Source organism: Pleurodeles waltl, chromosome 4_1 (assembly GCF_031143425.1).
Source record: "Pleurodeles waltl isolate 20211129_DDA chromosome 4_1, aPleWal1.hap1.20221129, whole genome shotgun sequence".
In the NCBI taxonomy this organism is placed as follows: Eukaryota; Metazoa; Chordata; class Amphibia; order Caudata; family Salamandridae; genus Pleurodeles; species Pleurodeles waltl.
This window is the reverse complement of record NC_090442.1, coordinates 509814054-509958232: the sequence shown is the minus strand read 5'-3', so window position 1 is coordinate 509958232 and position 144179 is coordinate 509814054.

Genomic DNA, 144179 nt, shown 5'->3' with positions numbered 1-144179 from the left:
GCTCCATTGATGGGACACATGTAGCTATCTGTCCGCCATCTGCCACAGAGTATGTTTATCGGAACAGAAAGAGTACACACTCCATGAACATACAAGTTATAAGCAATGCCTCTAACATTACAATAGATCTTGTGGCCAGATACCCAGGTAGCACACATGACTCCTACATCTTCAGGCACAGTGGAATACAGACAAGACTACTTGCTGGGGAGTTTGGTGAAGGATACCTACTTGGTAATGTGATAGTTGACAATGTCGCCTTAATGTATATGTGATGTCACAGATAACAATTACTCATTTTACTCTCCTGTCATTCTAGGAGACAGTGCATATGCAATGCAGTCCTTCATCCTAACACCCTATCTGAAGCCTGCCACGCCAGGCAAAAGGAGGTACAATGCAGCACACAGAACAACACGCAGCGTTGTAGAGAGGACCTTCAGCCTGCTAAAAAGCCGTTTCCGATGCCTGCACAAGAGTGGTGGTGCACTGCAATACTTCCCCGAAAACACTTGCAAAATCGTGGCCACATGTGCTATGTTGCACTACATTGCAACAACGAGAGGCATACCGGTGGAACCCACAGAGCCTGACTCCGATGAGGACGATGATCCCTTGCCACCCCTTCAGCCAGCAGACAGAAGCAGTGCAGCAGAGGGCAGACAAAGACGTGCTGGAATCACGCACAACTATTTCTGATGTAAATAATGACAACATCACGTCAACCTTTATGTATTGCTGTAAGTAGCATCTTTATTGCCTTGACTTCAGGTAATATAGGTGTGATTAGAACATATGTAAGCATTATACACAAACAGGTCCTAGTTACAGTGTCACACTATTAGCATCACAGCATCACTGCATTGCTACATGATACGCAAATCCCCTGTACCTCTCAACATTAGTTTTTACGTCCACGCACTCCACTTGAGTGCTCAGTGGTCTCAGTGGCACCTCTTGTTGCGGGTTCAGAGACAGTACTGTGTCTGGTACTGCGACACCTAGAATCCATCACAGGGGGTATGAGACTGCTGAGGCTAGAGAGCTCCTCACTATCCCCACCACCCAGTCCGCTGTTTGTAGCAGTCTGGGCTGTCTGCATTGTCTCCAAAACATTGGTGATTTGCACCAATCTTCGTGCAATGTCCCGACTGCAATGTGCCATGTCCACTTGCATGCCCACACCACGTCGTGACACCAAAGCAGTTGTGGTAGTGAGACGATTGACAGATCTGCAGAACCCATCCAAACTGCCCATCAATTGGTGATGGCGCCTACGCCGGCTGACATACTCCTGCTGCATCACAGTGCAGAGTTACCTAATGGCATTTGTCATCTCCCTTGCATGTTCTGCTGCTGGTTGCTGTCCCTCATGCAGCTTGCACATGTAGTCATTGAGAGACTCCAATTGCTTGTGCATTGATCCCATGTTGTCATTGAGAGACTCAAACTGCCTGTGCATTGCTCCCATGTTATGATCTATTGACACCAACTGCCTGTGCATTGACCTCATGTGTTTACCTTGGAGGTGCTGCACTTTCAGCATGGAAGCCTCAAGGCCACCAACCAGTGATGGGCCCTCACCTTCCGCTGTGCACTGTCTGCCTTCTTTCTGACGCCTCCTGAGGGGAGTGGACTGACGCTGGGGCAAGGACTGCGGTCTGTCGTTGCTTCTAGCCTCTGTGGGTGGTGTGGGTATTTCTTCCGGCAATTCATCGGAGTCCAGGTTAAACTCAGGGTGGGGTAGTACTCTTGCCCTGCGTCTAGTTGGTGCTTGTATGATGGACTCACTGGTGTTTGAGTCGGACTGTGGCTGACTTTCGCAGTCCCCCACATTTTCACCTTATGCTGCGTCAGGGCCCGGAACATCTGCAGCAACAATGTGCAGCATGTCATTCTTGGATATGTACTCTCACAGTTACGTAATAGGATACAATTTACCCTGGCATAGTATCTCTGAAAGTCTTTTGTGTCGTATATCTGTTTGGTTTTACACTATCTCTCTATTTATGTGGTAGATGCACTTTAGGGGTGTGGACTACCACTCCCATAATGCATTGTTGTGTTGTATGTAAAATGTGGCCTGGACTACTTATCATACTGCATAGTGCCATAGCTATTTCCTAAGGGGCATTTGTACATGCACATATGGGAAATCACCTCATTACTGCCTTTACCTTTGCTGGTGCTGGGTGTGCCTGAGGTGTCAATGTCAGTGACACCACTGAAAGCTTCAGGAAGCAGTGTTGACTCCACCACATCTTCCATTGGTGTGGACAGTGTCTGGGTGGGTGGTCCTCCTCCAGTGCTCCTTGCCTCCTTCAGCCTGCTTGCTTACCTCTCTTTGGCACATGAATGCAAGTCATTCCAGCACTTGCATATCTCCTCGATGGAGTGCTGTTCAACACCCACTGCACATATTTTGGTCTGGATGTCTGACCAAATTCTTCTCTTCTCACTTTCCAGCACCTGTAGTGAGTGTTTTCCAAATAACTGGTCATGGTTCTTGACCACCTTTTCTGTGAGTACCTCCAGTTCCTGCTCACTGAATGTAAGTTTGCGCTTCCTCTCTCCTTTGTACTTCACATTCTCATCAGTAGCCATTGTTTTGTTTGGTCCTGGCTTACTCTCAAGACTGCCTCCCTGGTGCTTGGCTGGGTCTCTTTGCCTGCTCCTGTGGCTTCTGGAAACCGCATGCACTGACTCACTTCCTGATTGTGATGTCATCAGGCTGTTCTGTTGTGTAGCCATTTTAAGTATAGCTCCATGCACATTAGTTAAACATACTAGGCCGCTGTGCACTTTGCCCTAGATATATTTTATTCAGCTTCGCACTGTTATTCTACAATAACCAGTTTTTACGGTCTTGTTTTAATTTCTTCTATCACACTGTTTAGCTTAGTTCAGCACTGTGTTCTCAAATAATGCATTCTTGATCGCCCTGTGCTTCAGTCAAGGCTATAGTCTGGTACATTGCCGGTAAATGTGGTACAAGTTTAGTCTCCAGCATTCCTTACATAGGGACATTTTCTTAAAACATCTGCGTGTTAGTTATAAAAACACTTTCCAGGCCTAGTGCACATCAAGATGGAGATTCCAGCCAGGGAACCACAACTGTATGCTGAATGCCCCATTGCAGATGCTGATGCAGATTACTGGCCTTTGCTCAGTTATGAGGGTTGATGTCCTCCCGGGGGAACCAGAAAGGCAGGCTTAGAGCTTAACATGCTGTGCTCGAAATTTAACTTAGAGAGGGAATAATCTAGCGACACTATGATAGCCTTTTTCTTGTGCTTCACTCTCATCGTTACTATTTTAATATTATTGTGTTGTGTAGTTCTGGTTATTGCAGCTCACGCTTTGTTATCCAAAATGCAGTAGTTTTATTAAACCAATCTTTAAAACTTCTACTGCTTCTATTGTCATTTATATATGAGACCGCACTGTGTATGAGAGAACCGGTTGTGACCTGAGTGACCACGACTTCCCTGAGAAGTACTGAGATGTCATGCGCTCGGCTGCCCAATTGTCTCTACCATTTGGGAGAGATGAGGCACTGCTAGTTAGCCGGAGTAAAACCCGGATTTGGAGTGACAAGCGTCATTTACCGTGGGCCAGACTCAGTCCCCCACATCGTGGACGATCTTGTTGCTCAAAATCCAGTAGTCTCATTAAGATAATGAGAGCCTACGTGACATGGCGGCGCCAACGTTTGGTCAGGCTCAAATTTTCGGGTCCACCGGAATATCTCAGTCTCATTAGATATAATGACACCTCAGTTCCGTATACGGAGACATCCGTGGTGCTGAGGATTTCTACCACAGCCGCATAGGTAATCCTATTTTAGCTGAGGGTTGTTCAAGCTTGAACTTAAAAAGGAAAAAACCCATCTTGGTGTGCCTTCTCTGAACTCTTAGTGCTTCTATGATGGCGAATCCCCAGGTTGTACAAATAGCTCTTAACATGAGACGACCGCTCACAACACACTTACTAGCACATGGCCTTACGGCCCAGGGAGGTCCAGTCACGTTTGTGGTGGATGCCCATGCAGCCTATAGAACAGAGCTTTTCTACTCTTGGGTCACATTTCCAGTAGTTGATGGGAACACAAATACATTTCATACATATACAGTTGCGAACGCGCCTGGACAATACAGGGCGTACGCATACTTAGATATACCTCTATCTTATCAAGAACATAATAATTGGCTTGATGGCGCCCTACCCCATACAATATTACCAGTAAGGTTAGGTCCACTAAGTAATGACGGTCCTACCTGGCCTTTATTGGCCACATATACACCACATCCTGCGGTTGCGAATTTGGCAGTAGCTGAGGTTCGACGCTTATACACTGAGTTAACAGCAATATACAGAAGATTAGTACAATTTGTGATGCAAACTTTAAATACAAACCCAGCGCGTGCTGCTCCAGCACAACCACATGCAGTAACACCAGGTATAAATCCGGTGACTGTACATTCAATTATGGGTAAGGTCCCGGCCAAACGAGAGGAGACTCCATTTTGGCTAGCACAAAAAATGAATACGCTGGAGGCAGTATTTCCCCATACGGGACCTCAGGATAAACATAGAATATTAACTATGTGCTTGCCCTTTGGGATGGTCCCTACAGTTGAACACTGGAACACATGGGGCACAGTATTTGCCGCGCTCAATACAACGGCACGCGGTACACCGACACTTGCCAACCTGCCGGAAGTGCTTACACAAATTCAAGATGAATACGGGGCTGCTCCGGCCCTAGATTTGGGAATGCATCAGATGGGCAATTTTGCCACAGTTTCTTCAATCATCCTAAGTAACCTTAAAGGGGAAGCAGTTGCACTCGCAGTGCGCATGCGGCTCCGTGACGTTCCGCAACAAGATCAGGAACGAGAGCTGCCTAAAACAATAGCGGAAACGTATTCAAGTATCGGTCGAGATAGCCTAGGGGCTAGACCACAAAAACCTCAAATTCAGGGTAAAATTAATAAAGATAATACTAAAGAGCTACCTGAGGGTACTAAGAAACGCTGGGAGAAAAAACAACAAACACCTAAAAAAGAAAGGGGAGAATCTCCACGAGTGGAGACCCCACAGAATAGATATAATCTCAGGAGTAGAGAGAATATAAAAACGCCTAATAGATATCAATATACTGATACACGCCAATCTTGTTGCTTTCAGGACTCACCGGAAAAGAGAAATGAGAGAGGTGGGTGATCAGAGCGGAGAACAGAGTACGTGAAACCGAGACAGGAATCACAACGCTCTTCGGAGGTTTCTGTTAAAAAGGAAGAGAAACCTGCACAACAAAAATAACAATTTAAAAAGAAAAAAGTGGCAGCTGTCTCAGTTCGACATGCCACTCAGGAAGAGGGTTCTCTTGAAGAACAAGAACTGGGCTCTAGCACTGCTAAACAGCGCAGCAGAGGTCACAATAGTTCGTCGGAATCTTCTAGAGCATCTGGAGGTGAAAGCAACTGATGACTTTATACAAGTAGAAACAGCGGACATGCGTGTCTCCAAACCCGATAGGGTGTATAAAGTAACACTACAACTGGAAGGAGACATTGAACGCACGATACACGCAATCTTCTGGGACTGTGTAGTCAAAGTATATGACCTCTTGTTGGCCGAACAAGATTGGCCGCCTGATTTTGTCCGCACCTGCCCATATGGAGAAGAGGTTATTAAACCTTCCTTCTCGCCCCTTGTTCCAGAGGAACTCGCTGAGTCCTATTCTATAGAATGGGCTCTAGCACAAGCACCTGCATTATATAGAAATCACGTAGGGTGGGATAGGGACTCTCCATACCATGTCATTCCTATTAAAAGTGAACCTCAGCCACAACCGCAGTATCCCATAAAACATGAAGCAAGGGCACCGGTGAGAGAGATACTCATGCAATTAGAATACCAGGGTGTGATTGAACCCTGTGTCTCACCGATTAATAACCCTTTATTCCCTGTAGCTAAACCGGACCATTCATACAGAATAGTCTTAGACTACAGACATTTAAACTGACATACACGTACATATGCTATACAAAACTCACATAGCACTGCACTAATGAGCAACATAGTGCGGAAAAAATACACAACAACTTTAGATATCCCGAATGGGTTCTTCTGCCAGAATATAGCACCTGAAAGCAGAGACTTAACAAGCTTTAGCGCATTAGGCTCCCAGAAAAATTATGTCGTTTACCCCAGGGGTATAAGAACAGCCCAGGACTGTTTGCGGCTCGTGTGACTGCTATTTTACACAAGATAGACCCTGAAGCATTGTCATATGTGGACGATATATATCTCACGGATGACGAGCTACTACAACATTTAAGACGGGTAGCCCATATTGTTGTAGGGTTTGCCGAACTCGGCTACAAATTTAACTTTAAAAAGTCAAAAATCGCCTTCCTCAGCATCCTGTTTTTGGGATATGAGCTGTCGAGTAAAGGGAAGAGCCTAGCACCACAATTTTTAGAAAAATGTCCACAATTGCAATCACCAAATACGATTAAAAAACTTCACTCGTTGTTGGGCTTTCTAAATTTTGGCAGAACATACATTCCTGATTATGCAACACGCATAAAACCTTTATATGACTTAATACGTCCCGATTTCTCAAGTAAATTCTGGGCGGTTGAACATACACGCACTCTTCGAGATTTACAGACAGATATGGTAGCAGCAAAACATTTACACACAAGGGACAATAAAACACATTTGGTCATCAGGGTAATAGCTAGGGCCATTGGTTTAACTTATGTAACATTTAATGAAGGTGAGACAGTCCCGATTGCATACAAATCACATTTGTATTCAGCTGCTGAACAACGCTTTGCACCCACGGAGAAAATTCTCACTGCTGTGCAGATGGCTGTTATTAAAGAAAGACCTCTTGCCCAAGGAAAACGCATTATTGTCGTTTCTCCTATTCCAGCCCTAGAGGCTGTTACAAGAGCTAGTGTTCTGAACACGAAAGCACTTCATCCACGATGGATACAATGGGCTACGTCTCTAACAGCCACTGATGTAGACTACATTTACAACACAAAATTACAAACTCAAGAACTTCTACAATATGAAGTAGAATATCCAGTTCCAGTAGACACCTTGCCTATTGATCAATATCATACAGTCTTGTACACCGATGGCTCTGCGCAATCAGCGATTGGAACTAAACATCAATATTCTGCTGCATGCGCAGTCGTAAGCGGCTATATGGAGGGGGAGAAATTCTGTCCCAACATACCTATACACAGACCTTAGGGGATTGTACAGCACAAATGGCTGAGCTAAAAGCTCTACTGATGGCACTAGAACATACGGATCCGACACAGTTCACACTGATTGTTTGTGATTCATATTATTGCGTCCAGTCTTTTAATGAATACCTGCATTACTGGCGCTTGAATGGATTCAGAGATTCAAAAGGCAACACCATAAAACACAGACAGGTAGTGGACCTCAAAGAGACGCTGCCCAAAGTCCATGTTGTGCATACACTTGGACACCAACGCTTTGGAATACACGTTGCTGGAAATACTTTGGCTGATGAAGTTGCAAAGTCAGCAGTGGCAGTTGCCACTGTAGCTGCAGTGACTCGTTCGAGTTCCAAACCAGACACAGACATAATGGCTGCCATAAAAGCTACGGTTGATTGCACGCCTTATCCTAAAGAATTTCCTAATAAATATCAATACTTGATGGGAGGTATGCTGAACGCTGAAGTTAAAATTCCAGGCTTAGGCGTACGGGACATCCCCAATAAAGATGTAAGACCTCAATTGATTAAAGCAGCGCATGAGGGGGTGGCATCTGCACATGCTGGTGTGGCGGCTACAATTTCACTCTTACAGGCCCGTTATTGGTGGCCCGGTCTCTATAAAGAGACTAAGCAGTATGTGCTTTGTTGTGACATCTGTCAACAAATTAAAGTTTCCACGGCCAAGCGCCCGCCGCAGACACCCCTCTTAATTTCCAATAGACCATTACAATGTGTGTACTTGGACCATTGCGGTCCATTAACACCTGATAGTGCATACAAATACATATTGGTCGCTGTTGATTCCTGCTCCAGATTTGTGTGGGTGTGGCCGCAACGCTCGGCTGACGCTCGGACTGTTATTAAAGATTTGCGAGTTTTTGTCAGTACATATGCAGTTGCGGCATTCCATTCGGACCAGGGCCCTGCTTTTGCCTCAAGGGCATTCAGGGACACCATGGCTTCGTTGGGGGTCCAACTCCAGTAATCGTCTCCATTTCATCCCGAGGGAAATAGTGTTGTGAAGCAATTAAACTGTGATTTAAAGCAATCCTTAATAGCCAGAGTCTTATGTACGGGTCGTAGTTGGCTAACCCACCTATATGGAGTTCAGAGAGTACTAAATAACCTGCCTAGAAGGTCCCTGGGGGGTTGTACTTCATATGAGTGCCTGTTCGGAACACGCATGTTTGTTCTAGATCTTGATGGTCCTGGCGTGGAGGCAGCAGAAACACCTTTTGACATAAATGATCATGTCACTGTTTTACAGGAATTACACCAGTTCCGTGAAGATAACTCTTCTAAAAGTGCTGCCTCCACAGGAATTAAGGATGTGCCATTAACATCTACCGGCTGGATTCCCAGGGTTGGGGATCTTGTACGTGAAAAGGTCGCAGTGAAAAAAGAATTGGGCCCTTCTTATCGAGCATCGGTCCCTGTGCTGGGGATACATGGTACCCGAACTGTTATTCTACCATGTTGCCAGGTGCCAAAGAAAATCGTTTTGTTTCCATTGACAATGTCAAACTACAACATGTGGCCGATTATGCACAGCCGACCAAGAGGAACGTCCAGTAGTTCCCAAATCCCTCTCACTACTGGAGAAGAAGTTCTGCTTCAAGTTGTTTATACCAACACTGATACCTGTCCGAGCATGGGGAGGGTGGATGATGATCTTGCATTAGTTCCACTAACAACAAGCAATTTAGAAACATTTGATCAAGTCACTACGACTACTAGCCAGACGGATGGTGCTGTCTATAGTGTACCACCACAGGAAACACCAACTCCGCCGTTGGCCACGGCTACGCCATTTGCACGAACATCCTCTGGTTATTTTGTCGACTATAACGACTGTCTATCGGACTCATTTGCCTCTTCGACAGCTGATCTGTCAGGTGCACGTAAGCTAATACATTGACTTAAAAAAACATATTTCATTTTTCCATGGAACTATGTATGGCTTTCCTTGACTGTCCTAGCCTTTCTGCTTTGAATTTGTTTTGTCATTACCTTTTTCTTGTTAATACATGGTCATTTTCTTCCCGAGAGATCAGCGGTTGAACAGGTGGAGGAGGTTTTGAAACCACATTTTTCATCACATAAGATTCGAAGAGACTTGTCTTTTGTGAACATTTCTGCAGTACCAATTCTAGATGGGATTGTGTGGGACAAAGTAATGTTTGATATATATGGTCCCACTGAAATTATTCAAGTACCGTATGTGTTAAAATTATCCATGAACGATATAGTCATACCAGGCATTGTATTTGATGATTGGGATGTGAAAACAGTTGATTCTATGATGACAGAATTGCAATATTATACTGTCTATGAAAACGAAGATGTTTACCAGTTTAAAGAAAATTATGGTGATATGTTTTGCTATAATTATTATGGGCACCACTTCATACATAGAGCGAGCAGTCCAAAAACTATATTTAAATAAACACAATGGGAACATTGCCCAACTCCCCCTCAAGGGAGTTAAAAAACTTATACTGAAAAGTTTGCGTATTTTTCTGGGCATCGTCAAAAAAATGCTGTCATATTATTTTAAGGTAACTCCTATTATTAAGGATATACATATGTTATTGACCAACACGAAATTTATATATTCAGACTCCTTTGTTTTCTGGTAATCAATTAAAGGTTATGAATATTGGTCAAAATATGTTGATTTGAAAAGTGTTTGGGGAAAAAAAACTTGGCAGACCAAGGGTAGAGAAACATTGTTTAGAGCATGTCTCATCCCTGTTCAAATGATCTTTTTAAATGAAACGGTACAACAAACAAGTTGTTTAGGCTTAGCAACAATTAGAGAATTAAACATGCCCAGTATACCTGCCCCTGCAAAATTTGATAACTGGCAAAATTACACGAATGCAACTATAAATGAGCTCAGTGAGTGGGTCCAGAATGGTACGTTTAATGCTTCACTGACACATCCAGGCAGGTGGTTATTGTGGCCAATAGATACCAATGGGCGTCATCAACGTTTTGTCACCTCCTTGGGGGGTTTCCGAACGAGTAGGTCAGACCCTCGCTATATATCACCAGAGCATGCTGATATAATTACAACATATAGTGTAGGAAAAATGTGCCAACAGTGGCTAAAATCATCCTCACTAGACGCGGTTAAGACACACCTCAATCTCTTGTCTAACAACACTGACTTGCAGGATTTCTTGTCAGGCCCAAAGATACCACGTAGGAAGCGTTTCTTGTATGAGGTATACAATGAAATATGGAAACTTTCCCAACAAGAGGCTGCAGCCCGGTTAAGGCAGATAGACCAGGAAAATTTGAAAAAGGCATTAGCTGTTGTGGATAATGGGATTCACACCTTGTCCGACTGGATATATACAATTAACAACATTGTTTCTTCTGCTATAGACATTATACGATCTGATATGTCTTCTTTATATCATGGACAGAGTCAGACCAGATCCATTATGCAGTTGGGTTGGACACTTCAGACATTGAAGGCGGGTCACGTTCCGTGGCAGCACATCAGTGCCAGGGAAATATTTTTTTCCTTTAATTTGACGCAACAACAACAACTAATGGCTAAAAAGGAAGCAACTTATGTCATGCTTAACATTGAAAAGATAGAAAGACTGCCTTTTACCGTGGCCGAGATTCCTTCGGCAGAGTGGTTGATACACGGGGTTATTAATCTGCCTATTTCTACATTACAATTCACTTCTTGTTTGAAACACGTTCCGGTAGGCAGATATGAAAAGTTGGGAGATAGTTACATCCATGAGGTGTGGGAGCTTCCCTTCTCGTACAAATGCCTCAATGGCATGAAAGAGGTATTTCTTAGCAGTAGTGAATGCGAGACTTCAGTCAGCCATTCGATGATTTGTAAGCAGCTGTCCTCAATACTGAAGACTGTTGTGGCATGCGGGCCGGAATAGTTTACGTTGTTTCGGTCTCTAAGGTCGTTACATGCTGTGGGAACGTGTTGTTTCCCCCCACTAAATTTAGGGAGGTAGCTGATATCTGGCCTCACATTGCTACTTCCAAGGTGAATTTTGACAAGTTAAGTAGACTGAAAGCTTTATTGTTTCAGAAGCATGTGGCCCTTACATCTGCACGCGAGACATACGCACTTCAAGTGGCAAGGTCGTCGGCAGAAATACAGTCCCTTTTAAATATGAACTTTCCGAGACACTTTGGTGAACTCGTGGGACGTATATTTAATGCGTCCAGCACGGCTGGATTAGCAAATTTTTTCAAAGCTGTTGGTATTGGTTTTGTTCACACCTTTTCCTCTATATTCAGTTTGATACCTTCGGCTATTCACTCAATTTTTGGTAGCATTTTTTGGGGATTTCCAATAACTTTGGCTTTATTAGCCGGCATTCTGCTTTGCTGTTGTTTTTCCGCAATGGCTGTCCCGCCGCAACAAGGACAAATGAAGGCGCTCCAATCGGCGAAGCTGTGTCGTGAACGCATGATGCAGCAGTTTGAAGCAACACTCCTGGAACATTTGGGGTGTGACTGGTCTCTGTCATTCAGACCGGTTTTGGATTGTGTGCAGCCCGTGTTTCGGTGCCGTTGGTGCTTTTTTGAACATGCACTAGAAGTTTGTCTTTCACAGCAACGCCCCTCAGTGATTGATGCTGATCTGTTGATGTTCTCGTTGAGGGTTCAATACCAGACATGCGCACTGCGGCTGCGTTTGCTAAGAGAAGCTGATTACGAGCTACCCTTCCTGGAGGAAGTTACCATCAACTCGTTAATGGGCACTGCACGGAATGCCGCCTTGGTTGATACTGGGGCTATGGAACACACGTGCTCCTTGGTCGTTTTTGGCGTGGACTTACCGGTTATGTCATCTGCCGAAGTGGATGATCTCCTCCGTTCCATCTCTAGTGATTAATTCGGAACTGTTTAAAATATAATATTTTTTTACAATTTGGCACTAAGCCGCATGCTCACTTATAAATTGTCAAGTAGTATGCTTTTGTGAACTCTTAACTTGTCAAAATTAAGTAGGGTTTTAAATATATTTTAGGCTAGGGCATTTTAGCTTTGGCTTGAACCACTTTCTACCGACAAGGGGAGGGTGTTGTGTAGCCATTTTAAGTATAGCTCCATGCACGTTAGTTTAACATACTAGGCTGCTGTTCAATTTGCCCTAGATATATTTTATTCAGCTTTGCACTGTTATTTTACAATTACCAGTTTTTACGGTCTTGTTTTAATTTCTTCTATCACACTGTTTAGCCTAGTTCAGCACTGTGTTCTCAAATAATGCATTCTTGATCACCCTGTGCTTCAGTCAAGGCTACAGTCTGGTACATTGCCGGTAAATGTGGTAGAAGTTTAGTCTACAGCATTTGTAGAAAATACACATCCTTACGTAGGGACATTTTCTTAGAACATCTGTGTGTTAGTTATAAAAACACTTTCTAGTCCTAGTACACGTCAAGAGGGAGATTCTGTCAACACCAGGACAGTGCGCGCTCTACGGGCATCTAGAATGCAAAAACCCAACACTTGCAAGATAATGTAATTTATGCATTGTGATGATATGTTATTGTTTAACCTTTTGCATTGCAGAATTCCATCCAAGAGATTCATTTTTAAGGTGCTTATAAATACTGTACATTTGCAATGTATTGCTGCAGACATTCAGAGTGTGTTAGGGTGAGGTCCCTTACCAGGGCCTTCTAGAGACTTTCCCTGCAACATGCCTGGGCGTGGTTCTAGGCTGGGCCAAGACTCTATAAAAGAGAGTCAGCCCAACTTCCAGTGCTCACTATTCAGAGGTCCCAGTGCAGAGCAGCAGCTTCTTCCTGAGCCCCTGTCCCGGAGGCCTATTTGGATTTTCCAGTCTTCTGCACTCATCTCTCATTGGTGATCACTGTTTCCAGGCGGTAATACGGTGTTTGGGAATTTCCCAACACCGTAATTGAGAATTTTCATATTCTTGACTTTAATTCTTAAATGAATAACAGATTACTTGTGCGCTGCCATTTTTTGACATTTGTATGGTGGTTTGCAAATAGGGAGGACGCGCAATTTATTCCATAAAGATTTGACTTCGTTATTACATTGTTGTTCATTGCGCGCTGATATTTCTTGACATTTACATGATGTTTTACGAGTTGGCAAGACGTGCAACTCGTTTCATGAGCATTTAACTTTGTTGTTCATTGCGCGCTACCTTTTCTTGACATTTACATGGTGGCATTCGAATCGGCGAAACGCGCAATTCACTTCTCGTGTGTAATTCATGCTGTTCATTGTGCGCTACCATTTTCTGGCATTTACATGGTGGCATTCGAATCGGCAACATGCGCGATTCTTTCCTTGAGTGTTTTTTTCATGTTATTCATTGTGCGCTACCATTTCTTGGCATTTGCATGGTGGCATTTGAATCGACAAGACGCGCGATTCTTTCCCTGAGTGCTTTTCATGTTGTTCATTGTGCGCTACCTTTTCTTGGCATTTGTATGGTGGCATTTGAATCGGCAAGACGCGCAATTCTTTCCTCGTGTATAAATAATGTAAATTATTGTGCGCTACTATTCTAAGACATTTTCTTGGTAGCATTTCAAGTTGACACGTTGCATGATTTATTCCTTGAATCTACGTTGTGTGATTTCATGGTGCACATTCCTTTATGGTGTTTAATACTCATATAAAAATCTGCAATGTGGGCAATTCACTTTTCAATGTTTTTTCTGAGAAGAACACAACAATACCAGAGTTCTAGATGTAATGCTGTGTGTTCCTGATATGTATTCTTAAAAGGAGATTCATATGGTTGTTTAGAAATTGCTCAGAGTGTTTCCTGATTCTCATGCTAAAGAAAGTATTCGAATCTGAAAGTCCTATTTAACTTTTCCTGTTTTCTCCTCAGGTATTCGGTCATCTAAAGCCTAGTCAGTTTTAGGACTATTCTAGGGTTGTTCATGTTTTTCGTAAAAAAGACGAAGCTTAGAGTTGTAGCATGGTACTGAATTCATGAGATGTAATTTTGATGTTGTGTTTTAACCTTTTGCTTCCTGCAGGTCTCCTTCCCAGCTGTTCCCGTCCTAATCCCCTTTTCCCCACTTGGACTCTCTTAGACTCTGTGATAAATCTAATCAGAGTATTGGAGCTGTCTTGTGGTGGAAGTGTTGGGAACGTGCACAGACCCCGAGGATCTGGTGACTCTGACAGATTCCAGCCAGGGAACCACAACTGTATGCTGAATGCCCCTTTGCAGATGCTGATGCAGATTACAGGCCTTTGCTCAGGTATGAGGGTTGATGTCCTCCCGGGGGAACCTGAAAGGCCGGCTTAGAGCTTAACATGCTGTGCTCAAAATTTAACTTAGAGAGAGAATAATCTAGCGGCACTATGATAGCCATATTCTTGTGCTTCACTCTCATCGTTACTATTTTAATATTATTGTGTTGTGTAGTTCTGGTTATTACAGCTCATGCTTTGTTATCCAAAATGCAGTAGTTTTATTAAACCAATCTTTAAAATTTATACTGCTTCTATTGTCATTTACATATGAGACCGCACTGTGTATGAGAGAACCGGTTGTGACCTGAGTGACCACGACTTCCCTGAGAAGTACTGAGATGTCATGTGCTCGGCTTCCCAATTGTCTCTACCATTTGGGAGAGGTGAGGCACTGCTAGTTAGCCAGAGCAAAACCCGGATTTGGAGTGACAAGCGCCATCTACCGTGGGCCAGACTCAGTCCACCACATCGTGGACGATCTTGTTGCTCAAAATCCAGTAGTCTCATTAAGATAATGAGAGCCTACGCGACAGTTCCAGATTGCCGGAATCGCAATTAGCGATTTCCAAATACCGATTCACTATTTTTGCGATTCGGTATTTGGAACATGCTAATTGTGATTGTGATTATTAAGAAAACACTATTACCAAAACACAATTTTCATACATCCCATTTTGCATTTCTTAAATAGCGATTTCTTAAAATTCACTATTTAAGAAATGCAAACTGGGAGCTTGATACATCTGGCCCTTAGAAACTTATTTGAACACTGCCTCATTCTCTTTGATTTGTATTTGCCCCATCTGAGAGACTGAGTTATAAGGTAAGATTCTCTGACAGAACATGCTCACCTCCATTCCAGCCTACATTCAACTATGGTCCTAATAACATTCTGTGAGAGCAGTTAGCAAGTGTTCCAATAGTTTACTTTTCTCCATAAATAAACATGGCCTCATTGATTTTTATTGGATGATTGCTCCTATTTTTATCTGTTAAACATGTTTATTTTTTATTTTTCACTCCTCTCATTTTTACTTTTTTTGTTAGAGAAAGTGGGAAATGTTACTCTTTTTTGTGAATGTTTGGTTAGGATTGTTAACCTCTATATCTTTTAATGGTATAGGCATTTGAGTTTTTATTACTTTTTTTCAAACGTGTTCTTTTTTTCCAATTTTATTTCCCCAATTTAACACAAGAGGTAAATAGTCATCATATTACAGAAACATTGAACAAAATCATTGCTCGTAACATTCAAGTTTACCATTATTTTCAAAATAATACTTAAATCAGCATATAGGATTCATAACTTTCTTTCTTCACCGTAAGCTCTCACCCAACAAAGAAATAAGAAAAGAAAAAAAGAAGAAAACGTAAAAACAAATACCCAAGCACTAGCCATAAACACTTACAGAAAATGCAAAATAGATAAAACAAACAAATGAATAAACAGATGACAAATGGATAGCCCATTATTAATTATTAATTACAGAAACAGCAAAATAGTGGAAACCTAGCTAGCCGGTTAGGGAGCACTATTTCCCAGCCATTACAAAACAGGATCCCGAATTCTAATATCCCTCCTTCTCGCAGTCCTACCCTTATGGCTTACAGCCTATTCTCCAGGCGAAATATAGAACACAGTCTCATCCGTTGATTGTATGTTGGATGGTCTGGGTAAGCCAGGCCATGGCAAAACAGACCTGAGCTACTGCCACAACTACAAATATGAATTACTGAAACTTCTTGCCTATTTTTTTAATCATCTAATCCCCAATAGCATAAGCTTTGGTGAAAGGTGAATATGTGAATGCAAAACTGCCCCTAGAAATCCGGTAATCTCCTGCTTTAAAGAATCCAGCTTGACACAGTTACTGAACATATGAACAAGGTCAGCTTCTTGACCACTACATCTTGGGCAGTTTGTGCCTACACTTTTCGCCAAGCTAGCTAAAGGGCATATTTATACTTCTTGAAAAAGTATACCGCTGGCTAGCGCCATTCCAAGATGCCGGCCGGGCATCATATTTATGGAATGACGGTAGCTGGCAGTAAGGCCCGGCTAGCGGCATGAAAAAGGATGCTAGCCAGGTGGGGGAGGCATAGGGGGAATAGGAGGTTGTGCGTCTAAGGATGACTAGCGTCATTTTTTTATGTAAAACCCCCATGGACATGACTTCTGTCTTAGTAAAGATAGGAGTCATGCCCACCACCCCAAACGGCCCGTTACTCATAATACCTATTCCTAAATATATGGCATGCTCAGCCCTTTGGTTATCCACTGGCTGTGTCTGCTCATTAGCCCATATCTCACTTTTCTAAACCTTAGTGCTTCACACTCCACTTTCCTTAATGCTGTTTCTGGATCGGTGTCACTAATGCAATATCATATGTGTAGGCTAATGCCATTGTACTTAGGCCATGAGAAACAACTGAAGGGCATTAACCTATTATCCTTGCGCCTCCTAATCAATGGATCAATATACAAAAGAAATAGAAGGGGCAAACAAGGGCACCCCTGCCATGCCCCTCTCGTTATACGAAAGGCCACCCAGTCTGCACCACTATTTGCAATCTAGCTTTGAGATGTCTATACATCACCTGCACCACCTTTATAAAACCCAGGCCAAATTGCTTCCATCTAAGTACAGCCCACAGGTAATCCCATGCCACCAGATCAAAGGCCTTTTCGGCATAAAGTAATATCAGAGATATGGGATCACCTGCTTTTCCGGCCCTATCAAACAATGCAATTACCTTTCTTGCATGGTTGGTAGTTCCTCCACCAGTGATAAACCCCCTCCTGGGAGGTATCAAAATGATGAGGGGGAGGAGTACCGCGCATGCCCCCCCCACTTGATAGATAATCCCTGGGGCCCTGGCCCTACCGAAGGACATAAGAAGAAATGAATGGGGAATATCATGAGCTCCCGTGTTTCCTGGTCCCCTGAGGCTCTGGTCCTCCTGGAAGATAACTACTGAAGGACACCACAGTGAAGGCCTGTTTGGGCCAGAGACTCTAGGGCCCATATTTATACTTTTTGACACAAAACTGCTCAAACGCAGTTTTGCTTAAAAAAATATAGTGCCAGCTTGCGCCATTCAAGAGCGCCAGCCGGGTGCCAAATTTATGTAATCCCCAAGCCGGTGCTCTGGCTGGGCTAGCATAAAAAACAAATTACGTTAGCTGGGTGGGGGTGGCAGTAAGGGTGAAGGGGGTTTTGCCTCAAAAAATGATGCTAGTCTGGTTAGAGGCAAAAAATGCTGTTAACCAGCCTAGCGTCATTTCCTGACGCAAAACCATCCATACCACATAACCATATAAAAGACAAAAGTCATGCCCACCACCCCAGTGGCCAGCACAGGGGATGGCCATTGCACCCAGTGTGATGTAGGAGGACCCATTTCAGGGCCCCCAATAGCTCTTTAACAATATTTTTTAAATACTTACCTATACTTACCCTACTTACCATGGATGGGGTCCCCCATCCTCTGATGTCCCTCTGGTGTGGGTGGGGTGTTCCTGGGGCTTGAGGTGGGCACCTGGTGGCTCTTTCCATGGTGTTTGTTCATGTAAATGGGTCCACAGGTCCCCTAACACCTGGTCTGACCCAGGCATTAAGTTATGCAGGCTTAGCGCCATTATTTAAGCTCACCTCCCCTGTGCACCATTTTTGCACTGGGGATAAATAAAGTGCTAGAGGCTTTGAGTCATTTTTTGGACAGGAACACCTACCATGCATCTCATTGTCTCATTGACGCACTGTGGTTTCACGCATCGAAAAAATGAATTTTTATTTATATTTTGAAGCTAGATTGATCTAGCGTCAAAATATAAATATGAAGTTAAGTTTACGTTGAATTTGTGTGAAAAAATGACGCAAATTCAGCGCAAACAGAGTATAAATATGCCCCTAGTTATTATTAGCGAAACTCACTGCTATGGATGTTGCTTCTCAATATGTCCAGATCTGATTAATGCTGCCCGACCAAAGCTACAGTAGAAAATGTTTTGTGCGTTTTTTGCCAATTGAGTCTGTTGCTAACCACTATCATGCTACCTCATTGCTCATTGAGTCACTTAATCGAGGCTGACTTTTGGTAACAGACGCCTGGGCACACGACGAGTCCGACCCTGATATTGCTTATGCAATTCCATATGAGTACTTTATCTTGCACCAAGACAGTAAACATAAGCAGGGAGGTGGACCGGATATTGTTTTCTGCAGCATATTATTTTTGGACGGTTTTAAACAGCGCAAACTCGACCCAAATATATTGGAGTGCTTTACATTAGCACCAGTTAGGTTACACAAGGACACATTCATGTTTTTGGTAGGTACGGGAAGATTAAGGCCCATATTTATACTTCTTTAGCGCTGCATTTGCGTAATTTTTTGACGCAAAACCGGCGCAAACTTACAAAATACAATTGTAAGTTTGCGCTGCATTTGCTCTAAAAAAGTATAAATATGGGCCTAAGTGATTTACCCAGAATTACAGGATTTTGAGCTGACCGAGCCTTGAACATGATTCCTCAACTCCAAGAGTCGGCAGCTCTGGCCGTTACACCACACTATCTCTCTAATTTCGTCTTCAATTTGTGAGGCTATTTTGTACTTCTTAAAAGTGTGCAATGCTTTATCTTTTTCAGGTTTATTACTCATTTACAGCCCCCTTTTTCCTAGGGCGACTTTTATCTCCTCCTTGAGCAAGCTTGTAGAACCTTTTGATCCCGAGGTGGCTTCTGTTCAATACTAGAACTGGCTTGTGGACTGCTGTGACTTATCTCTGCTTAAAACATGCATACGCCAGGGGGAGAAACCCTCCACCTCTTGGCTTTCTTGCAGCCTCAAACTACTGAGGTAAAGGTGTGGAAGGTGTGATAGGCAAGAGCAAAAAATGGCGCTTAGGTGTGACCCCCTGAAAAAATGACCTGTAGGAACCTAATGCCTGAGTACAAACGGGCCATTTTGGAGGGAAACTACAAATTTTGTACATGTGTATATATATATATATATATATATATATATATATATATATATATATAGAGAGATGTGTTTTTTTTTCAAAAAAGAAATAAAGGTTACAAGGATGTTATAATTAGGCCCACGTATCACTCATACAAAGCCATAGGAATTCAGCAGTTATAGTTACCTGAGCTAACTATACCTTATGCCCCCCAATGCACTGCTTATGACCTCACATATTACATCCTTCATGACATGGTCAGTTACATCACTGATGACATCACTGATGACATCTCAAATGACATCACTGATGACATCATCCAGCGAGTGTGAGTGTTTTCTAAGAGTTTATGAGTGTTAAACATACTAAGCTACTACAAAAGTTTAATTAGTATACTAGATGTACTACTAATGAGTGAGTCTACTTCTAACATATATCATGTGAGTGGCTGTTTGGCTATGTGTATCCATGTGTGAGTGGGTGTCTGAGTGGCTGTGTGGGAGGGTGAGTGGGTGTGCGAATGACTGTGTGGTTGAGTGAGTGGGTATCTGAATGGCTGTATCACTGATTGATGTGGTGTGTAAATAGCTATATGGTTGAGTGAGTGCGTGTTTGGTTACATGAGTTGGTATGTGAGTGGCTGTATTGGAAAGTGAGTGTCTGTTTAAATGGGTGAGTGAGCAGATGTGTGAGTGCTTGCATGGGTGTGTGAATGGGTATGTAAGTGGTTGTGTGGGTGTGTGAGTGAGTGTGTTAGTGGTTCTATGGGTGAGTGAGTGGCTGTGTTGAGAGGCTGTATGGGTGAATAAGTAGGTATGTGAGTGGCTGTATGGGCGAGTGACTGTTGTATGAGTAGCTGTATGGGTGAGTGAGTGGCTGTATGAGTAAGTGAGTGGGTGTGTGAAAGGGTCTATAGATGAGTTGTGTGGTCCTCGTATGGGGCTGTGAATGGGTGTGTGAATGGTTCTGTGGATGATGTCATCAGTGATGTCATTTGAGATGTCATACATGATGTCATCTGTGTTGTAATTTGTGAGGTTATAAGCAGTGCATTGCGGTCAGCATAAGTTATAGTTAGCTTAGTTATCTATAACTGTGGAATTTCTGTGGTTTTGTACAAGCGAAATGTAAGCCCAAGTATAATGACCCTGGAACCTTTGTTTTCTTCAGTGAATATATATATATATATATATATATATATATATATATATATATATATATATATATACAGGGAGTGCAGAATTATTAGGCAAATGAGTATTTTGACCACATCCTCCTCTTTATGCATGTTGTCTTACTCCAAGCTGTATAGGCTCGAAAGCCTACTACCAATTAAGCATATTAGGTGATGTGCATCTCTGTAATGAGAAGGGGTGTGGTCTAATGACATCAACACCCTATATCAGGTGTGCATAATTATTAGGCAACTTCCTTTCCTTTGGCAAAATGGGTCAAAAGAAGGACTTGACAGGCTCAGAAAAGTCAAAAATAGTGAGATATCTTGCAGAGGGATGCAGCACTCTTAAAATTGCAAAGCTTCTGAAGCGTGATCATCGAACAATCAAGCGTTTCATTCAAAATAGTCAACAGGGTCGCAAGAAGCGGGTGGAAAAACCAAGGCGCAAAATAACTGCCCATGAACTGAGAAAAGTCAAGCGTGCAGCTGCCACGATGCCACGATGCCACTTGCCACCAGTTTGGCCATATTTCAGAGCTGCAACATCACTGGAGTGCCCTAAAGCACAAGGTGTGCAATACTCAGAGACATGGCCAAGGTAAGAAAGGCTGAAAGACGACCACCACTGAACAAGACACACAAGCTGAAACGTCAAGACTGGGCCAAGAAATATCTCAAGACTGATTTTTCTAAGGTTTTATGGACTGATGAAATGAGAGTGAGTCTTGATGGGCCAGATGGATGGGCCCGTGGCTGGATTGGTAAAGGGCAGAGAGCTCCAGTCCGACTCAGACGCCAGCAAGGTGGAGGTGGAGTACTGGTTTGGGCTGGTATCATCAAAGATGAGCTTGTGGGGCCTTTTCGGGTTGAGAATGGAGTCAAGCTCAACTCCCAGTCCTACTGCCAGTTCCTGGAAGACACCTTCTTCAAGCAGTGGTACAGGAAGAAGTCTGCATCCTTCAAGAAAAACATGATTTTCATGCAGGACAATGCTCCATCACACGCGTCCAAGTACTCCACAGCGTGGCTGGCAAGAAAGGGTATAAAAGAAGGAAATCTAATGACATGGCCTCCTTGTTCACCTGATCTGAACCCCATTGAGAACCTGTGGTCCATCATCAAATGTGAGATTTACAAGGAGGGAAAACAGTACACCTCTCTGAACAGTGTCTGGGAGGCTGTGGTTGTTGCTGCACGCAATGTTGATGGTGAACAGATCAAAACACTGACAGAATCCATGGATGGCAGGCTTTTGAGTGTCCTTGCAAAGAAAGGTGGCTATATTGGTCACTGATTTGTTTTTGTTTTGTTTTTGAATGTCAGAAATGTATATTTGTGAATGTTGAGATGTTATATTGGTTTCACTGGTAATAATAAATAATTGAAATGGGTATATATTTGTTTTTTGTTAAGTTGCCTAATAATTATTCACAGTAATAGTCACCTGCACACACAGATATCCCCCTAACATAGCTAAAACTAAAAACAAACTAAAAACTACTTCCAAAAATATTCAGCTTTGATATTAATGAGTTTTTTGGGTTCATTGAGAACATGGTTGTTGTTCAATAATAAAATTAATCCTCAAAAATACAACTTGCCTAATAATTCTGCACTCCCTGTACACCTTCTGGCAATTGCCAGTAGGTACTTATAGGTGACCGCCAGAGGTTAATAAATATATATATCAGCTACTGGCAGTTGCCGTAGGTAGTTATAGTTAGAATCTAGTTTAGATTGGACAAGAGTTTTTTTGTTTTGCCAATAACTTTGACACCGCTTGACAAATCTTCACAAAATTTTTAAAACATATCCTACAGCCCATTCAGCTGCTGCCTTGGAAGTTTCAGGGTGATTTGTCTAGCCGTGGCTGAGAAAAAGGAGGTTCCAAAACACGTTTTCCCCATGCGTTTTCCCATAGGGATTTTGAACACGACTACAGCCTGAACCGCTGCACTTACACCAAATTTGGCAGAAAGCTAGCTCTTGGTCCAGAAAGCATGCTTTTTGTGATTTGGTGTAAATACATTCAGTGGTCTTTAGAGCTATTAAAGGGCAACAAAAATATGGTATCTAGGGATGTGGATCCTCTGTGGATCCACTGAAGGTCAATCCGTGGATCCACGTACCACAGGAAGACTCTGATTGGCTGGCTGCAACCTGACAGGGACATTGCAGCTGCCATTTTGTTTTATTAGGAACCAGTCCTCGGGCTGAAATGTGAGGGGTAGTGTACATGATGGGGTCAGGGTAGAGGTTCCCTGACCCCATGGGTGTGATGTAAATGTGATACAATACCAAATAATGCACTGGAAATGTACAGAAACTATCTTTTTTGGTGTTTTTTGAGATCCGCGGATCCACCTACGGGCCTCAGAGCACCCCCCCTGTGTAAATCCATGGGTGGGTAAGTGGATCTCAGAAACCGCCAAAAACAATATATATGTATATCTTATTACACACCTACTGAAACAGTAAGTCAACACTCTCATACCTACTCCCACTCCCATACAGATACTCTCGCACCCACTCTCACACCCAGACAGACTCTCTCACACCCACTCTCACCCCCAGACAGACACTCTCACACCCACTCTCACACCCATACACTCTCACACCCAGTCTCATACCCAAAGAGACACTCTCACACTCACTCTCACATCCAGTTACTCTCACACACACTCTCACACCAAGATAGACACTCTCACACAGTCTCACATCCACTTTCACATCCAGACATGCTCACAACCACTGTCACACCCAGACAGATGCTTTTTTCACCCACTCCCACACTCAGATATTCTCACACGCACACTCACACCCAGAGAGACACTTTCACACTGAGTCGCACATCCAGATACTCTAACACCCATACAGGCACTCTCACACCCACTCTCAAACCCAGAGAGACACTCTCACACCCACTCTCACACCAAGACAGATGCTCGCACACTCACACCTAGACAGCCACTCCCACACCGAGCCTCACACCCAGATACTCTCACACCCATACAGACACTCCCACACCCACTCTTATTGCTAGAGAGACACACTCACACCCACTCTCGCTCCCATATACTGTCACATATACTCATACCCAGAGAGGCACTCTCACACCCACTCTCACGTTCAAATACTCTCACACCCACTCTTACACCAAGACATACGCTCTCTTACCCACTTTCACATCCAGACACTTTCACACCCACTCTTACACGCAGACAGAAACACTTACACCCACTCTCACACCCATACAGATACTCACATACCGACTCACAAGCCCAGGCAGACACTCTCACACCAACTCTCACACCCAGACAGACACATTCACACCCACTCTCACACACACTCACACAGCTACTCTCACACCCACTCTCAAAGCTATTCTCACATTCACTCTCACACCCACACAGACACACTCACACCCACTCCTACACCCAAGCAGAACTCTCACACCCACTCAACACCCAGCTACTGTCACACCAGCTCACACATCCGGACAGTTACTAACACACCAACTCACATACCCAGACAGATGCTCTTACACCCACTCACAGATCCAGACAGGCACTCTCACACCCACTCACATTCTCACACTCACTCACCGACCCAGACAGACACTATCACATCCATTGACACACCCATTGACACACCCAGACATACCCTGTCACTCCCACTCTCACTTCTAGATAGACACTCTTACACCCACTCTCATACCCAGAGAGACACTTTCATACACACTCTTACATTCAGATAGTCTCACACCCACTCTCACTCCAAACACTCTCACCCCCATTCTCACACCCAGACACTCTCACACTCACATAGATCCTGTCACATCCACTCTTATACCCAGACACTCTCACACCAACTCTCACACCCACACAGACACTCTCACACCCACTCGCACACCCAGATAGACACCCTTACACCCACTCTCACACACACCCAGACACCCTCACACCCACTCACACAGCTACTCTCACACCCACACAGACACCCTCACACCCACTCTTACACCCACTCACAGCTACTCTCACACCCACTCTCATACCCACAGAGAAACTTTCACACACACTGTCACATCCAGATAGTTTCACACCCACTCTCACATCCAGACACTTTCACACCCACTCTCACATCCCCATAGATCCTCTCACACCCACTCTTATACCCAAACAGGCACTCTCACACCGACCCTCACACCCAGAGAGACACTCTCACATCCAGTGTCACACCCACTCTCACACTCGAACATCCACTCTTACACCCAGACACACACTTTTACACTGATTTTATTCTATCTCTGAAACAGTCCTGGGGCTAAAATGTATGTTGGAATGGGTCAGGTTACAAATGTCTTGACCCCAGTGGCTTCATACAAATGTGGCACAAACATTTATAATGGGTGTAAAGTTAAAAGAGAATATTTTATTTGGCATTTTCTACATCCACAGATAGATCCATGTATCTGAATGATATTTAAAAAGTACCTTTTTCCAGGGTGATGTACAGCTAACTGAAAGTCCCCCCTTGAGCCTCTACACACAATGTGATCATATTCGTACACATGGCCAAGGCAAAGCAAGTGTGTTTTCTCTGCAGTTCCATATTGAAAAGTTATCTGTGGTGTGGGGTTGGCTGCTTACAGGCCCTGCGGCCAACCCCCACTGTGCTCAGTGAAAGGCTGTGCGTGGTGTTGGGTGGCTATAGGGGGTAGGCTGCAGAGCCTGCGTCCACCCTGCCACACACAGCCGAAGGCCGTGCATGACCTGAGGTTAGGTGGTTATAGGGGCTACATCACAGGGCCTGGGCACAGGCCAGGCCCTGTGGCCAACCCACACCACACACAGCCAAAGGCCATGAGTAGCATGAGGTTGGGTGCTTATAGGGGGTTGGTCGCAGGGTCTTGCCGCAAGTTTGATTAACATAAAGTAAATAAAATTACTTAACATTAAAAAACAATTCACTTAAAAAAACAAAGGTTACAGGGACGTTATAGTTAGGCTCACATTTCAAATGTACAAAACCATAACAATTCAGCAGTTATAGTTAGTTATTTCAAGTAACTATAACTCTTGCCCTAAGGTAACTATAACTCGCACCCTCCCATGCACTGCTAATTACCCCATATATTGATTACATCAGTCATGACATCTTCAATGGCATAATTGAAATTATCACTGCAACATTTGCAATAAAATTATTAATGAGGAAACTGTGCATGGCGGGGGCGTGAGGTATAGTTACCTTAGAGTATGAGTTATAGATACTTGTTACAACCTATAACTGCTGAACTTCTATGGTTTCGTACGTTTGAAATGTGAGCTTAACTATAATGTCCCGGAAACCTATGTTTTTTAAAGTGACTATATATATATATATATATATATATATATATATATATATATATGCAAAAAACAAAAAAGAACTCTGGGAAGTTCCCAATTTTAGGTGGAGAGCTGCTCTAGTAAGGAGCACCCTGCAACACCAGAGGCACTCTAAATTTGCTCACCTCAAATGTCTGCTTATCTAGCAAAGTTTTTAAGCATAGGATTAGCACAGTGTAATCCTCGCCGAGCTAGATAGTGTCAAAGTCTTTCGCCATTTGTACAGCAAAATCTATAAGCATAGGATTGACATAGTGTCATACTCGCCGAGCTGTAAAATGACAAAAGCCATTTACCACTCCAGTCACAGTATTACAGCTTTGGACTGGTCAAATACCGTCCAAGCCAACCTGGAATGAGCAAAGCAACCCCTGACACGTGTTTCGTTCTCATTAGAGCTCTTCAGAGGGGTATAGCCTTGTCCAGACACAAGGGAGCACCCAGTATAAGTCAAACCAAGGCCCTTTCAGGGTTAGAGTGACGCATAAATTATGCAAAAAACAAAGGAGAACTCTGGGAAGTTCCCAATTTTAGGTGGAGAGCTGCTCTAGTAAGGAGCACCCTGCAACACCAGCGACACTCTAAATTTGCTCACCTCCAATGTCTGCTTATCTAGCAAAGTTTTTAAGCATAGGATTAGCACAGTGCTATCCTCGCCGAGCTAGATAGTGACAAAGTCTTTCGCAATTTGTACAGCAAAATCTTTAAGTATAGGATTGACATAGTGTCATCCTCGCCGAGCTGTAAAATGACAAGGGAGGGGAAGAAGCACATTAGGTAGAGAACTAGAAAACACATACACTCTTAATTCAGGGGCGCAATACCCATTAGGCTAAAATGGCTTCAGCCACCCCGTCGTGTGTCTTAGCCCGGGCTGCAACTGTGGTGGGCTGTGACGCATATGGGGCGCACTGCTGACAGCCTTCTACAAATAATTTAGCACATCAACCAGAAATAGAGGTCACTAAATAGGGGAACTGTGACCCTGAATATGGGAGTCAGGGCTATAAAGGAACAGAACACTTTACAACTATTTTGTGGGCCTTTCACCTTCACTTAAATGAATATAAAATATAATGTACTCACTTTAAATACAAAATAAATGCAAGTTAAAGTAATTGCTGGGGAATGCATTATTTTATGCTATGGGACAGCTCAATTGGTTAATGTGATCTCTGCAGATGTCTGTGTAACCAGAGAACCACAAACTGCATCTTGGTAAGTACATGGGAGAATACAGTAGTGTAACGTGCATTTATAGTGCTGTGAGGCCCCAACCTGCGACTGAAAGCACTATGCCTACTCAAGCTTTTATTTAAAAATTATATTAAACTACAGGTGGGTGAGTCATAGAAGACTCAGACCAAGCACTCAGTTTGGGGTCCTCTTGGACCCTCGAGCCCTAAATGAGCTGAGCTTTTATTTTTACTCAAACCTCATGTGCCAAGAATTAAAGACAAAGCATTACCCTTCGATGTTGAGAAAGAAAACATACCCACCTAGTGGCTGGATTCTACTATGTGAACCTGGCCATGGCTTCCCCACTTGGCAAATTATGTGATCATACATATATATTTTATTTCACAGTGCTGCCCTTTACTTTATTTTTGCATATGACAGGAATTTGAAATCGATGACCTCAGGATGTGTGCTGTACACAAACCTCTTGACTTTGATCCAAATACTCTATAATGTTGCTCCATGTAAAATAAATGTAGGTCACATGTAGGGTACACATCAACTGACTTGCCTCTTAGGGCCTGATTTAGAGTTTGGCGGCAGGGTTACTCTGTCACAAACATGACGGATATCCCAGCCACCATATTACGATGGCCATAGGACATCATGGAATTGTAATACAGCGGACAGGATATCTGTCACATTTGTGATGGAGTAACCCCATCCCCAAACTCTAAATGAGGCCCTTAGTTCACTAATGGCAAAGTCATCAGGTAGAGGGGTGGGCATACCTTTTTCTACATTATTCTTTTTTAACTACTATCACTTTTAATACATGTGCCTCAAGGCAGTGAGGTGCTCTAATGTACTAAGGTGAAATGCATGTTACCAAATTTATATATTTTTTAATTGTCTAGAGACTTTATCATAAGTTTACATGATGTTAGCTGCATGATTTACATGCCAAAGTTTTCAAGGCTCAGCTCATGCACCGGATCTTAAAGCCAATCCAGACCGTCTGCTTGGCTTGATTTGGCTATGACTCGGCTCTCTTTGTTAACTTGATGGCTGTCTTCTAAATTACACTCAGTATAAGGAAGGCTACTGCATCCGAAAAAACACGTTTACAGGTAGAAAAGTCTTTGGGGCATATTTATACTCCGTTTGCGCCAAATTTGCGTCGTTTTTTTCGACGCAAATTCGGCGCAAAACTAACGCCATATTTATACTTTGGCGTTAGACGCGTCTAGCGCCAAAGTATGAGGAAAGAGCGTCATTTTTTTGCGTGAACGCCTTCCTTGCGTTAATGAGATGCAAGGTAGGCGTTCCCGTCTAAAAAAATGACTGCGACGCAAATGCGTCGTATTTATACTCCCGGGCAAAAATCACGCCCGGGAGTGGGCGGGGCAAAAAACCCCACATTTGCGCCTCTTTTTAATGCCTGGATCAGGGCAGGCGTTAAGGTACCTGTGGGCTCAAAATGAGCCCACAGCTGCCCTCCCATGCCCCCAGGGACCCCCCCTGCCACCCTTGCCCACCCCAGGAGGACACCCAAGGATGGAGGGACCCATCCCAGGGACATTCAGGTAAGTTCAGGTAAGTATATTTTTTTATTTTTTTTAATATTTTTTTTTGGCATAGGGGGGCCTGATTTGTGCCCCCCTACATGCCACAATGCCCAATGACCATGCCCAGGGGACATAAGTCCCCTGGGCATGGCCATTGGGCAAGGGGGCATGACTCCTGTCTTTACTAAGACAGGAGTCATGTAAATGGCGTCTGGGCGTCGTTAAAAATGGCGCAAATCGGGTGGAGGCGATTTTTTTGCGTCAAGCTGACTTGCACCATTTTAAGACGCCCTAACGCCATTTTCCCCAACGCCGGCGCTGCCTGGTGTACGTGGTTTTTTTCCACGCACACCAGGCAGCGCCGGTCTGCTAGCGCCGGCTAATGCCATTCAATAAATACGGCTCCCGCATGGCGCTTCAGAATGGCGTTAGCCGGCGCTAAACTTTTTGACGCTAAACTGCGTTAGCGCAGTTTAGCGTCAAAAAGTATAAATACGGGCCTTTGTTTATTGCTCTTTCTGACTTATCAGTCCACCTGTAAGGTGCCTATAAAAGACATAGGGGGTGATTCTAACTTCGGCGGGCGGCAGAGGCCGCCCGCCAAAGTTCCCCCACCAAAATACCGCTCCGCGGTCGAAAGACCGCTGAGGGTATTTTGGGATTTGCCCTGGGCTGGCGGGCGGCTGCCAAAAGGCCGCCCGCCAGCCCAGGGCAAATCAACCTTCCCACGAGGACGCCGGCTCAGAATTGAGCCGGCGTAGTGGGAAGGTGCGACGGGTGCAGTGGCACCCGTCACGTATTTCAGTGTCTGCATAGCAGACACTGAAATACTTTGTGGGGCCCCCAGGGGCCCCGCGGCACCCCCTACCGCCATCCTGTTCCTGGCGGGAGACCCGCCAGGAACAGGATGGCGGTAGGGGGTGTCAGAATCCCCATGGCGGCGGAGCGCGCTCCGCCGCCATGGAGGATTCTGCAGGGCAGCGGGAAACCGGCGAAACTGCCGACCCTGGCCCCGGCGGTCAGTGACCGCCGGGGTCAGAATGACCCCCATAGACCCGGATTAGGAAATGTGCAGAGCGGAATTTGTGCGTGGAATTCTATTCAGCACAATTATCAGAGGTCCAGTGTACCTCCACATGGATTTACTAGGTGTGAAAACAGTGGACCAGATTTTACCAGCTGGAAAACCCAGTAGGGAAAAACACTGTGGGAAAAGCCTGCTTTGCTCCCCGGACTCCGTCTATTACCCCTGGCCAAACCTCAAACAAGGCAAATTAGGAGCATTACATGTTCCCACCTCCCAGTGTACATTCTCCACCCCTTTCTAAACCCTCATTACAGCTTCCTTCCAACCACAACTTGACGTATGACATCATGACTTGTCATGAGTTTCACGAAATTCCATAGGGTTTCCGCTACTCTAGCTAAGCTGCACTGGCTGCAAGTTTCAAGAAAGATCCATTATAAGGCACTCCACGTTGCCCACAGAGCCTGTTATGAAAAATGACCCATACTGCTTATGTGTTTGCTTCCAATTCCAAGCGATCCCTTCATTTAGGATCTTCCTTCCTGCTATAACCCCCTGATTTAGAAAGACTTGGTGAGGGTGTGTATAGGGATGTTCCTACTCTTGTTGCTGTCTATTTCAAATGCACTCATCTTGGGCTGCACAAAATACAGAGCCATTCTATGTTTAGAAAGGCACTTAAAATGCATCTATGTTATTGATTATCTTCATATCTTTTCTGATGTTTAGTCAGTTCAGACTTAGGACACGTTGTAAGATATTACCTCATATCTTGCATGTATCAGTTTTGATACATTTTAGTGGGTGCCCTCAAGTACTAAACACAAGGTGGGTTTTATTTTTAGAGGTGCCCAGAGGGGAAGATATTCTTCATATGGCACCCTGCGTAGGTCCACTGTCAACACCCTGCAGCAAACTGGATCCATTTGTTGCATAATTATGATAGGGAGTCAGGTTCTGTTTATAGCCTCGTAATTTATCCATGCACTCCTGGCATAATTTCTGTTCTTCTGTGTGGAGCAGGGATCAAGCACTAATTGATTTAACTTAATTAGTGCCCGTCCACTGCTCCCAATGTGATCAAGGTACTATTTTGTTCTTTTTAACTTCTAGTGCCCCGCAAGCAGAAGGCTTGTGATTGGCAAAAACATGCCCAGCAGGAGAAACAAAATTGCAAAGTTTTATTTTTTAAAGCTAGCTTTCTTTTATTTTGCCAAGTCGTCTTTTCTCACTTTCCACTCATGTTTTCTTTTGTTTTTGCTCATGGGGCCTGTTCTCAAAACATGACAATGAACTTGTTTGAAATATTGCAAAGTGACAGTGCTTCTTTACTATGTGTATAATCTCTGAAATTATACTTTAACACATAATCATTCAATATACCCCAATCCACCCCACTCAAATCCACCCCACTACTATCTACCCCAAACCAACCCACTTTGCCCCACACCAATCCACCCGTACCTCAATCCAGTCAACTCCAACCCACCCCACTTCATTCCTCGAAACCCACCCAAATTTAATCTGCCCCAGTCCAGTTTGCCCCTCTAATCAAAAACAATCTGCACCACTCAAAAGCAATCTGCCCCACTCCAGTCCAACACAATATGCCCTACTCTAATCCATAGCAATACACCCCACTCAAATCAAAACAATCTGCCCCCCTCAAACCCAAAACAATATGCCCCACTTCAATCCAAAGCAATCTGCCTCATTCCAATCAAAACAATCTGCTGCACTCCAATATGCCCCACTCCAAACCAAAACAATATGCCCCACTCCAATCCAAACAAAGCTGTTCCAATCCAAAGCAATGTGCCCCACTGCAATCTGCTGCACGCCAATCCAAAACAATCTGCCCCACTCCAATCTGCCCCATTGCAATCCAAAACAAACTGCCTCACTGCAATCCACCCCAATCCCACCTGCCTCACTTCAATCCAAAACAATATGCCCCACTCAAATCCACCCCACTCGAATTTGCCCTACTCCAATCCAAAACAATTTGCCCAGCTCCAATGCCCCACACTACAATCTGCCCCACTCAAATAAAAAATAGTCCGTCCACTCCAGTCTTCCCCAATTCAATCCAAAACAATTTCCCCTACTCCAAACCACCTCACCCCAGTCCAATCCACCAGATCCATCGCAATTCACCCCACTCCAATCCACTCCACTCCTATCCAATCAACCCCACACCAACCCAATCCACCCCACTCCAATCCAGCCTAATACAATCTGCCCACTCCAATCCAAAACAGTCTGTCCCACTCCATTCTGCCCCATTCCAATCCAAAACTATCTGCCCCACTACAATTTGCCCCACTCCAATCCAAAACAATCTGCTCTACTACAACCCAAAGCGATCTGCCCCACTCCAATCCAAAACCATCTGACCTACTTCAATCCAAAACAACCTGCCACCCCCCAATCCATTTCAACCTGCCCCACTCCAATCTATCCCACTTTGATCCAAAACAACCTGCTCCACTACAATGCCAAACAACCTACACCAATCCAAAACAATCTGCCCCACTCCAATCCAATCCACCTCACCTTCTCCAGTCCAACCCACTCATCCCAATTCACCCCGCTCCAATCCACCTCACTACAACCCAATCCACCCCACATCAATCGAATCCAATCCAATCCACCGCACACCAATCCAATCCACCCCAGTCCAGCCCAGTCCAATGTACCCCACTCCAATCCAATATACCTCACTCCAATCCACCACACCCCAGACCAGTCCACCCAACCCCACTCCAGTCCTATCCACCCACTGCAATCCAATCCATCCTACTCCAATCCAACTCACCCAGGCCAAATCCAATCCAATCCACCCCACTCCAATCATCCCACCCCAGTCCAATCCAACACACCCTACTATAATCTAACCCGCCCACTCCAATCCAATTCATCCCACTACAATCAAATCCATTGCTTTCCAATCCACCTCACTCCAATACGATCCGCCCCACTCCAATACAATCCACTTTAATCCACCCCACTCCAAACCATTTTAATCTACCCCACTTCAATCCAGTACACCACTTTCCAATCACTCCACCCCACTTAAATCCAATCCACCCCATTCTAGTCCAATCCACCATAATCCACTATACTGCATTCCACCCCAACCCAATCTACCCCACCCTAATCCAGTCCACCCCACCCCACCCCTATCCAATCCACCCCAATCCAATTCACCACACTCAATTCAATCCACTCCATCACACTCGAATCCACCCCACTCAGTCCAATCCACCTCACTCCACTCCAATACATCCCACTCCAGTCCACCCTACTGCAGTCCACCCCACCCCATGTCAATCCAATCTTCCTCACCTCAGTGCAATCAACCACAGTCCAATACATCCCAGTCAAGCCCACCTGACCCCATCCAATCCACCCACCCCAATCCAATCCACTTCCTCCACCCCACCTCATTTCAATCCACTCCACCCTACTCCCAGTCCAGCCCACCTTATCCCAGTTCAGTCCACCACACTCTAGCCCAATCCATCCAGCCTACCCCATTCCAATTCACCCCACTACAACACAATCCACTCTAATCCACCCCACTACAATTCACCCCAACCAAATCCACCTACCCTATCTCAGTTCAGTCCACCCCACTCCAATCCAATCCATCTACCCCACTGCACTTCAGTCCACCCCACCTCCATGCAATCCAAAACACTCTAATCCACTCCAATCCACCCCAATCCAATCCACTTCAATCCAATCCAACAGACCCCACCGCAATCCACCCCACCCCGCTCCAATACTATCCACCCCAGCCCTATCACTCTAATCCAAACCACCCACCCAATCTAATCTAATCCACCCCACTCAAATCCACACCAATCCCATCCACCTACCCCAATTTCGATCCACTCCACCCAAGTCCGCACTAATCCACCTCACTCCACTCAAGCCAACCCAATCAATCCACACCATTCTACTCCAATCCAACACACCCCACTACCTCAATCCACTCTAAACTATTCCACCCAATTCCATCCCACTCCACTCTACAACACTCCCTGCTACTGTATCATACTCCTACTCCCCTCTTCTCAATTCTAAGACACTCTGGGGGATATTTATACTCAATTTGCACTGCATTTGTGTCATTTTTATACGCAAATTCAGCGCAAAACTAACTATATATTTATATTTTGACGTTAGATCCGTCTAACATCAAAATATTGGAGTTTGCACCATTTTTTAGATGCATGAACCTACCTTGCGTCAATGAGATGCAAGGTAGGTGTTCCCATCTAACAAAATGGTGCTAACCCCATAGCCCCATATTTATCCCCCTGTTCTAAAATGACACACGGGTGGGAGGAGGGGGTAAATAATGGTGCAAAGCTTGCTTTACACCATTATGTAATGCCTGAGTCAGACCCAGCGTTAGGGGACCTTTGGACCCATTTCCATGGTGAAACACCATGGAATGGGCCCACAGGTGCCCACCCCAGGCCTCAGGAACACCCCCACCCACACCAGAGGATGGAGGACCCCATCCCAGGTAAGTAGGGTAAGTATAGGTAAGTATTTTTATTTTTAAATTAAAGTATCATCGGGGGCCCAACTTGGGTGCAATGGCCATGCCCAGGGGACAATGGTCCCCTGTGCTGGCCATTGGGGTGGTGGGCATGACTCCTGGCTGTTCTAAGACAGGAGTCATGTGGTATGGATGGTTGTGCACCAGAAAATGACCCTAGGCTGGTTAGAGGCATTTTTTTGCCCCTAACCAGCCTAACCTTATTTTTTGGTGCAAAACCCCCTTCTCCCATACCTCCACCCCCACCTGGCTAACGTATTTTTTTTACGCTGGCCCAATTTTTGCACCAGCTTGTGGCATTCCATAAACTTGGCGCCTGGCTGGCGCTCTGGAATGACGCAAGCCGGCTCTATACTTTTTGACGCAAAGTTCATTTGCGCTGCTTTGCATCAAGAAGTATAAGTATGGGCCTCTAATCCTCCTACTCCACTCTACAACATTCAGACAAATCTATCCTACCACACTGTACTCCCCCAATCCACTCCAACACACCAGGGCCCATATTTATACTTTTTGACGCAAAACTGCGCTAACGCAGTTTTGCGTCAAAAAAATTAGCGCCGGCTAACGCCATTCTGAAGCACCATGTGGGCGCCGTATTTATTGAATGACGTTAGCCGGCGTTAGCCGCCGGCGCCGTCTGGTGTGCGTTAAAAAAAACGACGTACACCAGGCAGCGCCGGCGTAGGGGGATATGGGGCTTCGGCGTCAAGAAATGGGGCAAGTCAGGTTGAGGCAATTTTTTCGCCTAAACCAGATTTGCGCCATTTTTTTTCACTCCCAACCCCCATAGAAATGACTCCTGTCTTAGCAAAGACAGGAGTCATGCCCCCTTGCCCAATGGCCATGCCCAGGGGACTTCTGTCCCCTGGGCATGGTCATTGGGCATAGTGGCATGTAGGGGGGCACAAATCAGGCCCCCCTATGCCACAAAAAAAAACAAAAAAAAACACTTACCTGAACTTACCTTAATGTCCCTGGGATAAGTCCCTCCAGCCTTGGGTGTCCTCCTGGGGTGGGCAAGAGTGACAGGGGGTGTCCCTGGGGGCATGGGAGGGCACCTCTGGGCTCCTTCAGAGCCCACTGGTCCCTTAACGCCTGCCTTTTGCAGGCGCTAAAAAACGGCGCAAAAGCGGCCGTACGTCATTTTTTTTTACCCGCCCACTCCCGGGCGTAAATTTTGCCCGGGAGTATAAATCCGACGCACATGCCTCGGAGTCGATTTTTTAGACGGGAACGCCTACCTTGCATATAATTAACGCAAAGTACGTGTCCACGCTAAAAAATGACGCTAACTCCATGGACTTTGGCGCTAGACGCGTCTAAAGCCAAAGTATAAATATGGAGTTAGTTATGCGTCGAAATTGCGTCAAAAAAAACGACGCAATTCCGGCGCAAACGGAGTATAAATATGCCCCCATATCACTAACCTTTAGCCATGCTGAACAGGAGCCACAGTGGTTTTAGCTTTGCTTTCAGCCTGGCAGATGGAACTGCATCACCTCATATGATACCTGCTGAACCTGGGGTGCTACTGACAACTATTTTATTTTAATTTAGAGCACCACAGTTTCCGAGCAGAGTAAATAACAGGTGTTAATTTTGCCATCTGATTGGCACTGACTTTTTGAATCTATGGAGCAGTGGAAGGTGCACTAGGAATCAGACCTCAGACTTGCCAGTCACAAATCCCAAAATCAGGTATGTTAACCCACTAAGCTGAATATTCTGGGATGTCTACATGAGTATGGCCTCAAATAAGCATATGTTTCATGTACCAATGAGCAGACTGAAAGTGTACCTTTGGTCAACAGTCAGACAGGAGGGTTTTTCTGAAGATGAAACGAAAAATATTTAATTAACGCATTGTCATTTCACTGAAGAAATTTTCAAGAATTGGCAGAAAGAGCCATTGTCCTATAATAACTTGGCAAAAACTGGTTCTTTGGTGCAGTGTACTAAAATCTGTAGATGCTGCTTTTTTAGATGTCAAATAACCTATTGCCCTCTGTAAAAATCTTTGTTAGTTCCCTATAAACATTGTCACATCCAGTAAAACATGCGTATTTCTATCCTGTCAGGTTTGATGAGTATGTTTAAAGTGCACAATATATCATTCTATTTTCTTGTATTTGGTCCAAGGACAGCTGTATCCCATTGTTTGAAGTGCAAGCCCTGCCACCAATGGTTGACCTCCTAGCCTTCTCAAAGTTCGAGTCTAGTTGTACCCTGACTCTCATGAAGTGCTTTAGGGAAAAGAAAAAAGTAGTTCTCTAAAAACGATCAATAGAAGGACAGAAGCCAGCCAGTCAGAGAGATGGTATAGAGACTATGCTCTAGGGGAAGGAGAAACGCAAGCTAGGACAAGTAAAGCTATTGTGTAAGAAGCAATTAAATAAGAGTGACAACAAAGCCAATCAATGGTAAACAATGATTGGGCTGTAAGCCCCTGCAAGTTGTGGTAAATCCACAATAGTTCTTTTGCATCCAGACAGGCTTGACTTAAAAAACTAACCTGTGTGACATAACCACATATATGTAGGTTCCTAACATGAGGCCACTCATCTTTGTGAACATATCTCCATCCTCAAGGGTTTGGCCCCTCCGAGAGGATCTCTTATTTACATGAGAATCTTTATAAGGTCTGGGCAGTCAAAATCGCAGGTGTCAGCTAGTATTACCAGGAACCACGTTCCACGATCAGATCCAACGTGCTGTAGCCTCTTGACCAGCCCAATGCCACCCCTTGATACCAAAATCCAGTACTCCACCCACTTCTAGTGCCTCCCCCGCATCTGAGAACCAAAGTGTAATCTGCTCTGTGCCAAACGACTTACACAACGTAGCTAGCGATACACTAGGATTAGAAGATGTATTTTAGGAGCTGGCAATCAAGTGCCGTGTATGGTCACTAAATTCAAGATGGAAAATGTATAAGTCAAAAAACGAATAAACTTTATTCAGGTGAAAAAATGCACAGTATCGGGTTTGTTGGTGAGTATTTTCAGGATTCGTGCCCTCGTCTTGCCTTGGTTTTCCTCAGCCTTGTTTCACTCAGTCTCAGGCCTTCGACAGTCGCCTGCCTTTCCTGATAATGAGATACCTGCTGGAGTCTCACACCCGGTGCGCATCCCTTTGAATATGCCTGTCAACTTGTCTCTCTGATGCCAAGGTGTTGCTCGCTGGCTCCCAGCTCCTTTGGATCCAATTATAATTCTTGTAGCTGTAATGAGCAGTACCGTTAACTTTCAAGATGTGCATTACAGAGTTCTCAGTATAAAAAGGGCACCTTTCAAATATTTTAATTGCAGATGACACATAAGAAAATATATGTTCTTACAAAACATCATCTACGTCTCAAATTTGCAAGATGTTTTTTTTCTACGGCATCTATTTCCGAGAATGGGATGTACACATTCTAAAACATCAAATGTCACAAGGCATTGGGGTGGCAATTATCCACACCCGTGTCAGTTTGGCTCCTGTTACTCTATTATATGCCTCGACCGTGCTAGATACTCTAATTATCTTCCGTCGAGGCAACAATTACTTGAAACTCATCTGTACTCAGTCACTCTCTTCCGCGGGGACTGGAAATAAAAAATATGAAGTTCAATACATTCACAAGTGTATTAAAGGCCACCAGAGCCTGGTCCGGGTGACAATCGGTCAGTGGGACAGCAAATGTAGGCCACTTCTGCACATTACAAATGCTGGCAAGTGCAGAAACATCGACTCAAAGGTCGGTCGTGTTAGGACACTGTGGAGGAGATTTATGAAAAGTGATGCTGCACCTAGTGCAGCACCACTTTTCTTGCACCCCTTAGCGCCTACCTAACGCTACCATGTGTGTGCCATATTTAATATATGGTGAACCATGGCGGCAGTGAGGGTGACTAGTATCATAATTTTGTACTCTAGTCCGGCGCTTTGCAGGATTAGCGTAAAAATCATGACGCTAATCCTGCAAAGCACCCAGAGCTCATTGTAATCAATGGGAGCCTCTTTTTAACACCTGCACTTAGCAGGCGTTAAAAATGCTGATAAAAATGCTGCAAAGGAATCTCAGAGATTTCTTTGCACCATTTTTACAGCCCCCCTAGCGCAGGAACGCCCCCTTGCATACATTATGCCTGGCACAGGCATAATGTGGCGCAAGGGGTTACGAAGTGGTGCAATGCAAGCAGTGCGCCACTTTGTAAAAATTGCAGTGTTTTTGACCTTCCAATGTCATATTAGTGTACCAAAAAAATAATACTAATGTGGCCTTGGAATGGCACAAGCCCTCCATAAATCTGTGCCTGATTTTTTTAACATGCCTAAACAGAAGCAAAGGACCAGTAGGCACTGGCGCTCTTATCAAGATACTCTCATGCAAGCAAGGTCTTGAGCTTTGCTTAGAGTTGTGTGATAATGGAAATTCTGAAGGAAGTTCTAAATCCGGAGGAGAATCCACTGGGTGAAATTTCCTCCACCATAGCGATTGTAGCGTGGAGGAGAATCTGCCAGATGACTGTCATCTAGATTTTCCAGTGTGTGAGAAAACAGGGCTGATTGCAGAGGCCCCCTAACTTTTTGCCCCCATTTTCCACTTTTTGCTGGTGTTTTCCTGACTCTGATGGTGCCCTGGGTACTGCTAACCAGTCCCAGGGCCTGTGCTCTGTATAAAATGGATATGCAAATTAGGCTAATTATAATTGGCTAAGTTAACCTACCTATAAGTCCCTAGTATATGGTAGGGCATGTAGGTTTAGGGACCACAGCATAGGTGGTGCACACATTGGTGCACTGCTGAGGTGCCCAGTGTCATTTTAAAGGCAGGCCAGCCTTGCTGGCTGCTTTTAAATTAAAGTTATATGCAAATTCGACTTTGGAATTAAAAGTAGTTCCAAAGTCTTAAACTACCTTATTTTTACATATAAGTCACCCCTAAGGTGTGCCCTATGTGCCCCTAGGGCTGGGTGCCATGTAACTATAAGCAGGGTCTTTATAAAAATAGATTTATAAGCCCTGGTGAGGTAAAAACAGCCAAATTTGTTTTTCCCTCATTGAAGTAAATGGCCTTCATAGGCTAGAATCGGGAGACTTTATTTTAAATTTTAAAGTCTCCTTAAAAGATGCATACCAAGAATTTGGTATCAAATTAATTGTTGTAATAAATCCCACAACTTCCAGTTGTGGGATTTAATATAACTTGTTCAGGTAAAGAGTTTTAGACTTTACCTAAAAAGTTGCCAATTTCAGCCCTGCATTGTTTTTGCTGCTGTGCTCTGATTGGCCAGCCTGTAGCAGCTTAGCCAAGCTGCCTTGATGAGGTGTGAAGTGGCCTGGCTTCACACAAAGGAATGTGCCTGTGGGAGAGAATCTCCCCTCAGCAGATGGTGAGGCAGGAAGGGGGAGGGCTGCCAAACTGGTCTTCAAAGGCAGAGAAGGACATTTGGAGCAACCAGCAACACCCCCACATCCTGCAACCCCAGACAACTAGGTGCCCCCTTGATTAGATTAGGAGAGGGCAGGAGAGGGGTGTGTTTATGATTTTTAGCCACACCAGTGGGTGGGCTCAGCCAGATGTAACCTCCAAAAATCAGATTCAGCCATGTTGGATTTTTAGAGAATGTTGCCCTCTGGGATGGATTTTTGCCACACTTCCCAGGAAGTGGTCATCGCAGGGGGAAGGACCCTGCCCCTGATTGGAGAACCAGGACCCCCCTGCTTTTCACCCAGGAGCAAAGATAAAACTGGCAGACCTGCACCCACACCTCAGATCCCCACCAGATTTCAACAAGAAAGAACTAAAGGAGAAGAAGGACTGCCCTGCTGGACCCCTGGCCTGCACCTGGAACCTGCACTCAGAAGGACTGCACCAGCTGCACACTTGGGCTTCACCACAAGAAGGACTTTGCCTGGCTTCAACTGGTTCAAGGAGGGACTCCCTGTTTGCTACAGGTGAAAAATTGCTATCCAGAGTACCCTGCACCAACTCTTGAAGAAAGTGACCAGCTGACCACTGTCCAGTGGCCAAAAAGGAGTTTGCGCCAGGAGCATTCTGGGAGTTGTAGTCCGCACCCCCCAAGGACCATCACAGAACTTCTGGACCCTTGGGGTGAGCTGTGGACCCCAAAAGAACCTTAAAAGGACATCTGGGTGAAGCCCCAGAAGTTTGGAGAAGATTTGAGAATTTTTGTAAAAAAGCTCCATAGAGGGACCGACCCGCCGCGGCAATTCTAGCCGGCTTGCCTCAACCGCGACCCGGCCTGATTTGGTGGTTCTTCCCGGTAAAGAAAAATCTCCGAAAAAGAGACTAAGTCCGAAGGTAAAAAGTTGACCGGGACCTTCCAGCCATCGTATCCGAGAAGGGCTCCATGGATGTCGGATCAAGATCCAGGTTTACCCCGGTCGAAGGATTTTCACCTCGAAAAAACGACTAAGTCCGAAGGTAAAAATCTCCACTGAGGAATCCAGCATCGCGTATCCGGAGAAGGGCTCCAGGAGGTCGGATTGGACTGGCAGGTTCGTCCCGCTGAAGAAAATCTTCAAAATAAGGACTAAGTCAGAAGGTAACTTTTTAACCGAGGCCTCCCGCGACCTGTAGCCGAGCAGGGCTCCATCGCGGTCGGCCTGAAACTTTGACTTTGCCCCGGTCGAGGTGCAACCAGATGACCCGATTGGCGCTTTTTGTTTCTAAGCGCTAGAAAAATAATAATTCTTTAAAAATTCATATCTCCGGTTCCCCTTATCCGATTTTATTCGTTTTGGTGTCATTTTAAAGATAAAAATATAAACTGTTTTTATAAATTGGTTTTGGATTTTTAAACTGTTTCCTGTGTTTTATTTAATTACTGTTTTGTGATATTTGAATGCTTTACACACTGTCTCCTAAGTTAAGCCTTGACGCTCGTTGCCAAGCTACCAAGGGTTGAGCTGGGGTTAATTTACTGAGACCTAACTGGACCTAAGTGGAGGTTAGTGGCTTGTTGCTAGGTGTAGGCACCTACCTGCCCTTACCAATAACCCATTTTCCAACACAGTGCAACTCAAGACTTCATTTCTGAGGTTCTCTAGTTCATAGATTTCCTAATTAGTCCCAAAAGAAGCCACACCCCACGCAAATGCGGGAATGCCATTCTACGATAGCATTCAAAGCTGTAGTGTGCTGGTGCTATGTAATTTACAGGAGGGGCTGCACAAGCACCTACATCCTCATCTGTAATACTACAGTGCCCATGGGGCACAAAACACTGGTGCACATGCCTGTTGCACCCATTGGGCACTGCCTATAATGAAAAAATAAATAAATACATACGTAAATAAATAAATAAATCCAGGATTCGCAAAGTGTGGCAAATCACCGTGAGGTGTAGGTGTAGGCGTGGGGAGATTAAGGGGGTCATTACGACCATGCTCCTGTTGCACACTGGAACATCAGCCCTATGGACTTTGCTGTGCTCCAAAAAGGACTCAGGAGTGGACTCCCTGAAAGCAACAAGTTAACAGAGCTTGATTGCACCAACTGTCACAAAAGTCCCCTGCCTGGAGTGCGTCCAGTAGACTTTTAAGGATTTGGCCAGGTGCACTGTGGCAATTGTAGTTCTAAACGTCCAACACCATGTCAGTGCTTCTAGACCCTTGGATTTGTGTTTTGGACACTTTGAACCCTCAAGAGGAACTTCAGGAAGAAGTTCCAGAAGTTTGGAGCAATGTGTGGAAAAAGCTCTATAAGTGGACCAATCCGACGTCGTAAGTCAACTGCAACCTGGCCTGAGTTTCAGATTCATCCCACTGAAAGCTCCAGAGCCCCAGGCTTCCAGGATTTGACCGGGACCTCACTGCGAACCAGTTCAATGATGTTGCATCAAAATTGGCTTGCTGTAGAGGACCGCACAATGCAGAGAGAGAAAAGCTCCAGAAAAGTGCAAAGGTAAAATTTTGACCAAGGCCTCCCACTCAGTGTATCAGAGCAGGGCTCCATCGCTGTTGGCCTCAAACTTTGACTGTGTCCCGGTCAAGCGTCACCAGATGTCCTTGGTTGATACGATCTCTAAACACTACAAAGCACATTTTTTGTTTAATCTTTAAAAATTCATAACTCTAGTTCCCTTCATTGGATTTTTTGTCATTTTTGTGTAATTTTAAAGATAAAAATATTTCCTGTCATAACATGGTGTGGTGCTGTTATAAATTGGTGTATCTTACTTATTTACTGTATTGGTGTACTTAAATGATTTACATACCTGTCTCATAAGTTAAGCCTGCCTGCTTGTAGCCAAGCTACCTGAGGTTGAGCCAGGGGCTGACGTTTTGAGACCTTGCCTGGACCTGACATTGTTTTAGGGCCATTATTGCTAATGGTAGGTGTACACTTACCTCTATAATAACCAGCCTCCAACAATAGGCAGATACAGACAGGACCCTGGAGCTTGTTATGCCCTTTAGCTCAGAGCAGGAGGCTAGTCAGTTAGCCCTTGGAGTCACTCTGGTGGTTCTGGGTTTAAGGAGCAGGTCCAGTCTTCCTTCCTCAGGCAGCAGGGCAGTCCTTCTTGCATCAAGGCAGTCCTTCCAGGAGCAAGGCAGCAGTCTTTCCTCTGAGCCTTCCACATTTCCAGGAGTGATCTGAAGAGTGGGTCTGAAGGTCCCATTATTATACCTAGCACTAGCTTTGAAATGGGAGAAGCTTCTGGAGTTTCCCCCCACAGAGGTCTTTGGAATTTCCTGCCTCCCTGTTCTGGTCTGAGTCTGTCTGTAATCACAACAGGCTAGTGTGAATTCTTTGTGTGTGAGTAGAGGCAGTGTCTTTAAAGTGCAAGTGTGTCAGGCAACAGCTCCGCCACTCCCATCAAGTCAGGTTGGCCCATTCTGCCATCACCCACGCCCTCTATTGTGATACTGCCTAAAAGAAATATTGCCTGAAAGGGTTGGATTGTGGCCCATTTAATTACCAGAAGCCGAGATTAATTCAAGCATTCATCCAATACTTTGTGTATACTTCAGTGTGTCACCCTAAGTGGGATGTGTATGCCCAGACGTGGTTCCGTTCTCACTATACCACTGCAACCAAAGCTATACCTGGCTGATGAGCTCTAATGAGTGAGAAACTTGTCCTAGGTTTCTTGTGTTCCAGTTCAGGGAGTACCTCGCCTGGAAGTTCAGGCTAGACTGTACCCATTGGAGCAGGGGCAAGACTGATTTGCTTATGGTTAGGTCCAAACTGAAGTGGCATGGTGTACAAAATAACAATGGATTGAGATGCTGCCTCAATTAATTACCAGTGGCAGGGATTAATCCAAGCATTCCATCCATCACTTTTTGTATACTTCAGTGAACGTTCTAAAAGTGGCATTTTCAGAATTGTGACTTAAAATCCGACTTTACCATTGAAGGGGGTTTAAAATAACAAGTCTTCTGACACCAGATATGATATTCCTACCTGCTCCCAAACAAAAGTCATCACTTATTAAATGCAATAAGATAACCCAATGTTGTCCTACAGGAGAGGTATGCCTCACAGTAGTGAAAAAATAATTTGTGAGTTTTTCATTACCAGGACATGTAAAACCTGAAAAAACATATCCAACATTTTAAATACACTGCACCCTGCAGTAAGAACGGTTGGAGGCAAACCCTAGGGGTGACTTATGTGTATTAAAAAGGTTTACTCCTGGCAAAACTTTTATTTTGTCAGGTCGAACTGCCAGCTTAAACTGCACAAACAGGTTGCAATGACAGACCTGAGACATGTTTAAACGAGCTACTTGAGTTGGTGCTACAATACGTGCTGCAGGCCTACTAATAGTATTTAATTTACAGGCACTGTATACATTTAGTACCACTTCACTAGGGACCTAAAAGGAAATTAAATGTGCTAATTGGGTGTAAGCCAAATGTACTGTGTTTAAAGGAGAGAGCACAAACACCTCAGCACTGGTTAGCAATGGTAAAGTCCACAAAGTCCTAAAAAACAACAAAACAGGTTGAAAAAACAGGAGGGGTGAAGCCAGAAAGATTAGGGTTGACCCTGCAGAGTGGGCCAAGTCCAATAGCCACATTGTCTCTCGCATGTAAATCATCTTTCTTTTTAAAGGATATATCTCTTTGCCCCTTCTCAACATTTAGCCTTTGTCTCGAGATCGAGAAAACTACCCCATACCTAATGAAATTTCAGGAGTTGGTTTTGCAATCTGTCAATTAGATGCTCATGAAATGCCATTTTCATCATTTCAGACTACCATTGATTGGCGATCTCCAGTATCTCAACGGGCACAGTTTAGCAACAGCTAAAGTAGTGGTTATCCATTTGCGCTAGTGGGGGGGAGGGAGCAGATCACACCTTGAATGCCTAACATATGAAGTAGGAATAACGGTTTAAATGCATAACCACTGGTGTTGGACGCAGTTTTCCATATTTCAGAGAAGAAGGAGTTCAGTTCCAGACAAGTCCAGAGTGCATATGTCAAGTCACGTTTTGTTTCTAGATCAGCAGCAGGAAGAGTCTAGGAGAAGGGCAGCTGCTCTTAACCTTCCAGGAGGCCAGTGGCATTGGTGTAGAATGTTGAATAACAGAATATCAATCCTGCTTTCTCTTGAGAGAGCAGGAGACAGGGCCAAGAATGTTCATCAACTTCACAGGACAATGAGATCTGCCAGCAAAATCTAGTGATGTTTGCTCTTGGTCTAGAATAAAGTTTAGTGATTAGAGTATTAAAGAGTCCTCGGTTTTTTTAAGCATTGAAGGAATGGAGAATTGGAGATTGAGTAAGGAGGAATGCCTAGAATACTTCTTAGGTAATGTGTTCATTGTCAATATCACCGTTACTGGAATGTTTCTAGCTGGAACTCCATTTTCAGATCATCAAAATCTTTAATCTTTCATTGTGAAATAAATCATCAAGATCATGTATTGGACTCTATCCACTGATGCTAGACAATACTTCTGCATCCGATGCATATTTTTTCATTATTCAACACGCGGGCACCTGAATCGATCAGTCTGCATACATTTTGACTTTCTAATGTGCAGCTGCCCAAGAAGATCAGATGGATGGTGTTATAGGCTTAAAGAAACTACTGTGTTTCTTGCCCAGATGATATAGTTGCCAAGTACAGGTATTCTTGGCAACGCAGAAAGATGTTCTCTTTGTTAAAAGAAATGACCTGCTGCTATCCTTATCCACACCTGACTGTATATTGACTAGGAGATCAGGACTAAACAAGAACCGGAATGAGAAAGCACCAGGTCTTCAGAAGAAAAAAACTGTACATGGTAGAAATGCAACTGTAAAGGATGCAGGCACGAGTCAGGCTGAAGGAAGGCACAGGAAAAGAATTCCACAAGAGAAAAAAAAAAGCAGACATTAGTGCTGTACAGAGTGAAGAACTGCAAGCAACATTGCGACGCAACATGTAACTCTACTGATCTGCTATTTGTAAGGTATGACTTCGAAACAGTAGTATTTAGAAAGGAAGTAATATTCCTTCTTGAATTGGGCCGGCGAAGGTAAAGCACACCAAAAAAGAACATTAGCAAAAAGGAGAATGTGTAGAGGAATGACATTAATGTATCTCACAAGAATCTGGACTGTCAAACGTGGTTCCAGAACTTTCGTAAGCAAAACACTAGTGTTCTAATATCGATTTTAGGTGGCAAAATAAAGTATACTAACTAGTTACTAGTATATATGTACTAGTTTATCTAACTGTCAGAAAGTATTTAACTCATAACTAATATCCAGGATAGCGTTCACCTGAAAATACACAACAGGGGCAGCAGAATAAAAAAACAGGTAAATGCGCAAGAACTTGCTGCAACTCCATCTCCTTCCACGAAGCAGTATCCTTTTCAGATGTGCCCCTAATCGCCGAGCAGAGATGCCCCTAGAAACACTCCTGACTACCAAGCAGTGAAGACTTCCATGTGCGCTGCTGTAGAAACGCGAGTACAGGGAACTGAATTACGGTACAGGACCACAAGGCAGGGCAGTGGAATCCGGGACAAAAGCATTTCTGTGAACTCAGGTAGCTCTAACTGTTTTTGCTGTAGTCTGAGCCAGGATGGGATGTAGTTTGGGCTTGATATTCGGTGTTTCATCTGTGAGATCTGGTTCGATATGTAGTACAACTCTAGGAAAGTCTAAGTTCACCTGAAGAGGTGGCAGCATGAATTTTGGTCAACCTAAGGTGTGGTTTATATTTTGCCCGAATTAATGATTTCGTGGTTGCTGAAAATTCAATGATGAGACATGTGGGGACAAAAAGGGAAAGCAAGGCAAATATGTCATTAAAACGTGGTGAAATCATAACTTTGACTACTTATACTTTACTGTACTTTACTAGCTGTAAAACTCACCACAGTGTAAAGTTTAAGGTCTGCTTTCAGTGCTTTCCAGCCGGGGGCGTATGTTGTCTATCATTCTGTGTAGGCCTGTGTTGATGATAACGCTTGTATACATAAGATAATGCAATCCCCAGGTGAAGGTGTTTGTTAGATAATGCAGTTTTCATACTTGCTCGTGACACTAGAAGGGCCTCGCTCTTACTCCAGCTGACATTGTATCCAGAAAAGCTGGGAAATTATTTTATGATGTTCTCTACATTTGATATTGGTGATTTATGTTCCATGAATTTTAATAGTATGTCATCTGCATATGGCATAGTCTTAAACTCCCCTTTGCTGTATAGCCATTTTAGCTATAGTTTTATACACCTTATTTTAACAAACTAGGATTGTCGCTGTGCACTTTAACCTAGATATGTTTTATTCTAGCTTCATTATATTATTTTAACAGTAGCCACATTTGCAGTCTTGTTTTATTTTCTCTATCTAGCTGTTCTTCGCCTAGGTCAGCACTGCATTCTTAAACAAGACATTTATTTCACTGTGCTTTTCTCAAGGCTGCAGTAAGATAGGTTGCCAGTAAAAGTGGTATGCTTTTTCTCCAATGTTCACAGAAACATACACACTCTTACGTGGGGATTCTTTCTTGGAACATAAGCTGTTTTATTATAAAAATACTACTTTGACCCATGTACTTTAGAGGGAGATTCCAGCCAGATGACCACGACTGTAAACTGATTGCTGAGTGCTTTGCTGCAGCTGCTTATGTAGACTACAGGCCTCTTGCTCAGGTATGCGGGATGATGTCTTCCCAGGGGAAACCTGAAGTACAGAATTAGAGCTTACCATACTGTGCTCTAACATTGCCTAGGTAGGAACTATCCTTCACAATCTTAGTGACACAATGGTAGCGTTATTTTTGTGTTTTACTCTCCTTGTCACAATTTTAATCTTGTTATGCTTCATTGTCCTAGTTATTGCAATACATGCTTTATTATTTAAGATGCAGTCACTTCAATAAAACCTTATTGAACTATACTCTGCCTCTGATTGTCCTTGCCCTTGCATATGTGAGACTAATGTAACTGAGAGAAACGGATGAGATCTGAGTGACCACGATTCCCCTGAGGAGTCATTTATGTCATGTGCCCCGTTGCCCAATCATCCCTGCTCTTGTGTGGAGATGAGGCACTGCTAGTTAGCCGGAACAAAACCCAGATTAGACCGTCAGGTGTCAGATGGTGTGAGATAAGACTCAGTCCCCTGCAGTACAAGTGATTCTGCCACCTAAATCCAGTAGTCTCATTAGAATAATGAGAACCTACGTGACATGGCGCCACCAACGTTTCGTCAGGAACTAATTTTCGGGCCCTCCTGAGTATCTCTGTCTCACTACATGCAAAGACACCTCAGTACTACATACAGAGACTGTCACGACTCACGTGCTGCTTGCGCCTGGAATTTGCAGATCTTGAGGCGTGGATCTTGAGAGTTCGACTTTGGCCCAAAAAGGGGCGACTCTTTCTGGTAGCCACGGTGCTGTAGGCGAGGAAACGCCAAGGACAGACCGTGACCGTAAGAAAGTAGCGCCAGAGGGAAAAAACCCCTTCAGAAGAAGAGGAAAAAACCTCCCAGAAGATTCGCAGGGGATTCCTGGAACAAGAACAGAGGAACAGGAATCAAAGGAACTGACGTAACACACAAATGGCGAAATCCAGAGCCAAAGGCTAGGAAATCAGGAGCGAGGACACTAACTGGAACAGAGAGTGTTGCAGCGCAAAGAGGAAAAGAAACACCACCCTTAAATACCATAAAACAGGAAGTGACCCACAGGAAGAAAAAGGACACCATCTTGAATAGGGAAAAGTAGATAGAATAGACTGGAGCAGAAACCATAGAGAATAGGGAAGGAGGAATGCTGGGAAGACAGAGGTAACCTGGGAAGGGGAAAAGACATAAAGGACAGAGGAAGAAACAGACCCAAAAAGGAAGAAAGACAGAAAAAGAAGAAAAAGGAGCCCCAAACAGGTAAGAGGGGTCAGGAGACCCCAACAAGACGGAGGGAGAGAGCAGCGCGAGGCCCCAAGTAAGCCCTGGGGCCTCGCAGGGTGCAAGAAAGGCTCGGGGCGCGCCGCGTCTTAAAGACGCGAAGCGCGGCCCGAGCAGAACGCGCGGCTTGTGCCGAACGCTCGGCTCGCGCCGCGCGGTGCGGCGCGACAGTAGGCCCCCTTCCCGAAGGCCCTGGTTTGAAAGGAAATAAACGGTGAAAGCGCTGAGTCAGAAGAGGAGCATGAACAGAAGATGCATCTTCCCAAGAACACTCACTGAGAGGATAACCCTTCCAATGAATCAGATACTGCAGACGGGTGTGAAAAAGACGAGAGTCACAAATCTCCTGAACCTCATATTCAGGAACATCATCCACTAAGACAGGAGGAGGACAGGAAAACTGACGGGAATACGGATCTGGTACATAAGGTTTGAGTTGGGAGACATGGAAGACTGGATGAATCTTCCATGTGTGAGGCAAGTGAAGACGGACAGTGACAGGATTAAGCAACTGGAGAATACGGAAAGGCCCGTAATAGCGAGGTGTGAATTTGTTCTGAGAAAGACGTGAGGGTAAGAATTTAGAAGAAAGCCACACTTTATCCTGTGGATGGTAGTCCGGAGTGGCCCTACGTTTCTTGTCTGCTACTTTCTTCATATATCTCTTGGTGTGTAAGAGATTAGAACGAATCAGTCTATGGATCTGTAGAAGACGTTTGGAAAAATGAGTAATAGCGGGCAAGGGAGTGGGAGACAGAGAAGAAGTAGGAAAAGAGGTAGGATGAAAACCATAAGAACAAAAAAAAGGAGTGGTCTTGGAGGCACTATGGACTGAGTTATTATAAGAGAATTCAGCGATAGGGAGATAAGTGTTCCAGTTGCTTTGAGTTGAGTTGCAAAAACAACGAAGGTATTGTTCTAAGCCTTGGTTCAGACGCTCGGTCTGTCCATTGGTCTAAGGATGGAAGCCCGATGACAGAGCTCTATCGATGTTTAGTGTCTTACAAAAATACCTCCAAAACCGGGAAATGTACTGAGGTCCTCTATCAGATATAAGAGTATGAGGAAGTCCATGAAGACGGAAGATATGTTCGATGAATATCTGGCTTAATTCTTGGGATGTAGGTAGCTTTTTCAAGGCAGTGAAGTGAGCCATCTTAGTAAAAGAGTCCACAGTGACCATGATTACCCGGTTTCCTGCTGAGAGTGGTAACGAACACATGAAATCAGTAGAGATGGTGTGCCATGGAGTTGGCGGAACCGGCAAGGGCTGGAGTAATCCCGCAGGTCTGGTTCGGTGAATCTTGACTTGAGCGCATGTGGGACAAGCCTGAACGTATGTTTCAATATCCTGTTTCCAAGTAGGCCACCAGAAAAATCGTGATAACAGTTCTTGTGTGGCCTTGATGCCTCTATGACCAGCAACCGGTGAATCATGACACATTTGTAATGCCTTTTCTCTCACTCTGTTAGTGGGGATGAATAACAGATCGTGATAATAATAGTATCCTTGTCTCTTATGTAAAAGAGGCCTTAAGTTCTCTACTTCATCATCAGATAGATTGGGGTACTCCAGTTGTACCTCCTCCAGAAAAGACTGAGCTACCCCAATGATCTTACTAGGTTCCAGTAGGGGTTGAGCTGGGACAGGAGTACAATCTGGATAACGACGCGACAGAGCATCAGCCAGAATGTTTTGGGAGCCAGGAATATATGTAATGTAGAAATCATACTGGCTGAAGAAGAAGGCCCAACGAGCTTGACGACTATTTTGGCATATGAAATTTCGTAAACATTGTAAGTTTCGATGGTCTGTTCTCACTTCAAAAGGTTCCTTGGAACCCATCAGAAACTGCCTCCATTCAATACAAGCTGTTTTCAGAGCCAACGATTCTCTTTCCAATACTGAGTAATGTTGTTCTGCAATAGAGAGTATAATGAGACAAATAGAAAACAGGATGTTCAAGACCATCATCCTCTTGTTGTTGGAGTAGGACGGCACCAATGGCTTTTTCAGAAGCATCGGTGACGACAATAAATCGTTTGTTGGTATCTGGATGTCTTAAGATGGGAGCTTGTGTAAATGCCTTCTTTAAATCCTGAAAAGCTGTCTCAGCAGCTTTAGTCCAGACAAACCCTTTAATAAGATTTTCCTTCTTTAAAGTGTGAGTTATATGGCTAGTTTGTTTTGCAAAGTCTGCGATGAATTGTCGATAGAAGTTCGCCAGTCCTAGAAAGCATTGTGTTTCTTTAATAGAAGATGGAGAAGGCCAATCTAGGATAGCTTGTACCTTTTCTTGATCCATGGCTACTCCGGTGGTACTTAAATGATATCCTAGATATTTGACTTCCGTCTTGTCAAACTCACACTTTTCGGGTTTGCAAAATAGTTGATGTGCCCGGAGTCGTTGAAGGACTTGTTTAACATGGGAAGAATGGAGTTCGGGATTTCTGGAATAAATAAGAATATCATCAAGGTAGATTACCACCGTCTGATTTAGGAGATCCGAGAATACTGAGTCCATAAATCTCTGAAAGATTGCCGGGGCATTAGTAAGACCGAAAGGCATTACCCTGTATTCAAAGTGACCAAATGGAGTCCTAAAGGCCGTTTTCCACTCATGTCCTTCTTTAATGCGTAAGAGGTGATAGGCTCCCCGTAGATCTAGTTTGGTAAACCGTTGGGCCCCTCTGACTGCCTCTAAAATGTCCCTTATGAGAGGCAAAGGATAACGATCTTTAATAGTTATTTTATTCAGGCCTCGAAAATCCAGGCAAGGGCGAAGGTCCTTTGTCTTCTTGGCTACGAAAAAGAGAGGAGCCCCGGCCGGAGAAGACGATGGAACAATAAGACCACTTTGAATATTTTCATCCAAATACTCTTTTAGTACTTCCTTTTCAGTTTCCGTGAGGGAATACATCCTGCCAAAAGGAACGATAGTGCCAGGTTCCAAGGGAATAGCACAATCGTAATCTCGATGTGGAGGTAACACAGGTTTGGAAGGTTTTTGGAAGACATCTTGAAAATCCAAATAGTGTTCAGGAACTCCTTGGACTGTATTTATGGTCGAACCGGTGGTACCCTCCGTGATTATTGACCTCTTAGGCGACCAATACTTGTCTGAAGCAAAACAGTGCTCGTGACAGAACTGTGAAGACAAGGAAACCGTCCGGGTAGCCCAGTTCACATATGGATTGTGTCTGATGAACCACGGGATTCCAAGAATGATGGCATGGTTGGGGGAAGTTATAAGATCAAAGGAGATGTGTTCCTGATGGTTACTGATCTGTAGATTCAGCATCAGGGTAGTTGTATCTACTGGACCCGATGATAGCAAAGATCCATCCACCGTGTGTACTTGTTCTGGAATCTCCTTAGGTTGTATAGGAACTTGTTGAGTGGTGGTCCACTTCTTATCCATATAAATACCACTAGCTCCACAATCTAGTAGTGCCATAGTCTTCTCTTGACGGCCATCAGGTAATTGTAACATTACTGGTAAAATGAACAAGGATGTGGTATTGTCGTTGAAAGAACTGATGGAAGGTATAGCTGCTAATCCCGTCCCCTCCCTTCTTACAGAGGACGGGAAGCGGCGTTTCCCGATGGCCTTGATGGACGTACTGGACAGGTACGCAGTATGTGGCCGGCAGAACCGCAGTATAAACACAAACCCTTCTTTCGTCTATCTTCTCGTTCGCTAGCGGAGAGAGGGCCTCGAGTTGTATCCACCTGCATGGGTTCTCCTTCGGTGTCTCTGACAGGAGGGCGAGGTTCCTCAGAACGATGCGGAAAAACTCGTGAGGTGCTTGGTTGAAAAGACCCTCTGCTCTTTCTCTTCTCTGCTCTCCGTTCCTGAAGGCGATACTCGATGGAGAGGGCTTGATCCATCAGGCCACGAAGATCTTCCACTCTGGTGGAATGTACTAGTTCGTCTTTGATTTCTTCTTTGAGTCCTCTACGAAACAAAGTCACCAAAGTACGTTCCACCCAGGTGGTCTCTGCCGCTAGTTGACGAAAGCGTGTAATGTATTGAAGGACATCTTGTGAACCTTGATGAATATCGCATAAGGCCTCTTCTGCTGAAGCCTCCAATCCCGGACGACTAAACATCAGCTTGAAGCGGTTCACAAAGGCGGAATAATCCGACAATACCGGATCGTTAGATGATACCATCGGGGTTGCCCAGGCCAAGGCAGGACCAGATAAGGCACTGATGAGATAACCCACCTTTGTTCTGTCATGGGAGAATTGGGTGGGTCGGAAGGCGAAGTACACTGTCAAGGAGTCAAGGAACTCTCGCAGCTTGGTTGGTTCACCCGAAAAACTATGGGTAGAGGCGGAGAGCGTCGGGACATCACCACTGCGGAAAGCCAAAGCCTGTCGCAGCGCAGCATTCTCACTGCGTAGTTGCTGTAATTCTTGAGCTTGTTGCTGAATTGTAGTTAGCAGAGCTTGATCCGGATCCGCAGCAGCTACCACAGTGTCTTCCATGGTGTTAGAAGACGTCGGGATGGTTAGGCGCTGCAATCTGTCACGACTCACGTGCTGCTTGCGCCTGGAATTTGCAGATCTTGAGGCGTGGATCTTGAGAGTTCGACTTTGGCCCAAAAAGGGGCGACTCTTTCTGGTAGCCACGGTGCTGTAGGCGAGGAAACGCCAAGGACAGACCGTGACCGTAAGAAAGTAGCGCCAGAGGGAAAAAAGCCCTTCAGAAGAAGAGGAAAAAACCTCCCAGAAGATTCGCAGGGGATTCCTGGAACAAGAACAGAGGAACAGGAATCAAAGGAACTGACGTAACACAGAAATGGCGAAATCCAGAGCCAAAGGCTAGGAAATCAGGAGCGAGGACACTAACTGGAACAGAGAGTGTTGCAGCGCAAAGAGGAAAAGAAACACCACCCTTAAATACCATAAAACAGGAAGTGACCCACAGGAAGAAAAAGGACACCATCTTGAATAGGGAAAAGTAGATAGAATAGACTGGAGCAGAAACCATAGAGAATAGGGAAGGAGGAATGCTGGGAAGACAGAGGTAACCTGGGAAGGGGAAAAGACATAAAGGACAGAGGAAGAAACAGACCCAAAAAGGAAGAAAGACAGAAAAAGAAGAAAAAGGAGCCCCAAACAGGTAAGAGGGGTCAGGAGACCCCAACAAGACGGAGGGAGAGAGCAGCGCGAGGCCCCAAGTAAGCCCTGGGGCCTCGCAGGGTGCAAGAAAGGCTCGGGGCGCGCCGCGTCTTAAAGACGCGAAGCGCGGCCCGAGCCGAACGCGCGGCTTGTGCCGAACGCTCGGCTCGCGCCACGCGGTGCGGCGCGACAGAGACGTCCGTGGTATTGAGGATTTTCCTCCTAAGCTAAGTAGGGAGTACCTAACTATATGCTGTAGGTTGTTCAAGCTTGAACTCTAAAAGGAGAATCCCCATTTGGTGTGCTTATCTCTGAACAAAATTTACCATTCATCATGGCAAACCCGAAATGGGTAGCAATTACAGTCAAAATGCGACCACCCCTTACTTCACATTTATTGGCACATGGCCTAACGGCCCAAGGGGATCCAGTTACATCCAGCCTATAGAACAGAAACTTCCTATTCTAAGGTCACATTTTCAGCAGCTGATGGAATCACAAATACATTTCAAAATTACACACCTGCAAATATACCTGCATAATTTAGAGCATAAGCATATCTAGAGGTACCTCTATCTTATCAAGTCTATAATAAATGGCGTGATGGTACCCTACCACATACAGTCCTACACGTTAGGTTAGGTACTCTAAGTAATTATGGTCCTACCTGGCCTTTATTGGCCACATATACACCGCACTGTGATGCAGTAACCTTGACGGTAGCTGAAGTCCGTCGCTTAAATGCTGAACTTACTGCAATATACAGACTGTTAGTACAGTTTGTAATGCAAACATTAAATACTAACCAGGCACGTGCTGCCCCAGCGCAACCACATGCAGTAATGGCAGGCATTAATCCTACAACTGTACATTTGATTATGGGTAAAGTACCCGCCAAACGGGAAGCAATTCTGTTTTGGTTAGCTCAAAAAATAAATTCACTGGAAGCAGTATTTCCCCATACGGGAGCTCAGGATAAACATAGAATATTAACTATGTGCTTGCCATTTCGGTGGGTTCCCACAGTAGATAACTGCAATACTTGGGGCACGGTATGTGCCACGCTCTATACTACTGCACACGGTACACCAACACTTGCCAATCTACCGGAAGTGTTAAAACAAATTCAAGATGAATACAGGGCTGCCCCAGCCCTAGACTTGGCCATGCAATTTATGGGCAATTGTGCCACTGTGTCTTCAATTATATTAAGCAACCTTAAATGGGAAGGAGTTTCACTAACAGTGCGAATGCGGCTCCAGGACGTTCCTCCACAGGATCAAGAACGTGAGCTGCCAAAGATTATCGGAGAGACCTACTCTAGTATTGGTCTAGGTAGTCTGGGGGCCAGACCCACAAAACCACAGTTTCAGGATAAATCTAATAAAAATTCTACCAAGCAAGCACCTGAGGGTTCTAAAAAATGCTGGGATAAAAAACAACAAACACAGAAAAAAGAAAGGGGAGAATCTCCGCACTTGGAGACCCCTCAGAATAGATATAATCTCAGAAATAGATATAATATAAAAACGCCTGACAGATATCCATATACTGATACACGCCAATTAACTGAGTACTTGAAACCGAGGCAGGAATCACAACGCTCAACAGAAGTTTCTTTTAAAAAAAAGAGAAACTTCCCCAACACAAAACCCAATTTAAAAAGAAAAAAGGGGCAGCAGTTGCAATTCGTCATGCCACACAAGAAGAGGGCTCTATTGAAGAACAAGACGTGGGCACTAGCTCTGTTAGACAGCGCAGCAGAGGTGACAATAGTTCGCCGGGATCTTCAAGAGCATCTGGAGGTGAAAGCAATTGATGACTTCTTACCTGGTGAACCTGCGGGCATGCGTTTCTCCACGCCTGACAGGGTGTACAAAGTAATGATACAGTTAGAAGGAGACATTCAACGCACAATTGACGCAATCTTTTGTGACCGCGTCGTAAACATTTATGATATTCTACTGGCTGAAAGTGGTTGGCCACCTGAATTTGTCCGTACTTGCCCATTTGGGGAAGAGGTTATCAAACCATCTGTCTCACCTCTTGTTCCCGATGAGCTTGCAGAATCCTATGCCATTGCCTGGGCATTGACGCAGGCACCTGCATTATATCGCAACCACGTAGGGTGGGATAAAAATTCCCCATACCATGTAATTACAATTAAAAATCAACCCCAGCCTCAACCCCAGTATCCAATAAACCATGATGCTAAAGCACCTGTGAGGGAAATTCTCACACAACTGGAGTACCAGGCTGTAATCAAACCCTGTGCCTCACCAATTAATAATCCTTTATTCCCTGTAGCTAAACTGGACTATTCATACAGAATAGTCTTAGACTATAGACATTTAAACAGTCATACAGGCACATATGCTATACAAAATTCTCATAGCACGGCACTTATGAACAACATAGTGCGCAAAAAATACAAAACAGCATTGGATATTTCAAATGGTTTCTTCTGCCAAAATATAGTGCCTGGAGTAGAGACCTAACAAGTTTCAGCGCACTAGGCTCCCAGAAACAAATTCTGTTGTTTACCACAGGAGTATAAGAACAGTGTAGGGCGGCTCGTGTAACTTCAATTATGCATGACATTGACCCTGATGCATTGTCCTATGTAGATGATATCTACCTCACAGATGATGAAATACTGCAACATCTAAGATGGGTAGCCCACATTTTTGTGGGATTTGCCGAATTCGGTTATAAATTCAACTTAGAAAAAAACAAAAATAGCCTTCCTTAGTGTTCTGTTTCTGGGATCCGAATTATCAAAGGAAGGAAAGAGGCTAGTGCCACTGTTCTTAGAAAAATGCGCAGAGTTACAACCTCCAAATACTATTAAAAAACACCAATCCCTATTAGGTTTTCTTAATTTTGGCAGAACATACATTCCAGAGTACGCATCACGCATTAAACCCTTATATGACTTGATACGTCCCGAGATTTCCAGTAAATTCTGGACAGTCAAACATACATGCATTCTCAGAGCTTTGCAACAAGATATACTTGCAGCACAACATTTACACACAAGGGACAATAGAAAACATCTGGTCATCACAGTAATTGCTGGTGCCATAGGTTTCACCTATGTAACATTCAATGGGGGTGAGACCGTCCCGATTGCATACAAATCACATCTATATTCAACAGCAGAACATCATTTTGCACCCACTGAGAAATTCTCACTGCTGTTCAGATGGCTGTCATTAAAGAAAGACCATTGGCCCAGGGGAAAGTTAATATTGTCGTATCTCCAATTCCAGCCCTCAAGGCAGTTACCAAAGCCAGCGTTCCAAATGCTAAAGCATTAAATCCATGTTGGATTCAATGGGCAACATTTCTGACAGCAGTGATGTAGACCATATTTTTGACCCAAAGTTACAAACTCAAGAATTTTTGCAATATGAACTAGAATACCAAGTTCTGGCACATACATTGCATATTGATCAAAATCAAAGAGTAATGTACACCAATGGCTCAGCACAACCTGCAATAGGCACAAAGCATCAATACTCCGCTGCTTGTGCAGTCATAAGTGGCTATATGAAGGGTAGTAAATTCTACCCACAACATACCTTTTTGCAAACCGTAGGGATTGCACTGTATAATTAGCAGAGCTAAAGGGTCTGGTGATGGCACTGGAACATACGGATCCCGCACAGCTAACACTGATTGTCTGTGATTCGTACTATTGTGTCCAGCCCTTCAATGAATATCTGCATTACTGGCGCCAGAATGGGTTTAGAGATTCCAAGGGTAACACCATAAAACACAGACTTCTGTGGGGGAAAGTAGCGGATCTGAAGGAAACGCTACCAAATGTCCATGTTGTACATACACTTGGACACCAGCGCATTGTAATACACATTGCTGGGAATACTCTAGCTGATAAAGCAGCCAAGTCAGCAGTAGTTTCGGCTTCTGTTGGTGCAGTAACTCGTTCTAGGAAGAAACCAGACAATGACATATGGGCTGCCATGAAAGCCACGGCTGAAGGAACACCTTTACCAAAAGCATTTCCTGCTAAATATTCCTACCAGATTGGAGGCTTATTTAACGCAGAAGTAAAAATACCAGACGTGGGAGTTTGAGTAATTCCCAATAAAGACCTAATACCAGAGTTGATTAAAGCAGCGCATGAGGACGTTGCCTCTGCCCAGGCTGGTGTGGCGGCTACAATATCATTGCAAGCTCGTTATTGGTAGCCAGGTCTATACAAACAGACCAAGCAGTATGTCCTTTGTTGTGATATCTGCCAACAAATTAAGGGGTCCACCGTCAAACGCCCATGGCAGACACTCCTCCTAATTTCAAACAAACCATTACAATGTGTTTACTTGGACCATTGTGGCCCCTTGACTCCTGACAGTGCATACAAATATATCTTAGTCGCTGTTGACTCCTGCTTCAGATTTCTATGGGTGTGGCCACAATGCTCGGCTGACACTCAGACTGTTATTAAAGATTTGCAAGTCTTTATCGGCACATATGCAGTTGTGGCTTTCCACTCGGACCAGGGCCCTGCTTTTGCCTCAAGGGCATTCAGGGACACCATAGCTTCTTTAGGGGTCCAACACCATTACTCTTCTCCACTTCATCCTGAGGGAAATAGTGTTGTGGAGTGACGAAATTGAGATTTAAAGCAATCCTTAACAACCAGAGTACTAGGTAAGGGGCGTAGTTGGCTTAATCACCTGTATGTCCAGAGAGCACTTAATAATCTGCCTAGAAGGTCCATGGGGGGGGGTCGTACTTCATACGAGTACCTGTTTGGAACTTGAATGTATGTTCCAGATCATGATGGTCCTGGTGTGGAGGTGGCAGAAACACCCTTTGACAAAAATGAACGTGCCACTGTCTTGCTGGAATTACAGAAGTTCTGTGATGACAACACTTCTGCCAGTGCTGCCTCCTTAGGAATTGAGGATGTACCAATAACATCTACAGGCTGCATTCCAAAGGTTGGAGATCTAGTATACGAAAAAGTTGCTATGAAAAAGGAGTTTGGTTCTTCCTATCATGCACCGGTTTCAGTCCAGGGAATACACGGTAGCAGAACTGTCATTCTACCACCGCTGCCTGGTTTAAAAAAAACGCTTTGTCTCCATCGACAATGTCAAGTTACGCATGTGGCCGATCCTGCACAGCAGACCAAGAAGAACGACCAGTAGTACCCGAATCCTTCTCACTACTGGTCAAGATTTCCCCCTACAAGTTTTGAGCAGCAACGCTGACACCTCTCCGACCTTGAGGAGGGTGGAAAATGATCTTGCATTAATTCCACTAACATCTATTACAACAAGCAATAGAGAAATTGCTGATCAATTTGACTTGACCTCTACACAAACAGATGGCGTCACTTACAGTGAACCATCGGTGGGAGACTCTTATCGGTTGTCCTCCTTCAAATAAGACTCCAGTTTTTGCACAAACTGCTTCTGGTTACTTTGCTGACATTAATGATACCTTTTCGGACTCATTTGCCTCTTCTGCATCTGAACTGCCAAAATCACGCAAGCTGATAAATTGGCTTAAAAAAAATTACTTTATTTTCCCATGCAACTATCTGTGGCTTTCCTTGACTGTATTGGCTTTCCTGCTTTGGATTGGCTTTGTTATTACTTTCTTTTTAATAACACATGGTCATTACCTTCCTGAACACTCTACAGTTGAACTGGTGGATGAGGTCTACTCACAAGGCCTGCAGAGACTTGTCTTTCGTGAACATTTCTGATATACCAATTCCTGATGGTATTGTTTGGGATAAAGTCACATTTGATATATACGGCCCGACGGGGGTCATTCTAATACCATAAGTGTTTAAACTTTCTATGAATTATGTAACAATACCTGGAGTTGTTTCTGATGACTGGGATGTGAAAACAGTTGATTCTATGATGAATGAGTTACAGTATTTTACTGTACTTGAGGATGTTTATCAATACAAAGAAAATTATGGTGACATGTATAACTATAATTATTATGGACACCATTTCATTCACAGAGTAAGTACCCCGAAAACTATCTTTAATTACACACAACGGGAACATTGTCCAACTCCACCACAAGGAAGTTCTAAAACATATTCTGAAAAATTTACATATTTTTCTGGGCACAGTGGTATAAATGCTGAGTCATATTATTTCAAATTTCCATTTATGGAAAATGTACATATATTATTGACAAATACAAAATTCATTTCTTCGGATCCTGGTTTCCTGGTTGGCTATAGAAGGCTATGAATATTGGTCGAAGTCGATTGACTTGAAAAGTGTGTGGGGAATAAAAAATTGGCAAATAAGGGGAAAGGAAGCTTTGCTTAGAGCATGCCTGATACCTGTTCAAATTATATTTTTAAATTAAACTGTACAACAGACAAGTTGTTTAGGCTTAGCAAAAATTAAGGATTTGAATGTGCCCAGTATTCCTGCCCCTGCAAAACTTTACAAATGGCAAAGGTATATAAATGCAACTGAATATCAGCTTGATGAATGGGTCCAAAGCAGCATATTCAATGCTTCACTTTCATTTCCTGGTGGGTGGTTACTGTGGCCAATGGATACCAATGGGTGTCATAAATGTTTTGTAAACTCCACTGGGGTTTTAGAACAAGTAGGCCTGACCCTCGCTATGTGTCATCTGAACATGCAGGTGTAGTAACAACATACAATGTAGGAAAACTATGCCAGCAATGGTTGAAGTGTTTGTCACTAGATGCTGTTAGAGAACATCTCAGTCTCCTGTCCAAAAACACTGACTTACAGGATTTCCTGTTAGGCCTCAGAAAACAACGGAGAAAGCAAATCTTATATGCAGTCTATAATGAAATTTGGAAGCTTTCTCAACAAGAAGCTGCTGCCCGGTTAAGGCAAATAGATCAGGAAAACTTACAGAAGGCATTAGTTGTTGTAGATAATGGGATTAATACCCAGTCTGACCGGATATGCACCTTCAACAACATTGTTTCTTCTGCATTAGACTTAGTACAAAGCGACATGTCCTCTTTACACCACGGACCGAGTAAACTAAGGTCCATTATGCAATTAGGTTGGACACTACAAACACTGAAGGCAGGTCGCGTTCCCTGGCAACACGTTAGCGCAAGAGACATATTTTCCACATTTAATTTAATGCAACAACAACAACTAATGTCTAAAAAAGAAGCTAGTTACGTCATGTTAAATTTTGAAAAATTAGAAAAGTTGTCTTTTACTGTGGCTGAATACCATCTGCTGTGTGGTTAATACACAGGGTCATTAATCTGCCTATTTCAACACTTCAATTCATATCCTGCTTTAAACACATTCCAGTGGGCAGATATGAAAGGCTAGGAGATAGTTACATCCATCCAGTGTAGGAGCTACTGCTGACACAGATATGCTAATTAGAAATTATTAATGAATGTTTATGCATTTTGATTAACAAGAAGTTGATAGAAGAATTAAATGTAGAGAAATTAATGTGCATGATTGAAAATGTGCCCACGGAGAGTGACAGTCAGTTTATACGAACATGTACTAAAATGATAAAAAATGTGAAAAAGAGTAATAATAATGTAGTAATATGTCATATTAAGATGTATAACCTATGTTTTGCATTATATTGTAGAGTTAACTTAGCCGAAGTTGTGGCCTAGTTATCAGGCCTTATGCAGAAGCTGAATTTCTAGCGCACTGTAGAGAAGCTGGTGCGTTGAACTGACCATGAACTGCGTATGTTAATAAAATCTGCTTAGCTAGAATGTTCTCCAATGTACCGACAGACAGGAGATGATGGAACTAGACATGTAACAATTTTGGTGTAAGACAGACTCGATGTACTTTCCCAGGACTTGAAAAATAGAGACACTGACTGGAGAAGAAGATGCAACATTTTCGATACCTGATGAGCCATATGATGAGGACATCGTACAGTGAACCAATCAATGAACTAAGAACGGCGTAATATTCAAATTCATAGATTTGTGAAATTAATATTATTGGGTAGAGTTATAACTGGTGAGTGACTGACCAATTAGGAATTAGGGGGATGGACTGGAAAACCTTAATAAAAAGTCATGACAAAGGGTAAAAACTTCAGATGATGCAAGGGGAGAACTGATGCAGATATTAGATGTCAGATGATGCCATTCGAGATTCTGTCATTGGGCTCATGCTCTTGAGAGCATGATGCGTTGCTGATCGATTGATAACCTGAAGATGAAGACTGACTTTGTTGCTGATCCATTCTGTGGATGGGTAGCTATGACAATGTGACTGTTAACTTTTTGTGCCTTTCTTTCTAGGTACCAACTGCGCTGTTTAGAGAGTTTTTCTTTTAGCTAGATGTTTTCTAAATTTGTGTTCTAAATTGTTTTCGCATGAAGTCCCATATGCTAATGCTAATCTGGGTTAGTTAAGGTTCCTTTGGGTGAAGTTGACAGTGACAAATAATTGACAAACTGATTGCTGAACTCTGCTATTAATGTTGTTATATTCATCTTTGTTGGCTTATGCTGAAGCATTCGAGTGTATGTTTTCTCAAGTTCTGATTAGATTATGTTATTGGTGGTCATTAATGAATTAATTCTGAGCTGATTGAATAAAGTTTGAATTAATCTAATTACTTGGAATTGTAACAATTAGGGAAATAAAAATTGATAAAACGTATAATTGAGTTGGGGTTATTCATGAATTGTTGATATATTGTCTAATGTTTAATGATTCTTTTAGTGGTTATTGATTGAGTACATTGATTATTGATGACACTGGTCACAACATGGCTAGGATACTCCATGTGATCCAAAAGGTTCATCAGCCTATATGCGTTCCCTTGTAAGTTTACTTACTAAGGACTAGGCACGCTAGCAGTTTTTGGTAGCAGCTTGATGTTTGGTTTCCTTGGAGACTAGTTATGTGGAGATTAGTGGTTATGGTGGTAGTTTAAGTTAAGTTTAGTTGTTCATTTTATGAGGTTTGTATTTTTGTTTTTCGTAATGGCAATTGTAGCAAAGATGATGTCCCTATAAGCCCAGAAATTACTTTCCCAGATCCTTGATCCCACTAGTAAAGATGGGTATGTTCTCGGCGTTCTAGTGATAGTGCGAAAGTGGTAGGTTGTGCTTGCAAAAGCTTATGCAAATCGCAGGTGAATTGTGATGTATGTGAGGGAAGTAGGGAGTATGCGTACACCAGTTGATGTTCAGTAGGAGTGTGCACACTCCGCAGTATGAGAGTAGGGAAGTCATCGAACTTCATATGTGTGTGGCACTTTGTGCTCAGAAATTGTCCACATTTTTGTTGGTGATGTGCGGACCCTGTGTGGTCTAAGACTCCGGAGTATATTAACAAGTGTAGGAGACACTTGGTTATATGTTGTAATCTGTCTGGTTTAGTAGGTTGATCGGGCATGGTCAACAAGTCGGTGTGTAAGTTAAGTGAGTAAGGGAAATCTTCGACTGAGATTTGGTGAGTCCTATGTGCACCAGGACAGACCCATTGATCAGTTGAGAGTGAAATTTGCAGGTCGAATTTTGCTTGCGAATGTGGGAGACTGAGAAAGAGAAATAGCTGCATGAGCGAAAGTGCCATCAGTGAAAATCCTTACGTTCTCTGAAGCGTTTGTGTACCTTCCTGTAGTAAACCTGCTGATTTGTTTTTGGTTATTGGTTTTTGGTTAGTGCTCACAATATTTTTGAATTCGTTCCGTGTGAGTTGGAGATCAATAGGACAAGCCACAAGACTTTGTCAGCCGCAGTGTGTGAGTGTGACGTCAGAGTGAGCCGCACTGGGATAGGTTGGTTAGTGAGAAGAGTCACAAGTGGATTGGCAGCCGTCCGTGAGAGACAATTGTTTGAGTAAGCGGGTGAAAGGAATCTTGGGAGCAAAAGTAAATTCCTTATTGAATCGCAATTAAATACCACAGATAGCAAGATGACGTTTTTTAAAGCGTTTAGGAGTGCCATGAACAGTGATTCCTACATTATGGCGACAGTGGGGAAGCCGACCCCACTGGAAAATTCTCTGGCATTTATTGTGATGGAGGAGCGAGGTGTCACGCTATGCCTTTAGTTAAAGCAGTGGTGCAAATTGACAGAGAAACAGGGAGCTTTAGCTTTTCCATTGCATGGAACGTTCAATTTCAGAATTTTGGATCAGTTGCGGATTACATTATATGAGACGAAGCCACTTCTGAGACCAGCACAGTTTGAGGCTTTAGCAGTTTGGGAGCTCATAGCAAGACGGCAACAAGAAATTTAATTCCAGAGGAGAATAAGGAAGGTAGAGAAGTTTCTAGCAGAGGCGAGATGGGATTGGGAACAGAAAAAGTGTAGAATGGCAACGTTGCAGGGGGTTAAGTTATTTCCTGCAATTACAGAAGAAGACAAGTCAGGAGAGACAAAGGATGCTAGCAAGGGTGAAAAGAGTTCAGGGGCAAGAAGAAGAAAAAGATTTATGTGGAAGAAGAAGATTCAGATGTTGAAGATCTTATCACTCAGGTGTTGAGGGACCGACCTCCACCATATGTGGTGCAGGAGGGGGGTCCAAGTACTAGTTCTGCTCCAACTGCCCCAGCCCAAGTGTCGGGACAGTGGGACCAGTGCAAGCAAATAATGGACAGGTACAAGGGGTAGTGTAGAGTACTCCTAATGCAGTGACTACTTCTGTGGTCCAAGCACAGATGCACCCTCCACCGATACAGAGAATTTATCCAGAAGTACCAATTCTTGAGACAACTTTGAGCTTAGTGGTTCCTACAGAGCAAGTGGTTCCAAGGCCAATGCTAGTTCAGACCAAGCTGACTCCAATGTTGTTGCCTCAGGCACAGCCACAGGGTTTGCCGAAATTCACACAATTGACAGGGACACAGTCCGATGCGACACCAGTGATGAATCAGAATATGGGAGTAGCCCTTCCACAAAGTGCGGGTGTCAGAGCGGCACCAGATGCAATATTGCTGCAGATTACTGTTGGTTCAGCGATACCATTGTTTGTGCAGAATAAACCGATTGCAGGAGAACAGGGTGAAATGTCACAACGCATCGTGAAGAGGGGGTAACAATTCATGTGCAGGTAAGATCATCTATGGGTCAGACCTTTGACGATCTAGATCACTAACGGATCTTAGTCCACTTGTTGCGCTTCCAGATGCGGTAAATGGCCCGGTGCAAGTCAGAGCTTAAAGCTCTTGACACCGCAAACTCCAGGTGCAGTGGTACAACAGGTGCCATTGCCGAATGCAGGTAACATCTTGTTACAGGGATTGACAGCACACCAATTGAATGAGTGGTTGGATAGTTTAAATACTCCTCGAAACACATTCAAGTGTGAAGAGCAAATTAATTGTGTAAGATTGGCTACAGAGATAACGGAACTAGTTGAGGGATCGATGGGAGTGAATAGGTTAGAATCCTATACAGAAGAAGAGCTGAGATACTTGTGTCCAAGGATTACAAGAGAAGTGGGTAAGATACATCAGAAATTGGCAGATCTGGCAGAAAAACATGACATAGAGATTGAGAAAACAAAGCACTTGAAAAGGAGTTACAGGTTAGATTTTGAGGCAAAAGATTTTGAACACATGAGGTCAACAGGGATGAAGGCGCACCTTAAAGAATTATTGCAGAGTGCTCAGATTTGGGGAGCCTTAGAAAAGTGAGAAGGCAGATGGGCGAAGAAGAAGGATAAACGGAAACAAGATTCACAAGAAGGGTCTGAGAGTGCTCAAATGAAAAGGATCCAGTAAAATTATACCAATGAGGGAAATTCCAGGAGGGCAATTTGTTCACTTTCCGTGGCACAGGAGTGATATTTTGTCATTCACAAATGATTATCCAAAATTGAGAGAGAAACCGGCAGACAGATAGATTTCTGAAGCTTTCGAAATGTCTGTGGGAAGACCTGAATACTCTATTGGAGATAGTGGTTCCGGCTGATTTGTGGGTTGAGTGCAAGAGAGCAGTGGATTGGCCGACAAGTGAACCGGAAAGAGATAGAGTTACAGGTGCACCATCACCTGAAGTGATGAAACATTATTATAAGGTGATTGAGTTCCTGAAGACGTAAATTTTACCTAAAATATTGATTGGCAGAGGATTGACAGGACAGTGCAGCAACTGAAAGAGTCGATACATACCTATTATGAGACATTGCTGAAAGCATTCAAGGAGTACAGTGATAAAGAAGCAATTGAGCCGAAAGACATGTTGCACTTTGTGTTCAGGTTCGTGGAAGGGTTGAGACCTGAAATAGGTCAGATGATTAAGAGCCATTTGATTTCCTGGCATGCAAAGCCAATTGATGAGGTATTGCAGTATGCAAAATACTGTAGAGATGAGATTGAGTTGAAGCAGAACAAGTTGAAAGAGAAAACAATGGTGATGCAAATTAAGGCAGCTCAAAATGGAGTGCAGGGAGCTTTAGTGCAACAGATGCTGCAACAGCAGGGAACTGTTATGTTCCAACCCCAAATAAGAGGTAGGGGTCATGGAATCAACATGACTCGTGGTCCGGATTTGAGTACTGTAGTGGTTCAGAATGATGTGCAAGGGATGAAAAAGATTTTACAGTGTCATCTGTGCGGAAACATGGGACACTGGAAGCAGGAGTGTCCGTTGATGGTGCAGGATGGTGTTGTTCAGCAAAGTGGTGATGTCAATACATTTCAAACTGTGAAAGTCACTAGAATGAGAGGACTTAATCTGAATTCTCAGAATCAATTGCAGAATTTTCAACCCAGGCATCAGGTGCAAATGCTGCGTGCACAAGTGACACAGTTCCAACCAATGCAGCAGCAGGTTCCCAGGGTACCTAGACAACAAATGCAGATACCTCAAGCCCCGATGGAACAGCAACAGGTGATGCTTACTCAGCAGGTCACAGGTCAGAGACAAGACAGAAGTAGTGACACAGTCCACCAATTCCCATTACATAGTGAGAATTAAATAAACGATGAATGGATGAGTATTAGTTCAGATGAAGAGCCATGTAGGCCTGCAGCCTCACTAGAAGTAGATCAACGAGGACCTTTTGTGAAGGGAAAGGTGATGGGTCACAGGGTTTCATTCCTAGTGGACACAGGAGCTACTCGCTCTACAGTGAGAAGTGCGGAAGTTCCGAACTTACCTGTTTCAGGCAGAACAGTTCAGGTTGTGGGAGTAGCAAACAGACAGCTGATAAATCCAATCACAGATCCAGTACAGGTTGAGATTGGCAACTTCCATGGACTGCATAAGTTTGTAGTCTGTGACTCAAGTCCAGTATCTCTACTGGGAAGGGACTTGTTATGCAAAACCAGATGTTCGATTAGTTGTTCGACTGCTGGAATAGAGGTTCTGACGAATAGTGATGATGAAGAACAAACTCCTGAAACTGAGACTTAAAACATTAATAAGGAATACCCATTGATTGAGTTTTTCCAGATGTTTACTGTGAAAGAATTACATGCAGATTTGCAAGGAACAGTACAGGAATATGTGTGGGACTTTATAGGTAAAGAAGTGGGTTTGATCAAGGTAGTGGAGCTGATTAAGATTACTTTGAAGCTGAATGCAGTGTTTCCGTAGCCTCCACAGTATAACATGGCACAAGATGTTCTGATGAAAGTGGCGCAAATAATTGGAGATTTTCTGAAACAAGAAGTTTTGAAAGAAGTGTTGAGCAGTCCATGTAATTCACCGATAATGGGCCTAAAGAAGCTGTGTGGGAAAGAACGCATTGTGCAGGATTTGCGAAAAGTGAATTATATGGTGGTCAAGTGTTGTCGTGTAGTGCCGAACCCAGCAGTAATATTGTTTCAGATTCCATGCGATACTGAGTGGTTCAAAGTGGTTGATTTGTCACAAGCTTTCTTTTCTGTGCCTCTTCTTTAGGATAGTCAGTTTCTTTTTAGTTTCAAATTCCTAGACAGAGTCTACAGCTGGTGCAGGCTTCCTCAAGGGTACACGGAGTCACCGTCACTGTTCAATCAGATTTTGAAAAAGAACTTGGAGTCATTGGAACTATCGTACCAATCGACTCTAGTGCAGTACATTGTTGACTTATTGATCGCATCCAAGAAAAGGGATGAGTGTAAATATGACTCGATTGCCCTGTTGAATCATTTTGGAAAATTTGGACACAAAGTGTCACCTTTGAAAGTGCAGTATTGTCAGAAGTCAGTGAAATACTTGGGACACCAAATTGAGAAAGGGTCGAGGAGAATCTCCAGGGAGAGGATTACAATGATATTGCAGAGAAGTCCACCGACTTCACAGAGAGATGTCAGGATGTTTCTGGGAATGGTAGGCTATTGTCGTCAGTGGATTCCAAATTTTGGTGAAATTGCTAAACCATTGCAGCAGCTGACACATAGGGAGGTAACAGATCCCATTACCTTAGATCAGGACCAAATGAAAGCGTTCACTGAGTTGAGAGAAAGTTTGTACAGAGCTCCAGCGTTGGGAATGCCTGATTATACAAAGCCATTGACATTGTTTTGTCATGAACGTGATGCTTGTTCTTTGTCTGTCTTGACACAGGTCCATGGAGGTGCTTATCACTCGGTAGCCTATTTTTCAGCTACCTTGGACCCAGTCGCAGCAGCTGGAACAGGCTGTTTGCAGGTAGTTGCCGCAGTTGGTCAAAGCCTTTCACAATGTGAGGGAGTAGTGATGGGATACCCTCTAACGGTAATGGTTCCTCACCCTGTTGAGATTTTACTGACAAGGACGAAAACACAGTATTTGACTGGTACAAGACTGACAAGGTATGAGACGAGCATTCTAGGTGCTCCAAATGTAACATTGAAAAGATGTACAGTGCTGAATCCAGCAACATTACTTCCAAGTGATACTGTTGAGATTGAAAAAGAGGAATACATTGAGCATGATTGTCTTGAGTTAACTGAATTGTGCACAAAAACAAGTCCTGATATGAGGGATACACGATTGGAAGAAAATGGCCAAATTGTATTTGTTGATGGCTCATGTCTCAGAGATCGTACAGGGACATTGAGAGCAGGATATGCTGTATGCACAATCACAGGTACATTAAAAGCTTCCTGGCTTCGAGGTGTATATTCTGCACAAGTGGCAGAATTGGTAGCTCTTACTAGACCATGCCATGTTTCTGCGAGACTGAGAGTCACAATTAAAACTGACAGCCAATATGGATATGGAATTGTTCACGATTTTGGTCAATTGTGGGCGCAAAGAGATTTCCTGACCTCTACTGGTTCACCAGTAAGCAATGGCGACAGAATAAAACAATTGCTCTATGCAATACAGTTACCTGAAGAAATTGCAGTGGTAAAATGCAGTGCACATCAAAAGACAGGACTACACCTCACTAGGAAGTGGATATGCAGATCTAGTCAGAAGTTTTTGCGCATTGAACTGTATATCGTTCAAAGAAAAGTGGGAACTGATGTCAGAAGAAGATAACAAATTACAGTACAGTACAAGTTCTGCATTGAAAATAATCAATACCTTGGAAGAGTTGAAAACATTGCAAGATAATGTTGACAAGGAAGAGAAACAACTCTGGTCCAAATTAAAATGTGTTCAGCGTCCTGATGAGATTTGGGTTTCTGAGGAAGGTCAGATGGTCTTGCCAAATAGTTTATTGTCACAAATGGCCCGTCACTACCATGGCCGGGCACATATTTGGAGGGATGCTATGGTTCGATTGTTCAAAATTGACTGGTTCAATCCTAAATTTAGGCAGGCAGCAGAGGCAGTATGTCATCGCTGTATAGTTTGTCAGCAACTAAACATGGGAAAAGGGACAGTGGTGAACTTGAGCCACATCAGAAGAGCAGGAGGTCCATTCAGCAGAATGCAGTTTGATTTCATTGAAATGCCTGCGTGTGGAGGTTTGAAGTATGTGCGGGTGATAGTGTGTGTTTTTAGTCACTGGATTGAAGCATACCCCACAAGAAGGAATGACAGTCTCACAGTAGCAAAGTTGTTACTTAGGGAGTTGATACCACGTTTTGGGTTTCCAATCTCTTTAGAATCAGATAGGGGAACTCACTTCAACAACGAGGTGATTAAACATTTATGTGCAGCATTAAACATTGAGCAAAAGTTGCATTGTAGTTACCACCCTGAAGCATCAGGACTAGTGGAACAGATGAATGGTCCCTTGAAATCAAGAATTGCAAAGATGTGTGCAGCTACGAATCTGAAATGGCCAGATGCATTGCCTTTGGTGTTGATGTCGATGAGAAATACACCTGAGAGAAAGACAGGGCTGTCGCCCCAGGAGATTCCCATGGGCAGAGCAATGAGATTGCCAGCAGTTCCAGCCAATGCACTTGTAAACATTACAGATGATATGGTGTTGGACTACTGCAAGGGTCTGGCTGATGTGCTTCGCTCTTTCTCTCAGCAGGTACAAGCCACCACCCTGCCACCCATCAACGATCCAGGGCACAATCTGAGAGCTGGTGACTGGATTGTTGTCCTGAAGCATGTTCGCAAGACGTGCATGGAGCCGTGTAGGAGAGGTCCTTATCAGGTGATCCTGACAACTACGACAGCTGTGAAGTGTGCAGGACTCCTGAAATGGATACACATGAGTCACACGAAGAAGGTGGTATGTCCACAGGATCATGAAGAAGCATTGTTGAAAGCACCAACAACAGTGAAACAGGTTGCCGCACGTGAACCAGAAAAGGAGCCAATAGAGCCTGAAGTTGAACAAGAGCTTGTTGAAGATGGTTCTATTACCCCTGTAAGAGATGAGAGTGAAGAATTACAGGAGGGTGCAGAAGAATCTATCTCAACAGATACAGCAGGAGAGCCTAGCTCAGCGGAGGTTCTCCCAGAAGCAGACGGTGTTGAAAAGCAGACAGAGCAAGTGCCAGATCAAGAGGGGGAAAGAGTTGAGACGGATCAAAGTCAAGGTGATCCGACTCCTCCAGAGCCCGTTGCAGGTCCATCAAGAGAAAACACTATAGAGAAAGAGAAGGAGAAGAGTCCAATCCTGAGAAGAATACTGACAGAAGGATTGAAGAAAGGAGATAATTGTCCTGAGTCGCAAGTAGGGAAAAGAAAAGAATTGGTCATAAATGAGACAATAGAGGAAGAAGTAGATACTACAAGAAAAGAAGAATTGAGTGAAGGAGAACTAAGTGGTGATCGAAGGTTGAAAAGAAAGAGAATAGCAAGTCAGCGTTACGCAGGTCCTGAATGGGCATATGCAACTACCAATGAATGGCAACACGAGTTTATGTCCTTTTGTTTTGATAGAGAAGTTCCGAGTCAGTACTTTGATGTAACCTGAAGGTCAACAGAGAACTGAATTGTCAAACTAATCTGGAAAAACCTAAAAGAGACTGTTGAAATATAAACCGGAAGAGACATTCATAACCTGATTTCACACAAAACCGCATGTGACAAGCTGCTAATTGATTTTTGACAAAGAAAGGGGTTCCTGAATGTGAAACTGAACTGTGAGAGAAGAACTTTTCTTTATTCTTGATTTTACTGCACTTTCTAAAAAGGGTTACTTCTGCTTTCTGATTCTTTACAGATTATGGCGGAGCTAAATAATCAAGGTAGAAATGCTAGACGCTGTAGATTTATGAGTGTTGGATTGGCAATTATATGTGGGATCTTGTTTATAGTGATGATTGTGGAATTGTCTGTTCTTGATATGAAAGGGGACACTCATACTTCTGCTTCTGAAACTACTAAACTAACGGCTTTGGAAAAGCTTAAGTTAGATGAGAAATATTTGCATGATTATACTAATGCTCAAGGAGAACTTTCTTGTAATGTCTTCTATTGCTTGTTGAGTCAGTATTTTGAAACAAGATATGCAAGGGATTGTCTTGTGTGTACGCAAATTCCTTCATCAGTAGAGGAAGGAGTTACGTACAACAGCTTACCATTAACATATGGAATACGCTGTAGTCTGCTACTAACAAGGTTCTATAATCAAGAGTTTATACAGTATTTTTACTCCAATTATGATGTTGTGTTTTCGTTTGTTCCTATAATTAGATTTTTGAGTAGAGTAGCTAAAAAGCATGATATAGTATTAGAGGGTTCTTTGAGCCGACACTAACATTTAGAACTGCTTACACGCAAAAGAACAACCTTACGTGCTTGCTTACACCTTTAGAGAAAAGCTTCATAGGGCATACTGATGACAGGAGAAAGGCATTAAAAGACAAATTAGAAAAAGGTTTAGAGAAAAGGACTTACAAGAATGATAATGCTTATACTGCCATTAAAATTGGGAACGAGTGAATGTAGGCACATGTTTTTGTTTGAGAGTAAGTGGACTTTTATGCTGAATGGTCAGGACCCGGCGATTCCTAGGATTTATTATAATTGTGGACTAAATGCTTATTACTGTCTTCCAAAAGGATGGTATGGGACATGTTATTTGGGGATAGTTTTCCCAAAGATTTATCAAATAGATGATTTGAAGAAGTTTCAGAAATTGACTGAACTGCATCATAATCGACAGAGGAGGGAAACCTCTCCTGCAGTTGTGGGAGAAATCTTTGGTGCAGTGATTCCTTCAGTGGGAGTCATCCTGAATTTGATCAAGATACAAAAGTTGTCTACTATTGTGGATGACATGCTGACAAACTTTACAGGGGAAATACTGAATTAGCAGTGGATAGAGCTATGACGCTTCAAAATAGGCTTGCTCTAGACATTCTTTTAGCGAAAGACGGCAGAGTTTGTAGGATGATTAATTTTAGGCATTGTTGCTCATATGTTCCGGATAATGATAGGGAGAGACTTAGGGCTATATGTACAAACACATTTTCCCATAGAAACAGAATGGGCTAAACTGCTTGCTACATCTGGCCCTTACTCACTAACCTGACTAACACAAGTAAGGATTTGAAGGATTTGAAAGAACCAGGAGTTTGATAAAAGGTTGGAAAGTGTCAGGGAGACCAGGTCCTTGGGGCCTGCTCACGTTCCCAACATGTCCACCACTAGACAGCTCCAAAGCTCCGATAGAAATACCACAGAGCCTGAGAGAGTCCAAGTGGGGGAAAAGGGGACTAGGTAGGGAACAGCTGGGAAGGAGACAAGAGGTTAAACAACACAATATCAAGATATAATCACATTGACTTTCAATAGACTATGGTTCTAAGAGTTCTCATACTGTAACCATGGATAACCTAAGAAATGACTATAACTAGACCTCACGAAATCTAGGTACCTGGAAAAAATCAAGACTGGGTTAATACAATGTTTCATATGAGCTTTTAATGAAATATCACATACTGTCTAGAATACAAGAACCTTCTAGAATTGCATTTGTACATGAGGTCAAAGGCTATCTGAAACATTCCCTGGAAACAACAGAAATTGTGCTAGCTACGTAATATGCAAAAAGAATGTTGCACTTTGAATTAAGCATCTTCACAGAAAATCCAAAAGCTCGGGATAAATGTATGCACCTCAACAAACACAACACACCAAAGTTTTCAATGCCATGAAATGATCGCGCACACGGTTGAACTTAGAGCCAAGCGCTTTATGCCAGGGTTGAATCGTGCACACTGTTGCCGATTCAAACAAGAATATGTAAATGGCATGAAATGACCGCACACACTGTTGCCGATCTGAATGCCAAGGTTTACATAAGATAAATTAATTGTGCACCCTGCCGATTCAAACAAGAATATGCAAATGCCATGAAGTGATCGTGCACACTGTTGCCAAACTGAATGCCAAGGATTACATGAGACAAATGAATCGCACACTCTGCCGATTCCAACAAGAATATGCAAATGCCATGAAATGATCACGCACACTGTTGCCGATCTGAATGACAAGGTTTACATGAGAGAAACGAATTGCGCACTCTGCCGATTCGAACAAGGATATGCAGATACCATAAAATGATCGCGCACACTGTTGCCGATCTGAACGGCTAGGATTACATGCTAGGAATGAATCGCGCACACTGCCGATTCGAACAAGAATATGCAAATGCCATGAAATGATCGCGCACACTGTTGCCGATCTGAACGTCAAGGTTTACATGCTAGGAATGAGTCACGCACACTGCCAATTCGAACAAGAATATGCAAATGCTATGAAATGATCGCGCACACTGTTGCCGATCTGAACGTCAAGGTTTACATAATAGGAATGAATCGTGCACGCTGAAAGTTTCACAGCTAGACCCAAAACTTGAAAGTCTTTGAGAACGGGGGTCGGGGGCCCAGCCCAACGTCCCCCTTACCGCCCTTATCAAGGATCACCAATATAATGAGGGCAGGCCAGAAACATCAAGGTAAGCCTCCGGAAGAGGAGCTCAGGAAGTTGCTGCTGCTCTGCACCGGGACCTCTGAATAGTGAGCACATGGAGCTGGGCTGGCTCCCTTATATAGAGTCTGGCCCAGCCCAAAAACCACACCCAGTCATGCTGCAGGGAAAGCTTCTAGAAGGTTCTAGAAAGGGACCACACCCTAACACACTCAGTAAGCCTGCAGCAATACCTTGCAAATGAACAGTTATTGCAAAAATCATTAATAGTGTTTTTCAAGGTTAAACTCTGCAATGCAAAAGGTTAACATACTGCATATAAACACAATGCATGAATTATGCTCTTGCATAAAGACTGGGTTTTTGCATTTTTGTCGCCCATAGAGCGCGCACTGTCCTGAAGTTGACAGTACTCCCCTCTCCCAAACGCGCTCTAGGGCCTGGTTTGCCTGGGTTAAGACGATGAAAACATCCCCCTAGACGTGGAGCATGAATGTCAGATGCGGAGACCCATGAGTTGCTTTCAGGCCTGTAACCTTTCCAAGAGATCAGATACCACAGGTTACGGCCTGTAAGTTTGGAATCCAACACCTGTTTTACTTTGTATTCCAATTCCCCCGTACTAGAACTGGAGCTGGTTGGGAGCGTACCTTCTGGATTGCTTTTTTCAGGAGGGAAGTATGGAACACCGGATGAATACGTAGTGACCGGGGCAAATACAGTTTATAGGTCACTGGATTAATTTGCTGGAGGACAGTGTAAGGACCTATGAATTTGGGATTAAACATGTGCTTTTTCTTGAAGTCAATATGTCTTGTAGAAAGCCACACTTTATCACCTGGTTGATAATGAGGTCCTTCACAAAGTTTCTTGTCATAGTGCTTTTTGTATTTTTGTTTAGCTTTTTCTAGATGCTGTTGAATCAGTTTTCGGGTTTGGTGGAGTTATTGAATGTTTTCCGACACAGCTGGTGTAAGAGAACTTTCTTGAGGAATCGTGATGGGCAAAGTATCAGGGTGGTAGCTAAACAAGCCAAAAAAGGGTGTGACACCAGTGGAGGTGTGAAACAAGTTATTGTATGCTAGTTCAGCTAACCAGAGCATTGATGTCCAGGAATGAAGTGCTTTCTCAGCGTAAGCACGCAGGTATTCTTTCAATGTCTGATTCAGTCTCTCAGTTTGGCTATCCGTTTGAGGATGATGGCTAGTAGATAGTGTGGATGTAACTTGAAGTGTTTTGCACCACGTTTCACAGAAGTTGGAGGCAAATTGCGATCCTCGATCAGAGAGAATCATTCTCGGCAGCCCGTGATAACAGACCACTCTATTCAGTAGGATGGTTGCCACTTCACTGGAGGTGGGCAATTTCTTACAGGCAATGAAATGTCCATATTTCGTGAGACTATCTACCACCATAAGGATTACTGAGTGCTGTTGAACAACTGGTAGACCTGTAATGAAGTCTAACGACATGTGTTCCCAAGGTCGAAGTGGAGTTGGGAGCGGATGCAACAAACCTTTCAGTTTTGAATGACTTGATGCGAGCACAGACTTCGCAGTTAGTGACCATTGTTTTAATGTCTTTTGTCATAGTAGGCCACCAAAAGTAGCGTTGGATTAATTCAAGAGTTTTAGGAGTGCCTGGGTGACCTGCCGTAGGTATAACATGCAACCAATTAAATACTAACTTGCAAAGCTTGGTAGTGGGCACGAACAAACGTGTGCCATGGAAAGGTAGTCCTTGCTTGATTGATCTTTTGGGATCTGCTTGAGCCCATGCCTGCCATTTCTCAATGGTGAAGGAATTACAGATGTCTTCAAAGACATCTCCGGTTCTTATGATGCAGAGGACCTTGTCTGGAGCAATGATAGCTCTGGAAGGTTGGATTGTAGGTAACGTGGTAGACTCTTGGCGGGACAAGGCGTCTGCTTTGCGATTATCTTTACCAGGACGAAAAGTTACCACAAAATCGAACTCAGCAAAAAACAGCATCCAGCGTAATTGCCGAGGAGTCAAAAGTCTAGCTGAACTCATGAACTGGAGATTGCAATGATCATTATATACTGTGATAGTGTACTTGGCACCTAACAAATGATGTCTCCACTCTTTAAAGGCATCACAGATCGCCAGATGCTCCTTCTCATCAATGACATAGTTCTGTTCGGCTTCATTCAGTTTTCGAGCCATGTAAGCTACAGGATGAAGTTGGCCAGTGTGTTTACTTCGTTGTGACAAGACTGCACCAATTGCCACATCTGAGGCATCTGCTTCAACTATGAATGGACGATCCACATCAGGGTGAGTCAAGACTGGGGCAGTGAAAAAAGCTTCTTTCAAAGTTGAAAAGGCTCTGTCAGCTTCTGGAGACCACACAAATGTTTCTTTCTTTCTCAATAACTTGGTAATTGGCGCCACTGTCTGAGAGAAATGGTTTATAAACCTGCAATAAAAGTTTGCAAAACCCAGGAAGCACTGTACATCTCGAACAGTCTTTGGATACAGCTTGTACTTTCTTTTCTGCCATGACCATACCTTGAGGGATAAGGATAACCCCTAAAAACTCAACTGTGGTAACATGAAACTCACACTTGGTTAGTTTGCAATATAAATGATGTTGTACATGTTCGGTCTCAATGTCAGAGTAGATCAAAACATCATCGATATAGACTATTGCAAATATGTCTAGATACTCTCTAAGAACGTCATTCAGGACAAATTGAAATGCTGCTGGAGCATTGCACCGCCCAAAGGGCATGACAGTGTGTTCAAAGAGACCATATCTTGTCTTGAACGCAGTTTTCCATTCGTCACCTTCTCTTATTCTGACTAAATGGTAAGCACCTCGTAGATCGAGCTTAGTGTAAATTTGTGCTTTTTTCACTTGATCCAACAAGACAGGAATCAGAGGCAAGGGGTATTTGTTCTGACTGTGATCTTGTTCAAACCCCTATAGTCAATACAGGTTCGAAGGTCCCCATTAGCTTTGGAGACAAAAAACAAAGGAGAGGCTGCAGGAGACTTGGAAGGGCGGATGAAGCCATTCTCTAAGAAATGATCTAGGTACTTTTGTAAGTCTTGATTTTCATGTTCTGACAAGGTGTACACACGACAGCTAGGGAGTATCGCACCTGGAGTTAGATCAATTTGGCAGTCATAAGGTCTATGAGGAGGCAAGGTTTCTGCTTCTCTTTCATTGAACACATCTTCATAGGATGAATACTGCCTGGGCAACTTTACTTCTTTCTCCTCTGCAGTGGCTATGTGAGAGTTGCAATTTTTGGCGACTCGAGACGTCTGGAGACATTTCTCATTACATAAGGCGGAAGAGAACACAACTTTCCGTTCTGCCCAGTTAATCTCAGGATTGTGATGAGTTAACCATGGTAAGCCAAGGATAATTCCATATTGAGGAGCATGGATAACGTCAAAGATGAGCTTCTCTTCATGTTTGGTTCTTTGATCTCCCCCATCACAGATCACCGACAAGGGGACAGTCTGGAGAGTTACTGGGCCTCCAGTCAAGAGTTTTCCATCTACTGCTTGTAGTATCTCTGGAGTCTTCTTCTTGGTGCATGGGTTCCCCCATGCGCGAACCAATTGGGCATCAACAAAGTTCCCGGTAGCCCCAGAATCTACAAAAGGCGTTCTTGAAATAGTTATTTTTCTTTACTTGAACTTTAATGCCCAGCTTGAGATGCCTAGACTGTGAAGGGTCCACGGTGACACCCAAGTGCAACCCTTCTTTACATCTTGGGTGATCTAGTTTTCCAGCTCGACTTGTACATTGGCTGCAATTTTCTGGACAGGACCTCGTTTGCTCTTTGGTTTGATTGGACAATCTTTGGCGAAGTGACCCTTGTGCCCGCAATAAACACATTGTCCGTTCTTTCTACGTAGGTCCTTTTCATCTTTGGTCAAAGGTCTCCTGATAGTTCTGATTTCCATGGGTTCCGGAGTTCTCTCTTTCTGAGTTCTTGATTCTCTATGATCGTGAACACGCCAGGAATATTTCTCAGTCTTTTTGCATGTTCCCCTTCGTTCTGCAAGACGATGATCTAGTCTTAAAAGAAGGTTTATTAGATATTGACAATCTGTAGGCTGCAGGTCTATCTGGGCAAGAATGTCCTTTAACTCATCCTTGAGTCCTTTGTAAAACAAGGCTACTTGCTTTTCGTCAGGCCAGGATGTCTCTGCTACCAGATTAAAACTAGCTAAGTAGGAAACTAGATCTTGGTTACCTTGTCGCAAGTCTAATAGTTCACGATCTGCCGACAATGTCACTGTTCTTCGATCAAACACTCGTTCAAACTCACGAACAAAATATCTCCAATTGTAAAGCAGGGGACTGTCTTTATGCACAAGAGGGATTGCCCAGATGGCTGCGTCCCCAGTCAGGTAAGATAACAAGAAGGCCACCCTAGATTGGGCATCAGGGAAAGTGTTTGGTCGGCAGGTAAAATGTAATTCCACTTGAACCAAGAAAGATTGCGCTTTCAGGGGATCACCTGAAAAAACGTTCTGGAGGAGCCAGGCGGATAGCTGAGGTAACATTGAGGGAAATGTTCGTAGGAGGATTACCTCCAGAAGCTTGAGAAGGAGGACCAGGCCAAGACACACCCAAAGGACTTTGTTCCTTCTTTTCTACCCTTTCCTGCAACTGACTCACTCTCTCAGCTAAGCTGGCTGCTATATCCTTTGATGACACTACCTCTGCTTGGAGCTGCGTGATAACTGACTAGCTCGTCCAATGTGGCCATGCTGAGAACACGGGCAAATCAGGAGGATATTAAATTCGTTGGCTCACTATTCTGTCAGAGAGACCAGATCCTCAGGGACTGCGCATGTTCCCAACATGTCCAGCACTAGACAGCTCCAAAGCTCCGATAGAAATACCACAGAGCCTGAGAGAGTCCAAGTGGGAGAAAAGGGGATTAGGTAGGGAACAGCTGGGAAGGAGACCTGTAGGAAGCAAGAGGTTAAACAACACAATATCAAGATATAATTACATTCTGGACAAAGCTATGCCCCTCTGAAGAGCTCTAATGAGAGCGAAACACGTGTCAGGGGTTGCTTTACTCATTCCAGGTTGGCTTGGGTATTTGACCAGTCCAAAGCTGTAATACTGTGCCTGGAGTGGTAAATGGCTTTTGTCGTTTTACAGCTCGGCAAGGATGACACTATGTCAATCCTATTCTTAAAGATTTTGCTGTACAAATGGCAAAAGACTTTGTCACTATCTAGCTCGGCGAGGATAGCACTGTGCTAATCCTATGCTTAAAGACTTTGCTAGATAAGCAGACATTTGAGGTGAGCAAATCTAGAGTGTCGCTGGTGTTGCAGGGTGCTCCTTACTAGAGCAGCTCTCCACCTAAAATTGGGAACTTCCCAGAGCTCTCCTTTGTCTTTTGCATAATTTATGCGTCACTCTATCCCTGAAAGGGCCTTGGTTTGACTTATACTGGGTGCTCCCTTGTGTCTGGACAAAGCTATGCCCCTCTGAAGAGCTCTAATGAGAGCGAAACACGTGTCAGGGGTTGCTTTACTCATTCCAGGTTGGCTTGGACGGTATTTGACTAGTCCAAAGCTGTAATACTGTGCCTGGAGTGGTAAATGGCTTTTGTCGTTTTACAGCTCGGCAAGGATGACACTATGTCAATCCTATGCTTAAAGATTTTGCTGTACAAATGGCAAAAGACTTTGTCACTATCTAGCTCGGCGAGGATAGCACTGTGCTAATCCTATGCTTAAAGACTTTGCTAGATAAGCAGACATTTGAGGTGAGCAAATCTAGAGTGTCGCTGGTGTTGCAGGGTGCTCCTTACTAGAGCAGCTCTCCACCTAAAATTGGGAACTTCCCAGAGCTCTCCTTTGTCTTTTGCATAATTTATGCGTCACTCTATCCCTGAAAGGGCCTTGGTTTGACTTATACTGGGTGCTCCCTTGTGTCTGGACAAAGCTATGCCCCTCTGAAGAGCTCTAATGAGAGCGAAACACGTGTCAGGGGTTGCTTTACTCATTCCAGGTTGGCTTGGACGGTATTTGACCAGTCCAAAGCTGTAATACTGTGCCTGGAGTGGTAAATGGCTTTTGTCGTTTTACAGCTCGGCAAGGATGACACTATGTCAATCCTATGCTTAAAGATTTTGCTGTACAAATGGCAAAAGACTTTGTCACTATCTAGCTCGGCGAGGATAGCACTGTGCTAATCCTATGCTTAAAGACTTTGCTAGATAAGCAGACATTTGAGGTGAGCAAATCTAGAGTGTCGCTGGTGTTGCAGGGTGCTCCTTACTAGAGCAGCTCTCCACCTAAAATTGGGAACTTCCCAGAGCTCTCCTTTGTCTTTTGCATAATTTATGCGTCACTCTATCCCTGAAAGGGCCTTGGTTTGACTTATACTGGGTGCTCCCTTGTGTCTGGACAAAGCTATGCCCCTCTGAAGAGCTCTAATGAGAGCGAAACACGTGTCAGGGGTTGCTTTACTCATTCCAGGTTGGCTTGGACGGTATTTGACCAGTCCAAAGCTGTAATACTGTGCCTGGAGTGGTAAATGGCTTTTGTCGTTTTACAGCTCGGCAAGGATGACACTATGTCAATCCTATGCTTAAAGATTTTGCTGTACAAATGGCAAAAGACTTTGTCACTATCTAGCTCGGCGAGGATAGCACTGTGCTAATCCTATGCTTAAAGACTTTGCTAGATAAGCAGACATTTGAGGTGAGCAAATCTAGAGTGTCGCTGGTGTTGCAGGGTGCTCCTTACTAGAGCAGCTCTCCACCTAAAATTGGGAACTTCCCAGAGCTCTCCTTTGTCTTTTGCATAATTTATGCGTCTCTCTATCCCTGAAAGGGCCTTGGTTTGACTTATACTGGGTGCTCCCTTGTGTCTGGACAAAGCTATGCCCCTCTGAAGAGCTCTAATGAGAGCGAAACACGTGTCAGGGGTTGCTTTACTCATTCCAGGTTGGCTTGGACGGTATTTGACCAGTCCAAAGCTGTAATACTGTGCCTGGAGTGGTAAATGGCTTTTGTCGTTTTACAGCTCGGCAAGGATGACACTATGTCAATCCTATGCTTAAAGATTTTGCTGTACAAATGGCAAAAGACTTTGTCACTATCTAGCTCGGCGAGGATAGCACTGTGCTAATCCTATGCTTAAAGACTTTGCTAGATAAGCAGACATTTGAGGTGAGCAAATCTAGAGTGTCGCTGGTGTTGCAGGGTGCTCCTTACTAGAGCAGCTCTCCACCTAAAATTGGGAACTTCCCAGAGCTCTCCTTTGTCTTTTGCATGACTTTCAATAGACTATGGTTCTAAGAGTTTTCATACTGTAACCATGGATAACCTAAGAAATGACTATAACTAGACCTCAAGAAATCTAGGTACCTGGAAAAAATCAAGAATGGGTTAGTACAATGTTTCATATGAGCTTTTCATGAAATATCACATACTGTCTAGAATACAAGAACCTTCTAGAATAATGTTTCAGAACAAACATTGCATTTGTACATGAGGACAAAGGCTATCTGAAACATTCCCTGGAAACAACAGGAATTGTACTAGGGACTTAATATGCACAAAGAATGTCGCACTTTGAATTAAGCATCTTCACAGATAAATGTGTGCACCTCAACAAACACAACACACCAAAGTTTTTTTCAATGCCATGAAATGATTGCGCAAACTGTTGAACTAAGAGCCAAGCGCTTTCTGCCAGGGTTGAATTGCGCACACTGTTGCCGATTCAAACAAGAATATGTAAATGCCATGAAATGATCGCGCACACTGTTGCCGATCTGAACGTCAAGGTTCACATGCTAGGAATGAATCGCGCACACTGCCGATTCGAACAAGAATATGCAAATGCCATGAAGTGATCGCGCACACTGTTGCCGATCTGAATGCCAAGGTTTACATGAGACAAATGAATTGCGCACTGTGCCGATTCCAACAAGAATATGCAAATGCCATGAAATGATCGCTCACACTGTTGCCGATCTGAACCTCTAGGTTTACATGCTAGGAATGAATCACGCACACTGCCGATTCGAACAAGAATATGCAAATGCCATGAAAGTATCGCGCACACTGTTGCCGATCTGAACGTCAAGGTTCACATGCTAGGAATGAATCGTGCACACTGCCGATTCGAACAAGAATATGCAAATGCCATGAAATGATCACGCACACTGTTGCCGATCTGAACGTCAAGGTTTACATGCTAGGAATGAATTCCGCACACTGAAAGTTTCACAACTAGGCTCAAAACTCAAAAGTCTTTGAGAACGGGAGTCGGGGGCCCAGCCCAACCTCCGCCTTACCGCCCTGATCAAGGATCACCAATATAATGAGGGCAGGCCTGGAACATCAAGGTAGGCCTCCGGAACAGGAGCTCATGAAGTTCCTGCTGCTCTGCACCGGGACCTCTGAATAGTGAGCACGTGGAGCTGGGCTGGCTCCCTTATATAGAGTCTGGCCCAGCCCACAAACCACACCCAGTCATGCTGCAGGGAAAGCTTCTAGAAGGTCCTAAAAAGGGACCACACCCTAACACACTCAGTAAGCCTGCAGCAATACCTTGCAAATGAACAGTTATTGCAAACATCATTAATAGTGTTTTTCAAGGTTAAACTCTGCAATGCAAAAGCTTAACATACTGCATATAAACACGATGCATGAATTATGCTCTTGCATAAAGACTGGGTTTTTGCATTTTTGTCACCCGTAGAGTGCGCACTGTCCTGATGTTGACAGAAAGGGATTTGCTTCAGTGGGAAATTGGCTTAGTCAAATTTGGAATGGGGTATTATTAAAAATCATACAGGGAATAATAATTGTGATTGCTTGTATATTAGGAATATGGGGTTCATGTAAATTGTGTCAAAAGATACAATTGAGAAGATCTAAAAATAATCAGAGGAGGGAAGAACGAAACAGGGAAAGAATCTATAGAGAAGATTTGAGAAGAAGACAAAATACTGATGAAAAAGAATTATGAAAAGAATGATGGTGAAGAAAGGTGTGATGACATGTTTAGTCATCAGAGGAGGGATTACTGATGCAGCTATGCTAATTAGAAATTATTAATGAATGTTTATGCGTTTTGATTAACAAGCAGTTGATAGAAGAATTAAATGTAGAGAAATTAATGTGCATGATTGAAAATGCGCCCACGGAGAGTGACAGACAGTTTAAACAAACTTGTATAAAATTATAAAAAAATTGAAAAAGAGTAATAATATAATAGTAATGTGTCATATTAAGATGTATAACCTATGTTTTGCATTATATTGTAGAGTTAACTTAGCCGAAGTTGTGGCCTAGTTAGAGAACATCTCAGTCTCCTGTCCAAAAACACTGACTTACAGGATTTCCTGTTAGGCCTCAGAAAACAACGGAGAAAGCAAATCTTATATGCAGTCTATAATGAAATTTGGAAGCTTTCTCAACAAGAAGCTGCTGCCCGGTTAAGGCAAATAGATCAGGAAAACTTACAGAAGGCATTAGCTGTTGTAGATAATGGGATTAATACCCAGTCTGACCGGATATGCACCTTCAACAACATCGTTTTTTCTGCATTAGACATAGTACAAAGCGACATGTCCTCTTTACACCACAGACCGAGTAAACTAAGGTCCATTATGCAGTTAGTTTGGACACTACAAACACTGAAGGCAGGTCGTGTTCCCTGGCAACACGTTAGCGCAAGGGACATATTTTCCACATTTAATTTAATGCGACAACAACAACTAATGTCTAAAAAAGAAGCTAGTTACGTCATGTTAAATTTTGAAAAATTAGAAAAGTTGTCTTTTACTGTGGCTGAATACCATCTGCTGTCTGGTTAATACACAGGGTCATTAATCTGCCTATTTCAACACTTCAATTCATATCCTGCTTTAAACACATTCCAGTGGGCAGATATGAAAGGCTAGGAGATAGTTACATCCATCCGGTGTAGGAGCTACTGCTGACGCAGATATGCTAAGTAGAAATTATTAATGAATATTTATGCATTTTGATTAACAAGAAGTTGATAGAAGAATAAAATGTAGAGAAATGAATGTGCATGATTGAAAATGTGCCCACGGAGAGTGACAGTCAGTTTAAACGAACTTGTACTAAAATGATTAAAAATGTGAAAAAGAGTAATAATAATGTAGTAATATGTCATATTAAGATGTATAACCTATGTTTTGCGTTATATTGTAGAGTTAACATAGCCGAAGTTGTGGCCTATTTACCAGGCCTCATGCAGAAGCTGAATTTCTTGCGCACTGTAGAGAAGCTGGTGCGTTGAACTGACCATGAACCGCGTATGTTAATAAAATCTGCTTAGCTAGAATTTTCTGCAATGTACCGATGGACAGGAGATGATGGAATTAGACATGTAACAATTTTGGTGTAAGACAGACTCGATGTACTTTCCCAGGACTTAAAAAATAGCGACACTGACTGGAGAAGAAGATGCAACATTTTCGATACCTGATGAGCCGGATGATGAGGACATCGTACAGTGAACCAATCAATGAACTGAGAACGGCGTGCTATTAGAATTTATTGATTTGTGAAATTAATATAATTGGTAGAGTAATAACTGGTGATTGACTGACCAATTAGGAATTAGGGGGATGGACTGGAAAACCTTAATGAAAAGTCATGACAAAGGGTAAAAACTTCAGATGATGCGAGGGGAGAACTGATGCAGATATTAGATGCAGAAGATACGATTCGAGATTCTGTCATTGAGCTCATGCTCTTGAGAGCCTGATGTGTTGCTGATCGATTGATGACCTGAAGACGAAGACTGACTTTGTTGCTGATCCATTCTGTGGATAGGTAGCTATGACAATGTGACTGTTAACTTTTGGTGCCTTTCTTTCTAGGTACCAACTGCGCTGTTTAAATAGTTTTTCTTTTAACTAGATGTTTTCTAAATTTGTGTTCTAAATTGTTTTCACATGAAGTCCCACGTGCTAATGCTAATCTGGGTTAGGTAAGGTTCCTTTGGGTGATGTTGACAGTGACAAATGATTGACTAATTGATTGCTGAACTCTGCTATTAATGCTGTTATATTCATCTTTGTTGGATTATGCTGAAGCATTCAAGCATATGTTTTCTCAAGTTCTGATTAGATTATGTTATTGGTGGTCATTAATGAATTAATTCTGAGCTGATTGAATAAAGTTTAAATTAATCTCATGACTTAGAATTGTAACAATTAGGGAAATATAAATTGATAAAATGTATAATTGAGTTCTGGTTATTCATAAATTGTTGATATATTGTCTAATGTTTAATGATTCTTTTAGTAATTATTGATTGATTACATTGATTGTTGATGACACTGGTCACCACATGGCTAGGATACTCCATGGAATCCAAAAGGTTAATCGGCCTATAGCGTCCCCTTGTAAGTTTACTTACTATAGACCAGGCGCGCTAGCACTACCCTTCTTGTACAAATGTCTCAGTGGCATGAAAGAGGTCTTTCTTAGCAGTAGAGAATGCAAGACTTCTGTCAGCGATTTGATGGTTTGGAAACAGCTGTCCTTGTACGGGGTGTGCAACGCTTTGCTAGCAAACTTGGCTTGTTATCTGAAGGGAGGACCAGTCCTCTTGATTAGACATGCGTTTCAGATGCTCTTTAATGGCAGCTATGTCCTCCTCAATAGTGAGAGCTGTTGGGGGATGCAAGCCGGAGGAGTTTGTCGTTTCAGTCTCCAAAATTGTTACATGCTGTGGGAATGTACTTTTTCCTCCTACACGACAGAGAGATTGATTTGGCCCCACATCGCTACTTCAAATGTCAATTTTGAAAAGTTGAGCAGACTCAGGGCTTTATTGTTTCAAAAACATGAGGCTCTTACATCTGCACATGAGACCTATGTGCCTCAGGTTGCAAGGTCATCAGCAGAGATACATTCCCTTTTAAGTACTAACTTTCTGAGACACTTTGGTGAACTTGTGGGACAGATATTTAATGCATCCAGTACTACCGGAATCGCAAAGTTCTTTAAGGCTTTTGGTTCTGGTTTCATTCACATCTTCTTCTCTATATTGGCTTAATACCTTTAGCCATCCACTCAATATTCTCCAGTATTTTCGGGCGATTTCTAATAACTTTGGCCAGTATAGGTGTCATTTTGCTATTGCTACTTTTTCTGCGCAGTGGCTGTCCCATTACAACAAGGGTAACTGACAGCACTTCCAACAGCGCAACTGTGTCGTGAAAGCATCATGCAGTACTTTGGAGCATCACTCCTGGAGCAATTGGAGTGTGACTGGTCTCTGTCATTCAGACCAGTTTTGCATTGTGTACAGCCCATGTTTGGGTGCCTTTGGTGCTCTTTTGAATGTGCAGTGAAGGTTTGTCTTTCTAAGCAGCATTTACTTTCATTGGATGCTGATCTGGTAATGTTCTCGCTGAGGGCTCATTACCAGACATGCGCATCGAAGGTGCATTTGCTACAGGAAGCTGTTTATGAGTTGCCCTTTGTGGATGATGCAGCTCTAAACTCACTGTTGGGCACACCACGGAATTCTGTTGTCTTGGCTGGAGCTCAGGCTTTGGAACAAGAATGCTCCATGGTTTTTCTTCGAGATGAACTTCCTACTTTACCACCTGCCGAAGTGGAAGAATTCCTATCTTCAATTATCCCAGATTCAATTGGCAACTTTAAAAATTACTCTAACTTTTGAAATTCTGCATTTCTTGATGCCACAATTAACATTTTAAATTGTCCTTTTAATACATGCTCAAGTGTCTTTTTAACTTGTCTTTATTGACATTTCCATATATATGCCTTAGGATGAATTTTAGTAGCTTTTTATATAATTAGGCTTTGAACCACCTTTGAACTTGCAAGGGGAGGGTGTTGTATAGCCATTTTAGCTATAGTTTTATACATGTTATTTTAACAAACTAGGCCTGCCGCTGTGCACTTTAACCTAGATATGTTTTATTCTAGCTTCGTTATATTATTTTACCAGTAGCCACATTTGCGGCCTTGTTTTATTTTCTCTATCTAGCTGTTCTTCTCCTAGGTCAGCACTGCGTTCTTAAACAAGACATTTCTTTCACTCTGCACTTTTCTCAAGGCTGCAGTAAGATAGGTGCCGGCAATTGTGGTATGCATTGTCTCCAATGTTCACAGAAACATACACACTCTTATGTGGGGATCCTTTCATGGTTCATCAGCTGTTTTATCATAAAAACACTACTTTGACCCATGTATGTTAGAGGGAGATTCCAGCCAGATGACCACAACTGTATGCTGATTGCTGAGTGCTTCACCTTGGCTGCTTATGTACACTACAGGTCTCTTGGTCAGGTATGAGGGATGATGTCTTCCCAGGGGAAACCTGAAGGGCAGAATTAGAGCTTAGCATGCTGTGCTCTAAAATAGCCTAGGTAGGAACTAATCTTCACAATCTTAGTGACACAACGGTAGCGTTAATTTTGTGTTTTACTCTCCTTGTCACAATTTTTATCTTGTTGTGCTTCACCCTCCTAGTTATTGCAATACATGCCTAATTATCTAGGATGCAGTCACCTCAATAAAACCTTATTGAACTATACTCTGCCTCTGATTGTCCTTGCATATATGAGACTAATGTAACTGAGAGAAATGGATGAGATCTGAGTGACCATGATTCCCCTGAGGAGTCACTTATGTCATGCGCCCGGTTGCCCAATCATCCCTGCTCTTGGGTGGAGATGAGGCACTGCTAGTTAGCCAGAACAAAACCCAGATTCTGCCGACAGGTGTCACATGGTGCGGTATAAGACACAGTCCCCCGCAGTACAAGTAATTCTGACGCCCAAATCCAGTAGTCTCATTAGGATAATGAGAACATACACGACACCTTCATATATCTGTGTATAGATAGAGACAACCTGATAGCAGTTGTGAGTAGTTCTAATGCCAAGAAAATCAGTAATGAGGAGAGTGAGGATCCTTGACATGTGCCTCTGTTTGTCTCAATCAATCAATACCTTATTGTGTAAAGTTAATTAAAAGCATCACAATATATAATACAAAAACACACAAGTTAAAAGGAACATGCCAAATCAAAGACATGATAATACATTTAAACCTAAAATTAATGTTTTAATTTAAACAATGGTCCAGAAACTTAATCAAATGCTTATCTCAAAAGGCTCAGATAAAAGCCACCAAAATTCTACTGCGCCTTGGTCAAGCAGAGCCCTTTCACAACTGAAAGTAAGTTATTGCCTATTCCTTATCTTTCTATGATCTTGAACCGGTATCTCCACTCAACTCAGTCAAAACCTTTTTCATTGCCACCTATGGCAGCATTCCGCTTCTCATTCCACACCTGCTAGCGTAATTGTATTTGTATATAGTGCTTACTACCCCTGATGAGGCATCAAAGAGTTTGCAAATTGAGTCTAGTGGATCTTCCTTTGGAGGACAACTGCTTTTGAGAGATAGGTAAGAGTTGTAATGACAGCTGAGAGGAAATTGGCTAGTATCTTTTCCAGTATTTGCTATGTCTGTGTTTATTAGAGAGAAATGGGTGTAAATTGTATATTGCTCTTGATGTTTGCCAGGTTTTGGTATTTTTTAGATCATTGCTTTGTTAAATTCTCGATCTAGGGAGCTGTGGGCTCGATAGGTACATACCCTCTCAATTGGTACCCAGTTGTGGCACACATTTCGTAAATAAATAGCAAACATCATTGCAAGTGATGGCTATTTTAGACGCAGCCCTTTCAGCATAGCACATGATTATAGGTGATAGCACATTAGCTTTTACTAAAGAGACTGTCTTCAGATAAAGCAGAATTGGTGGAAGCATGTGTACTTTTGATCAACTTAAACTTGAGTAAACTCTGCGACATAGGATTTCTCGGTTTTGGACAGATACTAGCTTTTAGTTGCTGTGCATGGGTCACAGAGTTTATGTCTAAAACTGAGTCTGATATTTCACTTCCTGTTTCATGCTGCTGTGATATGCGAGAGAGGAGCAGGAGAATAATCCCTGTAATATTAACCGCCTGTCCTTCATTCAGGTGATAGACATAGAAGAAGGCAATATGCAACAGAACATGGGTGCCCTTAATCTATTAATTATGAGTATCATTGATTTTCAGAAAGACGTTTGCCAACGATGTACAAAAGGGGGAGAGTGACACCACTGCAGTTGTTTCATCTCCTGATCCCATACTCAAATGGATTTCCCGCTGCTTCCATTGTAAGACACACTGAGCTGAACGTGCCTACCTGAAACTTTGGCACTCTGTTTCCCACCAAAGTACTTCCCGTTGCTCTCAAACCACAGCAATTAAATCTACTCACATCTACAATGGGTGGCAATACTTACAGGCAGCCAAAAGACAGAAAAGTAGAGGAATACAGGTCATAGAACTGATTATAGAAGATGAAACTCCATTTCACACCCACTGCACACTACAGAAAGCCAAGGGGAGATACTACTTCAGAGATTTGAATATGAAAATCAGAGTCTTTTACTAAAAAAGTGGTGAAGAAAAGTTCCAGACTTCTTGTAAGTGAGAACTGTGATGGTAGAAAAAACTGACCAATATTTAGCAACATGTTACAATATACGATTAGATTAGATTCATTCTGTAAAGCACACACTTGCCCATAGGCGTCTAGGTGCTGCAACACTTACCTGAAGGCTAAAGCCTGCCCAAATGAATCTTTAAAGTAAAAAGACACGTTTTAAGTTGTTTTCAGAAAGGAAGTAAATTGGGCTGGTTTCTTAAGTACACAGGTAGTTGATTGCACAGCTGTCATGTGGTTTATGTTAAACTTCTACCACCGAAGAGACTTTGCAAATTTCTTGAATGATCATCCTTCCTGGCTTTGATGGAACAAAGAGGCTTAGAGGGCCACAACTGGGTACCAAGCAATTCTCTTTTACAGAAATGTCTGCCTGATAAAGTGTTTTGTGTGCAATACAGAGTGCTTTAAAGGCTACTCTCTTTTTAATCCGGAGCCAATGCAGTTTGTTCCTGGCCTTTGAAATTGGTTCAAATTTCCTGATATTTTTATGAAGATGAACTGCTGCATTTTGTAATCTTTGAAGTTTTTTTATGACGCCCTGTTGCGCTCCTGCGTATAGGGCATTGGAATAATCCAATTTGGATAAGACCAACATGGTGACCACTGTTTTCTGAAGGTCGGGAGGAATGAAAGGAGAAACCTTCTGCAATGTCTTTAGTAAAAAGAAACAGGAGGATACTAGCTGGTTTGTCTGATTAATGAAGGTAAGATTGGAATATGACAAGACTCCCAGATTTCTAGCTTTAGCTACTGGAGACGGTAGTGCCCTCAGGGATTTTGTCACCAAGAGTCATTCCAAAAAGTTGTGTTACATCCAAAAAGAAGAATCTTGTTATTTTTCAAGTTCAATTTCAGACAATGATTGCTCCTCCATCTAAGAATTGCCACCATACTATTTTTAAAGCACAAGGCCACTTCATGCATATCCTCTGTCATGGGTACCACGATTTGTGTGTCATAAGAGATCGTAGAGATACCGAAGAACCTGATCAGTTTCAAGAGTGGAGTCACCTATATATTAAATAGTGTGGGACTTAGAGAGGATCCTTGCGGAACACCAAATGGTAATGCAAAAGGCACCCCGAATCTCCCAACAAATGTTACATGCCAGACATTGAATAGAAAGACCTCTAACACTATATAACCCCAACACAGTAAACAAGAGCTGGTATTTCACTTTTTAATGCATGTATGGTAGGCGCATAGATACCGACTACTCAATGTCCCTGGCATTTAAATGTGTTTTCTGCTGGAGGTACTTGGTATATGTCATTGAGGCACTGGCTTATGTGGAAGAATGTTCTGAATGTTGCACAGCAGTTAGGTTTTTCACATCTTCCTTGCAGTTAAGTCAAACTGTTATTCAGGAGAGTTGGTCAGGTTGGTTAAATGCCAGTGAGTGTCTTGGGAGGCATGAATTTGATGGAAATGTTATAGCATTTTATCACGATCATCTGTTGCTGTGTGTGGATGGTGAATGCATTCAATCGCGTTGTATAAAAAACGGGGAAACACAAAATCAACCTGTTTTGCTAGAAAGCCGTGTTTAAAGTTTGATTGCGCATATCTGCGCCTTCACACGTATCCTGCCTGCCATTACCTACATGGAGAAAAGGGGGAAGCTACAATTTAGCGGAAGGTGTAGGCCGCACAGAAAAAGAATTTCTGGGGGCAGATTAGCGATTCCCGTGCCAGTGTACTAATGGTGGGCGGTGCACACCTGTCAAGGGCGTCCTTGGCAAACAACATGCACGGCCATGAAGAACGCCTCTCCTGACAGAAGGATGGACGTGAAAATACAGGTAATGGCAGTCGCCAATTATTTGTTTCACTTACGTTTTAAAATAGATATCAACTTGTTTGCACAGAATGCTAATTATCTTGTGCCTTTTGATGTTATTAAATCTGCTCCACAATGGAAGAATTCTCCGTACCTCAGATCAAAGTAGGGCAGCTGCGACATCACGTTTCAGCGGCATTGACTGGCGTCAGTACCGGAAGATATAGTGTAAACTAGCCAAGGGAATAATGTTCTCAAGTTGTCTACGTTTAGCCTTCTTCATTCGCCACCGTACATTGTACGTCTGCATTCAGGGGTGCGATGCAGGTCCTTTGGCAGAGGTGGGACCCAACCAGGAGCGTAGCTTTGGGGGTGGAGGGAGCGTTGGGGTGCGACACCCCCTAATAAATAGATTCTCTAGTAAATAGCTGAGTACAGGTGCTTTCAGTCGGGTTTGGTGAAGTCCCTGTCCGACTTCACCTAGGATTTTTACACAAAGCACACTCTCTTCCCTGTTTTCAATTTCTTAAAACTGTTGGTTATTTCACAAAAATCTGTCTTTTAAATTACACTAATCCGCACTGCTGTCCCTTTCCACTGCCCCTAAAGCCCCATCATGCCCTGCTTCTCATATAATGTATTTTACCATGACATGCTAGGGAGATTGTTGGGAAATTTGAAGCTCGCACTCCTCCCCCCAATCTTACTGACAAAGCTACGCCCTTACGCCCAACTCTTCAGGTGCCCCCCATTCAGCCCAAAGCCAATGAGCATCTGTGAGAAATGGGAGACTCAGGGGCCCGTTTTAAAATTCTGCACGCACCATCATTTAATTGTATGCCACTGCTTGCAGTCTTCGTTGGGTTAACATCCCTATTTTACTTGTTCTTTTTTTTATTTTCTACACTGGCGTGAATTCCTTCCCCAAGACACCTATAGATCATTCCTCTGTGTTACTGTTCTGGAATGGGCCCCGTAGATCTTAACATATAAATATTAAATGAGCAAGACAGAAGCAAATACACTTGGACTAATTCACAAAGGTAAACTTGTACTTTTGTGTAAGTTTACTGCTTTTTGGTATTCATAATATGCATGTGAAGTTTTACAACTCTGCACTCCCTTCCTGCAGAGTTCCCCACCCTGACTGCGGAGCCTCCAGGTGCAGAGAAGTCCACACATAAGTATAGGCAGAGTCATAAAACTCCACACTTAGTTTGCAAGTACCAAAAAGTAGTAAACTTATGCAAAAGTGTAAGTTTACCTTTGTGAATCAGACCCACAGTTTCTAGCCTCGTACATTCTCATTTTTTCTTCCCAGGTCTCTGGCACATAACCCAGTCATTGAGTTTAAGCCACCCACCCCATCTCCCTCTCCCTCACTAGTGTATTCCTCAGGGCTGGTAACTATATAGATATTGTCTACTGAGGCTACTACTGCCCACATTCCTGCCCACATTTCCTCAGTTTCCCTTGAAGTCGATGCCTTTAAGGCAAAGTTTTCCTTTTTATTTTGCCTATCTTTAACTTGAAGACAAGATTTTCTCTATTCTTCCCACATTTCCTGTGCATAATATGGAGACTTTAGCTTCTGGCAATACTGTGTGGCATATTTATGAGAAAGTGTTGCATCGGTCCCGATGCACCACTTCCCTTGTGTCGCCCTTGCCCCACCTAACGGCACCGTGGTTGCGCCGTATTTACAATACGGCGCACCATGGCAGTCGTTACCACAACAGCATCAGAATGTTTGATGCTGTTGTGGCCCTCTGCTGCACTAGCATCAAAAACGTTGACGCTAGTGCAGCAAAGCACAGGGAGGCCCAATGATTTTAATGGGTGTCATTTTAACGCATGCCTTGAGCAGGCATTAAAAATGACAGAACAAAATGGCACAGGTAAATCTAGTAAATTTTACTGTGCCATTGTTTCTGTCCTCCCTGTGTCAGAACATTCCCCTTGCATACATTATGCCTGGCGCAGGCATAATGTGGCGCAAGGGGTTGCAAAGTGGTGCAATGCATACATTGTGCCATTTTGTAAATCTGGTGCAAGGGAATGGCCACCTAACACAGACTTAGGCCCATATTTATATTTTTTTAGCCCTGCATTTGCGTTATTTTATGACGCAAAAGTGGCGCAAATTTGAAAAATACAATTGTATTTTGAAATTTTGCACAGTTTTTGCGTCAAAAAGCGGCGCAAATGCCGCACTAAAAAAGTATAATTATGGGTATAATGTCATAAAAATTACGCTAAGGTGGCATAAAGGCGGCGAAAAGGGCTTGTAAATCTGCCCCAAATGCGTTTCTCATTCCCTGCATTTTCCTTGATGGGAAGATGGCCCTATTCTTTCCCCCTCCCCCAAGTGTCAATCTACCAAAATAAAATACATATAGAGAAAGTTTTCAGGTTTTTCCTAAATGCCAGCACAGTTGAGAGGACCTGGATTAAACTGGCAAGATATTCAAATTTCTTGGAATCATGGTCCAAACAAAGTTGTAGATTTAGAAATCCTTGAGGTTTCTAACATCACAGTAGTCTTACTCTGGAAACCACTAGATAAAAAGACTCCTTACATTTCTGTAAAGGAGAGCTCTGAGATTTATAATGATCTCCTTATGGGCCTGGCAGGCAGCTATTGAAGAAAAAACTAGTTTCATTTGGGGCCATCAAACTTCTTTACTCATATGGAGGATATGATTATAAGCTGGGGAAAGAAAATGTGAAACCCACAGAGTCAAGTGTGCTCGAAGAATCTTTCAGTTCATCATATAGAATGAAATTCCCCAACTTCTGCAGAGGCATAATTTTGCTTTAACCCAGGTAACACTAATGGGACATCAAGTTGCAAGGAAGAAGTTTCCCAATTGTCACTCGGGGTTGTCCTAAACCGTAGTGGCAGGCTGGAAACTATAGCCGCTACTCAGCAGCACATTATCCTATTTTGTTGTTACAGGATGACCAGTACTGGGACCTCTTGTAGCAGGGAAAGGATACGTTTTTGATGGAGCTCAAGTCATGGTAAGCAGCTGGGAACCTTCCTGCAGTAGAGGGCCCCTTTTTTGCTCCAGTTTTTTAAAGTTTTCTTTACATTGACATCTTCACTGTTTGCAGACCAGCCAATCATTGAAGACACTTTCACAAAGTTGCAAGGTCGTAGATTTCACAACACTCCCCACCCTCAGATGTGATACAGCTTACTAGTTCCAGATATTTGTCTGGCTGCAGCATAGAAAATAGTTTTAAGCGGTGCTGTGGAAAGCCAGCACACAATGCAGTATGTGAGCCCACCCTTGACAGAACGAAAGCCTGTATCAATATTCTAAAATTCTTCCTTGCCAGAAAATACATTAGGCAGCAAAGGAGGCAAAGGTAATAATTAGCTGGTGATACTCCATTATTTATTTGATAGGTCATAACCAGCCAAGAGCAGAAGCTGAATCGAAATGATTTAATGGAAGAAGACAGAAAAGTAGGGATTCCATCTAGACCAAGAGGTATATTTACAAAAAAGTGGATCATCAGTCCAGATGCGCCACTTTTCTTGCATCGCCCTTGCCCCACCTAACAAACCATGGTTGCACTGTATTTAGAATACAACATACCATGGCAGTCGTTAGGACAATAGATTCTTTTGTAAACTTTGCTGCACTAGCGTCAAAAAGTTTGATGATAATACAGCAAAGCACAGGGAGGCCCATTGATTAAAATGGGTGCATCATTTTAATGCCTGCTCTGACCAGGCTTTAAAAACGACAGAAAAAATGGTGCAGTGAAATGTTCTAAATTTCACTGCACCATTTTTTCAGGCCTCCCTGCGTCGGAACATCCACCCTTGCATACATTATGCCTTATTCAGGCATAATGTAGTGCAAGGGGTTGCAAAGTGGTGCAATGCAAGCATTGCACCTCTTTGTAAATACGGCATGAGGGAAAAGCCACGTTAGCACCACCTTAACGTAAAAAAATGACGCTATGGCAGCACAAGGTGGTGCTAGGGGCTTGTAAATATGCCCCAAAGTTAATTACTACAACCACAAATGAAGCCACGACTGAAGCAGCAAGACGAGGGACCTAGGTAGAAGAAGACATTCTGCCTTTCCTATATTTATTAAAAGAAATACAGGGCCATACAGGACTTAACTCCTACATCTATTTATATATACTTTGTGATGGTGACTCTTAGCTGTAATAGATATAATTGAGTGTCATGCATGCAGATGCTTAGATGATCCAATCTCTCTGTAAGCAGCTCTCCATACAACATAAACATAACGGACCAAGGACAGGCAAAATCCTAGGGAATGCTGAGTGAGGGCAGGCTCATCTAGTTGAGTTTTCACTTACTGTGAACACTTGGCTAGAAAACTGAGTGACAGTCAAAAATGCCCATGCAGAAACAGTCTTATGCTTGATGATCCAGACTGGCTAAGAGGTATAATAAAACTAAATAACAGGCACCTCCATCATCAAGCACATGTATAGCATCATGAATCACCACACCTTCTCTGTTTGGCTTCCAGAATGTGCTCCAAACTGGTGGCAGCCTAATAAATATATGTGTTGCAGGGACAAGGGTTAGATGCTGCTCCAAATTTTTTCAACGCCTTACCAACAAAGAGGAGTAGAAATACGATTAACATAATTGGAGGATAATGTGACAATACGCCAAGCTATAACATAGGTGTTCATTTTTATTATCATAACTGTTTATAGGTGGTAGAATGGCAATACACTGCAGAGAAAATACAAATGCATTATTTTATAGAATTGTAGCACTCAGTCTAATATGAAGTTGAACGGATCTGAGAGGCAAATATAGATGGTTCCTCTTTTGACAGTAACGAGAAAGACTACCACACAGACTCACAGGCTCAACATCTCTTCTGGCCTACTTTGAGATTCCCATCTGCATTTACTATGAAGGCAGAACTGTTTCTTGAGTGGAAGTCATTGTTTTGGCTTTCTTTGGCAAACCTTTTTATTTTTCAAAAACAAGGTCCCAAACGGATAGTTTGTTCTTGGACAAGCAAATAACAATGGCCCTAATGTGTAGAGGCCTTTCTCCAACATGTACATTGTGGTTATTGGTGGATTTCTCTGGTTGTGATAGCAATGCCTTGCATGGCAGAAAAATGTAGGGAATTTTAGTGATGGTTGCCATTCCTTAAATATGGCAGGGCAACTCTTACTATCTGAAATTAAGCCATCCACATGACAAATAGACTGTGTTTGATGACCACATCATTTTATTTTTAATAATGCAATTACATCTGGGTTAAATACACTTGGTGTGTCCTGCAGTGTGTGACATAATTTATCAGTGGCAACATTGTAACTGTGGGCTCAAAAACCACGCCAGCAGTAAAATGCAGTTAGGCTAAAAGCAAGAATTAGCTGAATTTATTTCACATGACAAGTGAACATCTTGCAGCTATGAATTTTGTTGTTGTGTAAAAAGGCTTATGCTACTTTTTTTACCACTATCCCAAGTGCATGGGGACAGTTGCTGTCACCATACATTTCATTTAATGTTTAATGCCTGATGTGTTTGGCAGTTTACCTGCTATTAATACTGATTTGTTAGAAAAGGGGATTGATCTATCTAAGGGTTTACCCATTCTGTGGGTAAATATGGTAGTACATATTGGCCAAGATACCTACAAGAAATCTATTTCACCAATCAGTGAAATAATTAAACCCTGTCAAAAGATCAAATATGATTTTAATATTTCCAGAATCTTTACAGGGTATCAAATAGTTGAAGCATACCTAAAACATGCTTCCAAGCCCTGCACCTTTAATCCAAGCACACAAAACTGGAAGAAGCAAAAGGAAGACACATTATTTTACTGACATCCCTTAACAACAAAACTCAAGCAGAATCATCTTAGACCTGTCTTTCTTGCTGCTACCTTCTCTAACAAAATTACACCATGTTGGATTCTTCAGGAAGACATAGAATGACTCATTTTCTCTCAATTTCCTTTTTTTGAATGTCATGTAGGCTTGTCATTGTGCAGGTGGTTATCAGTGTGTAAATGTTTACGCAGATGAGGGCTGTTTCCCCTTCAGTGGGGTTTTATCAGTTATTATAGGTTTAAACCTAAAACAGAATGCCTAGTTTTGTGTACGAAAAACACAATGGCCCATATTTACTAGAAAATTATGGTGCTCAGTGCTGTGCCAAATTTGTAAGACACCGCACTCTTTCATTTTCAAAACACTGGGTATGCATTGTATTTAATAAAACACGGCACACTCCTGTGTTTCCTCCTGTACCGGCGCTAAATTTGTTGCAGAGTGCCAATGCACCACCCCTTGTGCCATGGTGAAAGGATGGCTGCATTGAGGAGGAAGTTGTTTTTATGAAAGAAGTGGCACCTTCCTGCACAGAAACAATCTTAAATGGCGATTTGCTCTTTCTGTGTGTGCTGCAGATCTTTTTAGAAACCATTTGTGCAGTGGTTAATTAGATAAATATTTTTTATAAGCACCAGGAATCATATTGTGGGGTGAAGAAAGGAGGAGTGACGAATCAAAGAACATTTTGAAAATGAACCAGATGATTACTGAACATCCACCACCAAATGTATTGATAAACAAGACATGTAGCACTGTATGAGTATTTTATAAACAATAGCTATTTCACCATTATTATGCCCAATATGCCTATCTGCTTGATGTTAAACGATCTGCTAATATGCATCACTGAGAGACTCTGATTCCCTCTAAAAATAAATAAATGTAAAATCTCCGGTGTCTCGAATTTTTATATTATGCAGATTTGCAAGACTTGATTGGCGGAGCAGTTTGCAGTCCCCTTACCCCTACTGCAGAGTTGAAGGAAACTAAAATTAAATGTGTTTCCTATCCCTGACGTTTGTTCAAATGTGAGTAGATATAAGATTTTGTATTGACTGGTAATTGCCTAGGTGACCCATCTTTTACCAGACATTAGCATAAAATTTACTTTGTTAAATTGAGTCACTGCTCAGGCTATCCTGGTTCAAAAATGTAATGTCTTTGAAGTCCAGTCACGCATACACCCTACTTCATTTTATAACTAGGCGAAAGACCAATATGCCAGTCAGAAAGGATTGGGCCAATCAGGAGGCAGCCATGGAGGGTGTGGGCAAAAGGCGTTAGAGCACCAGACTGTTGAGTTCAGGGGAGGGAGGTGAAGAATCAGGATATTATGTAATGTTTCCAGCACATTCCTGCCTGGGAACAGCAGTTTATGGGTTTACACTCAATTTACACCCATTTTGCCTGTGTTTCATTGGTAAACCCCTCTTTGGTTTTCCAGCAGTCTCCAGGTAGTTTGGGTGCTGGTTACTGTACCTTCCACTGCAATAGCGGGTAAGAACCTGAATGCTATGTTGTTTCCACACTACCTGAACGTGTTCATGTTATTTTTTTTAACAAATAATTGTCCTCAAATCAGATTCTGTTGACAAACTTCCACAAGTCCTCTCAGTTGCCAGGTGCCAGCTGCAGGAATCCTCCCTTCTTTCTTCCCTTCCCTCCCCGCCCTTCTACTCCTGTCTCCTCTCCTTTGCTCCCTTCCCTCCCCTCCTCAAACCTTCCATCCTCATAGGGCACCTTATTTTGTAGGAAAGTATCCCCATCCCTTTTTATTCTCCCTGTCCCATGAAATCCTGTCGTCAACCTCATTTGCTTTTGTACCTGAGTCACTCTACCTAGGGTGCAAGTTTCCCCTTCCCTCTGCTCTCACATACCACTGCCCTATCAGGGATCTCTAATATCTTTACAGAACAGGGTTCTTCAACCCGGGGGCTGGCTCCCTAGGGGGGGCATCAAGCGATCCCTGGGGGGGGCGTCAGGCTCTGGCCAAAGCAGAAAAATATTTATTGCATTTTTTAAAAGGTAACAAAGCTTAACTGAAATGTTTAAACAATTCAAGATATATGTAAACCTTGCCAGTTTGATAGAATAATTGTGAAAAATTCTGAAGGGGGCCCTATTGTTTTTTTTCCCACTGGGGGGCATTCGGTATTAAAAATGAACCATCTTTTTTCTCCTGTGGGCCTGTTTGGCACTTCTGGTGTTTACTAACTCTGAAAATGTTTCCTCCATTGCTTCCTGTAACGCTTAAGTGCCTATAGTTTGCTGGGAAGTACTGAAACTTTAGTGTCCGAGATTACCATTTGTTATCTGGATTCTTGAAACTCTCCTTTTCCTATGACATAATTACTATGTTCCATCTTTCTACATTCGTTGACATTTCTGACGTTCACAAAAATAACTAACGTAATAAATAAACATTCCTGGGTGGCTTTGGTTTGTGAGCACATACTTTTTTTACCTAACCTTTCCTTTTCTTGACATTGATATGGGTCAGGCAGTGAGTTTCTTGCACAATATGGCCTGAACGCTTGTGCACCCATGATAGAATGAAATGGAAAGCAGAAGAATTAATAGTGGTTAAGATGAATTGTCACATTTTGATCCATCACATTTTAGGTCTGGCCTGACAGCTCGACTATTGCCAGACCTTATGCGAGCAACAGAAAAAGAGCTATGAAAAGAACGACTGAGAGAGGAACTTTCGCTCTGACCACATGTTGATCTTCCTTCATGATTTGATTGGTCAGAAGCTTTTTATCCCGCCAATAAAGAGTGTTTGTAGCACTATTGGTTCTTGTCTTGTTTCCCTTCACCTAAGGTAGCTGCCACATTCTAATACAAAGATGCGGATGCATACACAACGGTAAATCCTCAATAATGGAGGATTGTTTAATGAAGGGGATTTCTACAACTGAAGGGTGAGGTCATATTTGTCTCCTTGTTGGTGCTGCAAGCATAAAAAACAAACCCAACTCGTGAGCTGCTGGTGAGCGAGCGTCAGCCCCATGTGGCTTGAAGTAACTGTCCCTCTGCAGTGTGCCTAGTTTTGCTGCAAGGAAACTTTTTCTGTGCTTTAACGGGCTCTCCATCATACTTACCCCATTTTCCACTCCTACTTCTGCTGTCTCCCCACTTCTTGCTGGCCACCCTCCTCCACTTCTGGGCACTGGAGGACTCCAATCAAGCTTCCCCATTGTTCCCTTCTACTCCATTCCTCCGCCGGGTTGTGCTTCTGCACTTCTGGACACCTGGTGTACTCTTTTCAAGCGGCTCATATTTTCCCCTCCTCCAGACAAGTGCCTTCTCTTGTACTTACACATGCACACTGCCTACCTTACTCTCACAAGTACTTCTACATATACTCGACTCACTGTACTCCCATAAGTACACCACAGTCTCCAAAGTAATACACGGTCTACTTACTTTATATTCATACATACAGCGTGTTTCCCCTACACTCACACAGCTACACTGCTCATCCTGCGCTCACACTGATACTTCCCTCAGATTAATCATTAAAACCCTGCATATGTGTACATACCTCACCATGTCCTCACAAAAGCAACCCTGCACTGACGCAGCCATATACCTAACCGTATATTCATACAAGCACAGCTCACTTTACACTCACAATAACAGGTTCCTCCCACTGCACACACTGCACCACTCACTCTTTACTCATCAATTTAGGCCTCTCTCCTCCTACTCACTCACTCAGGTACACACCCTGCACACACAGACACAAGTGCACAGCTCACCGTGAATGTGCCCACGTAACCCTTCAATTACACATGCACATTTCTAACCCAGCACACACACAGGCACATTCTGCAATCACACATCCACCCTGCTCAACTTGCACTCATACAGGCATGTTGCACAACTTTAACACATCACATTGCTCAGCTGAACTTACAGTCACACTGCTCACACTGCTCACCCTGCACACATAGACCAACACTGCTCACCGTGCAGTCACACAGTAACACTGCTCACCACACCTTGATCATCCCACCTCCACCCTTTTCCTGGCATTCACAACCACGGATTTTTCTGCACCTTTCAATGGAATGCAGTACTAATAACATTTATTCCTGTCACGAATCATTCGGTGATTTCCTGACGTGCATACATTGAGCCTATGTTTGGCCATAAATATACTAAAATCACTGCAAAGGGCTTTGTGGATTGGACTCATGTGTGCGTGCGGGCGTGATGACGCAGAAAAAGAGGGTCCAACATATATTCATACATATCGTGTAATCAAAACGTATAATGTAGTGTGATTTTAGTAAAGAAAATAATGTACGAGGGAAATTGTGCCCTCGGGGTAGTTCGCCATCATTGTAAACGAGCTTTATTAATCATGAAGTATTGAAAATGTAGTAATCCGTCATATTTGCAAATGTATGCATTGATTTTTTGTTTGAAAACTGTTTTGCTTAGCTTAAATTTAGTACAGGCTTTGGCCTAGTTGCCTGGTCTCAAATTCTAACTGCGTGGCTTTTCCTTGAACTAATGAAACATATATTCTTGCTTGAAGTTGTATTTTTCCAGTAGAGCTGACTAATACACTTATCTCCAAGGTTTCGTACTAGGCCGGTTTCATCCCCTTTGATACAAGGTCAGTCTGCAGGTGCGGACAATGAAGGTACAGATAGTAAAATAATTGGCAACCCATGTTACAACTTGTGTTCCAAGGCTCCAAGGACAGTGTATGCATAAATGAGCGCTAGTAAAGGACAATTTTCATTGGACAATTTGAAGCCAACCTATGAACCCTCCAATGGAAGACCCTGCAGAATTTGGAATGTTTCTTACTTAAACCCACTGGACAAAGAGAAGTCAGCCATTTTTCCTCAATGCCAGTTGAAGCCAGATGCCAGACTCCATTTTGGACGACACCCTGATGCCCTTTCCTCTATCTGAGAGAAAGAGACTTTAATAATTCTCACCCTAGAGACTTTAACTTTGATTTGCCCCGTCTTGCCCATGCAGTAACTTTGCCCCATTCTCCTTGCCGCTGCAAGGAACCTTGCCCTTAACTTTGCCCCTTTGAAACTTGCCCCATGCTGATCGAACCGGTACCTGAAGGACGAAGACTTTTCTTGAATGCTGATTGTATTTGGTAAATATGAAAGGATAAATGTATTATGCATTGTGTTTTTCCTTTTAGGTACCAACTGCTATTTTGATAGGGTCCTAGCTAGAAGTTTTCCAAATTTGTGTTGACTAAATTCGTTTTGCATGAAGCCCCACATGCCAATGCTAATTAGAGGTTAGTCGAGGTATTCATTCGATGTACCATGCTAAATTGAAATCTTGTTATGCTGACCAATGTATGAAATTAGTCAAATACAGTTAGTCATATTAGTGATTTGCATTGCCATAACTGAGTGTATCATTATCCAGATTTTGCGTAGATTGCGTTTCTTCCGCCGTTATGGACAGCCAGTAATGTTCCTATACATATATTATTTGCTTTTGAGACTTATATACATCGTGTTAGCTTTGTTAATATAGGGAAATAAATTCACTAACTTTTAATAAACTGGTGTGGTTATTCATGACTGAAAGGTCATGGTGCGCCGAAATACCAACTGTTATTGATTTCTGATGTGCTATATTGATCTATTAATTGAGTATTGATTACCGATTGCAATAGTTATTGATTATTGATCTGAGTGACTCGACTATTTTAGGATGAGGAGAGCCCGACTCGGTTAAAAGATTCACCGACCTCCAACGTGTCCAGGTACAGGTAATTTATAAGGGCTAGACACGTTATCAGTAGATGGTAGCAGAGATTGATGTTTTAGCCCTTTGGGACCCCATCCGAACAATAGACAGAGTCAAGTTAGAATTTCTTTGATAAAACAAGTTGGAGGGATGATGATGCCCTAAGTCCCCAATGACTTTCCCGGAATCTCGGAGCTTACGAATGAAGAACATGGAGGTATGAGAATGGTTTCGGCGTTTCTAGTGACGGTATGAGTGAAGTTAGGGTTTCGCGCTTGCACAGCTCGCCGCAGATTAATTGAGAAGTTTGTGAGGATTTTAGGGGGGTTAAAAGATATTAGAGGAGTGTTACTCCAAAAGTGTGAGAGTAGGGAAGTCGTCGAACTTTACGTGTGTGTAGCGCTTTGAGCAGAAAAATTGTCCACGTGGTTGTTGAGGTTGAGACGGGCCCTGCGAGGTCAAGAGACTCCGGAGTATGTTGAAAAGTGTATGTGACACTTGTTTGATGTTGTGATCTGGTCAGGTTTAATAGGTTGATCGGGCGTGGTCAACAAGTCGGTATGAATGTTGCGGAGTGAAAGAAAACTTCGACTTTGAGATTTGACGAATTCTAAAGTGCACTAGAATAGTTCATTGATCAGTTGAGAGTAAAGTTTGCGGGTCAAATTTTGCTTGCGAAAGTGGGAAACCGAGAAAGATGGAATAACTGCTGAGGCTAGTGAAAAATCCCTAAGGTTTCTGAAGCAATTGTATTACCTTTCCTGTAGTAAACCGACAGATCTGTTTATTCTTTTGGTTAAGTGCTCGCGTTATAGTGCAGAAATTAGTTTATGAGTGAAGCCGAATGAAAAGAAGACAAGCCGCGGGACTTTGTCAGCCGCAGTGTGTGAGTGTGACGTCACTAGAAGCCGCGCTGGGATAGGTCGGTTGGTGAGAAGGGTCGCGCAAGGATTGGACGCAGTCCGTGAAGCGCAATTGGAAGGGGAAAGGCAAGCGAAGAGTATTCCGGGAATTAAAGTCACTTATTGATTACATATTTTAGAAAAACAAAAGACGGAAAGATGAAATTTTTCAAAGCATTTAAGAGTGCCATGAGGGTAGATGTTTATATTAAAGCAAATGTAGGAGAAGAAACACCTGAGGGTACACTAGCTTACATTGTCATTGAAGAAAAGGGTGTAGCACCATGTCTTTGGTTAAAACAATGGTGCAAATTAACAGAGAAACATGGAAGTGTAGCGTTCCCTATCCACGGGTCGTTTAAATCTGAGATTTGCGCTATACGACATGAAAGTACCTCCAAGACCAGCACAGTTTGAGGCACTAGCAATTTGGGAGCTAATAGCTAGAAACCAACAACAAAAGAAATTTGAGACAAGAATAAGAAAAGTAGAAAAGACACTAGCGGATGCTAGATGGGACAGCACACAAAAGGTTTGGAGATCAGATGTATTGCAGGGGATTAAATTGTTTCCAGCGATTACTGATGAAGCGGAGACGGAAGGAAGGAAAGCCACACATAAGACAAACAGGAGTCAGTCCAGAGATAGAGAGAACAATAGAAACTCGAAAAGGGGAGACGAGTCAGATGATGAGGAGTTCATTATACAATTGCTGAATGATCGCCCGCCACCATATGTGGAAAGCGAAAAAGGCTCAAGCAGTAGTACTGCCCCTCCAGAACCAATACAGGGTAATGTAACACCAAATTTGAGAATATCTCAGAGGCCGAGCAGTTCCGATATGCCTTTCTCACCACAAATACCACAGGTTCGGAGAATATACCCAGACGTGCCTACGTTGAGACCTGCTGCTAATTATCAGCCACAGGTTCAAAGGCACTGCTGTGAAGAGCATAACATGGGAACGACTTCTGATTCAACGGCGCTGGGAGGACAGAGTTATCAAAGACCAACATTGATTCAAGCTGAATCAACACAGTTCTTGATGCCTCAAAAGCAGACACAAGAAGTGCGAGTAATAGAAAGCCAGTTAGGTATGCCAGCAATGATGAACCACAATGTGGGGATTAACATGCCACAGAATTCGGGGAACAGACAGAATCCAGACGCGATATCTCTGCCTATCACTGTAGGTCCACCAGTACCACTGTACATACAGGCAAATTCAAGCACAAGCGACCAAGGGTTAATGATACAGAATGGGACAGGGAGAAGATGCATAGAAACCACTCCAGAGACAACTCCGATAGCGGCACTGCCAAATGGATCTGGGTCCTTGTCGGAATTCAGTCCAATTCCAATTTGTGCTCCGTCAACCGTGGTAAGGTCACATCCACCACTATTAGTACCGTTAACCTCAGAGACTGAAACATTACAGAAACCATCAGTAGCAGTTGATGTAACTGCTACACTGATGGGACTGAACACGCAACAGTTAACACAATGGTTCAACAGCCTGAACTCCCCACAGAGTACATCCAGCGGGAAGGGAGAAGAATACCTGAATAAAATAAGGTTGGGTATGGAGGCAGATGAACTGGTAGAGGGAACAATGGGTTTGAACAGATTAGAATCATACACAGAGGAAGAACTAAGATACATGCGCCCTAGGATTACAAGAGAAGTAAGCAGCATACATAAGAAGTTACAAGAAATTGCAGACAGAAACGAGATCGATATAAGTAAGACTAAACACCTGAGCAGAAGTTACAGGTTAGACTTTGAGACAAAAGATTTTGAACACATGAGATCCGCAGGAATGAAAACACACCTTAAAGAGATACTGCAGAGTGCACAGGTCTGGAGATGTTTAGACAAGTGGGAAAGCAGGTGGGTTAAGAAAAAGGACAAAAAGAAAGAAAATACTCCAGAGCGGAATGAGAAAAAACAACAGAATGACGATCTGATAACTATGTTACCAATGAGAGAGACAGCAGGGGGAAAACTTGTACATGTACCATGGCACAGGTGCGATATTCAATCCTTTACGGATGACTTTCCCAAATTGAGAGAGAAGCCGATTGAGTGGTATCAACAAACAGATAGATTTGTGAAACTCGCGAAATGTCTCTGGGAAGACCTGAATACTTTATTTGAAATCGTGGTTCCGGCAGATTTGTGGGAAGATTGTAAAAGGGCTGTAGGCTGGCCGACGAGTGAACCAGAGAGAGATAGAGACACAGGTGCGCCATCACCTACGGTAATGAGTTTGTACCACAAGGTGATCGAGCACTGGAAAACCAAGGTTGTGTCGAAAAATGTGGATTGGCAAAGGATTGACAGGACCGCCCAAGAGGTTAAAGAGTCTATACATGCGTATTATGAGAGGTTGTTGAAAGCGTTTAAGAATTATAGTGGCACGGAAACGATTGAGGCAAAGGCCATGCTCCATTTTGTGTTCAGGTTTGTGGAAGGGTTGTGACCCGAAATCAGCCAGATGATTAAAACGCATTTGATTTGTTGGCAGTCGAAGTCGATCGATGAAGTGTTGAATTATGCGAAATACTGCAGTGATGAGATTGAGACCAAGCAGAAAAGATTGAAGGAAAAGGTGATCGTGATGCAGCTTATAGCAGCTCAGACAGGTTTGCAAGGTTTACAAGGTTTCCAACAACAGATGCTGCAGCAACAGCAACAGGGAAACGCTATGTTTCAGCTGCAGATGAGAGGCAGAGGCCGAGGAGGTTTGTGAATAATGGTCCTGATTTGAATACCGTTATGATTCCAAATGGTATACAGGCAATGAAGAAGGTAATGCCATGTCACACGTGCGGAATTGTCGGGCATTGGAAACGGGAGTGCCCAATGATGGTGTTGGAAGGTGTAGGTCAGCAAAAGAATTATGTCAATACATTCCAGACTATGAGAGGACCGAAACTGAGAGGTCCAAACCCAAATTTCCAAAACAATATAAACCAGCTGCAGGGTTTACAACCCATGCAACCGCAACAGGTGCAAATGCCCCGTGTGCAAATGGCACAATTGCAGCCAATGCAACAGCAGTTTCCTATGGTAACTAATCAGCAAATGCAAATACCCTTAGCACCAATGAATCAGCAGCAAGCAATGCTTCCTCAACAGGTCACGGGTCAGGGAATGAGTCAAAATGACACAGTACACCAATTCCCACTACACAGCGAGAATGGAATAAACGATGTATGGGAGAGTGAAAGTTCAGATGAGGAGGGAAATTGTGTGCTTGCAGCATCCTTGGAAGTTGATCAAAAGGGTCCGTATGTGGAGGGAAGAGTTATGGGTCATTGCGTTTCATTCTTGGTTGACACAGGAGCTACACGTTCCACTGTCAGGAGCATTGAAGTACCGAATTTGCCACTTTCAGGGAGAACAGTTCAAGTAGTGGGAGTAGCAGACAGGTACCTGACGAACCCAATCACAGATCCAGTTCAAGTCAGAATTGGTAACTACCAAGGGTCACATAAATTTGTGGTATGTGACTCAAGCCCGATATCACTGTTAGGGAGAGACCTATTGTGCAAATTGGGATGTTCGATTATGTGTTCAAACAATGGAATTAAAATTCAGACAAGCAGTGATGGGGAAGAAGAGGACAGTGTAGGAGGGGATGAGGTGGAGACTGTCGATGAAGAGTATCCCCTGATTACCCTTTATCCGATGATCACTGAAGCAGATATTCCAGCTGAGTTACAGGAAACAGTCGGAAAAGAAGTGTGGGATATGACAGGAAAAGAGGTGGGATTGGTGAAAGGAGTGGAACCAGTGAAAGTGACTGTAAAACCCAATGTAACCTTTCCCCAGACCCCATAGTACCATATGGCACAAGACACCCTCATGAAAGTCGCCCAACTCATTGATGAGTTTGTAAAACAGGGAGTACTGAAAGAGGTGTTAAGCAGTCCATGTAATTCACCAATTATGGGACAAATAAAACCGAGTGGAAAGGTCCGAATTGTTCAGGATTTGAGGAAAATAAATGACATAATAATCAAATGTTGTCCCGTAGTACCGAATCCAGCTGTGATAATGTTTCAAGTTCCCTGTGATGATGAGTGGTTCTCAGTTATCGACTTATCACAAGCATTCTTTTCTGTGCCCCTACATGAGGACAGCCAGTTTCTCTTTTGTTTCAAATTCTTAGACAGAGTTTACAGTTGGTGTCGAATTCCTGAAGGGTTTTCGGAGTCACCGTCAATTTTCAATCAGATTCTAAAGAAAGATTTGGAAGCGTTGGAGTTGCCATTCGAGTCAACCCTAGTACAGGTCATTGACGATTTACTGATTGCATCCAAGACAGAAAGTGACTGCACAGCCGACACCATTGCCCTATTGAACCATTTGGGAAGGAATGGACACAAGGTGTCTCCTTCAAAATGACAATTCTGCCAGAAGAAAGTGAAATATTTGGGTCACCAAATAGAGAAAGGGTCACGTAGAATTATGAAGGAAAGGATAACAAGTGTACTTCAAATGAGTCCCCCAAAGACGAGGAGGGAGGTGAGAAAGTTTTTGGGAATGGTGAGCTACTGTCGCCAATGGATCCCCAATTTCTCAACCCTAGCAAAACCTTTACTGAAACTGACCCAGAAGGATGCGCTAGATGAAATAGAGCTGAAAGGAGATGAGATGGATGCTTTTATTGAATTGAAAGAGTGCATGTGCAGGGCTCCAGCTTTAGGTATGCCTGATTACACAAAGCCTTTCACATTGTCTTGTCATGAACGTGATGCGTGTTCCTTGTCTGTCTTGACCCAAGCCCATGGCGGCGTAAACAGACCAGTAGCATATTTTTCAGCTACTTTGGATCCGGTCGCAGCAGCACTGCCAGGGTGCTTGCGTGCCGTAGCCGCAGTTGGTATCAGCCTCACTCAGAGTGAAGGAATAGTGATGGGACACCCTTTAACAGTCATGGTCCCTCACTCAGTCGAGATACTTTTGACACGTTCCCGAACACAACACATGACTGGTGCTAGACTCACAAGGTATGAAACAATAATTCTGGGATCACCTAATGTGCAGCTGAAAAGGTGCACTACGTTGAACCCAGCAACCTTGTTTCCCAGTGAAAATGCCGAAATTGAGAACGCTGAAGACATCGAGCACGACTGTCTTCAGGTGACTGAATTTTGCACCAAACCAAGACCTGATATCAAAGATACCCGATTGGAAGAAAATGATCAAGTCATTTTTGTTGATGGTTCATGTTTGAGAGATGCCCTGGGAATATTAAAAGCAGGATTTGCTGTATGCACGGTAACAGGTGTTCTGGAAGCATCTTGGCTTCAAGGAGTTTACTCTGCACAAGTAGCGGAATTGGTAGCCCTTACTAGAGCTTGCCAACTCTCTGCATTGATGAAAGTCACCATCTACACTGACAGTCAGTACGGATTTGGAATAGTGCATGACTTTGGACAATTGTGGTCACAGAGAGGCTTCATGACCTCTTCAGGATCACCAGTGAAAAATGGTGAAAGAATAAGAGAATTGTTACATGCCATTCAATTGCCAGGGGAAGTAGCAGTGGTAAAATGCAGTGCACACTCGAAGGGACAAGACTATGGGGGTCATTCCGACCCTGGCGGTCCATGACCGCCATGGCGGAGGGCGGCGGAAGCACCGCCAACAGGCTGGCGGTGCTTCCTGGGCTATTCTGACCGCGGCGGTAAAGCCGCGGTCAGAAAAGGGGAACCAGCGGTTTCCCGCCGGTTTTCCCCTGGCCCAGCGGTTTTCCCCTGGCCCAGCAGCACCGCCATGGGGATTCCGACCCCCTTCCCGCCAGCCTGTTTCTGGTGGTGTCCACCGCCAGAACCAGGATGGCAGGAAAGGGTGCCGTGGGGCCCCTGGGGGCCCCTGCACTGCCCATGCCACTGGCATGGGCAGTGCAGGGGCCCCCTAACAGGGCCCCACAAAGATTTTCACTGTCTGCTTTGCAGACAGTGAAAATCGCGACGGGTGCCACTGCACCCGTCGCACCCCTGCAACTCCGCCGGCTCCATTCGGAGCCGGCTTCCTCGTTGCAGGGGCTTTCCCGCTGGGCCGGCGGACGGCCTTTTGGCGGTCGCCCGCCAGCCCAGCGAGAAAGTTGGAATGACCGCCGCGGTCTTTTGACCGCGGTGCGGTCATTCGGCGGTAACCGCATGGGGGGCGGCGACCGCCGCCCGCCGCGGTCAGAATGACCGCCTATGTTTCTCTGGGAAATGGATATGCGGATCAAGTCGCAAGGTTTTGCGCATTGAACTGTATATTGCTCAGGGATGAATGGAATTTGATAAATGAGCCAGAACTCGAACCAAGCGAAATGTTTGCTCTAAAGGTTGTAGATACAATGGACGAATTGAAATCCTTACAGAATGATGTCAGTGAGGATGAGAAACTCTCATGGACCAAATCACAATGTGTAAAGAGACTAGATGAATTATGGGTTTCAAGTGAAGGGAAATTTGTTCTACCAAACAGCCTTTTGACACAGATAGCCAGATTTTACCATGGACAAGCTCATCTTGGGAGGGATGCCATGATTAGATTGTTTAAAACTGATTGGTTTAACCCCAAATTCCGTCAAGTTGCTGAAGCAGTTTGCATAAGTTGCGTCATTTGTCAACAGATGAACCCAGGGAAGGGAACCGTAGTAAATTTGAGCCACATTGGAAGAGCAGGGGGTCCCTTCAGCAGGATGCAAATGGACTTTATTGAGATGCCTGTGCATGGAGGCTTGAAGTATATGTTGGTTGGTTGCGTGCATTTTTAGTCACTGGATTGAAGCATACCCTACACGCAGAAATGACAGTCTCACAGTTGCAAAACTACTCTTGAGAGAGTTAATACCACGTTTCGGATTTCCGATCTCCTTAGAATCAGATAGGGGAAGTCACTTCAATAACGAAGTAATAAAATTACTTTGTGCAGCGCTGAACATTGAGCAAAAGTAGCTACCGCCCTGAAGCATCAGGTCTAGTGGAGCAAATGAATGGCACATTGAAATCAAGGATGGCGAAAATATGTGCATCAACAAACTTAAAATGGCCTGACGCATTGCCCTTGGTGCTAATGTCAATGAGAAACACCCCTGACAGAAAGACTGGATTGTTCCCGCACGAGATCCTCATGGGCAGAGCTATGAGACTTCCAGCAGTTCCTGCAAATGCTCTTTTGAATATTACAGATGATATGGTGTTAGACTATTGCAAAGGTCTAGCTGATGTGGTCCGCTCTTTCTCTCACCAGGTGGAGGCAACCACCTTGCCACCGATCCAAGGTCCAGGACACGCCCTGAAAGCAGGTGACTGGGTCGTGATAAAGAAGCACGTGAGGAAGTCGTGTTTGGAACCCCGTTGGAAAGGACCTTTTCAAGTGATTCTGACGACTACCACCGCTGTGAAGTGTGCGGGAGTTCCCAACTGGATTAACGCCAGTCACACAAAGAGGGTATTGTGTCCCACAGATGAAGAAGTTGAAGCGCTGAAATCTCCAGTGTCTGATAACAAAGTGCAAAGCGCCGAGACAGAGCGAAAGGGAACTAGAAGCGAACAGGCAGAAATAGAGGAGGGAGAAATAATCTCTGAGGACGAAGCAACTGATTCATTTGGGGAAGACCAAGGAGGAGCCTCAGAGAGTGACGAAGGCCCGGAAGGTGACAAAGAGCCTGAAACAGCTGAAAGTGACAAAGAGCCTGAAGAAAGTAACGGTGACAAAGGGCTCGAAACAGGTGAAGAAGCAGGAGAGCCTGATCAGAGGAGGGCTTTCCCAGAAGCAGACGATACAGGAAAAGAAAAGGAAAACCTGATTGACTTCCCAGAAGGAGGGGACAAGGCAGAACAGAACGAAACTGCTAAAACTCCTTCAGAAGAGATTGCAGGTCCATCAAGTGGACACAGTGCAAAAAGAAGACCAAGCATATCGCCAGTAAAATTAAGAATTAGAGAAACGTTGAACGACAGTGAAGGGCCAAGAGTGAAAGAGAAAGGAAAGGAAGTGTCTGACGCAATAGCAGCACCAAGCGAAGAGAAAGACTTGGCCAAGGAAGAAGGTAACAGCGAGAAAGAATCAAAGAGAGATGCAAAATTGAAAAGAAAAAGGATACAGAGCAAAAGATATTCTGGTCCGGAGTGGGCATACTTAGCCAATAACGATTGGTCAGACAAATTCGTATCCCTCAGTCTCGAGAACGAAGAGGCAGAACTTCATTTTGGCACATGAGAAATAAAACTTCATGAACTTTGCTGATTAAAGGCATTGATCACCTGATTGACTTTTCAACCGGCTAAGTCATTGCTAACTTGATTGACTTTGAAACCGATCTTGAGACAACGCTGCTAACCGATAAGAGACTAAGCTGCTAAAGAAAACTGTGTGAACATTGAACTCGTTCAGCTTTGTAAATATCTGCAAATCCGTTTTGATAAAGTGTCTTCAACTTTCTGATTCTATACAGATCATGACTAGCTTCACTACACAGGGGCGTATAATGAAGTGTTGTAAATACATGTGTATAGGTTTAATAACCGCATGCGTACTAATCATTGTAGCAATAGTTCTTGGAATGCATGGTAAAAATGAGAGTGAGACGAATGATGCTTCTACTTCTAAACCTACTATTGTTACTGAACTAACAGCTCTGAAGAGACTCGAACGAGACGAGAGACATGTGCATGATAAGAAGGAACTTTCATCTAACGTTTTCTATCGCTTGCTGAGTGAGTATGTTGAGACCATGGATGCAAAAGATTGTTATGTGTGTACACAAATACCTACCTCAGTAGTGGAAGGGGTAACATATCACAGCATGCCTCTTACTTACGGAATTACATGTAGTATAATAACGTCCAGATTTTATGGTCAGACGTACATTCATTATTGTTACTCTAATTATGATGTTACATTTGCATATGTCCCCATAATTGAGTACCTGAGTAAAATAGCTAGAGATTATTATTTCAAATTAATGAGAGAATTCTTTGAGCCGTTGTCACCTTTTCACACAGCACACGCACATAGAGAGAACCTTACATGCTTGCTTTCACAGGTAGAGATAAACTTCTTAGACCGCACTGATGATAGGAGGAAAGAAATGAAGGAGGTATTAGAAAAGGAATTACACAAAAGGACATCCGTAGATAACTATGCTTTTGCAGCAATAAAGACACAAGGGAAAATAGCTTTAGATACATTGCATGTAGGGAGATTTTGTATACATAGACATAAATCATACTATGACACAGTTTTTGTGGGAACGAGTGAATGCAAACATACGTTTTTGTTTCAACCTAAGTGGACGTTCATGCTGAATGGACAAGACCCAGTTATTCCTGGGATATATTATATTTGTGGACTCAACGCCTATTATCGTCTTCCTAAAGGATGGTATGGGAGATGTTACTTGGGAATAGTGTTCCCAAAGATTTACCAATTGGACGACTTAACGAAATTTCCAAAGCTGTCTGAATCACATCATGTTCAGAAAAGGGAGACAGCTTCTGGTGTGGTAGGAGATATATTTGGAGCATTGATTCCTTCAGTAGGGGTCATATTAAATTCAATTAAAATACGAAAGTTGTCTACTATTGTGGATAACATGCTGACAAAATTTTCAGGAGCTATAATCCTGATGGATGCTGAACTCGCTGCAGAAAGAGCTATGACTCTTCAAAATCGGCTTGCCTTAGACCTTCTTTTAGCAAAGGATGGCGGCGTTTGCAAAATGCTTGGTACACGTCACTGTTGTACATATATACCAGACAGCAGTGGAAAAATTAGAACAATGCTTACAAATTTAACTAAAGAAAGTGTAGATTTGAAAGAATTGAAAGAACCCGGAGTCTGGGAGAAAGTTGGAAAAGGATTTACTTCTGTGGGAAATTGGCTCAGCAACGTTTGGAACGGATTGTTACTAAAAATAGTGAAGGGAATATTGATAATATTAATTTGTTTATTAGGCTCTTGGGGAACATGGAAAGCTATCAAAATATGGAAAATAAGGCGTGAAAGGAAAAGAGAAGAAAAAGAACAAGCCAAAATGGTGGAAATATATAGAGAAAAATCAAAAGGGACTAAAAGAAAAAGGGAATTGACTGAAGTGCCAAATTACTATACAGAATTTTAATGGAATAAAATTTGTGGGTAGATTTGATGTGATGACATAATTAGTCATCAGAGGAGGGATTGATGACGCAGAAAAAGAGGGTCCAACATATATTCATACATATCGTGTAATCAAAACGTATAATGTAGTGTGATTTTAGTAAAGAAAATAATGTACGAGGGAAATTGTGCCCTCGGGGTAGTTCGCCATCATTGTAAACGAGCTTTATTAATCATGAAGTATTGAAAATGTAGTAATCCGTCATATTTGCAAATGTATGGCATGATTTCTTGTTTGAAAACTGTTTTGCTCAGCTTAAATTTAGTACAGGCTTTGGCCTAGTTGCCTGGTCTCAAATTCTAACTGCGTGGTTTTTCCTTGAACTAATGAAACATATATTCTTGCTTGAAGTTGTATTTTTCCAGTAGAGCTGACTAATACACTTATCTCCAAGGTTTCGTACTAGGCCGGTTTCATCCCCTTTGATACAAGGTCTGTCTGCAGGTGCGGACAATGAAGGTACAGATAGTAAAATAATTGGCAACCCATGTTACAACTTGTGTTCCAAGGCTCCAAGGACAGTGTATGCATAAATGAGCGCTAGTAAAGGACAATTTTCATTGGACAATTTGAAGCCAACCTATGAACCCTCCAATGGAAGACCCTGCAGAATTTGGAATGTTTCTTACTTAAACCCACTGGACAAAGAGAAGTCAGCCATTTTTCCTCGATGCCAGTTGAAGCCAGATGCCAGACTCCATTTTGGACGACACCCTGATGCCCTTTCCTCTATCTGAGAGAAAGAGACTTTAAGAATTCTCACCCTAGAGACTTTAACTTTGATTTGCCCCATCTTGCCCATGCAGTAACTTTGCCCCATTCTCCTTGCCGCTGCAAGGAAGCTTGCCCTTAACTTTGCCCCTTTGAAACTTGCCCCATGCTGATCGAACCGGTACCTGAAGGACGAAGACTTTTCTTGAATGCTGATTGTATTTGGTAAATATGAAAGGATAAATGTATTATGCATTGTGTTTTTCCTTTTAGGTACCAACTGCTATTTTGATAGGGTCCTAGCTAGAAGTTTTCCAAATTTGTGTTGACTAAATTCGTTTTGCATGAAGCCCCACATGCCAATGCTAATTAGAGGTTAGTCGAGGTATTCATTCGATGTACCATGCTAAATTGAAATCTTGTTATGCTGACCAATGTATGAAATTAGTCAAATACAGTTAGTCATATTAGTGATTTGCATTGCCATAACTGAGTGTATCATTATCCAGATTTTGCGTAGATTGCGTTTCTTCCGCCGTTATGGACAGCCAGTAATGTTCCTATACATATATCATTTGCTTTTGAGACTTATATACATCGTGTTAGCTTTGTTAATATAGGGAAATAAATTCACTAACTTTTAATAAACTGGTGTGGTTATTCATGACTGAAAGGTCATGGTGCGCCGAAATACCAACTGTTATTGATTTCTGATGTGCTATATTGATCTATTAATTGAGTATTGATTACCGATTGCAATAGTTATTGATTATTGATCTGAGTGACTCGACTATTTTAGGATGAGGAGAGCCCGACTCGGTTAAAAGATTCACCGACCTCCAACGTGTCCAGGTACAGGTAATTTATAAGGGCTGGACATGTTATCAGACGTGGGTACTGTAGTGGTTTTGGAGGTTGGTGCTCAGAGCCCAGCATCAGCCAGGGAGAGCAACTCAGATAAGGTGCTGCAGAATTGTTGGTGTGAGACCAGAGGTACAGTACCTCAGCAAATAACCTAAATACATTCACTCGTCCTCACATACTGTTGGAAGCATTCTTATACCACTTGCATACTATGCCAAAGACCAATATGGCAGTATCACACTACAGACAGCACACCCACATCCATCAGCATGGCAGTCATGTGCTATCAGAAGCTCCCACACCCTTCACAGTCTATTCGTCACACACTGTTGACAGCACTCACAAAGTAGAAGGCTGACAATACTGACAGCTTCACACCCTTCACCCTAGCAATTCCGATGTACTGATGGCACTCTTACTCCACTTACAGACTAGCAGCTACCAGTACAACTCCCACCCCTCACAGGAAGGCTGTCCCATACTACCAGATGTACCTTAACACTTCTCATGAACAAATAGCCTGGCCAGTGGGTCTGTAAGTGCCTCGTCATTGATTGGTGAGTCTTCATGTGTGGTGCTGTGAAGGGAGGAATGTGTGAATGAATGCAAGATTGAGTGAAGAATGGATGAATAGACACATAAGTGCATGCTCATATGACTGAATGTTTGTGTGGATGGGCGAGTCAACGCATGGATGTAAGCATTATGAGTTATAAACCAGACTATTGCCAGTGCTTGTTGTTTTTCTAAGACAGAAGGTTCTTCAAGGAGAACGTTTGAATTGTATGTCAGAAAAGTGTGGACGAAATGCACTATACATTTGTAAGATTGGTAAATGGCACTTATAAATTATACATACAATACTATAGCGATAAATGAAAATTGAGATAGTAAATTTTACATTGATCTAAAATCCAAGGAAAATTCAGGACACCGCAAAAGGTTTTGCATGAGCAGAGTAGCACAGTTTTGCAAAGTGAGAGTAATGCGCTGCATGCATCATAATGTTGCATATGCTCTGGAATAAGACATCAGCATTGCTGCCTCTTTGCAATCAGATTTCATGATGGGGGAGGATCCCCCCTCCATCCTACCCTTATGACTCTCTTTTGAGATTTTAGTGTCCCACTGTTGCTGGTCCCTCACCCTCTCATTCTCAATAGTTTCTTGGAAAGATAATAACATTTTGCCCCCATGTAAATGGTAGAGGACTAGTGAGGAACAATTCCTACTGAAGGTAGTTGCTAGCATGTGTTTAGATATTTAATAATCTTTTAGCTGTTGGCTTTCATGTGATTATAGTTACATCTTTATAGTGGATTGTTATGTCATATTTGGTTTTAATTCTGTGTCAGATGCTGTTCATGGTGCCAAAGGGCAAGAAAGGGCTACTGGGTGACATCTGTGTGCGCTGTGGCTGTTTTCCTGTGATGTCGCGTGATCCGTCCATCCTGCTATGGGCTGGAAACTGGGCCAAGTACAACTCAGTAAGTACTTTACTCTCAGTGGAACCAACAGCGAGTATTGAAAGTCTTCTCAGAGCGATTAGTGTTGGGGTAAGCAGTCTCAACACTCATCAGGCACCCAGTAGTGTTACAATGTGATTGCCAGGGTAGTGCATATGTTTGTAAAAAGAGAAGTACTTTAGAATGGCCCATTACTACACACCACACACACAGGATTAAATACAGTTTCTGGTGTGGGACTACTTCCTGTGGGTAAGCATGCCCTCTGCCCCTTCCACCTTCCTTAGTCTAAGGTGCCCATGTGTAAATTTCAGCACAGTAGCACCCTCCTCCCCGCCCCCTTTGGTCCGGTAGGCATTAGCAGCCACTCAGTCTCTCAGTGTTGGCCTCACCCACAGTTCGGGAATGCGGTAGGCCTCTTTTGGATGCGAACGTCTGAGCAGACCCAAACCATGAAGCAGTGTCCGGAGGCAGCAGCAGCAGGCTTGTGGCTGCCTTCAGTCAGCAGGTCACTTCGGGGCACGTGGCCTCCGTGGTGTGGACCCGCAGATTGTAGTAGGGCCTCCCTCATTCTGAACTGGGTGAGTCATCGATTCAGCTCCGTAGTTCTCCCTAGGTCAAGGCAACAAAGAGGTTTGCTTCTGGTGGCTACAGATTTTTTTAACAACAGAGCAATTCCTTTAGGGAACAAGGATTGCTTTATAAAACCGTTTCCTGTCAAGGAATGTAAATGCGGGGATAGTGGTCTGCTGTTCCTTTCGGGACACCAGTTCTGTAATTGTAGTCAATAACAACGGGATGAAAAATAGAGATCTGCCTAGTTATTATTTACTAGGCAAGTCGTTGTGGGACCCCCTGTTACTTAAGATTTTGCAGTGCGACCTATTAGTACATTGATCACATCAGAAAATCAGAGACAGATCACAAATGGTGTGTAATTTGTGAGTATTTGTGGACTCTTTCTTTGTATGTTGGGGCCTCTGATATTTTTCCATCGAATTGCTCCAGCTTTCACTTCCATTACTGATCCACTTTTAAGTAACTTTTCTCTTGTTCTCAGCCCTCCATGAATGAATATTATTGCTTTCTATGGTACACTGATGCCAGGGCAGTTAGTTTGTGGGTGCTCAGTTAGTGTAGACAGTCAATTCATAATTCTGTGCACAAAGGCCACTGTCCGACGGCATATTAAAATAAATTTGCAATATATGGTTGGTAGTAAATTTGAACAGAGAAAGAAAGAGCTGCTAGAATGCAACAACAAACATGAAAACAGAGAAAGAAAAGCATTAACGATGGGGGATAAAATCCGGGCTCTGGCAGAAGTTAAGGATTAATGAGCAAATGGCTGAGACTCATAAAATTGGACTGAGATGTGGAAATTGAATTAAGAGGATCAAAGCGAAAATGAAAAACGTCTGTGTATTTGCAACCTTCAGAGAGGAGCGAGATAGCAAAGCAAAAGAAGAGTGTAAGGGAAAGAAAGCAGACTGGTCACACCAGAGTTAGACTGGAGAGGCAATGGAGACTGACGATTTCCCGATGAGCTGCTGCAATGGGCTCTGAATAAAGCTCCTGGAAACTGTGGTAGGCATTAAAGTACAAATTGTTTTAATGAATTTCCTTGTGGTAGGAACCTCATCTACCAAACACCCACATTAGGTGAAACTCGCTTGCTATGCTTTTATGTGTAATATGGGTTTAGCAGTACATAATTTTCCAGGGATGATTTATGTTCCCAGTTTACAATAACAGCAGTACATTTCAACATTGTTGTACTGGCCCTTTGCAGTTTACACACTCTACGACTAGTGTAAGTGACCTGTGATATGTTGTGTATTATATTACTACATTTGTAGAGCTATTACTACCCTCTACTAGCCAGAAGCACGTTCCCCTGCAGGTGGTATGCTACTCCTTGTGGGTGTGTGGTTGGAAGTGTGTTATCTTTGCTTTGAGTCTGTGTGGGATGTGTTTCCATGTCATGCATGATGATCACCTATTTGTGGTTATCGTGCTACAGATCGCAGCACTTGACGATGTGATGGATCAGGAAGTGTGAGAAATGGACTTCCATTTTATAGTTTGCGAAATACTAGTTACTCTGATTAGTTCTGCAGGTTCTTTTATTGTGTTGGTAGATTTCCTATATGTTATTGTTGGACCTGTCCCTCTTTACAAGGTCATCCCCAGACCTTTTGCCTTTCCCCTCCCCTTTTTGCTGAATTGAGCCTATGTGTCACCCACTTGCCAGTCCCAAACCTTCCTTTTTATTATTACATGCAAGACACCTCTAGGTTAGGCCCTAGCTAGCCCCAAGGGCAGGGTGCAGTATATTTGAAAAGGTGAACATGTATTTTTTAAGTTTAATATGTCTTGATAGTGAACAGCTTTCAAATGTGTTTGTCACTACTGCAAGGCCTATTGCTCCCATAGATTAACATTGGGATTATGTTGAAACAGCCTTTAAGTGTAATTTCCAATTAGGAAAATATAGACATTTGGAGTTTGGTGTCTCTGGACTCACAATTTAAAATCACAATTTATAGTGAAGTTGGATTTTAAATTGTAAGTCTGAAAATGCCACTTTTAGAAAGGCATTGTGTGGCTCTGCCTGTCTCTGAATACATGTCTGGGGTGGGTGACAGCTGGGCCTTGTGCATTCCCTCTAGACAGTCACACACAGGTGGAGTGTGACATTTACATCCTGATTGGCCTTCCTGGGCTAGATGGGAGGAAGAATCTGACACTTGCACCTGAATACGGCTGTGCCCATCCCCACACGATGAGGTGCATAACCCCCTGTAGAGTGTCTTGAGCAAGGGAAGGAAGGGCAAGGACCTTGTACACATCAAAATCCTGTCTTTGAAGTCTCCCCCACTTCAAAGGCTCAATTGGGTATAAATACTGGACCCCAAACCCTACCAAATCAGCACACTTCTAGATCTGAGGACATTCTGTCAGGAAGGACTACTGTGCTGCCAGGAGGGACTGCCACTCTGTCAACTGCACTGCTGTGTTGGCCTGCTGCCTCTTCCTTGGGATTGGGAAGGACTTGACTTTGGTCTCTACGTCCTCTGCAGAATCAAGTGACTCCAAGTCTTTGCTGGCTTGCCTCCTGTTCTGGAAGTCTTGGGCTATCTAAGGCTTCCCTCAATTCTGCTTCAGCTGCTGGGCTCTGCCACTGTAAGACCTGCCCTACCAAGAGGTGCCAATCCAGTTCTGGGCCTTGAGAGAGGACTCTGTAGTTGTTTTTCCTCAAAAATAAACGCATAGAGGGTGTTGCACCGCTCGGAGCCGCCGCTGTGCACTTCGACTCTGACGCAGTGCTGATCCAGCGATCACATGGGACCGGATTGCGAACTTCATCGATGACGCAGCACCAATCTGAGGACATCGCTGTGCGACTTGACAACGAGACATCACCTTTATTAAAAAGGGGTTCAACGCCAACACAGGACCCAACTACGAGGCTCAACGATTACGCATCTATCTGACTGCGTGAATCGGATCCGATGCATTGAGTCTGTGGTGCCGATGCTTGCTGCATCCGAATTACTTTTTCAGCGGGCCCTGTCTGGGTTCTGTAGCCGTCCTTCCCTCCATCGTGGTCAGACTGAACTTTGGCTCTAACCCGGTGTACCGCGACTTCAAGTAACCTTTTAGCGATACTGACTTTAAAGCACTACAGTGTAGTTTACTCTTGTAAAATTCATATCTCAAGTTCTTCTGATTGGATTTTTGTCATTTTGGTCTTTTTTTACTCAGATTAATGTTCTCTATCTTTCTAACCTGGAGTCTGTTTTGTGGTGTTTTTACTGTGTTACTATAATTTAACTGTTACACAAATACTTTACACATTGCTTATTAAGTTAAGACTGACTGCTCTGTGGCAAGCTACCCGAGGGTGAGCGCAGGTTAATTTAGGTTGTGTATCTCACTTACCCTGACTATAATTGTGGTCCCTACATGAACAGGATGCTTACCTCCTCTAACTAGTGATCGGTGTCAATCGTCGCAGTGGAGGTGAGGTGTTGATCTTTCCCACGCATTAGCAAATATGCGTTGATTTTCCCCACACAACAGCAGCAATGCTTAGGGTCGAAGATGCGGCAGTTCCAAAAGCGATGCACCAGGGTGGATCTGCGCTGGAGAGGCAATGAGTCAACTCTGAACTATGCAATGGGGCTGTTGCACTGGTTCCAGTCCATGCAACAGGGGCAATGCACCAGTTCTGATCTCCATAGTGGCAGCGATGCGTTGTTTTGTCTGCAGCAAACACATTAAGCCCACTTCCAAAGGTCCAGGACTGGGATGGCACTGCTTGGAACGGCAGACTCACAAATGGCAGAGTTGAGGTGTCCCTAAGACATCAATCAGGAGACCAGTCAGCTGGCCCTTGGAGCCACTCTGGGTTCTGGGTTGTAGAGATGCAGGTCCCGTGGTTCTCACTACCAGGCAATAGGATAGCAGACAGCAGGTCAGCACAACAAAGCGAGAGTCTAGCAGAGTCCAGCAGAGTGGTAGTCCTTGTAGCAGCACAACAGCAATTCTTCCTGACAGAGTATCCATAGGCCCAGGAGTGTACTGAGTTGGTGGTGTCAGAGGCCCAGTACTTATACCCATTTATGCCTTTGATGTTGGGAGACTTCAAAGATATGCCTTTGAAGTGCACAGTGTCCCTGACGATCTTGCCCTGGCTCCAGACTCACTGAAGCCCTTTGTGTGTGGACAGGACACAGCTTATTAAGGTGTAAGTCTGTGTCCAGCTTCTCCCTCCCATCTTGTCCAGGATGGTCCATCAGGACACAGATGGCCGATCAAGTCATCCCTAAGCTCCCTTTGTGTGTGGCTGTCTAGGAGGAATACAGAAAGTCCAGCTGTCACCCACCTTGAACATGTGGTCAGAGACAGGCAGTAGGCACCAAATGGCTAAGGGAAGAAATGCCAACTTTATACAAGTAGCATTTACAGAATTGCAATTTAAAATTCGACTTCACCACACGTTGTGATTTTGAATGGTGAGTCCAGAGACACCAAACTCAACCGAAAGGTATATCTCTTCCAGATTGTAAATTACAGTTATAAAAATGTAATATGGTAACTCCAATGGTAGCCTATGGGAGAGATAGGCTTTGTAGCAATCAAAACGAATTTAAGAGTTTTTCACTACCAGGACATGAAAAACTTAAAAGTACATGTCTACTTTTTAAATACACTGCACCCCGCCTTTGGGGCCGCCTAGGGCCTAACTTAGGAGTATGTATTAAAAAAGAATGGGTGGGGAAAAGGGGCTATCTTGCCAGGTTGACATGGCAGTTTAAACTGCACACAGCCTCTGCAATGGCAGGCCTTGAACAAGTTATAAGGACTATTTAGGTGGGTGGCACAATCAATGATGCAGATCCACTAGTAACATTTAATATACAGGCCCTGGGCACAGGTAGTGCACTTTATTAGGGACATATAAGTAAATTAAATATGCTGATTGGGGATAAGCCAATGTTGCCATGTTTTAGAGAAAGAGCACAAGTACTTTAGCCCTGGTCAGCAGTATAAAGTGTGCACAATCCTTAAGCCAACAAAAATGAAGTCAGCAAAAAATAGGAGGTTTGAAGGCAAAAAGTTAGGGGAAACCATGCCAAGGATGCCAGGTTTAACAAGTTGGTACATCGTGCCAGTGGCTCAGTCGATTCACTCATTTGGCCTGGCAGCCATGATTTGTGGGAATGGCAAACATACTTTATTTGGGATTGATGAAGTGGTGAAACCTTGCAGGAATGTATGTCAAATGCACAATGTTGGAAGTCACATAATCAGTTGAAGCTAAATGGCAAACAAATAAAAATCCTACTCCCTTTCTGACAGAGGTTGGTCTGTAATTGCACTTTCTGGCCTCCATCAATGAGTCATAAACCCACTCCATGCATAATGTGAAGAATTTGGGGGACAGATTTGACTAGGTACATTAGATAAAATGTTGTGAAGCAACTTTTATATTTAGGATGGCGCAGTTATATTCCATCTGTGTGCAAGGTCACTCTAAGGCTGTGCTGTGGGAATGTCCACAGATTTGGTAGTTTGTCTGTTTTCTTGGTGTGGTTGTACTGGTTAGGATTACTTTGTAGCTCTGGATAGTATTCTGTTAGAAGGGTCTTATTGCTCTAGGTTCTATCCCACGGTCAGAGACTGATGTAATTATCTTAAAAACAACTATACTTTCTTTTTTGAGCTTTAAGTGTTTCTGCATGCTTCAAATCTTTGCTGGAAATGGGTTTCAGTGGTTGATAGCTTGTACTAAGAAAGCAGAGCCTATGGCTTTCTTATTGTAAGGTAGTATGACAATCCGTGGTGCTAGCCTGGAGTACAGTGTCCTATTTTGTTTGTACTTATAAAATGTAATTTGTAGGTATAATGGTCTTTTTCCTTGGGAGGCTCTGTGAATGACGCAAAGTGCCTTCAACAGTGATCATCTAGCCACAGGTAGCTATTGGAATGTTTCCAAGATTGGTTATGGAGTTTCTACTTTGGTGGCATTTTACCACAGTATTTTGGATTCCTTGTATTTTGTATATGATGAAATAAGGCATGCAGAGGTATGAGCTTTTGGCATTTGGAGATCACGAGTGTGATGTTAGCTTGTAGTTGTTGCTGGTATCCAAAGTACAAGATGAGTTGCAGTGTTTTCATTGTGTAGAAGGTGTTCCTTATAACTCCATTGGTATGCATTATCATAGATAGTTCTGAGTCCATGTTTATCCCTGTGATTCACACTTCTTTTGACATAGCTCGATGGGCATCAAGTTCCTTTGACCATTTATCCATAGGCAGGTGTTTGTGCCATTGTCTATGGTCCTTGCAGTGTGGAGCTTTACATGGGTAATCATCATCCGTTCATTTAAGGCATGGTGGTAATCATCAAGTCATGAGTTGTTTATGTGTGTCTTTTTCCTGGTAATAACAAATCTCTTAGCTGGATTTAAGAATTAAGAGACAGTGTCTAACGAGTAAGTGACTGAATATGGGAGTGGGTGAGGGCATGGGTAAATCTGTGGACTCTTGGAGTTCACCCCTTTCTATCCACAAAGGTACAGCTTCAAACTAAAAGCAAGTGTCAGACTTTTTAAAATGTATTTTTTAAATGCTTTCTAGAGAGAGGGCGATCTTCCCTCCAGCTAATATTGAGGTTAAGGTAATTCCAGATCTTGGAACATCAAACTGCAACTTAAGTAATTACACTGCTCTCATACCAGTAGGTTGAATACTCACATTTATGGATGGAGCGGTGTGGTACGGCTGGGAAGATGGTTTGTGAAACAGAAGAGCGCCTGCCCTTGTATGGGCCTATGAAGTAGTCAAAGTATGTTAAACATTAAGGCCCATATTTATACTTGTTTTTGCGCCGCATTTGCGCCACTTTTTAACGCAAACACAGCGCAAAGTTACAAAATACAATTGTATTTTGCAAGTTTGCGCCACTTTTGCGTCAAAAAGTGACGCAAATGCGGCGCAAAAAAAGTATAAATATGGGCCTAAATACCCTGTAACAGGCAGGCAGTGAAAAGAAGAGTCACCTGATCCTTCCAGTTTGTCTAAAGAACCTAGAGACAGTAATGTTCAGAATCTTCTCATATTCAGGAGAGGCGTGTACTTACAGCGCAGAACAGCATCAAGGGTAACCCAGCATTAGAAGAACTGGTATAATCAATTCTAGTTGTGCATTGAAATACAGCAATACATGGCAACAATGGCCATAGCAGTTGTAGGAATCTATTGTTAACCAAAGGGTTAGCAGCCTCAGTCTTAGTGTGCTTTTAGTGATCCTCTCTCAAAGCCAAACTATTCAGTGCCTCAAAAGTAAAGCACACATCTCTGAGTAACCTTGGCCTTAACCTTTGTAGCTGTGGCTCAATTGAATATTTTCCCTCAGGGAGAATGTGTGTAAAGTATTTTAGCAGAACCTACATAATATTAAAGCTAAGAAATCAGTAATATAAAACCCCCCAAAACATTTTGATAAAAGGAAGAAAACGTTACTGATTAAAACACCACAAGAATGGCAGAAGTTAATTCATGCTATCAGGGGTTATGGTAATTTAAAGAAAACAGCCAAAAACATCTACAGAATACAATTGAGGCCACAATTCAATGTACGTAGAAGAGCAGTATTGATAGGGGACATAGGAGGCCAGCCTTGCATTAAAAATAGAAAAGGAGTAACTATTCAGCTACTGAGCCTCACACAAGCTGGGAGGGTGGAGTCCGAGTTACTTACCTTTTAAGATGGTGCATGCTTCCTCTCTGAAATGAAGATGCAGCCATTTTCAGCTGTACATACGGTCAGAACCTACAGGAAGGTGCTCTGCAGTGCCCCTCAAATCTGTCTTCACAATAGCCCCTTCAAGAGGAGGGCACGTACCTAGCAGCAAGGCTGTCTGAATAGTTAACCTGTCCAGGTGTCAGAGGAACCAGGCTACACCCGGAGCAGCAGTCTGCTACTCACTGCTTCTAGGGGAATATCAGGAAATTGTCAGAACACAGCAAACACTGTCAGTGAATTCCAAGCAAGCTGAAAGCTGCAGATTACATTGGGGGTGATTATGACCTTGGCGGACGGCGGAGGCCGTCCGCCAAGGTACCGCCGCCAAATGACCGCACCGCGGTCAAAAGACCGCGGCGGCCATTCAGACATTTCCTCTGGGCCGGCGGGCGCTCTCCAAAAGAGCGCCCGCCGGCCCAGAGGAAATGCCCCTGCAACGAGGACGCCAGCTCAGAATTGAGCCGGTGTAGTTGCAAGGGTGCGACGGGTGCAGTTTGCACCCGTCGCGTATTTCAGTGTCTGCATTGCAGACACTGAAATACACAGTGGGGCCCCCAGGGGCCCCGCGGCACCCCCTACCGCCATCCTGTTCCTGGCGGGAGACCCACCAGGAACAGGATGGTGGTAGGGGGTGTCAGAATCCCCATGGCGGCGGAGCGCGCTCCGCCGCCATGGAGGATTCCCCCGAGCAGCGGTCAGAATGCTCGTGGGAGCACCGCCAGCCTGTTGGCAGTGCTCCCGTGGTCGGTGGCCCTGGCCGCCAGGGTCAGAATGACCCCCATTGTCTCGTAAGATGTCTGGATAGCAGAACTAGTGGTTGAGTCTGGAAGGCATGGTGTGCTGGTCTGTTGAAGGTGGAGCTCAGTAACAGGAGGAGGACCTGCCGAGGAAAACCCAGTGCTGGGCCGTTCAGTGCCAGGAAATATTGCGCGTTACAAATACACATAACATGACACAAACATGTACTTCCAGGGTGCCATAAGAAGCAACAGAGTTGTGAAAAAATGGCCTTGCAATTTGCTAAGTTTTATGATTCCTATTTGCAATTAGTCTGACCACTGTCCCACTCTCTATACCTTTCTTTTATTGTTTTCCTCATTTTTGCAGTTTGTTTTTCTCTTTATTTGGCTTGCTGACTGAACCTGTTGCCCTTGAGTACTTGCTGAGTATCCTGAATGCGTTCTGTTTTTAATCCGTTCTGATCTTCGCACTCCTGCTGTGCTCTTCGTGCTGCACAGTCATTCAGCGTTTTGGTGTTCCCCAGTCATTTGTGGTCATCGGTACTCCCTGGATCATTATTGTCGCTTTCTTCTGGAACATTAGGTAAAAATATGAAGGACCATTATCTTTGTGAGGAGTGTTTTGAAGGCGATGAGGCAAAATAAGAATGTCTGTACATTGCCTCTGTTATGTATTTTCCCTGACCACTACATTTCTGAGAACCGCAGTGAGCAAATATTACACAATCAAAGCACGAGGCCTGTGTTTTCAGTGTGTTTCTCTCTTCTTTTCCCCAAACCCCATTTCTACAGGCTAGACTGTGTTTGCTTGAGCAAAGAATTCTTAGAAGCCAGGCTCATTAGTTTTCTTAGAGTGGAGGATTATTGTCGGAGTGCTGTCGCCAAGTTCCTCTAATTCATTCAGGGATGTGACAGGAATTGGCACAACTAATTCTGGGAAGAGTCCAGTCCAAGTCAGGAGCAGGTAATTTCCACTAGCCTTCCTAACAAGGGTCAACAGCAAAGTTGGTCTATCTTGTTTCCACAGATGCCTTCTGAATCATGTGCCTTATTCTACTAATCCCAGTGGGAATGGAAGCTTACTTTATAGTAGTACCCAGCAGTGCTTGATGTAATACTATGTGACAGTTCTGGTTAGTTTCCTAAGCTGGCACTGCCCTCACTTTTTAGCCCTCCTGTGCATCACAGCCACATAAACTCAGTAAGAGGCAATCCAAATTGATATCTGCTGGCACTCCGAGCTTTCTAAGCCCCCTGGAGCTCATCCTCTAACCAGTGACCCCTCCCTTTACTTCAAAGAGACACCCAGTTGCCAAATTGGTCACTCTTCTGTTGACACCCACTGCCCCACCCCACCATGGGAGCAAGGAGCGAGGATGGCTGGAGAGCAGCCTTCATCAAAGTGCTTCATCTACTGGAGCAGGGCAGTTGCAGAAAAGGTCAGCAGCAAGGCCATCATACTTGTCTTCATGTGAATTATATCCACTGCCCTCTACCCCTTTCGTCCCCTACTGGGATCCTTATCTTGGCAGCAGAGCTCTCTTTATGACTAGAGCACTTTGGGTTGAGGGGGAGGCCAAGTACTATCAATGACAGAGGGGACATGGGTATCTTGAACTGGTCAAATATTTCCAGATCATAAAACATAAATTAACCCACTTTTCAAGAAAACTTGTGAACAAAGAGATGGACAAAGACCTTATCAAGATAATTGGGGAATCCTCTGCCCTCACTTTGACACCAGCTATTAAAGCCAATTTGTTGTTTCCGTTGTGACCTGTCCAACTCACACATGCCCTATTCATCACAGCACCTCATCATACTCTCACACCACTGAATTGCAATGTTGAAAGCGTAGCAGAGGCACAGCTCCGCCATGAAGCAACAGATGAATCGTCGATGGGAGGGTTTATGCCCGCTTGTTCAATCAACACAAAAAGCCACTGCAAATCACTTATGGAGAGAGCACCTATCCTACTAACCACAAGCAAGCAAAACCGCCAGACACCAGTGATGGGTGTCAACAGCCCTGGGAGAGACATAGAGCGAACAACCAGCAGTACTAAATCTCAGTCCCAAACCAGCCATACCTAACAAGTCTCACTGCTAGCATCAATCAATACAACACTGGCCACCACAATCAACACTCTCATATGGCAGTCACATAAGCTGGAGCTCTAGATGGATACCATGCAGGCTATCACCATGGTATTATCTGAGATGGCAGTAAAAGTTGACAAACCAAATGATAAACTAGGCACTATAAGTGGCTCACAAGGTGAGAATTCCTCATGTCTCCCAACCTTTGAGAAACTCAGTACATTTCTGGAAGGTTTTGTGTCACTAGTCACTGAGAAAACTCCGGCAGATACAGTCAATCTCACTAAAATCAAATCAACTGACATTGAATGCAGGATGCAAGGACGCCCCCCACAAGCCACCCTAGAAGGGACATCCAAACTCACTAACTGCGTCAATAGCGATACTTCATCTACCTCTTTGCAGCTAGTCTCACTGGGGAAATGCAACCAAAGCCAAAAACAAAACAGATCCTCTAGCCAAATCAACCCAGGGGAATAGCCCCTATGGTTTTTCCAGCTGACACCAAAGTTATCAACAAACCACTGTCTAGAAGAGTAAAAAAGCACCTGAAGAAGCACTCGAAAATCCACAAAAATCAGTACTGCCACCTTTTAACAGGACTCTGCACTTATTCATCCTTGCCTTATCAAGCCCACACAGTATCTAAGTCAGAGTCAGAGCTTCACTCAGCCACAAAAACACTGCAGAAGCTCTTTCCAATTTTTTAGAACAAATTGTCCACTAATAATTCACTTGTCAATCAGGAAGCACACATTCCAACCACGCACAACTAAAGTGCAAGATTAAGCACCCCCACAAGTGCAGAATCAACAGGCCTAGCTCACTCACCAACAGGAAACAGTTGTTCCATAGCTCCAACTTCTCCGGTAAAGAGGGTGGCAAACGCCAATGCCCCAACTTCAAGCCCACTCGGTCAACCCACATTACTACACATCATAGAAGCCACAGAGGCAAGGACAATATTTAACCCCCCACAAGGGAATATCCATCCCAAGGGGCACACCGTCCAAACTACCCTAAAGAAAACAGTTTCAGCCAAAAACATAGCCCAAGCCCAGACTGTGGACCTACAAACTGCCACTCCAACAACAACGTCACGGTATTCATACCAGAGTACACCTCACAAAGGAGTACAGCCACTCTAGACAGAGCAAACATCTTGCAGGTTCTGCAACACATTCCAAAGCTGGCACATTACACAACAGATTATCTGATATGGGTAGAATTCAAATCAAAGTAGCAACACAGTGAAAGAATCAAGAATAGCCACCTGGAAAAGCAGCACAATTGCCAAAAAGATACTAGCAGAAATGGCTCAATTTGCTAGCTGAAGGATCCGAGTACAGGTGTCTGAACAAGAAAAGAACCTGCATATGCCGATGGGAAATTCCAGCATAAAGATGGCTCAAAAGCGAGGAAGGTGAATATTTAGAGGTATCTCCTCAGCCCCTTCCAGCAACGTCTCACCTAATGTGAGAATACAGTGTGCTTTGTCCCAAAGAGGCCTATGGTAGCATGTGTGACTTTAGTCGACCCGCAAGCTCTGCACTGCACAAGCAACTGTAGATGGCTAGCTGTCAACCTGATAGGGATGCACCCAACCCATTCCTTGCATTCAGGGACAAAATCGGATGACAACTCACAATAAAGAGGCAACAAAGCCCCTACTAATCATATCTTTGAAAGTATTGGGGTTCACGCCTACCATAAATAACAGCAAAGTATTGAACTTTATGCAGAGTGGCAACATGTTTACAAGAAACCTGGACACTGTCACCATTGTTAATCCTGGGTTTTGTAGAATTCCAACCAAAAAGACCAATTTAGGGGCTGATTCAGTTTAGACCAAAAGTCTAACTTTACTACTTTTCAGCAATCACAAAGGGAAGTTACAAGTACTATCTTTAAGACTGTGCAGTAACTGCATTCAGGGTAGAGTTAGCGGCAGAGTTTCCGCACTCGAGGCAGAATATCCACTCTTGGGGCAGAGATCTGCCACAAAGGCGGAGATTCCACCCTAAGCGCAGAGATTCCACTACGAATGCAGATTGGAATCACCGCACTCGAGGTGGAGATTCAGCCCCAAGTGCGGAGTTTCTGCCCCCAGTGTGGAGATTCCGCTGTGAGTGTGGAGATTCTGGCCCATTCTAAACAATCTGGGCTCCCCCATCAGAGAAGAAATTCACACAGTTTTCCGAAGAGCAAAATAGAACAAAATAGACACCTTGCAGAATGAAAAGCAATTGGCAGTCGGAAAACACCAATTTTTCTGGTGCAGATACATTCTCATAATGGCCATCAGCAGCAGCAACCTTGTACTAACTGCTTCAAGGAATATCGACCAGCTCACATCCGGCAATCAAGGAAAAGGAGTGCTGCCAGGGAAAACACTACAGTGCGAAGTTGAAAGAGAGCAAAAGGACCTTGAGGAAGGCCACCCGCCTCTACAAATGAATTGGGACTGAGGAGCTTTGCCATAAAAGTGCAGTAGCCAGAAAATTACACAACAGGTATGAATGGCAGCATAAAAAACAACAGGAAGACTTGCAATATGTACATGGTCACAGCCTCCTAAAATAAAACAGTCAGACTGCATTCTGGCAGTATGTTAATAACTTACAGACGTAATGGAGTCCCAGCTGACACATGGATCAAGCATGTCCAAACACTCTAATGTACACCCCCCATTCAACCCAGCGAAGTCAGCCCTTCTGTGCCCCTTGACAGCACTTTGCACAACAACCCTCTCACCAGAAACAGGGCATGGCACACAACTAGCCCTCCATCAACTTCAACACATGGGGATCATAGCCATGTAACAAAAATCCTCAAGAAACCAAGGAGGAATGGGGCCCCAGTCCCAAATGGACTCCCCGGCAACCAATTTAAGGAGGGCTATGCATTCTGGGTCTCTCTTCTTTCTCTTTTCTATCACTACTGCAGTGTAAATGCCACAGTCCCTGAATCTTGGAAGGAGTCAATTCAACAACCTATACACAAAAAGGGAGATAAGATAGATCTAAAAAACTGTAGAATGATTGTGCTGCTGGACATCGAGGCCAAGGCATGTGCCAGTCTACTACTAAATGATCTAAACATTTGGGCCAGAGACGAGAGCATCCTGCCCTTCTATCGATCAGGCTTCAGGGAAGGGGCTTCTCCTACAAATAACATCATAGCCATAGCTTACGTGGTTGAACAGGCTATCCAGCCAAACAGCCATCCCTTCTTCACAAGCTTTGTAGATAACTCTGCAGCTTTCAACAGCGTGGATAGGAACATCGTCTGGAACAAATTACAGAATTGGGGAATTCTGGAAAAGCTGCTGGACGCCATAATAGCAATTTACTGTCAATCCTGGGTACAAAACAAGCTCACTAAAACCACAGAGACTGTTAAGTGTACACAGACCAAGGCCTTAAACAAGGATGTGTCCTTGCACCCAGGCTTTCCAACTTGTACATTGTGATCTGGAAAATACATAAAAAACTGCAAATTTGCTAATACCTACATTCAGACAGGAATGTTTGTTCTTGATGCAGTGCGCTGATGATATGATCCTAATGGATCACATGAAAGTGGGAATACAGAGAGCCCTGGATCCATTAAATGCCTATAACATCACCAACAAACTAGTGGCAAACTGAAAAAAGGAAAAGGTTGTCATATTCGGCTACTTCCTCAATAAACACAAGCTGCAGTGGAGTTGGGAGACTTCAAAATAAGAACCACTTCCAACTACAACTACCTGGGGGTGTGGTTTGCCAGAAACTACAAGCCCAGGAAGCACATCGTTCGGACAGAAGAAAGGGGCAAGGAAGTGACCTATGCCATGTGCAATATCCAGTCCACTCTACACAGCCCAACCACCGAGGCCATTCATAAGGTAACTAGAGCAAAACTGCTTCCTTTCATCTGCTATGGACAAAGAGCCTTCCCAGGGGCCTTAGCAGACACCAGGGAGAGGGTTCCATGCCGCATGCCATGCTACAAGCGCATCCTTCAAATCCCCGCATAGGTACACAATTGTTTAGTATGCCTTGTTTTCGGCTTGAACAAACAATTCTTTGCGAACTGGGCAGCCATAGTTCAGTACTATTGCAGAGTTTGTGCATCATCTTCAAGCACAATAAAAGAAATCTTGAAAGGCATTTTCATAAACGGAAATGACCCTTGGTCATACCTTATGGCAGCCTGCTCTAAACTAAACCTGGTCAGGGACAACTGAGAAAACCTCATAAACCATCCCGCAGATCTAAAATCTGCACTGAAAAAAGCAAGGAAATCCTCAGCTCCATTGAAGCATCTAACAGTAACATCCAGGTCATACTGAACCCATAGAAACAAAAGCACTGCCAGCCATACATAAACTGTGTATTAAGAAACCCAATTCTTAAGCAGATCCTATTCACAAGACTCATGGCTCTGTCAATCAAAGACATAAATGGCAGCTGGAAGACACTAGCAAATACTGGGGCATGCAGACAATGTCACTCACAAGAGGAATCCTTGGCTCATCTGTTCTGCTTATGCCCGGTCCTCTTAAACGCACGCCACACCTTAATAAAGCCTCTCTTTTTAAAACATGGGGCATGTACTTGAAGTGAGGTGAAAAATCTCCTTTTCAACCTGAAAACCTCAGTGGAGCAGGCAAGATACAGCACATTCATGGAGTTCATCTCAACAGCTGCTAAATCGATAAGTCACGCATAAACTGTAATGGTCCAGTTAATACACATCTGTAGGCAGGTGGATAAAGAATAAACAACACTTTGAGGGACAACCAGCACTTGGCACTTCAACACACGATGCAAACCTGAAGGGCCTAGATCTCAGTAAGATAACCTTAGGACTCTGTTATGCAACCGAATGTGAACCAGGAACTATGTTTACAATTAGCACTCTGCACTTCAATGGCCCCGTGCACCATGCTGCTTGTCTGCAAGACCTAAATACACAGCCCACGCCTCCACCATTGGCACTTCGCACTTGCGACTTTGTCATACCGGTCAGATTCCCGAAACTTTAGGAGCACTGGCCCTGTCCTATAGGCTCCTTTAAAATTCTCAACTCGACTCCAACTCTCAGTCGTGATACACTAGAACTTTAACACCCTTGTGCTATTTGCCAGCTGTCTGATAATTTAAAAGCACAAACTATGGGGCATATTTAATGGCTGATGATTGTTTTAGCTGTATTCTCATGTATCATGACATTTTGTAACAATTTTAAACAATTGAGTCATTAATATGACAATGTAAGTTTTCCAATGGATTAAACAATCTTGCAGAGATGAAGTATGTACCAGGTTCTTAGTCAAATATACGCAAATAACACATTTAAAAATGCATGCCAGCTTGTCAAGTCAAACCAGCCAGTAGCCAGCACTACAGAGAGGCATGTTGGGTGCATATAGTGCTAAAACATGCAAGTTTATTAACACAGCACATAGTTTTCATTTCCACTTCTGAACCTTATGCATCTGGACAAGGCTCTACTGGTGACTTTCCAAAGGTCAGAAAATAATTCTCACATTGTCAAAACAGTTTAAGTCTGACATGGTATCACGGCAGGATACAAAGGCAGGATGCAAAGCTCCTTTCCAGCATTTTAAAAACCCACATGTGGGTGATATAAAGTTGCATGGCATTCCATTGACGTGCATGCCATAATTGCATATTTTGACCTGAGCTTACCTAAAAGTCATACAAACCAATTGGCGTTTGCCAATTAGGTGCCATGTTTTAGGGGTAGTTATGAACAAAAATGGTTCTGTCTGACCTTAAGGCAAGGAACGCTTTAATATCACAAATAAATAACACAAGTGATAAGGATAGTTCACTGAGCGTGAACCTGACACTGTACTAAACAATGAATTGCAGGAATAATGAACAGCAGTAAAAACAGGTGTTCCACAAAGTAGGTAGCAAAGGTGCAGAGGAGCAGTGCTCATGAAAGGTGAATGGGTGAATACTAAAATCAAGATAATAGTAATGGTAGGGGTAATTATCCTACGTCTCCTGCACACAGTTATATATAATAAAGACTAAGCCTATAAGTGGGCCACACTCCTGATATCCTACAGAACACAGAGTGAGGGTGTAGGTTAGCCAAAGGCAATGTATCTTCAAAGTTATATTCAGGTTATTATTAAGTTTAGATGAGACAAGGGACAAAATAACTTTCTCTTTCTATTTAGTATTCTATTATTATAGTCCTTGGTGTTTGTCAGGCAGTTTTTGACACCACAGAAAGGTTTGTGAGACTGGACTAGCCAACACGTGTTTTTAGTGGGATTTCGTTTTAGGTTTCTGCAGCAATTAGTGTCGCGTAGGCTTTCATTATTCTAATGAGACTATTTGATTTGAGCGGCAGAATCACCTGCGGTGTGGGAGACTGAGTCTAACCCACTACATGTGACACCTGTCGCCCCAATCCGGGTTTTCCTCCGGCTAACTAGCAGTGCCTCATCTCTACCCAAGAGCAGGGATGATTGGGCAGCTGAGCGCATGACACAATTGATTCCTCAGGGAAATCGTGGTCACTCAGATCTCATCCGTTTCTCTCAGTTACATTAGTCTCACATATACAATGATGAACAGGGGCAGTGTATGTTTCAATAAGGTTTTAATGAAGCAACTGCATCTTTGATAATAAAGGATGTACTACAATAACCAGAACGATAAAGCTTGACAGGATTAAAATTGTGACAAGGAGAGTAAAGCATAGGAATAACGCTACCATATTGTCACTAGAGTCAATAGACTAATTCCTACCTAGGCTATAATAGAGCACAGCATGTTAAGCTCTAGTTCTGCCCTTCAGGTTCCCCTGGGAAGACATCATCCCCCATACCTGAGCAAAGGCATGAAGTCTGCATAAGCAGCTGTAGCAAAGCATTCAGCAATCAGCATACCATCGTGGTCATCTGGCTGGAATCTCCCTCTAACATGTATGGGACAGGGAAGTGGTGTTATAATAAAATAGCTGATGTTCTGAGAAAACGTCCCTACATAAGGATGTGCGTATTTCTATAAATACCAGAGACAAAGCGTTACCACGTTTTAACGGCAACCTATCTTACTGCAGCCTTGAGAGAAGCACAGAGTGCTTGTTTAAGAACAGTGCTGAAATAGCGAGAAATAAAACAAGACCGCAAATATGGCTGTTGTTAAAATAATGAACGAGGCTGACTAAAATGTATCTAGGTTAAAATGCACATTGGCAGGCCTAGTGTGCTAAAATAACGTGCATGGAGCTATGACTAAAATGGCTTTACAGCATTAGTATCCAGAAAATGTTTGTTTGCTTCAGTGATGTTGTCGCCAGGATGTGAAAGTACAAAGTTTCCTTCTTTGTCCGCTTTCTTCATGATTAACTCATGATTATTTTGTTAGGACTTCAGGGCAGACCTTTCATGGCTACTCATATTTTTAGGTAAAAAACTTAGTTATTTATTTTTCTTATAGTATTCGTCTAGATCCCGAGAAACTGCCCGGTAAAATACATCAATTCTGTGCCCTAGTAGTAGTTGAGGACAAAATGCTGATTTTGTGGTGATAATATAGTGTATGTGGTATCAATTCCAACACATGTTGGCTGATCCTAATTTGAAAAGATCATTCAGGAAACAGTATTTGTAGAACCTTCATCGTTCTCAATGAATCATCAAAATGTTCAAGGTCACCGTCAGCAAAAACAAATGTCTGACAGGATTTTGACAGAAAAGAAGAGAAACTTGCTCTGCAATCAATCGGCCACCATAGTTGTTCAAACTTCATTGAGTCAAATTCCAGCATATTACATTTTAGCAAAGTGGGAGCACCATGTGCCTGCACTCATCAGCATTAGCATAGAACAGGTTAGTGCTCTTTTTTCAACCTACGTTCCTTAAAACTCAGTTATGGAACTTTAGAGAAACTTCATTCAAAATCAAGAAAATGTCCTTAGTGAACTATTTCTTGTAACTATTGAACATTCAGCAGAGGGTTCTTCTTACTGTGCCACCTTACAGTAGCCCTCTCAAGTACCCCACTGCCTTCTTTATAGACAGAATTCCTTTTTTAGGGTAATGACACTTTGTAATCTGCTTTTTTTGATTTACCACTTGTGACTATCATAATAATTTGCCGATACCATAGGCCAATTAATTTAATAAAAAAGGAATCATCTGAAATATTGGATGAACGTGCCAAGAATTTGGCAATTTCTAGTCTCAGGGCCAGTGATATAATGTTCTTTTTGGTATCAAATATACCCCTAAAACAAAACTGTTTTTTTCACGAAGTCCAAAAATCTGAATAGTTTTTACACCGTATGTGTTTCATTTCCTACTGAATTGGTAGTCTCCTCTTAAAGTCTGTTTATTTCTTATCAGCTACGTGTCCTGAATTTGTCATAGTTATCCGATAAGGAGCCAGATGTATCAAGCAATTTTGCATTTGCAAATGGTGCGAATTGCAAAATTCGGCCGTTTGCAAATGTGAAAATGCCTTTCAAGATGTGTGAAAGGCATTCGCTGTGAAATTTTAAGGAATCGCAAAAATAGCGATTCCTTAAAATTGCAACCCCATTTAGAGAATTGAAAAGAAAATCGCAAATAGGGAATTCCTATTTGCGATTTCCAAAGCACATGTATCAAGCATTTCCTAAATGCGAATTGGGCATTTAGGAAATACAATTACCACCAAATCCAATTTGATGGTAAGCATGTGCAATTTTTAAAAATGCATTTAAAAAAATGACATGTAGCACACACATGCCCCTCGGGCATGTGTGTGTTTCACATGTCCGGCAATATTTTTGAGGGTGCATCAGAGGGGGCCTGGGGTTTGCATTACCTAATTTACAAATTCCTAACTGGAATTCACAAATTGGGAAATGCAAAACCATTCGCACCTATGGGCCTACAGGCGCATAGGCATGAATGGAGTGCCATTCCCTAATTGCAATTCGGTAATAGCGATTGCGAATTTTAAGAAATCGCTATTACCGACTCGCAAATTTCATATATTCCATTTTGCATTTTTTTTAAATAGCGATTTCTTAAAATTCGCTATTTAAGAAATGCAAGCCGGGAGCTTGAAACATCTGGGCCAAGATCTCTAAAAACAGACAAAGGACGTATAGGAATAATCCAAGAAGGCAACAATGATATCAAAAATTTAAGGCAGTCCTGTGGCTTAGGCCCTGTGGCAGCTTGTGAAATGTTACCGAAAGTGAATTACTCCAAAGGTAACTGTCTGTACAGTGTTTTTGGTGCATATTAACAAATCTAAGAAATAGTTCAATTTTTCAGTGGTTGTTTCTGCCCTTACCCTGTGATCAGTTCTGAAAATCTGGAAAGCTGTACAAATTAGGGCCTTATTATAGAGTTTGCCAGACAAGATATTTCGACAACATGAATATCTTACTCTGTACTACAAGTGTCATAGGCTATAATGCACTTTTAATGAAGAGAATAGGCCAGCCACCAGGTTTTTGATGGTGTATCTCATCCATCAAACTCTAACTAATGCTCTTAATTTTGAGCAAGTAACACAAAAAACTCTTGATAATGAAGAATACTCACAGATAATGAAGTAATCATTAATACATGCCGTTGAATATTTCTATCAGTCATATCTGTTACCAAAGTAGGTGGGCCCACAGTCAGTGCAATTATGCTTAGACCCAATACTGAACTCAGTTTAATTCTTACAGGTTAATGCCTTTGACTCTAGATTTCTGGCCAAGAGTTGAGTATTGCCTTTGGTCGTTTTCCTAGCCATTTAGTTGATATCAGCAAACAAGATCAAATCTTTCAGCTTATTTCCTCAATACCCCCGTTGCTGCATACCAGTGGCATAAGGAAACATGAGAAGGCATCACTGCAAGATATGCTGAAGTGGACCTCCAAACCATGTCCTGCAGTCTACTGTACATGTACAGAGAGCGAGAGGTAAGCATACATACTGTATAGATATTCAGCATATATGTAAATGCACACAGCATAATATGAGATTCACTGTCTTTGATGAGTGTGGAGAGAGGCCATTATTTATGTAAAATAAAGCTTTCAGTGGGCCATGCTGCCCCTCTCGTCTCCCAACAATGGTGATAAATGAGTGACTGTGTATTTATTCGTACAGCCTCTTTTATTTTCACTACCATATAGATTTAGGAAACTATCAAGCACAATTTCAAATCTATGTTCTATAAACACGTATTTAGTTTTTTGGGATACAGGCATGCCAGATTGATATAAACTAGCATATTTCATTTAAAAATATGAAATTACTTTCTGATTGTAAACATAAAACATATTTGGATGCAACATACCACTTGAAACAAAATGTCATTCCCTTCTGAGAATACCCATATCCTGTCATATGTCTGTAGTATTAACTCCTGCTTCCTCTCAACGTCTAGGTCGATGTAGTCCAAAAATAATATTTGTAATATCTTAAATATCATTACAGCACAAATTGCAGGTTTCTACGTTAACCTGTACCTAAGACCAAGGCCCACATATTGCTTTCATATGTACATGTCCCTGACTTTCACTCGCAAATTGTGTGATTCTTGGAAAATCACTTCTGTGTCATTCACCACCAAAATTGCTTGCACATTAACCCTTTCAATTATATATAAAGGATTTTAAGCTACAGGTTGTATACAGAATCTTCCCAATCACGCTTTAGACAGAGTCCTTTCTTATATTCACTGCTCTTATGATAACAAAGGCTCATGGCACGTTTCTTGCCACTTATCAAGTTTCAGGAATAATCCTTTATATATCCTGAAGAATATGAAGAAGAGGGTGAAAGGTGGTCATTACAACCCTGGCGGAGGGTGTTAAAGCGGCGGTAAAACCACCAACAGGCCGGCGGTAAAAAAATTGGAATTATGACCGTGGCGGAAACCGCCAACAAAGACAGCCACTTTAACACTCCGACCGCCACGGCGGTACAGACAAACAGCGCGGCGGTCACCGCCAACAGACAGGCGGAGGACAATGTACCGCCCACAGTATCACAACCTACCAATCCGCCACCTTTTCCGGGGCGGATTCACCGCGGATAAAAACACGGCAGAAACAGCCATTTCAAAGGGAAAACGCTCACCTCTACACACTCCACGAGGAACGAGGGCATCATGGAGCCGGAACTCCATATTCTGCCAGCGCTAGTCTTCCTGCTCCTATACGAGGATCATCAACGCCGGCGGCGAAGACCACGGTGAGTACTGCACCTACGACATAGGGGAGGGGGGAGGCAAAAACACAGAGACACACACAACCAACATCCCAACCCCCACCCCGACCCTCACCCACTACAACACACACACCAATGCATATCTGTACATTACAGTAACAACAACCAACCCCCCCGGAAGAATGCAAAGACAAAAGGAAATGAGTTGAACCATTGTAATATATCAAAATACAGTAAGCAAATATATACATATATATATACACATTAAACAAAATATACTCCACGATTAGTAGTGCAGGTATTGCACCATTCATTGTCCGTGGACCACTGGGCCCAAAATCCATGGGCGAGGCCCACACAAGATACCTGATCAAAACGGAGAGAACACTGCAGGGGCATCAGATAGAAATACAACAGGCACCTCAGTGGGAAGGGAAGGGGGGGCACCTCAGCCGGATGAGTGCACCACGCCAGATCCACGAGGGGGCTCCATGGCCATTGATGTATCCTGGGGAGTGCAAAGCCACAGTCTCTCAAGTCTCTGCAGTGGGTGGGTTGCCTACTGTACCATCCTGGGGAGTGCAAAGCCACAGTCTCTCAAGTCTCTGCAGTGGGTGGGTTGCCCACTGTACCATCCTGGGGAGTGCAAAGCCACAGTCTCTCAAGTCTCTACAGTGGGTGGGTTGCCCACTGTACCATCCTGGGGAGTGCAAAGCCACAGTCTCTCAAGTCTCTACAGTGGGTGGGTTGCCCACTGTACCATCCTGGGGAGTGCAAAACCACAGTCTCTCAAGTCTCTGCAGTTGGTGGGTTGCCCACTGTACCATCCTGGGGAGTGCAGAGCCACAGTCTCTCAAGTGGATGCAAGTCTCCACTGGTTCTGGAGGGGGCTTTGTGCCCAGAGTGCTTCATCCTGCCAAGGACAGACGGAGTGGATGCAAGTCTCCACTGGTTCTGGAGGGGGACTGGTGCCCAGAGTGCAGCACACACCCCGTGACGGTCCCAGTTGCGTCACTGCCCCTGCCACAAATGGGATAGCGGTGCATTCCATGGCGGTCTTTGTCCTGTTCAGCAGTCCCTGGCCTGTTCAGTGGTGCTTGCGTTGCCAGTGTCAGACCTGTTCAGCAGTGCATTCCATGGCGGTCTTTGCCCTGTTCAGTGGTCCCTGGCCTGTTCAGTGGTGCTTGCGTTGCCAGTGTCAGACCTGTTCAGCGTTGCATTCCATGGCGGTCTCTGCGTTGTTCAGCGGTCCCTGGCCTGTTCAGCAGTGCTTGCCAAGGCGGTCCTTCATTGCCCAGCAGGGCGGTGGCTGGCGGTCCTTCATGGGTCAGCTGGGCTGTGGCTTGTGGGGCCCTCCTGGCCAGCTGGGCTGTGGCTGGCGGTGGCGTCCTGGCCAGTGACGATGGGGCTGGCCTCCTGGGCAGTGACTCTGGCGGTGGCCTCCTGGCCAGTGACGATGGGACTGGCCTCCTGGGCAGTGACTCTGGCGGTGGCCTCCTGGCCAGTGATGATGGGGCTGGCGGTGGCCTCCTGGGCAGCGGGGATCATGGCGGTCTTCTCCGCCGTGCTGCTCCTCCCAGACTTTGGAGATTTCTTCTGCCCCTTCCCCACCTTGGGAGGAGTCACAGCTGAGTCGACACTCCCCCCGGGACCCTTGTGAGCGGCTTTGCTGGCTGGAGTCTTCCCCCTCTCCCGCCGGGCACTGTCCTGCTTCACAGGGGGGGACTGGCTGTGCTGTGGCTCCGTGCCACACTGGCTGTCCTGGTGGCCAGTGCACTCCACATACCTGTAACAACAGACACCACTGGTCCCGGAGATTTGTTGGCTGAGGTGCTAGTACGGGACCTATGAGTTGGACGGGGGGGAGTGGTGGGAAATAGGTTAAGGGGGGCCAGGTAAAGTTTTTTGGAGACACTGGGACGGGTAGATGGAGGGGGTTTGAGAGTGGAGGAAGAGGTGGTGGTTGTAGGAGGTGTAACTTTTGTGGATTTGGGTGCAGGTGCATGGGCTGGAGGCTGTCGTGAGGTGGATGGCTGTTGGGTGGGTGTGTGCCTGCGTTTGTGTATCTTCGGAGGGGGTGTCACAGACACACTGGGAGAGGATACAGTAGACGTGTAAATGGGAGTGGGGGTGGTGAGTACACGTGAGCGGGGTGTGGTGGTGGGTGTGCTGGTGCGGGACGTAGTGGCTGTAGTGGTAGTGCATGCAGGTGTGAGTGTAGACGAGACTGGGAGGGAGGAGGGAGACGAGGAGGAGGGGGACACAGTGGAGGCAGTGGATGTTGGTGTGTCTGTATGTGTGTGATGCTTGCGTGAGTGCCTGTGGGATGTGTGGTGCTTATGTTTGCATGAGCTTCCCTTGTGTGGTGAGGTGTGTGCAGGCTGGTCTGATGGTGTGCTTGGGATAGGCTGGGGTACAGGGGATTGGGTCTGGGTGGAGGAAGTTGGAGGGGGGAGGCTAGATACAGGGACAATGGCTGCCATCAGTGCTGAGGCCAGAGTTTGCAGGGTTCGATGAAGGGCAGCCTGACCAGAATGAATGCCCTCCAGGAATGCATTTGTGTGTTACAATTCCCTTTCTACACCCTGGATGGCATTCAAAATGGTAGACTGCCCAACAGTGAGGGACCTGAGGAGGTCAATGGTCTCCTCACGGAGGGCAGCAGAGGTGACAGAGGCAGGGGCTGAGGTGCCTGGGGCGAAGGTGATGCCCACCCTCCTGGTTGAGCGGGCACGGGGCACATGCTGAGGGGCTGCTGGGAGGGCTGTGCTGGTAGGGGGGTGGCGGCTGTACCTGTAGAAGTGGGGGGGCACAGATTTTGCTGCCACCACAAGGGAGCTCCCATCGGAGAACGAGTCCGTGTCGCTGGTTGCAGATCCTGTGACCGCCGTGGTGCTCCCCTCGCCTTCCGTCCCACTGGTGTATTCCGAGTCCGTGGTGGGGCCCTCCATGGCCATGTGGGATGCAGCTCCCTCGTGCTCTGGTGCCACTGTACCTCCACCTGATGATGCTGATGCACACAAGAACAGGGAGACCACAAAAAGGGGGGGGGGCCACAGAAGAAAGAGAGGTTGAGTGCATGGCTTACCGATACCGTTGGCGGACAATACAGACACAGCAGCCCCCTGCACTACGTCGCGCTGTTGGGCTCTACAGATGCAATTCCTGGGATATGGCCTACATGGCTATGGTCGACATCTGCACACATAGATGACACAGGGGCATGAATACCTGTACTTGGCACTCTACAGAGGTGAGGTGGGGTGCCACATGTCCTGAATTACAGATGGGCCTAGCCTACGGAACTCGCCCTGGCCTAGGGAAACCCACAGCCCTCCTCCCCCACCCAGACACCTTCACTGCGCGCAAAGTCAGCTGAATGATGTTGTACTCACCCCCTTGTGTCTGCTGTGATGCCCTCAAGCACCCATCCAACTCAGGGTAGGCCACCGCCAGGATCCGGAACATCAGGGGGGTCATGGTTCGACGGGCACACCTCCCACGTTGGGAGGCCATCCCCAGCTGAGCCTCTGCCGTCTTCTTGCTCCAGCGCGAATGTCCTCCCATCTTTTCCGGCAGTGGGTGCTCCGTCTGTGGTGGACCCCCAGGGTCCGGACGTCCTTGGCGATGGCACGCCAAAAATCCTTCTTCTGGTGGGCGCTGACCTACATGACATGTACAGGGGAAGAAAAGAAGTCATTACCAACTGCACCGTCTAAGTGAGTGGCCCACATCCCTACCCTTGCCATGTGGCACATGCATTCACAGTCCTTCATGCACGCAGAACTGTGCCCCCTTCATTCTTACAACCAGCCCTCTCCACACAGGCATAGCCCATACAACGTGCTCCCTGTGTACTTACCTGTTGGTCTGGAGGACCGTAGAGTAGAGTGTACTGGGGGAGGACCCTGTCCACGAGCTTCTCCAACTCCTCTGCAGTGAAGGCAGGGGCCCTTTCCCCAGACGCACAAGCCATTCTCTCTTCCAGACCGAGGTCACAGCAGCACTTGCAGTGTAGGTCCTCTCCTGTCGAAGATCAGGTATCGAGTGATTGAACAGATAGAAAATGGCAGTCACGTCCGCGGCGGTCACGTCCGCGGCGGTGCGTACCATCACCGCCGGCGTACATCGTCATTGGCTCCTGGGACCCATAGGGTCCAATGTTCACCAATGCAGCATTGCGCCGCGGTCTTCGACCGCCTACTGCGACGGTGTACAACGCCAGCGCAGTTACCTCACATCCCATTGTCCCAGTTTAGAGGTCAGGCAGCCGCCATTTCAGGGGCCCACATGGCCTAATTACCAACTGCGTCACACAGACCTAGGCCTTGTCGCACAACACAGATACAGGCCAGATTTTGTGTATGAATGGTGTTCTGTGTAGACTGTGGGTAAATACCTCTGAGTTGTTTGACTCTGTGGTCGCTGTTGTCATTCCTAGGCACCGTCCGCTGGGACATGTGAGGAGATGGCGGAATCCTCCGGTGTACCGACCGCTGGTGGACCTGTCGACAATGGAGTAAAGACATTTGATCATCACCTACAGGTTTGACCGTGCCACAATCCAGGAACTGTGTGCCCAGTTGAAGCCTGACCTGATGTCAGCAATCCGCCAT